The 144,179-nt window shown below is 43.7% G+C and overlaps 2 protein-coding genes and 1 pseudogene across 2 annotated transcripts; 2 read left to right on the top strand and 1 right to left on the bottom strand.

Moving 5' to 3' along the window:
* Positions 1-31,948: 31,948 nt before the first annotated feature.
* LOC131481292 (protein SOX-15-like) lies at positions 31,949-32,698 on the bottom strand (annotated as a pseudogene).
* Positions 32,699-69,262: 36,564 nt separating this feature from the next.
* LOC131481293 (zinc finger protein 569-like) lies at positions 69,263-125,171 on the top strand. Its single transcript, XM_058669679.1, has 5 exons — positions 69,263-69,379; positions 76,420-76,477; positions 124,101-124,227; positions 124,360-124,452; positions 125,057-125,171. The coding sequence occupies exons 2-5, from the start codon at positions 76,442-76,444 to the stop codon at positions 125,143-125,145; spliced, it is 345 nt and encodes a 114-aa protein (XP_058525662.1). The 5' UTR covers positions 69,263-69,379; positions 76,420-76,441; the 3' UTR covers positions 125,146-125,171.
* A 7,594-nt stretch (positions 125,172-132,765) lies between these two features.
* LOC131481338 (zinc finger protein OZF-like) lies at positions 132,766-134,624 on the top strand. The gene is made up of 2 exons (XM_058669756.1): positions 132,766-132,798; positions 133,005-134,624. Exons 1-2 carry the CDS (start codon positions 132,766-132,768, stop codon positions 134,622-134,624), a joined length of 1,653 nt encoding a protein of 550 aa, XP_058525739.1.
* Positions 134,625-144,179: the final 9,555 nt, after the last annotated feature.

The raw sequence follows: 144,179 nt of genomic DNA, 5'->3' as shown, positions 1-144,179 counted from the left end.
GCTTAATTTTTTTTTTTTAAGATTTTATTCATTTTATTACAGCCAGATATACACAGAGGAGGAGAGACAGAGAGGAAGATCTTCCGTCCGATGATTCACTCCCCAAGTGAGCCGCAACGGGCCGGTGCGCGCCAATCCGAAGCCGGGAACCTGGAACCTCTTCCGGGTCTCCCACGCGGGTGCAGTGTCCCAATGCATTGGGCCGTCCTCAACTGCTTTCCCAGGCCACAAGCAGGGAGCTGGATGGGAAGTGGAGCTGCCGGGATTAGAACCGGCGCCCATATGGGATCCCGGGGCTTTCAAGGCGAGGACTTTAGCCGCTAGGCCACGCCGCCGGGCCCCCAATGGCTTAATTTAAAATAAGATAATGCACATGGAGTGTTCAGCATAAAGCTGTGAAATAACGATACTCAAGATTATTTTTAACTTCAAAACTTCTGTGGCCTTCCTCTTTGCCCAGGTGGAGCACTCCAGAGGTGACTTAGAGTTGTTTGTTGAGTGACCCAGCACACTGCTGATGCGTTCCTCTTCCCACCTTCCTCTGACCTCTCTTGCCTGCTGTTGTGTTGTCTGTGCAGAGGACAAGAGCTGGACAACAGTGCAGCACAACAATGCAGAGCTGACACCTGTACAGGGCTGCACGCCTGAAAAGTTCTACTTTTCAGCATGGCAGCAGCACGAAGCAGCTGGAAACCCTGATTGATAGCTCAGAGCACTGCAAGCAGGAGGTGGCTTACCACTGCAGGAGGTGTCACCTGGTCAACACAGCAGATGAGGTGTGGCCCGCCCCTGATGTTCAGTAGTGGCCCTCCACTCTGGAATAGCAAATCCAGGGATTGACAGTAAGGGAATATCGTTTCAATTGCTCACCATGCAGTGCAGACACATGTACCAGGTGGCATGCATGTGCTTAATCCTGGCTCTGATGTCCAGCAGGTAGCCTGGATGCTTCTGAAGGCTCTGAAGATTTTTTTCTGAATCCTCAGAAGACAACCATAACAGTAGCCATCTTATCCCTGAGTGAGGATGAGGAGTTTCTTGAGAGCACTGGCATGGAAGGGTGCTTTCAGGAGCCAAGAAGAGTGCAAGGGAAGGTGCTTTTTCTGGGATGAGAAAAAACCAAGGGCCTCAGTATATTGACGCAAGAATAATGAACTGTATGTGAGACAAAGTGTTCATCAGGGTATGGTAATGGGCAGGTAGGTACCATCCTGTTGGTTTATGTTACCTGAAATATGAAAGCCTCAGAGAAATACCCATTGGAAAGAATAAGCAGAGGTGGCCATGATGCTACATCATATTAAGATGCTTGCAGTGTCCACACCCTGTATCAGAGTGCTCGTTGAAGGTCCAGATCCTTGGCTTCTAATCTGATCTAGATTCCTGCTGGTGCATCCTAAGGAGCAGAAGTTGATGGCCCTCTGGCAACTGCCATCCACATGGCAACCCAGATGGAGTGCCAGTCCTTTCTCTCTCTTCCACTTTCTCTCACTCTCTGACTTGCAAGAAAATGGCAATAATTAAGAGATTAAAGATAAACATTTGCTTTTAGAAACAAAGAGACTGATTCTATTTTTGTTTTCCTTATGGTACTTTACTGAGTGAATGGTTGATTCAATTATTAACGTACTTGAAAACAAATTAAACAGAAACTCTAGGGCTGTTTGTCAAAACTCAAACAAGTTATGACAAAGATCAGTAAGGAAATGTATCAAAACTTATGTGAATTCATTTATATTTATGAACATTCGTCATCAGTTATTTCATGAAAAAAAAAAAAAAGACCTGTAGGCTATGGAGTATATCTGATCTTGAAAATGGTACAATTCAGAGCTTCTAACCTGGACATTTGGAAAACATGCAGAAAAAAAGGAAAATGAACTGTCAACCAAGGGAAAGTGATAAAACCAGTGCAAATGCATAACAATGCCTGACTGAGCTGGAGTCTTCAGGGTAGAGCTGTTCCATAGAAGTTACCATTCCAGATAACCATCACCTGCCCCTTTAACCAACAAATATCTTTGCAAAGACTTCTTGACTAGTTGAAACAAAAGTCATTCTCAAATGATTTGTAAGCTTCCTTGCCTTTTTGTAACTGACGGCTCTGGACCCCAAATGTCACATTTTTCGATGACTCAGAATCATCCTAGTAAGGAAAGAAGTTATTGTCCTTTCCTTGGATAAACCATACTTGAAAACTGCTTAGATCAGAGGCAGTTGTTGTTGCCTCAATTTCCCAGAAAGCTGTGCACTAATCATGTCTGTGTTACTTAGGCCTCCAAGCCCACAGCAGTCACTCTCCGTGCTTTGTTAATGTGTCTGTCTCCAGAAGCTGCCCTCATACTTTTCATTATATGGCTTTCAATTTTCTTTTATTTTTCTTTTTAAAGATTTATTTGTTAGAAAGTAAGAATGAGGGTGATGGCATTGCAAGCAGAAGCTTTATTCACTATGCCAATATTATTTGAATTGTGAGAGCATGGATTTGGGACCAGGCCATGTGGTGAGTGAAGGCTTGATTGTGTCACTGACTCTCATGGAGATAGGGTCATCCATTACTATAGTTTCAATATCATTGTTGGAAAAAATTGCAAGAAAATCATGAACTCCTAAATTCACTAGAAAAATGTAGTCTCAGTTTCTCACACCATGCCTGGGGAAGGTTAGATGTCCAGCAAGTAGGAGTATCCATGCTCATAGTCCTCATTTTAATACTAAGGTGCACTGTGATAGAATAAGAAATTAGTTCACAGGGGGCAATTTTATTTCTGCTTATTGATTTGAAAGGTAAAGAGACAAAGAGACAGAGAGAGAAAACTCATGTTCACTGATTCATCAAGAAACTGCTGTTTGGAGTCAAATCATGACATGATCATTAAAGGAAAACTACACATGAGCACTTACTTATACATACACCTGTGTGTGTGTGTGTGTGTGTGTGTGTGTGTGTGTGTGTGTGTGTGTGTGTGTATTTAACCTCAAAATGGGAGGAGTTGGGCAGGGAACATGAATCTTTTGCTCACAATGCTTCCAGGTGAACTGACTGGAAGTTGATCTTAGCTACAACGATCAAAACTGATGGATGACTGATTGGTTGATTCATGGATGGGTCCTGTATTTCCCCAGATACATTGATGTGTCAATCATAGCTGACTTTGGGTTTGGGAATGCCTCACCCCTTTGGATGATTTGAGAATGATTGTTCGGATGCACATTTTAAATTCCAGCATAGATGATTGTATTCTCCTTGCACACGGCTTCCTTAGGTACATTCCATGGCATTCTCTAGCTTGCTCAAGGAAGCCAATTAGTGTGTATTTAGCAACATTGCAAGATTGTTTTTGAAATAGCATCACAATTAAAAGTCAGCATTCTATATGGGCCCCAGATTAAGTCCTCACTGCTTCATTTGCAATCCAGCTCCCTGCTGATGGCCTAGAAAATAGTGGAAAATACACCAAGTGTTTTGGCTCCTGACAGCCCTGACAATGTGGAGAGTAAACCACTAGATAAAACATCTCTCTCTCTCTCTCTCTCTCTCTCTCTCTCTCTCTCTCTATATATATATATATATATATATATATATATATATATATATATATATGTATGTGTGTATATATATATATATATATATATCCTTACTCTAAGGAATATAAATATGTTCCCATCATCCTCATTCTTACTTTCTAATACTTTCTAATACTTTCTGAGAATGCTGAAGCTGACAAGTTCTCAGTTGCAACTATTTTCCCCTAGTTTTGTTTGGAGTTTTTCAGACTTCCACAAGAAAATGGCAGGTGGAATTGGTATATCCAAGGTACCTTTCTTCCAGTGTCTGGCATATGGGAAGGGACTGCTCAATTGGAGCATAGAAAAAGTTGGCTGTCTCTTTCTTTCTTTGTCATGCTGTTCCCAGGTCTTCTCTCCCTGAAGTTAGGCAATCTCTCGGATGTTTACATTGTGTGCCCCTGTTCTGTACATGAACGGTTCTTTGAATTTACACTTCAATAATTTGCTTCAAGCCATCCAATACTTATATAACAGTTGAAAAATGTTTTGGTAGGTGGACTCCAGGATGGGGCGTCCTGCTTGGATCCCGACTACAGCCACTATGTGCACGTGGTGAGCTGTCCCCAGGCGGCCACTGCACCATTTGGCACTAAGCTCTGTCTGATGGCCACCTGGCCGGGGAGCTCTGGGGTATTGGTTGTCTGAATCGCTGCTTAGGTAGCTCCAGGTTGATCCCACTGTGCTTCTGGGATCTGAGTCAATGCTAAAGATTCCCAATGGCCGTAACTCTTCGTTTGAAGAACTTGTAATCACTTAAAAATACTGAGTGGTGAACACCAGTTCATGCAAAAGCTAAGGCTCGGGGCTTGTCCAGCAGGATATCTTTTTACCTGACATGATGATGGATCAGGAGACTGGTCACATCAGGCAGGGCCATAACAATAACTAGCACTTGAGAACCATATCCGGGGGTAGATTCTGTGGGGGATGTGTGGGCCACACCCTGTGGAAAGTCTAGCCCCACTAGTAAGCCCAACAGTTTGGGTCGTTTTGGATTAAGCTAGGTGTGACCAAGCAGCCTGCCATCAATCACAGGTAAAGGAACCCGCAGCAGACTGGACTTGTCAAGGCAGCAGCACCCAAATGTGCATCCTGAATAGGGTGTGGGGTGGGCTGGGCTGTGACATTCACCAGCTCATATACGGCCAAATGGAAGGCCAGACTGCACTGGGCACTGGCCTAAAACCCATTGGTGTGCATGAGAACTGGGTCTGGGAGTGGATCAAGTAGAAGAACTTTGGAAACTCTCCTGGGGAGTCATAGCTCCCTCTGGTGAACATGTGGTCCAGACCTGGGGGTTGGACAAGCTGGGCAATATAGCTCCAACAGTTGGCTAATGTGTAAATTGGTAATCGAATGGGATGTCCTAGGCTGTACTGAGCAAACCTTAGCCTATAAGCAAAACTAGAAGCCAGGATGAAGCACAGGTCATGCTGAGCTAGGCTCTTACACCTACTAATCTACGTGAGTCAAGGACGCTAAGCCACAGTGTCTAAGGCAGAGGCCAGGACAAGTGAGGGACTGAGCCAAGCTGAATCAGAGCAGCCACTGGCATGCGCATCATCTACGGCTGGGAACAGGTCTGGTTGGGGAGCTAAGGAGACAACCTAACTGAGTTGAGATTCCCACCAAGGGGAGCCTGTGCTGGAATGGGGGCTGCATTCTAACCAGGAAACAGTTGTAGTCTCCCGTGGCACTAGTGTGGACTGGGATTGGATGCACCAGGCCAGTTCAGACCCCAACACCGTCTGGGGTCCTGGAGAACGAGGATAGATGTAGGACTGACTAGGCTAGGTCTCAACCCCCTACTGAGCCATGTGTGAGCTGTATGTGGGTATGGACGAGCCTTGGCTGGGCTGAAACCTCCAACAACAAGAACCAGAATGGGTAGAAAACCAGCCAAGATAAGCCACTGTTCCTGCTAGGACAGGAGGTGAACTAAGTAGGCCTGGCTCATGGACCCCCTGGTATGTGCAAAATCCGGCATTGGGAGGGGTTCTGATGCAGGAGCCTGGGCAACTCCTCTGGTAGGACACAATCCCTGCAAGGTAAGCACAGGAAGCATGATAGGAAACAGCCAAGAACAGGCCATGGCAAGTTTCCCACTGCCATACATTTGGCATGGGTCGGGGGCACACCAGGCTGAATCAGTTCATGTCATCCACTGGCAAATCCGAACATCAGAACAGAGTGTGGGTCGGGGCAGGTTCGGTCGTGACAAAAACAAGTGCACAATATGGAATGCCAGGGTGAGTTTGCCTGTATTGGATGTGATTGCAGCACCCAACCAGCATGCGTGAGATCCAGGAAGGGAGGGGGCAGAGCCGGCATGAGGATTAAGGCGATGGTCCCCTCGCCAGACAGCTACTCCCACTGGAGAGTGTGGGCTGGGATGGGGACAGACCAAACTAAGCAGGGCTACAACACCTGTGGGCCAATGTGGACTAGATCAGACAAAAGCCAGGCTGGGCTGATTCTTCCTACTGGTGCAAGCATAAATTAGAGTGGGTGAGGGATGTTTGGGCTTGGCCGCAGCATCAGCTGGCAGAAGCTGGCACTGGGGGCTGATTCTGTCAAGTCAAACCACAGAACCAACCGAAGAGTGCATAAACCGGGATTGAGAGAGACCTGGGAGGGAAATAATGTGTTCCCCCTTCTTGGGTTACTACTTCTGTGGGAGGGCATGAAAACTAGGATGGGGGCTGGAGTGGCTAGACAGAGAGGCACTCAACAACATCCGTGAGGTCTGGATGGTTGAGCTGGTTAAATGGAACTAAGCTTTAACACCCATTGACAAACACGAGAGCCAAATGGGATGTGGGACAGACTGGACTAGTCTGCTATACATACTGGCAAACCAGGGTAGGGGGCGGGTCTGGTGGGGGTTATTGTGGGTCACAATATTATTTAAAAAGATATTTTGGTAGCTGACATCAGAATACATCAATTTAAGCTGTTATTTGTGGCACCAGCATGCCATATGAGTGAGTTTGATTCCTGGTCTTTCATTTCCAACCCATTCACCCACTGACACGCCTGGGGCAACAGTAGAAGATGACTAGGTTCTTGAGTTCGAGCCACCCACATGGGAGATGCAGATGGAATTCCAGCTCTGACCATCAGTCTGGTCTTACCATTAACTGTTGCAACCATCTGGGCAGTGAACCAGCAGATAGGAGACACTTCTGACTCTCTCTCTCTCTCTCTCTGACTCTATTATTTCAAATAAATAAATGTTTTTAAAAGAAGCAGAAATCATTGAAATCAGGTTTTTTTCTAGATGTAATTTTTCAGTAAATATTTGTTTGACAGACACATATGTATATATAGAGAGACACGACCTATTACTCATCCCCCCAGTGTCTGCTTCTTACATTGAATTGCCTGGATTTGAGTCCCAGCTCTGCTTCTCATTCCAGCTTCCCACTAATGCAGAACCTAGGGTGCAGCAGGTTGTGGCAGAAGAAAACTTGCCTCCCTGCCACCTACCTGGGGGACCTGAATGGAATCCTCTGGCTCCTGGCTTCAGCCTACCTCAAATACAAACATTGGAGAGAATTTGAGGATATGATCTTTTAGACTGGAGCTTTCTCTGGCTGTTTGTGTTTGTCTTTCTTATAAACAAATGAAAAACATTTACTTCTTTTTTTTTTACAAAAGCATTAAGAACTTAAAAAAAAACTTAGCATATCTCTGCATACTTTTCACATCAGGAGAGTTTACATAAGCATTAAGAACTCTCAGGCAGCAGGTACATGAGGCTCCAAAAGCTGTCATTGCCCAGGAGGTCAATGTTCACACCTCTGTGTCCCTCCTTCTCTCTCTCTCTCTCTCTCTCTCTCTCTCTCTCTCTTTCTCTCTCACACACACACACACACACACACACACACACACACACACACACACATCATGCACTATTCAGGGACTGGAGTCTAAGTTTCTCTAGACTTTTTAGGGGCGTTAAGCACATAGACCATCTTGCCAGTGATGACTGGCTATGTAACCACTTCCCTCAGTTTAAAACCTTGGTTGTAAGCAGCACGATTCATTCTGTGAGAAATTCAGATTTTAGTGAGTCAGGATTGAATGCTATCAAGCTGCTTTTGTTGACGGTAAAAAATATTCACACCACCTCGATCATCACAAATACCAAGTGTAACTACTTTTATTTCAGTGGAAAGATGCTGGGTTATTCAGGCTCATAACCTACAAGGAAAAAAAATGTATCATCTGTCTTAGCTGTTGATGCAAATATTTCTACAGGGGGGCAGGAAAGGGCTATTTTAAAGCATTTATTCTGCATAGTCTGGGAAATACAGGAGACGGCATTCTGTGAGATAAAAGAATGTAAATTCTCTGTCTTTTTAAATCTGTGTGAAATGCAAAAGCAGAATGAACCCTCTTGCACATTGGCAGCTGGAATTACAAAAAAAAGTATCCTAGGGAACTTTTCACCAGGGAGCACCTTGGCTCTCAAGTCATTTACACATGAAACATCAGAGGCTTTATTAACTAATTAACCTTGGAGGTTGCTAGAAAATTACTCAGATGGAGCTGTAATCCCTAGACCAGATATGAAGGGTGGAAGTGGGGGTAAGGCTAGGAGATGACCCATCATCTCAGGCGTCATTGTCAGCAAAAGTAGTACTTCTTGATCAGGGAATCGGTCAAAGTCTTGGGACCGGTGACTTGGTATGAAACCCACCTCCATCGTGCCAGAGATGAGTCTTCCTGACATGATGTTTACATTTTTATTTTTTGTCTTTTTTTTTTTTGATCTACAAAATTGTGATTTGGAGTATATCTTTTTTCTTCTTTTTTTATTTTTTAATACATTTTATTATTATTGTTATTATTATTTTATAATACAGTTTCATATTTCCTTATCCCCTCCCCAGTTCCCTCCCCCTAGTTCCTCTATATCATTACTAACATACAGTTCTTCATACTCAGTCATATGTCCATCATTGTGGACATAGACAATGGCAGAGAGTCCAGAATCCTATTGTCAAGATATAGTAAACAGTTTCATTGTAAGTCCATCTTTGTCTGGAAGTAGAAATGCATACCACACTACATCCTCACATCTGAATGTTAGTCTCAATTTCGCAGCTACTGTACATCTCCTTAAATGATAAGTCATGATTCAAAATCAACAATAGAAAGAAGAAATTTACAATGCCATGAAGTTAAATGACATGCTACTAGATATGACAGTTTCCATTACACAACTACTATACATCCCCTTAAATGAAAACTCATGATACAAAATCAACAATAAAAAGAAAAATAGAAATTTACAATGCCTGAAGTTCAATGACATGTTACTAGGTATGACAGTCTCCATTACACGGCTACTATACATCCCCTTAAATGAAGAGCCACAAAACAAAATCAACATCAGGGAGAAAAAAGAAGTTAACAACATCAAGAAGTTAAATAACATGCTATTAAATGACTAATGTGTAGCTGAAGAAATGAAAATCAAGAACCTTCTTGAAGAAAATGATGCCACTGCATGATCTACGAGTCATTGAATGATTTAATCAGATGAAAGTGTTTTGAAGAGATGAAACCAACAGAAAACAACAAAACCCATGCGATATAGTTTCTGCTGATTTTTGTTGAAGTGTGTCTCCTCCAGACATTAAACAGATGGGTTTTGTTTTTTAATCCAGTCTACTAATCTATGACATTGATTGAGCTTAAGCCATTTACATTCAGAGTTTAATATGTATGGATGGTACATTGGTCCTGTCATTTTAGGAATGGCTTGTTCATTGGTTTAGTCTTCTGTTGTCATTTTACTGGGATGTTCTTCCCGTTTGCCTTTGGTTTTGGTAGGTGCTATTCCTCTTTTCTGTCAAGAGAACTTCTTGAAGTATCATTTGTAGGGCAGGTTTGGAAGAGGCAAATTCTTTTAATTTTCTTGACTGTGGAAGAATTTTATTTCATTTTCAAAGACAAAAGAAAGCTTTGCTGGATGTGTTATCCTAGGCCGACAATTTTTTTCTTTTAGAATCTGGAATATGTCACTCCATTCTCTTCTTGGCTGTAGAGTTTCCTGTGAGAGATCTCCTGTGAGCTTAATTGGCATTCCTTTGTATGTCAATTGATTTTTTTCACGTGCACATTTAAGGATCTTTTTGTTATGTTCAATTGAAGAGAGCTTGATGACCATATGTCGTGGTGAAGATCACTTTTGATCAAGCCTGTTGGGAGTTCTGTGCCCCTCCTGGATCTTGTTTCCCAATTCGTTCTCCAGATTAGGAAAATTTTCCTTTATTATTTCATTAAATACATTTGCAAACTCAGCTTCTCTTTCTGCACCTTCTGGGACTCCCATAACGCTTATATTTGGCCTCTTAATAGTGTCTTTCAATTCTTGAATACTTTTTTTGGCCTGATCCAGCTCTGCTTCCAGCTTTTTTTTTTTTTTTTTTGCTTCCCCCTGATGACAGGAAATACCTTCCAATTCTGAGATTCTTTCTTCTGTTTGCTTCATTCTATTTTGGAGACTCTCCATTGTAATTTTAATTTGCTCTATTGTGTTCTTAACTTCTGGTATACCAGCCTTGATTTGCTTTATTGCTTCCTTAAATTCTTTGAACTCTTGCATGAGCTTCTCATTTTTGATCAGAATCTTTAAAATGAGTCTTATGGATTTTGTGTCCCCCATTTTCTCGATGTCTTCCTCAGTTAACTCTGAGGTTGGCATTGGGTTTTACTCCTTTGCAGGGCAGTTTTCGGAAATATTCATTGTGCTTTTGTCTTTTCTGTTGTTCTTGGTCATTGCACTTCTGGTTAGCAGAATCTTCTTCTTGGGGTAGGTTTCTAAGCTGTGTCACCCACAGGTCTACAGTTAGATTTTTCTTATTGCAGTTGGTACACAACTTTTTCCTTGAGCCACTTGTGCCACAACCTCCAGCGAGTTCCAGGTCTGGGTTCTTATGTCAGATTTCCACCGTGGTCTCTACAGCTCCAGCTCCTTGCTCACCACTCTCCACCTCCTGTGATACCATACTGAGGCTGCACTGTTGTCACTGCAACCTTTCTCCCACTTCTGGCTGGCGCAGGTCCCAGGATTAGAGAGACACCAGGTGTCCTATATAATTTGGTTGTTGGTGGTGCTGATCTTGCCGGAACCTGTTGGACATTAGGTCTGGTGCCACACAGACCTATTTTGACCGGTGGCCCCCTCTCCTCACCCCTTTCCAGCATGAAGCAATTAGAGCAGTCATCAGCCCTTATTTCTGACAGCAGCCAGGGTTTATTCTCCTGGGAGAAGGATGTTGAGGAGTTAGATGGGATAATAGGCAGCTAGGTTCTGTGGTACCCGGTGAGGTTATTTCTGTATACTAGATAATAGTGCTTCTACCCATTTTTTGCTCTTTCAAGAGCATGTTCCCCCTAGCTACATTTTTCAGATTTGATTTACAAAACACAGAAGGTGGATTTGTAGAAGGACATTGTGAATCTTTTGCCATGCAAAACCAGAGCTAACAGCAATTCCTTCTGAAGGCACTAGGAGCAATTGAAGGAGCTGAGTGTATCAGTGAACAATGAAATGATTCACAAGTAGGAATGCCTGGGCTTGGATCTAACCTTGGAAGACCAAGTGGCAGACCAAAATCCCCAGTGCTTTATCTCTTTTGTGCAACCCTCTGGTTAAAAATAACAGAAAAGAGCGTTTCTGGCCTCAGTACTATTTCTTCTTATGCTTTCCTTGAGTTGTAAATAACAGACCAAAGCATACCAAGATTCTGTGTTAATGTCTTCTGTTATTTTTTTTAGTTTTCTTAACATAACAATAATTATTCTAAGAATTGCTAGCTTCATATAAGATGAGAATTAATGAAAGCCTTTGTATAACATCTTCATTCTTTTGGTGTATAAAAGTCTCTGTATTCTCAAATAAAGCGTGTCACCCTGAAAGTGTGGATGATAGCTGTGGTGTACAATAATAAAATCATATCTCCATCAGGCTTTTTCTTGTTGTCTGTTCAATTATTCCTGACAAGCAGTTAATATGAAGATGAATGAACAGGAAATCTGCTTCTCAGTTTTAGATAAAGGACCTGCAAGGTAAACAAGCTGTGTATTTAGAGTCTGTCCCTTATTGTTAAAATGTGAATGACTCAAGCCCTTCCTCCTTGGATGCCTATGTGACAACCGTCTACTAAAAACCTGATGCTGTTAATACATTTTGGCTATTGATCATCAGTCATTATCATCTCTGTGCACCAAGTCATTCACTGCAGGATAGCGAACACCCTCAAATATTTTGAAAATAAAGAGAAATCAGTAACATTTAAAGGAATATGATTATTTTAAAATAGGAAAATTGGAGGGTCTGGCACAATGGTTCAGTTACTACATACTCAACTTGTGGGCACCAGTTCATGTCCAGGCTGCTCCACTTCCCATCCAGCTCCCTGCTTGTGGCCTGGGAGAGCAGTTAAGGATGGCCCAAAGCCTTAAGACTCTGCACCGGGTGGGAGACCAATAGGAGGCTCCTGGCTTTGGAATGGCTCAGTTATGGACATTGTGGCTACCTGGGGAGTGAAGTAGCAGATGGCAGATCTTTGCATCTTTCTGTAAATCTGCCTTTCCAACAAAAATTTTAAAAAATCTTAAAAAAATAAAAAACACTGGAATGTTCAAAACCCACACCACAGTGCTTAGGCCTTCATCCAGGCTGTCCTTTCAATTCCAATGTTTTCCTAATAGAAATCTTGGGAGGAAGCAGATGTGGTTCAGCCACTCACGTGGTAGATCTTCATGGCATTCCAGCTTCCAGCTTTCAACATGACCAGCCCTGGAAATCACAGGCATTGGTAAATCAATCACTCTTTGGAGTCTACCTGTCAGTGTCTGTCTCTCAGACTAATAAATAAAATAAATTGATAATATTAAACATAAAATTAATTGAAAAATCTAGTAGGCAAGATGTTTTTAACATTCTTGTAAATTTCAAACTTCAACTCCATTTTGTATTGATGTAAAGCAGCAATACAAAATGGAGCTATATTTCTGTGAAAAAAACTACCACAAGGATGATAAACCATGTTGTAATTGATATGTAATTTAGTCAGATTGTTCTATACATTCTACAGTAGATTCTTCATAGCATTATATTCTGTGCTGAAGCTACCTAAATTTTTTCTGTTAAGGGCCTGGGGTAATAGCTTTGGGGCCAAAACCTTGCCTTGCATCTGTCAGGATCCCATATGAGTACTGATTTGTGTCCTGGCTGTTCCACTTACCATATCCAGGTCTCTGCTTGTGACCTGGGAAAGCAGTGCAGAATGGCCCAAAGCCTTGTTATTCTGCACCTGTGTGGCAAACCTGGAAGAAGCCCCATGATCCTGGCTTTGCGTCAGCTCACTTCCAGCAATTATGGCCAGTTGGGGAGTGAACCAGCAGATGGAAGAGCTTTCCTTCTGTCATTCACTAAAAATAAATACAACTTTTAAATTTTTCTGTTAAAACAATCATATGTCTTAAATACAGGGAAAGTACTAAATTCATGATTCTAGTACAGTTTGTATTTTTTTCTATTCATTTATTCATTAATTACATTGTATTACATGACACAATTTCATAGGTACTGGGATTCTCCTCCCTTCACCCCAAACCCCTCCCCCATGGTGAGTTTCTTCACCTTGATGCATAACCACAGCTCAAGTTCCGTTGAGATTCCCTAATTAAAAGCTCACACCATACAGAGTCCAGCATCCCACTTGTCCAGTCAAGCTCAACGGCCTCTTAGCAGTTTGTATTTTTAAGCTAAGATAGTCAAACCTTGATACGTAATTCTTACATTGGATTTCACAAGAAATATCTTCATGGGCTTCCACAAGGTATAATGTGAAATTTATGGACTTTTTTTTTCAGTTGGAACAATTCATATCCAGAATATAGGAGCTTCATCTAGGTTTCTCACATGGATTTCAGGAACCCAAACACTTGGGACATCTTCTGCTGCTTTTCTCGTGTCATTAGTATGAGCTGAGAAACAGTTGGAACTTCAGCTGCTGCCCACTTGAATACTGGCATCTCAGCTGACAGCTTTAAAACACTGTGCAACAACACCCAGGAATTATCTGTTTTAAACATGTTCTTAGGAATAAATTGTTAACATGGAACACCTCTGGGAATGAAACTTGAAGGCATTTAATTTTCAGAAGTTATCGATTATTTTGACAAATAGATTTGTGCCTAAATAATACTTTCTATTTCTTTAACTGGGGTTTGGGCTGCTGTTCATACTACACAAAACATTCTGATTATCACTGAGAATATATTAAATTATAGTATTTCAGCATGTCCTCATAAGAGAAGAGTCAGAACCCATTTTTCCCCACCTGTTCCAGAATAGGAGTTTCATAAAACTCTGGATTCCTGAGCCTCATCTCAGAATAGAAATTAATGGTGCTCTGGAACAGCACTGTGCCATAGTAGAGTAAGCCACACCCTGTTTCTTTGGCATTCTTTATGGGTACCAGCTTGTGTTCTGGTTCACTGCTTCCAATCCAGTTCTCTGATAAGGTACCTGGGAAAGCAATAAAGGATGTACCATTTTCTTGGGTCCTTATATTCATGTGGAAGACCCAGAAGGAAATTTTGCCTTCATTCCAGCTTGGCCCCAGCTGTTTTGGCCATTTGAGAAGTGAATGAGTGGATGGGAATCATAAATCATTTTTCTGATACCTTAATTTTAAATAGATAAGCTTAAATCTTTAACCAAAAAAGATAAAAAAGCTCTTGTGGTAAAACTCCATCTGTGTTGCCTGCATTTCAATGGTATGCCTACATTCTGATCCTGGCTTCACTTCCAACTCCAACTTGCTGCTACCACACACCAGTGACAGCAACAAATAATGGTTCAAGTATGGATCCCTGACACCCAATGTAGAAGACCCAAGCTCCTATTCCCATTGGCTCAAAATGATTGTGGACATTTGGGGAATAAATTAATAAATGGACAATCTCTCTGCTTTGTCAATCTGTTGATCTCTCTGACTTTGTACTAAGTATTTTTTTAAATAGAACATTTGTTAACAAAGTGCTTGCTTGGAGTTACTTGTACTTATTTTGAACTATGAATTACCTTTCATTTAAACAACCCTGTAATGGCTTAATTTACATAAGTGTCTATGTTTTCTATGTGTCTCTTTGGTATGATTGCCATGTTATAAGCCATCCTTATTATACAGTAATCTAGAACATATCTTTCATTTTAAGTTTCTCACCCCCAAAATAAACTGGAAAATATGATAGATAAATAGATAGATAGATAGATAGATAGTTAGATAGATATTCAAATTTCTTTTTCTCTTATGTTGCATAACTCATGCTGGTCTCCATAGGGATATGTTTGGTTTTACTTAATATTAGAGATACCTATAATTCATTTAGAAAATATAAACCACAGTAAGTATAACCCTCAATACCTTGAACTTATGTTACAAATAGGAGACACTACTAGACATTAAAGCAATGAAGTTCTACCATCTGTAACTAAATGGTCCCAACTAGAGACAATTATGTTCAGTGAAATAAGCCAATCCCAAAAAGATAAATATCACATATTTTCTTCGATATAATGCAATCTTCATGCAAAATATAAGATCAATAGATATTTAGTAATCATGTGTGTGTATATATATGTACATATTTATTTATTTACCTATTTATTTATTTATTTGTCTAGAAGATCTGTATACTGGAGGCAAGTATACCATGAAGTGGAGGCACATTAGAGTATGCATCTCTACTCCTCATTAAAAGATGGACTCCCAACAAAACTGTTAAATATATCATGACCGAGAATGCTCGACTTCCTACCATTGTTTATACTTACAGTGACAGGATATACTTAAATAGAGAAATGATGGACTTGCAACTGTTACTGAGGGACTAAAGTATTGTTACAATATATGGGGAAAACTGTAGGAGAGGGAGAGTATGGAGGAATGTGGAAAGGGAAATTACTGAGCCTAAGGAAATGTGTCAGGAAATACATAATATGATATATGATATGATATGATATGATATGATATGATATGATATGATATGATATAGTATATATAATATAAATAAATTAAGAGTCACTGAGCCCAGTGTGGTAGCCTAGTGACTACGGTCCTCATCTTGCATGCCCAGGATCCCATGTAGGTGCTGGTTTATATCCTAGACACTCCACTTCCCTTCCGGCTCCCTGCTTGTGCCTTGGGAAAGCAGTTGAGGATGACCCAAGGTCTTGGGACCCTGCATTCACATAGGAGACCCAGAGGAGGCTCCTGGATCTTAACTTCAGATTGGCTCAGCTCCAGGCATTGTGGCCACTTGGGGAGTGAATCAGCAGATGGGGGATCTTTCTCTCTGTCTCTGCTTCTCTCTGTAACTCTGGCTTTCCAATAAAAATGAGCCTGTTTTTCTTTTAAAAGGGAGTTACTGGATTCAACAGAGCAATTTATTTGTAATTGAGAATATAAGCACAAATTATTAGCACAAGACCAGCAGAGCTGCTCCAGGTAACTGATCAGAAAATGGGCTCTTTGAGTAGTGAAACAAATAGTATCTTGTGTTTTTTTCCAAGAGGGCAAAAGTCCTATTGTTAATAAAATGTACTTATGACTATATCATTTATGAAACAATGAAAATGATGTCTTTTGGTACTTAATATCTGAGGGAACTGTCCTGGAGAACATTTGGAGTCCGATGTGGAGGGGCAGGAATACACTTACTGGGAATGACAAAATAGCATCTTGCATTGCACCACATTTATCAAACCGTACTGATGAAGGCTTTACTGGGTTAAAGATAAAGTTATCAAACTTAAACATTAGATGTGGACAGATATAACAAGATATTTTATTTTGTGTATTTGATTTCATTTTTTTTTTTACTTTAAAGAATATGGTAACAAAGAGAGCAGGATAAAGAATGCAAGCTATTCTATCCATTGCCCTCATGGAACTACTTGGTTGAACCACTATAGAGAACGGGCTTGTGGTATCTACCAAGGGTAAGCATTCATATAACCTCTGAGTCGTACTTGACTTTGGATAGTCAGTTCAACAGTAACAATTTTCTGCCTAATTAAATTTCTGAGTGATATTTCACCTATTGAGCCTCACTCAGTAACTCTTTTTTTTTTTTTTTTAAGATTTCATTGATATTGGAAAGCCGGATATAGAAAGAGGAGGAGAGACAGAGAGGAAGATCTTCCATCCGATGACTCACTCCCCAAGTGAGCCACAACAGGCCGATATGCGCCAATCAATGCCGGGAACCAGGAACCTCTTCCGGGTGTCCCACGTGGGTGCAGGGTCCCAAAGCTTTGGGCCGTCCTCGACTGCTTTCCCAGGCCACAAGCAGGGAGCTGGATGGGAAGTGGAGCTTCCGGGATTAGAACCGGTGCCCATATGGGATCCCGGGGCGTTCAAGGCGAGGACTTTATCCGCTAGGCCACGCTGCCAGGCCCCACTCACTCAGTAACTCTTGCAAATGATGATAATCACCCCCAAATTATAAGAGTTTCGATACCTGAACCCCAGAGTTTCTCCAAGATTGTTTATAGGATGAGCAGTCTGCGTTAGGCAGAGGCTCTGCAAATAGCTAACATTGCTTCATAAAAAAAAAAAAAACAGTGATAAATTACTCATTTTTATTTAGCTTTTTTGTAGTGGTTTTTTCATGCTGTTGTGCATAGATTATTTTTTTATTATTTTTTAAAGATTTATTTATTTATTTATTTATTTATTTATTATTAAATTTATTCATTAATTACATTGTGTTGTAATTACATAGAATCTGCGATTCTCCCCCCCACCATCCCCCCATGATGGGTTCCTCCACCCCGCTGCATAACCATAGTTCAAGTTTAGTTGAAATTCCCTCCCTGCAAGAATTTGCCAAGCATAGAGTCCAACATCCCATAGTCCAGACAAGTCCATCTGCTTATTGGGAAGACCCTCTCTGGTCTGAGGGCAGAGTCAGCAGAGCATCTTCCTGGTCAAATAAAAGCACTAATATACCATCTGCAATAATTAACATCATTATGGAATGAATTGACATGATATTGAGCGGTCAACATGCTAAAAATAAATGCGATTTCTTAACCACTTTCTGTGACCCCCCCATTCACAGTTCAATTTTAGTTTATATACTACAAATGACATAATATCCATAACATAACATGATATGCTTAACATCATATGATATTAAATTAAGGCAAACATGTGGTATCTAACCTTTTGGGATTGGCTCATTTCCCTTAGCATTATGGTTTCCAGTTTGGCCCATTTGGCCACAAAGAACTGCATTTTGTTTTTTTTAATAGCTGAGTAGTATTCCATGGAGTAGATGAACCATAGCTTTCTTATCCAAACCTCTGTTGATGGGCATTTTGGCTGCTTCCATGTTTTTGCAATTACTGATTATGCTGCTATGAGCATAGGAGTGCATGTTGGTTTCTCATAAAACAAGTGTTCTGGATATATTCCTAGGAGTGCTATTGCTGGATCATACGGTATGTTGTATTTGAGTTGTTTGAATATTCTCCATACTGATTTCCATAGAAGCTGTACCAGCCTGCAGCCCCACCAGCAGTGGAGTAGGGTTCCTTTTTCCCCGCAACCTCGCCAACAAGTGTTGTTGGTGTTTTTCATGTGGGCCACCCTTACTGGCGATAGGTGGTATCTCATTGATGTTTTAATTTGAATTTCCCTTATTGCCAGGGAGCTTGAGCATTTTTTCATATGTTTATTTGCCATTTGGGTTTGTTCCATTGTGAAGTGTTTGCCCATTTCCCATGCCCATTTCTTGAGTGGCTTGTTTATTTTGGTGTTTTGGCTGTTTTGTAATTCTTTGTATACTCTGGAGATTACTCTTCTATCACCTATGTCGTGCGCGAAGATCTTCTCCCATTCTGTGGGTTGCTTTTTTACTTGGTTGATTGTTTCCTTTGCTGTGCAGAAGCTTCTTAGTTTGATGAGGTCCCAATTGTTTATTTTGGTCTCAATTTCTACTGCTTTTGGAGTCTTTTTTAGGAAGTGAGGGCCTACCCCTAAGTGTTGCAGTGTGTTTCCAACATTTTCTTCCAAAAGTTTGAAGGTTTCTGGATACAGGTTTAGATCTTTTATCCATTTAGATTTGATCTTAGTATATGGTGAGAGATGTGGGTCTATCTTTTTGTTTCTACAGGCTATCAACCATTGTCCCAACAGCATTTATTGAAGAGACCTTCCCATTTGCCTGGATTATCGTTTGTCCTTTTATCAAAGATTATTTGACTGTATCTGTGTGGGTTTCCTTCTGGTGTTTCTATTCTGCTCCATTGATCTTCCTCTCTATCTTTGTGCCAGTACCAGGCTGTTTTGATACCCACTGCCCTGTAGTATGTCCAGACGTCTGGAACTGCTAACTTCCTGTTCTTCAGGATGGTTCTAGCTATTCGTGGGTTTTTGTGTTTCCAGATGAACCTTTGGATCATTGTTTCCAGTTCCATGAAGAATGTTTTGGGCAATTTGATTGGGATTGCATTGAATGTATATATTGCTTTTGGTAGTATAGACATTTTAATGATATTGATTTTACCTATCCAGGAGCATGGGATGTTACTCCATCTTTCTAGATCTTGTTCAATTTCTTTTTTCAGTAGTTTGTAGTTTTCCTCAAATAGGTCTCCTACATTTTTGGTTAGGTTTATTCCCAGATACTTCATGCTTTTCCCTGTTATTTTGAATGGTATCTTGTTGGTTAGATCTTTTTCCAACTTGGGGCTATTAGCATACACTATGGCTGTTGATTTTTGTTCATTAATTTTGTACCCTGCCACTCTACCGAACTCTCGTATAAGTTCTAGGAGTCTCTGTGTTGAGCCTCTTGGCTCTTCCATATAAAGAATCATATCATCTGCATATAGTGAGAGCTTGACTTCTTCATTTCCCATTTGGATTCCTCTGATTTCTTTTTCTTGTCTTATGGCCTCAGCGAGTACCTCTAGGACTATGTTGAATAGCAGTGGAGAAAGTGGACATCCCTGTCTTGTTCCAGATTTCAGTGGGAAGGGTTCTAGCTTTTTTCCATTCAGTATGATGCTGGCATTGGGTTTTTCATATATGGCTTTGATTATATTGTGAATTTTTCCATCTATGCCTGCCTTGGTTAGGGTCTTTAGCAGGAAGTTGTGCTGGATTTTGTCAAAAGCTTTTTCTGCATCTATTGATACTATCATGTGATTCTTGTTTTTCAGTTTTTGGATGTAGTGTATCACATTTATGGATTTCCGAATGTTGAACCATCCCTGCATTCCAGGGATGAATTCTACTTGATCTGGATGAATGATCTGTCGGATGATTTTTTGAATTCTGTTGGCTAGGATTTTGTTGAGAATCTTAGCATCAATGTTCATCAGAGAGATAGGTCTGTAGTTTTCTTTCTCTGTAGGATCTCTGTCCGGTTTTGGGATTAAGGTAATGTTGGCTTCATAGAATGAGTTTGGAAGGGTTTCTTCCTTTTCTATTGCTTTGAAGAGTCTGTAGAGGATTGGGGTTAGTCGGGTTGGAATGTTTTGTAGAATTCTGTAGTGAAGCCGTCTGGGCCTGGGCTTTTCTTTGTTGGGAGGTCTTTAATCACTGATTCAATCTCTGCTTCAGGTATGGGTTTGTTCAGGTCGTTTGTTGCCTCTGGGCTAAGTTTTGGCAGGTTGTGTGAGTCTAAGAACTTTTCCATTTCTTGGTGATCTTCTGATTTGTTGGAGTACAGTGCTTTGTAGTAATTTCTAATTATGGCCTTAATGGATGCGGTGTCTGTTGTTATGTTGCCTTTTTCATCTTTGATGCTGTTAATTCTTGCTTTCTCTTGTTTTTTGTCAGTCGGGCCAGCGGGGTGTCTATTTTGTTTATCTTTTCAAAATACCAGCTTTTTGATTCATTGATTTTGTGTATGTTTTTTTTTTATTTCTACCTGGTTGATTTCCTCCCTTGTTTTGATGATTTCTTGTTTTCTGTTGAGTGGGGGGCTCTTCTGCTGCTGCTTTTCCAAATCCTGGAGGTGTGTGTTTAGTTCCTGTATTTGGCGCCTCGCTTGGGCCTTGACATGAGCTCCAATTGCGATGAGTTTACCCCGTAGCACTGCTTTGGCAGTGTCCCACAAATTTTGGAATGTTGTGTCAGGGTTTTCTTTGGTTTCCATAAATTTTTTGATCTCATCTTTAATTTCTTCCCTGACCCATTGTTCATTCAATAGCATATTGTTCAGCCTCCAAGAGTTTCTGTATTTCCTGGGCTTTTTGAATTGCTGATTTCCAGTTTCATTCTGTGGTGGTCTGAGAGGGTACATGGTATGATTCCTATCTTTTTGAAGTTATTTAGATTTGCTTTGTGTCCTATCATGTGGTCGATCCTGGAGAAGGTGCCATGCACTGCTGAAAAAAATGTATAATCTGTGGTCTTAGGATAAAAAGTTCTATAGATGTCTACTAAGTCCAATTGTTTTAATGTTTGTATGAGGTCTGTTGTTTCTTTGTTGAGTTTTTGTTTTGTTGATCTGTCTATAGTTGTTAGTGGGGTGTTAAGATCGCCTACTATTATTGTGTGTGTATCTATGTCTCCCCTTCAGTCTGTAAGTAATTGCTTCACGTAGCTAGGTGCATTGGAATTAGGTGCATATATGTTCACGATTGTAATTACTTCCTGATTGATCAGACCCTTCACCAATATATAATGTCCTTCTCTGTCCTTTTTGATGTCTGTCAGCTTGAATTCTAGGTCATCTGAGATTAGAACATCTATTCCAGCCTTCTTTTCTCATCCATTGGCATGAAATGTCTTTTTCCATCCCTTCACTTTAAATTTCTTAGAGCCTTTTCTGGTTAGATGTGTCTCTTGTAGGCAACAGATTGTTGGGTGCTCTTTGATGATCCATTCCGTTAATCTATGCCTTTTGATTGGTGAGTTTAGGCCATTTGTGTTTAGAGATAATATTGAGAGAAATTGATTTTGGGCTGCCATGAGTGTGTGTAAGTGTGCAAGTGTGTATTTGCGACTATTAGAGTTTCTGATTGGTTGACTTTCCTTGTATGGATTTTAGTGGGGAGGTCTTTCCATTTGCCATCTTTGATTTTGGTTTTCATTTTTTCTTTCTGGGTTTAGCACCTTCCTGAGGAGGTTTTCCAGAGCTGGTTTCATGTTGATGTATTCTTCGAGTTTCTCTTTACTGTTGAAGTATTTGATTTCATTCTCAAATATAAATGAGAGCTTTGCTGGGTACATTATTCTTGGTTGGCAGTTGTTTTGTTTCAGGATTTGATAGGTTTTACCCCATTCTCTCCTTGCTTGGAGCGTTTCTTCTGATAGGTCGGCTGTGATTCTGATTTTCATTCCCCTGAAAGTAATCTTATCCTTTTTTCTTACTTGTCTTAGAATAGTTTCCTTATGTTCACTTGAGGGTAGCTTGAGGACCAAATGTCTGGGTGACGATCTGTTTGGATCATATCTACTGGGGGTTCTTTGTCCTTCCTGGATTTGTGCTGGATTTATATTTCCAGTGTTCTGGAAGTTCTTCTGTATTATCTCATTGAGCACCCGTTGCAAGCCTGTCTCCTTTTCCACTCCTTCAGGAAGGCCTATTATTCTAATATTTGATTTTTTGAGGTTGTCTTTCATTTCCTGTATGGACCTATTGGCTTTCTCTAGATTTGTCTCCAACTGTTTGATGAGCTGCTGCCTTTCATTCTGATTGTCTTCCAATTCTGATATTCTGTCCTCTGCTGTGTTCATTCTGTTGGTTAGGCTTTCAATTTTGTGCTCTATATCGAGGATTCCCTTTTTGACTTGATTTATTTCTGCAGTGACATGGTTTTCAAATACCTTGGACTCTTCCCAACGCTTCTCACTGTCTCTGATGAATTTCATCACTAGTTTCTTAAAGTCCTTTTCTGGTATTTCCTCTATATCTTCATCTTGCATCTCAGATATTGGGATTAGTTTCTGGTTGTATTGGGAGGGAGTGCTTGATCTTTCTTCTGGGTCATTGCTTTTTCTGATACTTCTCCTCATTGTGTTTTGCCTCCTGTTGTTTTGGGATTTTATCGTCTGACTTTTTTGTCCACAGCCGTTGCCCTCAGTCCCCTGAAGCGCCTCCCCACTCCTCAGTAGCTCCAAGAGAGTGCAGAGGGAACCGCAGCGGGGCCGTGGACTGGGGCTCAGAAGTCCCCACACCAGCTCTGAACAGTGGAAAGGCTGTTAGAGCATCCACTGGCTCTTACCGCTGGGCGTAGCCTGAGCTCTAGAGGCCTGGCAACACTCAGCACAACCCCATGACCTGGGCAGAAGAGCAAGCCAGAAGGGGCGTGGCCGCTTGCTCTCCACAGCCCTGCGCCCCCCAGGACTCTGCTTCCACAGTTGAGAGAGTGCAATTGAGAAAGTAGCCTCTCTCAGGCAGAATCCCCTGCTGGGCCCAGCAGGAGAAGCCAAACCAGAGCCGACTCAGCAGAATCGGCAAGACTGGTTCTTCCAACTGGAGCCCCGCCCAGAAGAGTCGGCTTGTGGTAGCTGGAGGTGGTGCCGCCCCTCTCAGCAGAGCAGCACCTGAGAGGGAATTCCGGAGCAGCACTCCCGAGCGGGAATTCCGGAGAGCAGACTGGTGCTGAGGCCCGCGGAACTCTCCAACACAGTCAGGGGCCCGGGATTCCAAGGCTGGAGCAGCAGAGGCCCACACGGAGGAGGAAGTCCTCAGTGGGGCAACACCCACGAGATGGTAGAGAAAGCCAAGCTGCGCAAGTCTTCTACGCTGCACCACTCGGGGAGCCCCGTAGGAGCCCTGTGCCCTGGCTCCCACACAAGTTGGAGTGTTCAGTTCTCACACAGCTTCAAACCGTGAGAATTCCAGGGCAGAGGGGGCACTGAGCAGGGTCAGTCTCAGAATGGTTCTCTCAGGGAGTGAAAAGCCCGAAAAGTTTTTCTTTTTCGCCCCTGGCGCACTCCACCTCTCTGGGTTCCTGTGCGTCCCAGTGTCACTGGTGCCACTCCACAACAAAGCTAAGCCAGGTGTCTCTAGGGGCCCATGTTGCTCAGAGCGCCAAGCAGTCTCACAGCTTTGGTTGTTGGAAGTTCCGCTAGGAGGGGAGTGGTCGCTGCTGCTGGTAGGGGCCTTCACAAAAGGCAACCCATCCTGCTGTCTCCAGCCACCCTGGGTCCTCTGGGCTTCCAGCTGATGCGCCCCTTTCCCGGGATGACTCACCACGTTTTAACCGGGTCTTTGTGTGTCATGGCTAGCTGAGCCAGAATAGCAGGCACGGCGAATGTCCAAGCGAAAAGCACTGACACACGGAGATCATGATGGTGTTAGAAGTGCTGGGAGCTGTCTCCCCGAGCTGTCTCTCCACCAGCCTCTTTATTACCATATTATCTCCTCTTTCCCCCAAGCCCATCAACAGGACAATAGGACGCCAATGAGTCTGCAAAGGCTAGGTGCTACTGCCTTAGGCCCGATTCCTGAGTGCTCAGCTTAAGGAATGTAAATCAACTCCTCAGCCCACAACATATTCCCCCTTCTGTATTAAAGCAGACTTGAATGCGCCTGTCTTAGGTTGTGGACTCTCAGGTTATCAGCCTTACCCGTCATCGGGAACCTCCGTAGCATGACTGAGACCCTGTCCTAGGTTGGTCAGTTCCCGGTCCATCTTACCTGTCACTGGCTGCCATTCAACGCCTTGTCTGCTGCAGCTGCTCAAACCATACTTGGGGAGGCTGGTAACCCTGTTCCAAGGCTGGGAGTGAATATAAGCTCAGTAGCAATGAGCAAACAACAGTTCCCGGGCTTGGGAAAACAAAGCACTTCACAGGTGAAACATACATAAAAGGCACAATGGGAGGCAAGAGGCCATGACCTTAGGAGTAACTTAGCTCAGTAGCAATGAGCAGACAGCAGTTCCCAGGCTTGGGAAAACAATTTGCACTTGCACAGATGATAAAACAGAAATGCATACAATACAACAGAAAGGCATACGATGGGATACAGGAGGCCTAGACCAAATCAAACAGCATTTGCTATTTCTTTTCCAACCAATCAACCCGCAGTCCAGCATAAGCATGCCCACCCGCTCATGTTCATCAGTAAAGTCCTGTTGTTCCATAACTCTGGCAGTATGTTCTGCAACCTTGTTCACTGTCACCATGGTAGCTGGTGGTAGTGGCTGTTGACGTACTGGCTATGATGGACGCCGTTATGCCAAAGTCTCTTTTATACTTATCAGGACAACATAGGCCTCTCTGTCAGTCCCAACAGGCACAGGCGGGATTCAGGGCAGCTGCAGGAGAACAGCAGAATCGCGATTGCCATTCCAGCATGCTGTCAGGGTGCACTGGAACTTGGTGTCATTCCTTTCAGAGGCATCTCCTGTACTTAAGAGAGAAGCATAGGGATAACACAAGCAAACACAAGCTTCAAATTCAATGAGCTAAGGTTCACTCACAAGAGCGAGTCCTCAGGTTCAGAGGAAAGAAGGAACTAATCCTCTGCCATAGTGGCGGGAGGAAAAACAAGAGAGAAAAGCCTGTATTCATGGTGGGAAGAGCATTTTTTAAAGTTTCTTCTCAGAGCTGTTTCTCCAAAAACAAAGAAAATTCCTGGTATCCATGGTACCTGGCCTAGGGACAAAAGGCCAGAAAGGTGTCACTGGCCCACTTCCTTGGTCCCTTTCAAATGATAAAGAGGCCAGTCTGAAGCCCTCCTCCTTGGCAATGCCTGGAGAAATGGGCTGAGGCTTCAGGTGGGGAATAGAAATGCAAATGTCACCCTTGTCTGTTGGGGAAGTAAGCACCTGTTAAGATATGCATTTGTCCTGGGAGAGACATTCTCAGGTGAATCCAAGACAAGGTGGGGAAAATATAAACAAAACAAAAGGAGTTCCAAATCAAAGCATGGATGGGTAATAGCAAGGCTCAATACTTCCTCCCCCATCCCACATGGCTCTCAGAGAACAAAGTCCAAAGCCACCGATAAATTTCGGCTTTGCCATCAGTCAGGGAACACGCTGCAGAACAGCGACAAAATACTGATATACTTCTGTTAAATATAAAGGCCTAATATACTTGCTTGTCCCGTTGATCTTCCAACTCAAATGCCATCATCTTGTCCAGTATCCGAGCTTTCACCAGACTCCGCAGCAGAATCTTGCCGGACAAGCCTCTCAGGAATCCACCTCGGACCATTTTCATTTTCTGGGAAAACACAAACTGATCCTCGCCCCCAAATGAGGACGGGATCTGGGCCTAGCCACTTACAAGTCAAGGAGTCCTTCCACATAACATAACCTTTCTGCTTCTGAGACGGATTCCAATGACGATCTGCAGCAGACCGTCCTTCAGCATCCAGTGTTAGAAAATTTAAAATAAATAATACAAGATTCAAATGATCTCGGGGAGTGCTATATTCCCCCTTTTTGGTTTTAATAAGGTAATCCTTAATAGTACGGTTGGCACGTTCCACAATACCTTGTCCTTGAGGATTATAAGGAATACCTGTAATTAGTTGCATATGGTGGGAGGCAGCAAAATCACGAAACTTGCTGCTAGTATAGCAAAGACCATTATCAGTTTTGATAACTTTAGGAGTTCCCAAGATGGAAAAACACGCATAGCAATGGGCTAAAGTATGTCTGACTTGTTCTCCTGTCTGAGGAGTAGTTAAAATAAATCCAGAACAAGTATCGATAGTGACATACACATACTTTAGTGTCCCAAACTCTGGGATGTGTGTCACGTCCATTTGCCAGACATGATTGGGCAACAGTCCTCTGGGATTTACACCATAATGAGGAACAGGTAAAAACTGAGGGCACACTGAGCATTGCTTCACGATGGTTCTGGCTTGTTCCTTAGTCAGACTAAAGCACATACGAAGCGTGTTAGAATTCAAGTGAAATCTGGCATGTGCCTTTTGAGCTTCTTCAAGAGCTGAGGCCACCAATTTGGTGGCTGAATCTGCAGCCGCATTGCCTGATGTCAAGGGCCCAGGTAAACCTGTATGGGTTCGAATATGAGTCACAAAGAATTTATCTTTGCGGGCCCAAATACAGGCCTGAATTTTAGCAAATAGAGATGCTGCTGTAGAGTGGGAAGAAATTTGGCCCGCAGTCTCCAGCACAGGAAGGGAATGGGCAACATATCCACTATCAGAATACAAATTAAAGGGCTGCATGGAAAATGTTTGAAAGACGGCAAGAATGGCCACCAATTCTACAACCTGTGCAGAGACAAAAGACGTGGGGATGGTGGTAACCTGGCCATCTGCTACAAAAGCTGCCTGACCGTTTGACGACCTATCAATGAAAACAGTTAAAGCTTCTGGCAATGGTTGAAGAGAGGTTACAAGTGGAAAAACAACAGGATGCAAAATAAAAAACTGTACAATGGGGTCCTTGGGATAGTGGTTGTCAAAATTAACATTTAAAGTACTCAAAAGTATTGACCAGGTCTCTTCCATATTCTGCAACCACAAAAGCTGCTTCTGAGTGTATGGAACGATAATGGTATCTGGGACCTTCCCAAAATGTCTTAGGCTGCTTTTAGTGGCCTTTTGTATCAACTCTGCTATGGCCAAATAGTAAGGCACAATTGTCTTAGCAGGAGAGACATGCAAATGTTCCCACAAAATAGGTTCCTGCTGGTAAAATACCCCTGTAGGTGTATATGAGGATGCTATAACAATAAATAAAAGTGGGGTACTGTAATCAATCCTGGTCAAATGGGATTGTTCAATAGCTATCTCAACCTTGCGTAGGGCGTGACGTCCCTCCATAGTCATTACCCTAGGGGATGTTGGAGAGAAGTCACCTTTTAAGATATAAAACAAAGGTTTCAAATCTGCATTAGTAAGTTTCAAACTGGGTCTCATCCAATTTATATCCCCTAACAATTTCTGAAAATCATTAAGAGTTCGCAACTTTTCTGTGGCTATGGAAATTTTGGGGGGTTTAACACAATTCTGAAAAAGTTGAAATCCCAAATAATTAAATGGAGAAACAAGTTGTATTTTATCTGGGGCTATAGCTAATCCTGCTTTTTCTAACTCTTGCTGTAACTTACACAAACAGGATTGCAACACCTGAGTAGATAGAGCTGCCAGCAAAATATCATCCATATAATGAACAATCATAACAGAGGGAAAGCTGGCACGCACTGGTTTTAAGGCGGCAGCCACATAAATCTGACACATAGTAGGACTATTAGCCATTCCTTGGGGTAAAAATTTCCATTGGTACCGTTCAAATGGTTCCTGCAAATTAACAGAAGGCACACTGAAAGCAAAACGAGGTGAATCTTCTGGATGAAGAGGAATGGAAAAAAAACAATCCTTTAAATCGATCACAACAATATTAAAATCTTTTGGAATGGCAGAAGGCAGCGGTAATCCTGGCTGCTGTGATCCTATTATCTCCGTGGTAGCATTCACTGCTCTGAGATCCTGTAAAAGTCTCCACTTTCCTGATTTCTTTTTAATCACAAAAATAGGTGTATTCCAAGATGAAGTGGAAGGGACAATATGTCCAGCAGCCAGCTGTTCTTGAACTATTTCCTTAACGGCGGCTATTTTTTCTGTAGAAAGGGGCCATTGGTCAATCCAAATGGGTTGAGAACTTTTCCATGTAATCTTCAGTGGAGTAACCTCAGCCGCCATCACAATGTCCCCTAGGGAAAATGCCCTAGCCCTTTCTTTTCCTTCTTATGTTCCACGGAGATTGGTTGAGTAATTCCTTGCAGCTTTCTTCCTATACCTTTTCCAGGAATGTAGCCGTACCTCTCCATCTGCTGCATAGCTAATTCCTGACCAGATACTAATACTGCCCCCATTTGTTGCAAAACATCTCTTCCCCACAAATTAACTGGCAGACCTGGTACTACATAGGGGTAACATGGCCACCATTTCCTTCCTTATCCCTCCAGGCTAGAGGCCTGGAGCTAGCAAGGGGGCTTTGGGTAATCCCCAATCCTTGCAGAGTGGTCATGGTGGGTATAACAGGCCAACCTGGGGGCCAATATTTCTGTGAAATAAGAATGGTGTCAGCACCAGGGTCTAGAAGCCCAGTAAATTTCTTTCCTTCTATACTCAACTCCAAAGTAGGGTGGCCTGCCATATCAGTGACCCAGTAAACAGAGGCTTCACCACTGGAACCAAACCCTGCTTTCTTCTGTCCAGGCCTGCAAGCATTATCTGACTTCACTGTGGGGAGCAGCACTAACTGTGCTATTTGTGCCCCCTGGGGCAAAACTGCAACTCCAGCATGAACACTGGCTAAAACTTTAATTTCCCCTGTATAGTCTGCATCAATCACTCCTGGGGTAATGTGAACTCCTTTCAAGGCCGTGCTGCTACATCCCAGCAGAAACCCTACAGTGTCAGGGGGTAGTGGCCCATAAATTCCTGTAGGGATAGCCTGTACCCCCATTTGGGGTGTCAATACGATGTAGGAGGTGGTATGGAGGTCCCATCCTCCACTGCCTGGGCTCCCTTGGACAAGGTCATGAATGGCCTTTGTCCCTGAGGAATAAACTGAATCACTGCCCCGTACATTGGTGCTTGCGGGGCCCGGGGCTGGCCCCTGCTCCCGTTTCCCGGCACAGATGGCTGCCTGGAGATGTCTGTCTTGGACCTGCATTCATTTGCCCAATGTTTCCCATGTTGGCATCGAGGGCAAACTCCTGGGGACTGCCTGTCCATATTAGCAGCCTGTGCACAACCTTGGAGTGGGCAGTTCCGGCGGATATGCCCTAGCTGGCCACATTTAAAACATCCTTGTTTTGGGCGATCTCCCGAGCCCACGGTTGTGCCACCACGCAATGCCTCTGCAATGGCTGCACCCATTATCTGTCCTTTCCCGATGTCCTTACAAAGTTTAAGATACGTGTTAAGGGGCTCATGCTTCCAAGGTCTAATTGCTTCCTGGCACCATTTGTTGGCATTTTCATATGCTAGTTGCTTTACAAAAGGCATGGCTTGATCTGCATCACCAAATACCCTATTTGCAGTTACCAGTAGGCGATCTACAAATGCCTGGTAAGGCTCGTCCGGGCCTTGGACAATTTTAGAGAGATGTAAATGGAGCGAGCCCTTTGGTGATAAAGACTTCCAGGCCCTCACTGCAGCAGCAGCGGTCTGTGCATAAACTCCTGGGTCATAATTAATCTGATCCTGTACATTAGCAAAATTCCCCTCTCCTGTCAACATATCATGATTTCTCTCAGGAAAGCCTGCCTGGGTATTTTGCCGTGCTGTGTCAAGGCAAAGCTCAAAGAACTCAGATTTCCACATTAGAAAATCGCCCCCATCCAGAGTAGCTTTACAGAGCTGTTTCCAATCGGCCGGAGTCAAATTGTTAGGTGCTAAGGCTTCAATCATGGAAACAGTAAAGGGGGCCGATGGACCATACGTGGCAACAGCGTCCCTCAGACTCTTTATGTCCTTAAAGGACAGTGCCAGGTGCTGTCTAATTCTCTGCCCCTGCTGATCCTCTATCTCAACTACTGGGAAGGTAAAGCGCCTAGCAAGGGTAGCTGCCTCAGAGTCTCCCTGCTCCTGTGCTTGCTTTACCGCATGTTCCACAGCTGAAAGAGAAGTTGAAAGTGGGGGTCCAGCACAAGCCCCAACAGTGCATCCACTCTGTTCCTGCCTCAACTGGAGGGAGAGGCGCTGAAGTTATTCCGTAAACCTTTTACAACTGTGCTCAGACATGATGGCGCCAATGGCTCAGGAGGCGCAGAGGGCTCTGTGCCTGTCCAAGAGGGACTTTTGTTTGGCACACGCTCTACAGGTGGAGGATCCTTGGCAAACTCACTTCCACCCTTTTCCTCCTCAGCCTCCTCAGAAGAGGACCACAAATCTCCTTCGCGCACTTTCTCCAGACGTTGTCTTGTCTGGGGCTCTTTCTCCTTATTTACCTTGGTTTGTAGCTCTCTCCTACTTTTAACAGACAATTTCTTACGGCGGGCTTCCATCACTGCTTGACAGGATGACCAAGCAATATTTAGCAAGCACCACAGAAAAAGGATGACTACAGTGAAAGCAAACCATGGGACTACATCGCAGACAGTTTCAAAAAAACTCTGCGAGGCCTTAAGCTTAGTGTTGGTGCCTAGTGACTGGAGCAGATCTCGGATTCCCTTAATTACCTGCATTTTAGAGAGTTCTTGCCCCATGATAAATTTTACTTATGCTCCTGCAAAAATTTTAAAACCTGCCTCTAGATTTCCGGGGTTCCTCAGATTGTCCCTAGTGCCCCAAGATGGGGAGAAGGTCTGGGAATGAAATTAATTATGCCCCTCTAGGGTTAAATCCTAAACTTGCCTCCGGATTTCTGGGGTCCCTCAGATTGTCCCTCGTGCCCCTGAATGGGGAGAAGGTCTGGAGATGAGATTAATTTGACCCTCCAGAGTTCCAGGGGTCCCTCAGATTGTCCCCCGTGCCCTAGCACAGGGAGAGGGTCTGGGGATTAAATCAGTTATGCCTCTGCAAAATTTCCAAATTCCAAATTCCAAATTCTCAATTCAAAATTCCTTAATTCCTAATTCCTTAATTCCTTACCTTCGTAGGTCTAGGGGTCCCTCGGACGTCCTTTGCGCTGTGCCCCACGTTATGGCGCCATTTGTCGCAGCTAGCTGAGCCGGCATAGTAGGCACGGCGAATGTCGGAGAGAAAAGCACCGACACACGGAGACCATGATGGTGTTAGAAGTGCTCAGAGCCGTCTGCTGTAAGCCTCTTTATTACCATATTATATCCTCTTTCCCCCAAGCCCATTTACAGGACAATAGGACACCAATGAGTCTGCAAAGGCTAGGTGCTACTGCCATAGGCCTGATTCCTGAGTGCTCAGCTAAAGCAATGTAAATCAGCTCCTCAGCCCACAACAGGGGAAAGTACATAAAGAGAGGGCAAGGAGCAGTGAAGGGAGACTTCACAGAGACGTCTACCATCACTGATCTCCTCTGGGTGCTTCATCCCCGGACCCTCTCCCTGTCCACGGTATTGGCTCTGCTGGCTGGAGCGATTGAGCACCAAAATATGCAATTCTCTATGGAAATAAATACACAAAATGTTTTTTGACAAATTATCAGGGAGCTTTGCCAGCCAACTATTCTCATGACAGTCTAAACTCTAGCAGTCATCTCGAAATGAATGGCTTTGTTCCACACATATAATTTCCTACTGTCAGATACACTATTCCTAATGGAGCAGGAAAACTGACAACAGTTCAGTTGTTTTTATGACCATAGAGTCCTAGTATTAGCCTGTTAAAAGATTTGTACCATGGAAGAAACCCCAAATGTTTGGACTCTATTTTTTTTTTTTTTTGGCTAATTCAAGACTGCTTTATAGAAACAGGTGTGGGGGGCGGGGGCGGTCCTACTGTTAGATCCACATCCATGTGGGTCAGAGGTGGGTGAGGGGCAGGGGAGCGCCGGGCAGCGGGGAGCTGTAGTGAGCGGGGGAGGCAGGGGATGGGTAGGGGTTGTAGGAAGGCAGCAGCTAGGCTCTGAGCTGCTCTGGGTTGCTCTGAGGGACGGAGCAGGGCAGGAGCGCCTCGGCTTTGTAGTGGGAGGAACTGTAGTGGCCCGGCTGAGTAGTTGGGGGATTGGTACCAAAAGCCCCTGCTCACTGGGGTGGTCACGAAACCTGGTTCCCAGGGCTGGCCGCCATTTCCTTGGCTGGAGTTCCTTAGCCCAGCGCCGGTGTTCTTGGTCTTGCACCGAGGTCGGTACTTGTAGTCGGGGTAGTCACGCAGGTGCAGGGCACGGAGCTGCTTGGCCTCCTCCACAAAGGGCCACTTCTCATCCTCACCCAGCAGCTTCCACTGCGTGCCCAGGCGCTTGGAGATCTCCGTTGTGCATCTTGGGGTTCTGCTGCGCCATCTGGCGGCGTTGAGCGGAGCTCCACACCATGAAGGTGTTCATGGGCCGCTTCACCTTTTCCTGGGGCAGCCCAGCACAGACTGGGGCTCCTGGGCTGCCAGCGCCCTCCGGCTCCTGGAATACCAAAATTGGGGAATTTGTGTCTTTTGGGGGAGCAGGAGGCTCCAGGCTCCAGGCCTGGGTGTGAGAGGATCCAGGTAGTGCCATGGGGAGGCAGAAAGGCCACCTAAAGGCGGTCCCCTCCTGGTGAGCTGTGGACCCTTGCATGTGTCCTCCCCAAACTGAGTCACAGACAAGGAAAGCTGGGTCCTTGGAACGTGCAGGCCACCTGCAAGTGCGGAGTTCTTGAAATGGAGTCCTTGCTCCCAGCCAATCTGGCACACCTTGTAGAGTCAGAAGCAGGACCTGCTGACCGGTGTCCCTGGAGAGGTGTTCTTAACTGTTTTTTCAAAGTCCCCCCACCGGCCCCCGTTCCTGCTGCTGTGACCCGACTGACAAACCTTCTGGGAAGGTGAGAAGCGCTGCTCCGTCGCGGCCGCTGCCAAGGCGCCCTGGTGCCGCAGGCCTCTCGCACCTGGGCTGGATCTGAGGCTGGCTGCCGTATGGGTGAACAGCTTTAAACACTGACTCCTTCCGAGCCCCTCCCAGAGCATGGCCTCCAACACCCCTTTCTCCCCGAGGCCAAGCTGGTGTCCTGTTCTTCCCAGCCCCTAACACTTCCCACAGGCCACCACACCCCCTCCCCACACAAGTTCGAGCTATCTGAGCAGTCAGGCCTAGCAGATGGACTCTATTTTCAATAAAAGTGACTTCCACATGAATGCTACTAAATTCAGGAAATACACCATGTCTGAAATTCTATTTCAGATTCAACACTGTACATCGATTAGTTTCCTGTTGCTTGCCAAACATAAATTTGAAATTCATGGAAGAACTAGTGCTAGTCCTATAATGTTGAACTGTCAGTGTAACCATTTAAAAATGCAAACGATAAAACTCACAAGCCTACTAACAAATTGTGTGCAGTTACTACAGTCAAAATCCTAACCAGTTAAATAAATGAATTTCCTTAAGATAATGTAACAATAGTTCTCATTTTAATGATTTTGTTATCCCTCTAACAGAATATTTAGCTCATGTAGGAAAAACATGGTTTTATTGGATATTACAAAACTATTTATATGAAGAATAATGCTGGCCCCGGTGGGGTGGCCTAGCTGCTAAAGTACTTGCCTTGAATGTGCCGGGATTGCATATGGGCACCGGTTCTAACCCCGGCAGTTTTACTACCCTTTCTGCTCACTGCTTCTGACCTGGGAAAGCAGTTGAGGATGGTCCCAAGCCTTGGGACCCTGCACCTGTGCGGGAGACCTGGAGGAATCCTGACTTCAGATCCACACAGCACTGGATGTTGCAGTCACTGTTGGAGTGAATCCATGGACGGAAGATCTTCCTCTCTGTCTCTCCTCTCTCTGTATATCTGACTTTGCAATAAAAATGAAATAAATCTTAAAAATATTAATGCTAAAGATTTCAGTTGAGTGTACCCATGCATCAACTATGTTAGATTCGCCGCTCACCAAATGTTAGATTCACTGACCACTAGGGAAAGAATAACTCAGCCAAATATATGAAAATAATTTAGTTGGCCTTTATTTCACGGGCTTCCCTTCCCCATGCAGCAGAAAGGACAGACAGGAAGGTGTGGGCTACAGAGAAAGAAGAGCATGGAAGAGATGGGGAAGGGGCCCTTTTAAACTCTCCTTTTATTGGAAACTGAAACGGGGGTCACCTCGGCCCTTATTGGTGGAGGAATATGGGTCTGTACCCGTCATTGGTGCAACGGTGGTCTCAGTGCCTGAGGGGCCTGCCAGAATTCCACTATTCATTCCACGCTTTTTGGAGGCAAATTCCACACATCTCCGGCCACCTTGGTAGCCATCATTCCAGCCTCTTGGTGTTAGGAAAGAGGGCAAAGAAATTGATCTGGCTGCTTCCTGCTGAAGGGGGTTGTTGTCTCTGTGTGAGGTCTGGAAGAAGCTCCACAGGAATCAGAGTGTAGGGGTGGAGCAGCATCTAGTTGAAGGTAGTCCATGGGGCATTATGAATTTTCTTCTGAAAGAACCTTGGAAAACAAGGGGCAATAGTTCATAAGAGACATATAATTACTAGTAGAACGAGTACTGGAATAAATCATGATATGAGTGTGGATCCCTCAATATCGAGACTGAAGTTGCTGCTTGAATTGTGAGAATTATATCATCTGTTTGGTTAACGTGAGGTAGAGAATTATTAGGAGTAGGGTCAGAGGCAGGGGAGGCACTTTGGCATTGAAAGGTTAGTGTGGTAGACCCTGTCTGTTGCACCTTCCATTGAGATGAGGTAGAGGTTTGGAAAGGATTTAGATGGGAACAATGGCACCAGGAGGTGTGACCAAGAAGTTTGGCAACAGTGTGCATGGTAAGAATCACCATGTGAGGCCCGGTCCACCGTGGCTGAAGTGAGTTTGGATGAAGAGTCTTGAGTAGAACCGAGTCTCTGGGTTGGAGAGGAAGGCCATCCGGGTCCACTGATGCATTTGGGTCAGGACACGGGAGACACAGGCCTGCATGTTCTCGGAGAAGCTTGAGAATCAGAGTCAGAGAAGGGGAACAGTTAGCCAAGGGAGGAGACTTTGTGGGGAGCTGGTGGGTAACCAGGAAGGGTCGGCCATACATCAGCTCAAATGGGCTCCATCCAAGGGGCTTGCGAGGGCTGACCCTGATGTATATTAGAGCCCAGGGGAATCAATCCACCCATGAGGATCTGAGCTCCAGGTGATGGGTAAGGCCTCTGACACCTGTTGGGTGACCTGTGAGATGAAAGCAGGCACATTGGCAGACTGGATGGACAGAGGCAAACCTAACCTGGGAATGATGTTGTTAAGTAGGGTTTCTGCCACCATTGCTGATGTCTCCTTGGCCATTGAAAATGCTGCTATCCAACCGGAAAAGGAGTCATGTTTTTAAGTAGGGTAATGAATTTCTTCTGTGTCAGTGTATGGGTGAAATCTATTTGCCAGTCCTCCCCAGGTTGATCACCTGTAAGTTTTTGAGTGGGTACCCTTGGTTTAAGTGCTCCCTGTGAGGAGAATATGGAGCAAGTTGAGCATGAAGCATAGATCTGTTTGAGAACTCCACACATATTAGGGCACGAGAATAATGGGGTAAGAAACCAGAATAAGGAATCAGGCCCCACATGCAGAGAATTGTGGATATCAGCGAGGAGGGGCAGGGCAGCATGAGAAGATAGTGCTATCTTGTTGCCCGTGAAGATCCAGCCCTCTGATATTCCTGGGCACCAGAAGTGAGCAGGTCCTGTTGTTCCTGTTGAGAGTAGGTAGGCTTAAGGGAAGTAGAAAGGAAGATTATGGGGGCACTTGCTCTTGGGTTTGCCAGATGCCTTGCATTTTGGTCAGCCTTCTTGTTGCCTTGTGTCACTGGGTACATTGAAGACTGGTGTCCCCGGCAGTGAAGAATTATCTCTTGTGTTTAGAGACAGAGAACTTGGAGAAATCTGTTCATCAAAGAGGCATTAGCAATAGGATTACCCTTGGTGGGGAGGAATCCTCTCTCCTGCCCGATGACTGAGTGTGAGTGAGCAATGAGAAAAGCATGCTTGGAGTTAGTGTAGATATTGACTCGTTTTCCCTGAGCTAATGTTCATGCCTGAATCAGTGTATACAGTTCAGCTATTTGGGGAGGAGCTCCTCGGGGGAGGCACTGTGCCTCAAGCATGGAGTCCAAGGTCACTGTCACATAGATCACACAGTGATGTTCATCAGGCCTGCACACTGAACTGCCATCCACGAAGAGTGTGAGATCAGGTGATGGGAGAAGTTTATCCTGTAGGCTGTCCCTAGGAGACAAATAAAAATCAGTAATTTGAGGACAGGGGTGTGTAGTGAGTGGCTCCTTAGGGATTGAGAGAAAGGAGGCCGAATTGAGTGGTGGTGATTGGGTCAGAGTGATGTCCAGGTATTCAATGAAAAGTAGCAGCAACTGTCAGGGCCCCACATTGAGCTGCCATCCAAAGTCCACAAAGAGTGAGGTCAGGTGACTGTGGAGGCCAGTAGGAGTCAAGGACATTTCTACCGTTTGATTCTTCAAGCTGAGTTTGGGTACGGTGTTCTCTTGGTGGTGGTTTCAGTTTGGTGAGGGAAAGAATGGGAGGCTGCTAGCCCTGCAAAAGAAACTGGTTAATGGTTTGGCTAGACATTGAGTAGTGACACAAGAATAAAGGGAGGGGTTACTCATCAAAAGTCCCTTTGAAAGGATGGCTATTGATTTTTGTTCATTAATTTTGTATCCTGTCACTCTACCAAACTTTCGTATAAGTTCTAGCAGTCTCTGTATTGAGTCTCTTGGCTCTTCTATGTAAAGAATCATGTCATCTGCATATAGTGACTCCTCTGATTTCTTTCTCTTGTCTTATGGCCTCAGTGAGTACTTCTATGAATATGTTGAACAGCAGTGGAGAAAGCGGACATCCTTGTTTTGTTCCAGATCTCAGTGGGAAGGGTTCCAGTTTTTCTCCATTCAGTATGATGCTGGCTTTGGGTTTTTCATATATGGCTTTGATTATGTTGTGGATTTTTTCATCTATGCCTACCTTGGTTAGGGTTTTTAGCATTCCAGGGATGAATCCTACTTAATCCGGATGAATGATCTGCCAGATGATTTTTTTAATTATATTGTTTAGGATTTAGGTGAGAATCTTAGCATCAATGTTCATCAGAGAAATAGGTCTGCAGTTTTCTTTCTCTGTTGCTTCTCTGTCCGGTTTTGGGATTAAGGTAATGTTGGCTTCATAGAATGAGTTTGGAAGGGTTGCTTCTTTTTCTATTGTTTTGAAGAGTTTGTATAGGATTGGGGTTAGTTCTGTTTGGAATGTTTTGTAGAATTCTGCAGTGAAGCCATCTGGGCCTGGGCTTTTCTTTGTTGGGAGGCCTTTAATCACTGATTCAATCTCTGCTTCAGTTATGGATTTGTTCAGGTCATTTGTTGCCTCTGGGCTAAGTTTTGGCAGGTGGTAGAAGTCTAAGAGCTTTTCCATTTCTTGGTGGTCTTCTGATTTGTTGGAGTACAGTGCTTTGTAGTAATTTCTGATTATGTTCTTAATGATTGCAGTGTCTGTTGTTATGTTGCCTTTTTCATCTTTGATGCTGTTAATTCTTGCTTTCTCCTGTTTTTTTCTTTGTCAGTCGGGCCAGCGGGGTGTCTATTTTGTTTATCTTCTCAAAAATCCAGGTTTTTGAATCATTGATTTTGTGTATAGTTTTTTCAATTTCTCTCTGATTAATTTCCTCCCTTGTTTTGATGATTTCTTGTTTCCTGTTGCATGTGGGGCTCTTCTGCTGTTGTTTTTCCAAATCCTGGAGGTGTGTGTTTAGTTCCTGTATTTCACGCCTCTCTTGGGCCTTGACATGAGTTCCTATTGCAATCAATTTACCCCGTAGTACTGCTTTGACTGTGTCCCACAAATTTTGGAATGTTGTGTCAGAGTTTTCATTGGTTTTCATAAAATGTCTATACTGCCAAAAGCAATATATGCATTCAACGCAATCCCAATCAAATTGCCAAAAACATTCTTCATGGAACTGGAAACAATGATCCAAAGGTTCATCTGGAAACAAAAAAAAAGCACGAATAGCTAGAACCATCCTGAAGAACAGGAAGTTATCAGGGGGAATCACAGTTCCAGACCTCTGGACATACTATAGGGCAGTGGGTATCAAAACAGCCTGGTACTGGCACAAAGATAGAGAGGAAGATCAGTGAAACAGAATCGAAACAACAGAAGGAAACCCACACGGATACAGCCAAATAATCTTTGAAAAATGGACAAACGATAATCCTGGCAAATGGGAAGGTCTGTTCAATAAATGCTGTTGGGACAACTGGTTGATTGTCTACAGAAACAAAAAGACCCACATCTCTCACCATACACTAAGATCAAATCTAAATGGATAACAGATCTAAACCTACATGCAGACACCTTCAAACTTTTGGAAGAAAATTTTGGAAATACTCTGCAAGTTCTAGGGCTAGGTTCCGACTTCCTAAAAAGGACACCAAAAGCAATAGAAATCAAGACCAGAATAAACAAATGGGACCTCATCAAACTAAGACGCTTCTGTACAGCAAGGAAAACAATCAACAAAGTAAAAAAGCAGCCCACAGAATGGGAGAAGATCTTCGCGCACTACGTTGGTGATAGATGGCTAATCTCCAGAATATACAAAGAACTACAAAACAGCCAAAATGCCAAAACAAACAAGCCACTCAAGAAATGGGCACAGGAAATGGGCAGACATTTCACAAAGGAACAAACCCCAATGGCAAATAAACATATGAAAAAATGCTCAAGTTCCCTGGCAATTAGGGAAATCCAGATGAAGCCATCAGTGAGGTACTACCTGACGCCAGTAAGACTGGCCCACATGATTAAAAGCACCAACAACACTTGTTCGCGAGGTTGCGGGGAAAAGGGAACCCTACTCCACTGCTGGTGGGGCGGCAGGTTGGTACAGCCTCTATGGAAATCAGTATGGAGAACATTCAAACAACTCAAATACAACATGCCGTATGACCCAGCAATAGCACTCCTAGGAATATATCCAAAGCACCTGTTTTATGAGAAACCAACATGCACTCCTATGTTCATAGCAGCACAATCAGTAATTGCAAAAACATGGAAGCAACCAAAATGCCCATCAGCAGAGGATTGGATAAGAAAGCTATGGTTCATCTACTCCATGGAATACTACTCAGCTATTAAAAAAAACAAAATGCAGTTCTTTGTGGCCAAATGGGCAAAACTGGAAACCATCCTGCTAAGGGAAATGAACCAATCCCAAAAGGTTAGATACCACATGTTTGCCTTAATTTAAGATGATATGATGTTATGTAAAACATGTTATGTTAAAAATGTTGTGTTATATGCTGTGTATAAACTAAGATTGAAATGTCAATGAGGTGGTCACACAATGTGGTTAAGAACTCACATTTATTTTTAAAATACTGATTACTCATTACTGTGTCAATTAATTCCATCATGATGTAAATTCTTGCTGATGGCTTGTTGGAAGGGTCTTCCCAAGAAACAGTTGAACTAGATTGGAAAATAAGATGCTGGACTCTATGCTTACAATGAGGGAATCTCAACTGAACTTGAACTGTGTTTATGTAACAAAGTGGAGTAATCCACCATGGGGGGGAAGGTGTGGGGAGGGGTTGGGAGAATCCCAGTACCTATGAAACTGTGTCACATATCATATGTAATTAAAAATAAATAAATAGGGCCCGGCGGCGTGGCCTAACAGCTAAAGTCCTCGCCTTGAATGCCCCGGGATCCCATATGGGCGCTGGTTCTAATCCCGGCAGCTCCACTTCCTATTCAGCTCCCTGCTTGTGGCCTGGGAAAGCAGTGGAGGATGGCCCAATGCTTTGGGACCCTGCACCCGCGTGGGAGACCCAGAAGAGGTTCTTGGTTCCCGGCTTCAGATCGGTGCGTATCGGCCCATTGCGCTCACTTGGGGAGTGAATCATCGGATGGAAGATCTTCCTCTCTGTCTCTCCTCCTCTGTATATCTGACTTTGTAATAAAATCAATAAACCTTAAATAAATAAATAAATAAAAGAACGGATGGCTGGAGTTCCTCCTGCAGCTCACTGGAATATGCAGTCTCTGAGTGTGGTCTTGAGGAGATTCTCGTGGTGCCTCTGTGCTGGCAGATGGATCATTGTGGCAAGTGTTGACCTTCTGAGCAGACTCTGCAATCCCATCATTTTCGGATGGAGTGTCCATTTGGCTTTGTCAGGGAGCTACGGTCACTTGTATTCAGTCCCAACATTCCAGCCTTTTGTTGTATGATCTTTGTGGGGAGACTTGGGCTGCAACATGTGTGAACGACTGGTAAAGACTGTCCAGTAAGGCTTTAAGAAAGAAACAAGATAGAACAAGAAGCAACAAAATAACATTATGGTTGTGGGAAAGAGAAACATTTCTGACTGTATTCTAGTGGAGATAAACTAGCCTGCTGTTGGTCCTATGCTCTTTTTCTTCCCCTGCTCATGGGGACTCTGGCTGCCAGCAAGAGCTAGGGTGGTTGCTTTGGTCTTTGAGAGCTTAGCAGGAGCAAAGTAAGGGCCTATGATAAGGCCAGGGCTCCAGTTAACAGTGAAATTCAAGGCTACAGTGAGAGCTAGCAAACAGTGATTCTGATTTCTCACATACATGTGCACTCAAGTTTTAAGTCTAGATGCACCCAGGAATATTCTTAAGTTGGTTAAGCATGTGAGAGGCTCAGGACCATCTCTCTCTTCATGTGGGGTGCTGGAAGAGATGACATAAAGGAAGTATGAAACTCCATGGGGAGACCTCCGTTGACTCCCATTACCTGGCTGGACAGAGAGGAAATCTGGCCTTGAAAGGGAGGCTGATACAGAACAGATGATGACTCTGGATGGAATATACAGCTTTACCTGTGATGCTGTTGACTGTAGGCTGTTTCTCCATGGCAATGAACACTTCAGGGGCTGGGCAGAGTGAAGGGCTTTCTAGCTGGTGGCCAACCATGGTTGATCCAGGGATTTTTTGACCCCCAGGAAAGTCCCATTCCTAGTGGCCTGGCTCTTGGCAGAGATGACAAGATGCTTTGAAAGCCACTTCTATGATTGGTAGCTGGTTGTCCAGTCTTCTGGCCTCCCAAGTTGCAAGCAGGTGTGACTTGAGGGTGGACTGGCCTTGCTGGGTCTCCCTGAGACAGGTTACTGGATAAAGCCACATTAACAGGCTTCCTGTTGTCTAGCTCACTACTCTTCCCCTGGGCCCTGGTTGAAGTGGGCCACAGAGGCAGTCATAGGGTTTCAGCACAGGGGATGTTCAATTCTATCCCTCAATTCTTTAATGCACTGAGCTAGAAATTTGTAGTCATGGACACATGCTGACAGTTTTAAGGTGATGTCCATGAGGAGATGATTAGGGTAATAATTTAGCCACACTGTTAAGGCCTGGAGATCAAACTGCACTCTGAGTCCTCAGTGTCAGAGAGAGAGACAAGATGAGGGGTGAAGAAAGGGGTTGGAAACACCAGATTAATCACATATCATTGTCAAGTGAAAACTGTCAAATAAAAGCTCTAAAAACATTTACCAAAGATGTGAAGTCAGCTGTACATTTGAAACAAGGAAAGAACGCTCTAACAAGAACTCTAAAAGTTAATTAACAAGATCAAAAACATGTTTTGATCAATAAACATAAATAATAACACATGAAGACAAATTCAAACTTTTTCAAGAGACAAATGTTGAGACACACTCCATGTGGCACCACACACACACACACACATTTTGGAACCAAGCTCAGCAATGTAATCCTTGCTTGAAATTAGTAACTGAAAAGTTATGTTAAACCAGGTCAATTTAAAATTTTGAGAGAAAAAGCTTATTTCTGGGCCAGGCAATGTGACCTAGCAGCTAAGGTCCTTGCCCTGAATGTGCCAGGATCCCATATGGGGGCCAGTTTTAATTCCAGCAGCTTCATTTCCCATAAAGCTCCCTGCTTGTGGCCTGAGAAGGTAATGGAGAATGGCCCAAAGATTTGGGACGCTGTACCCACATGGGAGAGCTGGAGGAGGTTCCTGGCTCCTGGCATCAGATCTGTACAGCACTGGCTGTTGCCACTGCAGTCACTTGGGGAGTGAATCATCAGATGGAATATCTTCTCCTGTCTCTCCTCCTCTCTGTATATCTGACTTTCTAATAAAAGTAAAAAATCATTTAAGAAAAGGCTTATTGCTGTGAACTTGTTACAAGTTAGTTTTTTTTTTTTTAGGCTTTTGCTCTTCTTTTTTTCCCCTCCTTTAGAGATGTTCATTTGTTTACCCCCCTTACACCCCTCCCCTGGGAGAAGAGTTTGACAAAAGAGAAAAAGAACGTTAAAACAGCAGAGCAGGGGCCGTGCGGCGTGGCCTAGCGGCTAAAGTCCTCGCCTTGAATGCCCCGGGATCCCATATGGGTGCCGGTTCTGGTCCCGGCTGCTCCACTTCCCATCCAGCTCTCTGCTTGTGGCCTGGGAAGGCAGTGGAGGATGGCCCAATGCATTGGGACCCTGTACCCACGTGGGAGACCCAGAGGAAGTTCCGGGTTCCCGGCATCGGATCGGCGTGCACCGGCCCGTTGTGGCTCACTTGGGGAGTGAATCATTGGATGGAGGAGCTTCCTCTCTGTCTCTCCTCCTCTGTGTATATCTGGCTGTAATGAAATGAATAAATATAAAAAAAAAACAGCAGAGCAGGACAGGGAAAAGGCAGGAGCAGGAGTGCGGGAGGGGCAGGCCAGTGCCCTGGTTCCAGACTCTGGTGCTGGTGGGGAAGTGGGAGGAGGAGCTGGGCCCATGGGTGATAATATGAATGTTATTACACTCAACAGCTTGGTAAGGTGTAATGAATATTATTAAAGTGTTAGTTTTCTAAAATTGAAAACTAACTTGACCAAGAGCTGCTATTTCTTTTATGTTTACTGAAGCAAACATAGTGCTTCCCCAAATATCTAATTCAGTATTTTTTTTAATTGTATTTCAGTCCAGAGCTGCCTCTTTCTAAAATAAAAGTCTTTGATGACTATTTCAGATTGTTGAGGTCATGTTTAGCAAGCTCTGATGAGATGTAAATATGAGGGAACACACGCACAGATCTCTGGAGTTTGGAAGAGGCTGCTTTGTGGTATGTTAACGTGTTTAAATGAAGGGATCATTTTCATAACTTTTAATCAATGTCTCAATAACACGTTTCCAAACTGAGATTTTCATCGTTTTTCAGAAAGTTTAAAAAAAGGTGATACCTTCTGAAAACAACTATTTGAACACTATTATAAAGCACTCGCTTAGCAAATACTGAGCTGCAGAAGAACTATGACCTTACCCTGACAGTCGACGAGCCTGCACGTGAAAGGATCTGAACTGAAAGACACCCAACCTATCTACCAAAAACACCATAGGAGGAGCCTAAGCAGCACAGCCACAACCAACCGGAAATCATGGGTTGAAATTTACTTTGCATTATACCCCCACATCTGGATATGGTAGAGCCCAGTACTCCATCACTATACATTTCCATAATTGAGAAGCCATGAAACAAGTCAACAATTGGTATGAGCTAGAACACCAGCCACAACAACAGCAACAAATAACAGCACAATGAAAAAATGTGCCACTGAGTAACCATGTATCCCTGCTTCCAGATGAAAGATGGATTCCCAGCAAAACTGTTGGACATGTGTAGACAATGAGATGCCGGACTGTCTGACATTGCCTGTACCAACAATGTCAGGGTGCACTTAAATAAGAGACTGACAGAATTATGATTCCTTCTGAAGGACTACACCATTGTAGTAAAATGGGGGAAATCTGTTGGAAGGTGGGAGTTTGGCAGAGGAAATTCACAGTCTATATGAAACTGTACCATATAATCTAAAAATCAAAGAAAAACATATTTTAAGAAAAGAAATATGCTTTGTTTCATGATTGATGTGAAACTTGAGTTCAAAAAGTTCTTTTGCATATGGCATGGATGAGTTGGTTTTACCTAGAGCATTTTTGAGACAAGGTATGAAGGCATGTTTGCCTAGAACATCACACCACATCAGGGACCCTTGGTTGACATAGGGTGGCTGCTACCCATCCCTGGGTTCTGGAGCATTTGGGAGGCTGGGTGTGTCTTCTCCCGTGACCTGCTCCCTACTGCCAGATGCAGCAAGAAGTAAAATAAAATCTGGAAACAATGGTATTACCCACTTTCCCCTAAAAGTTGATCCTTCCCACCCTGATCAACCCTGTCAATTGCTGGGGTCCGTGCAGTAGGTATGGATGGCACGAAGGTGTGAAGAGAACAGCTCCCCTGCTTGGCAGGGCCCAGGGGAGCTTCCAGCTGTTTGGCAGGGCCCGGCGGATTTCTCTCTGACCACCTTGAAGCAGGCTCACCACCTTTTTGCATGGAAACTCAAGCACCCCACTAAGAAATCTGTAATCTATTGAGGCATTGTTTGCCCCTGTGAGATGGTTTTTGCCACTAACGTGAGCTTGAGAGACACTGAGGGACACAGGACAGGGAGACCTTGAAGGCCCTGACTCACAAGCAGTCCCCTGAAACTGTTGGTCTGACTCAGGTGGAAATCCGTGGATTGTTGGGGAGTAGCTAGTTGAAATAGGAAGGGGATTAAGGTGTGGGAGTGCTGGGACAGTGGTGATGGTGGTAGAAGCCTTTGAAAGGCCTGAGAAAATGGCAGGACCCTGAGACAGGAGAGCAAACGTCTGCTCAACCATACAGTCACTTGGAGAGGAGCAGTGTAAGATGGGAGATAGAAGCAGGGATGGCAGTGATGGACCAGGAGCAATAGGAGAAGAACACCGGGGTTCCAATGAAGATGGGGAACTGGAACATGAGGGGGCATAGTGAGAGGATACCGAGGTAAACAATAGGGAGTGAAGATCTGATATAGCCTCAGAAGAACATTCAGATGGAACCCCAGTCTCCTCCATGGTAGACATGAAGGCCAAGTCTACCTCTCCCACTGAGCCTGGCCTCTCCTCGAGGCAGAACTGCCTCTGGTTGGTGTCATCATGGAGAAATCTTGGGATGGTAGGTGAGTAGCTGGGAGACAGAGGAGACAGTGGTGGGAGAGGGTTCATGGGGGAGGAACAGGGTGAATTTCCTGCCACACCAGGAGCTCCCTCATTCAGGGGAGCTGACTCCCCCACAATGATACAACTGCTACTCAAGGAGCGGGACGAGATAGAAGAGAGAGTGAGGCACATGGGGCTGGGAGATCTTAAGTTCCCTGAGTTGGCAGGAATCCTATGGTGTGGGTTGTCTGATTCAGGCTGAAGGGGTGTGGTCATATTTGGGGAGTAGCTGGGTGCCACGTTATGGCTATGGGCTGACATTGTAGATTGGGTGTCCTAGCGGAGGAGGTGCCAGAAGCGGAAGAATAATGTATGGATGTGCATGGTTGTGTTGGTGACAATGACCTGCGGCATGAACCCATTGGGAAATTGGTGATACATGTGGAGCTCTCTGTGGGAGATGCTCGCACAGTGAAGGGGTCGCTGAGAACCAAGGGAGAATTCTGAGGGGATTCAGGTGGGGTGAAGACTGTAGAGTCAGGCTCTGCTGTGCCCTCAGAAGAACATTCAGATGGAACCCCAGTCTCCTCCATGGAAGACATGAGGGCCAAGTCTACTGCTCCCACTGAGCCTGGCCTCTCCTCGAGGCAGGATTGCCTCTGGTTGGTGTCCTCACGGAGAAATCTCAGGACGGTAGGGGAGTAGCTGGGAGACAGAGGAGACAGTGGTGGGAGAGGGTTCATGGGGGAGGAACAGGGTGAATTTCCTGCCACACCAGGAGCTCCCTCATTCAGTGAGGCTGACTCCCCCACAATGATACAACTACTACTCAAGGAGCGGGACGAGATGGAAGAGAGATTGAGGCACATGGGGCTGGGAGATCTTAAGTTCCCTGAGTTGGCAGGAATCCTATGGTGTGGGTTGTCTGACTCAGGCTGAAGAGGTGTGGGCATAGTTGGGGAGTAGCTAGGTGCCACGTTATGGCTATGGGCTGACATTGAATAATTGTGTGTTCTAGCGGAGGAGGTGCCAGAAGGGGAAGAATGATGTATGGATGTGCATGGTCGTGTTGGTGACAATGACGGGTGGCATGAAGGCATTAGAGAAATGGCGACACCTGTGGAAATTCCCATGCGGGATGCTCAAATGGTGAAGGGGTTGCTGGGAACCAAGGGAGGATTGTGAGGGGATTCAGGCGGGGTGAAGACTGTAGAGTCAGGCTCTGCTGTGCCCTCAGAACATTCAGATGGAACCCCAGTCTCCTCCATGGTAGACATGAGGGCCAAGTCTACCTCTCCCACTGAGCCTGGCCTCTCCTAGAGGCAGAACTGCCTCTGGTTGGTGTCCTCATGGAGAAATCTCGGGATGGTAGGCGAGTAGCTGGGAGACAGAGGAGATAGTGGTGGGAGAGGGTTCATGGGGGAGGAACAGGGTGAATTTCCTGCCACACCAGGAGCTCCCTCATTCATGGGAGCTGACTCCCCCACAATGATACAAATGCTACTCAAGGAGCACGATGAGATGGAAGAGAGAGTGAGGCACATGGGGCTGGGAGACCTTAAGTTCCCTGAGTTGGCAGGAATCCTATGGTGTGGGTTGTCTGACTCAGGCTGAAGAGGTGTGGTCATAGTTGGGGAGTAGCTAGGATCAATGGGAGAGAATCTCTGGGGTTGAGTTGAGGGCACGGGAGATTGGATGTGGAGCCCTCAATAGGTCTGGGCATCCCCAAGTGAGTCATGTGTGATGCTTCTCAGATTATCCAAGTCATTGCAGAGCTGCTCTTGGGAGCCAGGAAAGTCCCCTCGGGTAGATGTTGGGCTGCATGTTGTGGGAAGGGTGAACATGTGGTAGATGGTGGAGACCTCTGAGGACTGAGAGTATGGCCCTGGGGATGACACTGTAGAATTGGGTGTCCTAGCGGAGGAGGTGCCAGAAGCGGAAGAATAATGTATGTATGTGCATGGTCGTGTTGGTGACAATGACAGGTTGCGTGAAACCATTGGGAAATTGGTGATATATGTGGAGCTCTCTGTGGGAGATGCTCGCACAGTGAAGGGGTCGCTGAGAACCAAGGGGGAATTCTGAGGGGATTCAGGTGGGGTGAAGACTGTAGAGTCAGGCTCTGCTGTGCCTCAGAAGAACATTCAGATGGAATCCCAGTCTCCTCCATGGAAGACATGAGGGCCAAGTCTACCTCTCTCACTGAGCCTGGCCTCTCCTCGAGGCAGGATTGCCTCTGGTTGGTGTCCTCACGGAGAAATCTCAGGACGGTAGGCGAGTAGCTGGGAGACAGAGGAGACAATGGTGGAAGAGGTCTCATGGGGGAGGAACAGGGTGAATTTCCTGCCACTCCAGGAGCTCCCTCATTCAGGGGAGCTGACTCCCCCACAATGATACAAATGCTACTCAAGGAGCAGGACGAGATGGAAGAGAGAGTGAGGCACATGGGGCTGGGAGATCTTAAGTTCCCTGAGTTGGCAGGAATCCTATGGTGTGGGTTGTCTGACTCAGGCTGAAGGGGTGTGGGCATAGTTGGGGATTAGCTAGGTGCCACGTTATGGCTACTGGATGACACTGCAGAATTGTGTGTCCTAGCGGAGGAGGTGCCAGTAGAGGGAAAATTTTGTATGGATGTGCTTGGTCATGTTCGTGACAATGATGGGTGGTGTGAAGCCATTAGGGAAATGACAGCAAATGTGGGAATTCCCATGAGGGATTCTGGAATGGTGGAGGGGTTGCTGGGACGCAAGGAAGGATTGTGAGGGGATTCAGGCGGGGTGAAGATAGTGGAGTCAGGCTCTTCTGTGCCCTCAGAAGAACATTCAGATGGAACCCCAGTCTCCTCCATGGTAGACATGAGGGCCAAGTCTACCTCTCTCACTGAGCCTGGCCTCTCCTCGAGGCAGAACTGCCTCTGGTTGGTGTCCTCACGGAGAAATCTTGGGACGGTAGGGGAGTAGCTGGGAGACAGAGGAGACAGTGGTGGGAGAGGGTTCATGGGGGAGGAACAGGGTGAATTTCCTGCCACTCCAGGAGCTCCCTCATTCAGGGATGCTGATTCCCCCACAATGATACAACTGCTACTCAAGGAGCGGGATGAGATGGAAGAGAGAGTGAGGCACATGGGGCTGGGAGATCTTAAGTTCCCTGAGTTGGCAGGAATCCTATGGTGTGGGTTGTCTGACTCAGGCTGAAGGGGTGTGGTCATATTTGGGGAGTAGCTAGGTGCCACGCGATGGCCTCGGAATGAAAATGTACAATTGTTTGTCCTAGGGGAGGAGATTCCAAAAGATAAAGTATGATGCATTGATGAGCATGGTCGTGTTGGTGACAATGACCTGTGGCGTGCAGCCATTAGGGAATTGGCGTCACATTTTGTGCTCCCTGTGGAAGGTGTTCGCACAGTGTTAGCATCACTGGGATATTCGAAAAATCCTGTTGGCGATTCTGTTCTAATATCTGGGGAGTCAGGCCTGGAGGACCCTTCAGAAAAGCTAGAGTGATTCCTAGTTTTCATTGAGAAAGACATTACAGGAAGTAAGCTGCAATTCCCTGGCCTGTGTTCAAATCTACAAGTAAGGGTTGTGAAAAGATTTTTGAGCCTGTGGTTACCAGATTTGGGCTGTGGTGGGATAAAGACAGGCTGTGTATGTGTGTGTGTATGAGTGTGTGTGTGTTTGTTGGCTGTGTGTGTGTGTTGGTTGTGTGTTTGGGTGTGGTTTTATGTGTGTTGTTATGTGGTTGAGGCTTAGTGGAGAGCCTCTCTCAAAAACGCGGGAATATCCAGAATACAAAAGACAGGCCCACTCACCCAAGTGCTCTGTCACTCTGTGTCATGATTCAAAGTTGCAGGATGCTCACAGGATTCTCCGGGAAGCTGTGCAGTGCAGTAACCTGCTGTGCAGTTCACTTTCCTCAGAGAGAATCCCAGCTTATTGCCTTGGCAAGGGCCTTAAGTATCTGAGTTGGGCAGGGCTTAGCGGAAGAGGCGGTGCTTCCTGTCAACTGACAGCCTAACTGCCGCCTAGACTCAGCCCACACGCAGTTGCTCTTCTGATTGGCCACTCTTAGGCACCATCCAAAGCAGACCCGGGGGTGTCCCACTCCCTGCATCTGTTTATGCCTTTCATCTCTGTGGTGGGAATTGCTTCACCCCATCCCTGGTATTTTTCACCTTGACGTAGTTTGTGTAGAAAGAGATATTGCCCTGTGAGTTCATTTGAGAAACCTCCAGGGCCTGTCAACAGTGAACTCATTGGATTGGAATGTGTTCCCTGGAGCCTATTAACATAATCAGATCACCTGGGAAGGGCTTGCATGGAGTCATTTTGATAATCCCATGATTTAGACTGAAGTTCAAGTTTCCACCCTTCTCCACTTATCATCTAGGTTCAGTTCCCTCTTCAGCCCTGGGGTGAAGTTTGGATCCCACCCAGTACATTCCAATCTTTGAGGTGACACCAGGAAACACTCCCAGAGTCTATCACCCCATTACAGGACCATCAACACACTGAAGGAGAGCAGGCTCACCTGAAGACCTCCCAGAACAACAGGCTCACACGTTGGTCACCTGGAGGACAGTCTGCACAGCGGACCTGGGGAGATGCGCTACCCCCGAGGCAGCAGGGACAAGGCCGTTCTACTGAACACAGAAAGAAAATGTGAACTAAACAGAAAACAAGTGCCAAGGGCTCTGTGGTGATCTTTTGTGCCCGCCACATTGAATTTATATCTCTTTTTTTTAATATACTGGGGAATGTTGCTATTATTATTATTATTACTATATTTTTGACAATCTTTACGTAGCTAATTAGGGTAAAAAGGTTCAAGGTCTATAGGAAAGTGAGAGTTTTTATCTTTTTGAAGATTTACTTATTTTTCTTGAGCGGCAGATGTACAGAGAGGAGAAGAGACTGGAAGATCTTCTGTCTGATCATTCACTCCCAAAGCAGCCGCAACCACCCCAGCTGATCCCATCTGAAGCCAGGAGGCACGAGCACCTCTCATGTCTCCCACACAGGTGCAGGGTCCCAAGGCTTTGGACTGGCCTTGACTGCTTTCCCAGGTCAGGACCAGGGAGCTGGATGGCTAATGGGGCTGTGGAGACACGAAACTACGCCCATATGGGATCCTGGTGCTTGCAAGGCAAGGACTTTTAGCCCCTGGGCTTCTGCAATGGGCCCTTGGTGTGATGTTTTCACAGGCCAAGACAAACAGCTGAATCATTGCTGCTCTGGCTCGCCGCTTGCTTGCTCCCGGTGCAGAAACCAGTGCTTGTACCCAATCAAAGCTTGTGACAGGGGTCACTCAGGGCTCAGCCCAGTGTTGCATTATCCAGTATTCTCTGTTGTCCAGGGTCCCTTAGGAATCCCGGCTGGGTGAGCACTCAAGGCAGGGCACTCCAACCTCCACACCCCACCCTTGGAACGTCAGTCACACCTAGACACACACAGGCTGGGTCCTTGCGTCCAAAACGTCATGTTGGTTTCTATTAGCTTCTTTTTTTTTAATTTAACATATTTTATTATTATACCTCAAATACCAAAAATGATAGGAGCAACATGCAAAGTAAAATTATAAAGCAGCTTAACACATAAATAAAGAGAAAGATTCTTGAGAAAATGATGTTAAGTCTTGCCTGGCAAAACTTAAAATGATAATACATCAAGACAATATATTTTATATCCCTTAAATGGAAGGTTAATTCATTTTCTAATACCTAGCTAAACAACAAAAATGTTATCATAACAATTTGTCAAATAAATCCATGACCATCATCATCAAAGAAAGGGCCTTTCATACAATTTGAACACATCATTTTTTTAAAAAGAAAATACTCCTATTAACGGGACACAATATGATTAAACCATCAAAGAAAATTACTTTTATTTTTACTATTTTTCGGATTGACATCATTTCATACCAGCCACATCAATCACAGCAACAATAACAACAACATCAACAACAAATTGTAGCACCTTGATAAAATAATGTGCCTCTGAATAAGCAACACATGCTTAACTAAAAGGAAACACAGAATTCTCTTAGGAACTATGACGCCATCGTATACTTCATGGTCAGTTGATGAATTCTATTAGAGAAAAGGAATTATTTGGAAGCAAGCAAACCAATATAAAAACATCAAAACATGAGGTACAGCCAAAAGAGCAAACAGACACTCAAAAAACATTATAGATTGGACTATTGGAGTTACCCTTTCCATGTTGGCTTCCTTATATGAGAGAGAGTATATGGTATTTGTTCTTTTGTGATTGACTCATTTCACTGAGCATAATGGTTTCTAGTTGGGACCACCTGGTTTACAATAGAATAATATCATTCTTCTTGACAGCTGAATAATATTCCATTGAGTAGATGGAAACAACCTACTAAATATGCTTTCTTCAGAAAAAATTGTTTCATTCAAGTAAAAGCATAAAACGTAATCACTGGTGCTGACTATTAACAGTTAAAAGTATCCATACCAGCTATTGTCAATACAGTTTGAGGAAAATTCCATCAGGGCCTGGCTCCTGGCCTTGCCCTGTCCAGCCCTGAGAATTTCAATCGTTTGGGAGCAGGAACCACCAGATAGAAGCTTTCTCTCTGTTTCTGTCCTTTTCTGTCTCTGCCTAACTCTTTCCAAATAAGTAAATACATTTTAAAGGCACCTAAGGATAAATGATTTTGTGCTGACTCAAATGCTAGTTGAAATGAGACCTTGGAAAATTGCAAAGTATTGTCATAAAAAACAATGGATTTGGGCCCTGCGTGATGGCCTAGTGCCTAAGGTCCTCGCCTTGAACGCGCTGGGATCCCATGTGGGCGCTGGTTCTAGTCCCAGCAGCTCCACTTCCCATCCAGCTCCCTGCTTGTGGCCTGGGAAGGCAGTTGAGGATGGCCCAATGCATTGGGACACTGCACCCACGTGGGACACCCGGGGAGGTTCTGGGTTCCGGGTTCCGGGCATTGGATCGGTGCGCATTGGCCTGTTGCGGCTCACTTGGGGAGTGAGTCATCAGACGGAATATCTTTCTCTCTGTCTCTCCTCCTCTTTGTATATCTGGCTGTAGTAAAATGAATAAATATTTTTAAAAAAAGAATGTGCAATTTCTAACAAATTTGTCACTCAATACCATGTTAACTAAATTCATGATGTTGTGAAATTCCATGTTTCTTCATGTTGTTGAAGTTGCGTAGTGGCTTTTCGTTGGAGGGGATGATACTCTGTCAGCTCCGTTTTGGACCAAGGAGGGTCACTCAATGAAACTGTTAAGTTTATCTGGACAATGGGATGCTGGACTCTCTGCACGGACCTTGCCGGCAATGACAGAATCATGACAGAATATGAACTATACTGCTGTAACAATATGGAGGAATTCAATATGGGAGGGCTTGGGGAAGGATTGGGGGAATCCCAGAGATTATGAAACCATGTTATAAAATGAAATAACAATTAACAAAAGAAAATATTTATCTCACGTAAACAAAAAGAATTTTTTAAAGATTTATTTTATTTTTTAGAGCAAAGTCAGTTAGACAGAGAAGAGGAGAGACAGAGAGGAAGATCTTCCATCTGATGGTTCACTCTCCAACTGACCACAATGGCCGGTGCTGCGCCAAAACAAAGCCAGGATCCAGGATCTTTCTTCAGGTCTCCCATGCGCGTGCAGGGTCCCAAGGCTTTGAGCCATCCTCCACTGCTTTCCCAGGCCACAAGCAGGGAGCAGTATAGGAAGCAGGACTGCCAGGATTAGAACTGGTGCCTGTATAGGATCCCGGTGCTTTCAAGTTGAGGACTTTAGTTGCTAGGCCTCAAAGCTGGGCCTAAATCAAAATTTAAGGTGTAGAAATCTCGTTTTTTATTATTGTTATTATTATTATTACTTTTGGAGGGCTCTGTTCTAGCAAGTTAGTGAACAAGTTTGGCAAATAACATTTTGCTTTGTTTTATTTGTAAGTAAATGTTACTTAGCTTGTTCTTTCCCCCATCCCTCTGGATTAGGGTTGCGTGTGGGTGAAGCATGCAAAAGAGAAAAGAAAATGCTTAAAGCTTGGAAAAACTAGTTTCAAGCAGAGGAAGAGGAAGGAGGAGGGGGAGAAGTGGCTGTGGCCGCTCAGATTCTCAGTGAGGAAAGCTAGCTAGGGAACTTCAGACAGAGGAGGGTGAAGGAAGGAGTGAGATGTGAGAGTTTGGTAGAGCACAGTGTGACTTAGAGAGAGGGGAGAGGGTGGAGGGAAATATTGATTACTGGTCAGAGCATGTAGTATTGCTTTATAGGCAGCTGGCTTATGCTGTAGCACAAGGAATATCCAAGTGGCTTCAACGGCCAGAGCTGAGCTGATCCTAACTTAGGAGCCAGGAACTTCTTCTAGGTTTCCAACACCAGTAAAATTTTCAAAGCTACTCACAATAGGTGAGGATCCATTTATAGCCTCCAATGAGTGTTTGTATACACTGAAGCTAGCTTTTGTGGCAATCTATTTACAAAATTAGCAAAAATTAGGGGTCTGGCACAATGGCTCAGTGGCTAAAGTGTTAGCTTGCAAGTGCTGGGATCCCATATGTGCACCATTCATATGTAGCTGCTCCGCTTCCCATCCAGCTCCCTGCTTGCGGCACGGGAATGCAGTCGAGGATGGTACCAAGCCTTCAGACCATGCACACACATAAAATACCTGGATGCGACTCTTGACTTCAGATGAACTCAATTCTGGCTGTTGTGTCCACTTGTGAAGACAACCAGCAGAGGCAAGATTTATCTCTCTGTCTCTTCTTCTCTATGTATATCTGTCTTTCAATAAATAAATAAATAATCATGAAAATAAAAAAAAGTAAAAGTCAATAAGAAAGAAATATCTTGCAAATAATTCATTTCTGGGATATAAACATCATCCTTGATAAAACCTGTAATCCTTCACAAGATTATGAGATTTTTTGTAATACTTAGAAGTTATTTTATTTAATTAATTTATTTTTTAAAAAAATTTATTTATTTTATTACAAAGTCAGATATACAGAGAGGAGGAGAGACAGAGAGGAAGATCTTCCATCCGATGTTTCACTCCCCAAGTGAGCCGCTACGGCTGGTGCGCGCCGATCCAATGCCCGGAAACCTGGAACCTCTTCCGGGTGTCCCACACGGGTGCAGGGTCCCAAAGCTTTGGGCCATCCTCAACTGCTTTCCCAGGCAACAAGCAGGGAGCTGGATGGGAAGTGGAGCTGCCGGGATTAGAACTGGCGCCCATATGGGATCCCAGCGCGTTCAAGGCGAGGACTTTAGCAGCTAGGCCATGCCACCGGACCCACTTAGAAGTTATTTTAAAACAGGTTCCAGCGCGGTAGCCTAGTGGCCTAAGTGCTTGCCTTATACGTGACGGGATTGCATTTGGCCACCAAATCTCAACCTAGCAGCATTATTTTCCATCCATCTCCCTGGCCGTGGCCTGGGAGCACAGTTTAGCACAGCCCAAATCCTTGGAGCCCTACAGCTCTGTGGGAGAACTGGAAGAGGCTCTGGGCTCCTGGCTTTACACAGGTGCAGTACCGGCTATTGCAGCTGATTGGGGAGTGGATCAGCAGATGGAAAACCTTCTTCTCTGTCTCTTCTCCTCTCTCTATGTCTGACATTTCCACACAAAAATTTTAAATATCCCATAAAAAGATGTTTTAAAACAGAAGCTAAAAGTCACAAACTGTGGAAAATGAGTAACAGAAACACATATATAGGTATAAAAGAGGAAATAAAGATATAATATGAATTACATATATCACTGCAAGTTTTCTTTTACTAGATGGAATCTGGACAAGCCCTCTTCTCTCTTTGTGTCTTATACATTATTGTGAATGTGTAATCTGTATTTTAAAAAGTGAAAGGAACTAATGGGAAAAGCCAAGCAATATAAAGAAGAAAAGTTCCAGAAAGCATTGAACATTCGGTGAGGTGTATCTGCAGACTCTTGTCCTACATTTCTGTGTGTTTTCAGACTTGAACAGGATCCTGAAGCAGAAAGGGAAGGAGAGCCCAGGAGGTGGACTGATGTGAGAGGCGACAGCGGCCCCTACTGTTGGAAGGCTCAAGCTGCAAGAGAGGAGGCCCCTTCCAGCCTGAGGTGAAGCCCCGCCCTTCACTCCCCCTCCCTCCAGAATCCTACCGGCCTGCCCCTTGTGATTCTGATTGGCTACGTGTTGTGACGTCATGCGTAGTCGTGGGAGGGGTCCATTCACGGGCGCCCAGGAAGCCCTGTGGCAGTAGGCTGGAGGTTGTTGTGGTCGCCGCCATAGCCGCCATAGCTGGTTGTGCTGGTGGAGAGGCACAGGTGGCTGAGCCAGTGCTGCCCTGTGAGCTCCCTCCCCGCAGGAGCCTCTGCAGGACCCCCGACTTGTCAGAAGCTGGGAAGGGTGAGTGTGTGAGAGCATCTCCTGAGGCCCCGGGGTGGGCGGGCGGGGGCCAGGAGGGGACCCTTGGGTTCCTCACTCTGCAACACTGACCTTGAACACTAGGCCTCCCAGTTGAACCCATTGTGCAGTGAGGAGGAGGGAGTGCCCAGGGACAGTTCGACCTTCATGTTGGGCATGATTTCCATTTTTTATTTTCTATTTTATTTTATTTTATTTTATTTTATTTTATTTTATTTTAATTTTCTACCTCATTGAGACTTCTTTTTTAATTGGCCCGATTTTCTTGATTTGGGCAACAGTGTCTCCAGCTCGCAGCTCAGTCCTCAGTGAAGCTCCTCCTAAGGGTCTGGGGCAGTTTTCTTGTTGCTGACTCCAGAGCAGCACAGACTCCAGCAGTTAGAACAAACAGCCTTGTTTTCCTGCGAGTTTTACTGCAAGGTTGAGGGGCAGCATGTGGTGCTGGCATTGTGCTTGGCAGAGGCCTGGGGTGGCACAGCGACCTTGTACACAAGCCAAGGGAGTGCATGGGGACTCACGCAAAGGGGTTTCTCTAGAAGAACCTGACAAAGGAGCTGTTAAGGCAGCACTACTGATTTATCCTGATGGCTTCTGGTATGTTGTCACCCATTCCCTTAAGTTCTCACAATTGGGATTAAATGTCCCCATGAGTTTTAGAGGGAATAAGTCAGGTTCAGCAGAGAGCATTAAGGCAGGGAATAAATCTGTGAACATCCAGAACTCTTGTCTCAATGCCAAGTGCTGCTCTGTGTCCTGAAAAATCACAACAGGAGTCACTATTTCCTCCAAGATACGATTCCATAAGTTGTCTTTTTATTTCCCTATCTCACAAAATAAGCATTAGGTCTTTAGAGGAACTGTTTGTTGTGAACAGTAGGCGTGCGAGAAAAGCAGTGAATGGCCACCTGACACAGCACAGGAAGCCATCCGTGCCCTGTGTGGGTGTGTGTGACAGTGGTTAAGATGACATTGGGACTCCTGTGTCTCCATCAGAATGCCTGGGTTTCAGTTCTGTGCCAATGCAGTGTGCAGCTACTGCCCAGGCTGGGAGGCAGCAGACAGTGGCTTGGGTAGCAGTGTGCAAAACCTGACTTATTTTTGGTGTTGTGGCTGTTGTAGGAATGTGGGAAATGAAAGATTAGATGAAAAAGCCTGCCGATAAGTAAGAGAAATCTACATTAGCTGTTAGAAACTCCTCAACTTTGACCCTCCATTCAAACATTAACAGGTTCCTCAATATATTCTTTCTGTTTTCCTCAGTTTCAAAACAATTTGTAACAAACACACAAGAGTATCTTATCCTCTTTCTCACTCATTCCCCCTGAAAGAGAGCAGGAGATTGGGGGCTACCATTCAGAGTGGCGGCTGATGCCCTAAAACTGGAGGGTAGCTATGGTGTTCCATCTATTGCATATAACTAACCCCTTGGAGCATTAATGTTCTCTTTACCCATCCAGAGCTCCATTCCTTGGTGACATATTAATGTCATCTAGAGAAATGATTGATGCACTCTGCGTTCTCTGAGGCTTGGCTACCTTGGGAGTAAAAACCTTGGCAAAGGCCCAGGTAAATCCCAGGATGTGAGCTTGGGATACACAGCAGTTTCATTTTGCAGCCACAAGTTGGTTTAGTCAGAGGATAATTTGTACCAAGAAAGAATCTTTGTGAAGGTAAAATTTTGGTGGCCTAGAGCACTTATCCGTTTGTGAGTGTATTTGTGACTGTTGTCGTGCAATTCCTACAAATATTTGTAATTTTCCAATTCTGGTGGTAGAAGGGGTAAAAAATTGTGAGTGTATTTGGCTGGTTTAAAAAAAGCTAGTATCATTTGTGCTCAATGTCTGGGATAAGAGTCTTTTCAAAAATTTCATTTTATTTTTGCTTGGAAAGCAGATACACAGAGAGGAGGCGAGACAGAGAGGAAGATCTTCTGTTCATTGATTCAGTCCCCAAGTGACTGCAAAGGCCTGAGCTGTGCCAATCCAATACCAGGAACCCAGAGCCTCTTCTGGGCCTCCCGCATGGGTGCAGAGTCCCAAGGGTTTTAGCTGTCCACTGCTTCCCCAGGCCACAAGCAGGGAGTTGAATGGGAAACAGCGTCGTCGGGGTTAAAACCGGCACCTACTTGGGATCCCGGCCAATGCAAGAGGAGGATTTTAACTGCAGAGATACTGACATAGACCCCCTAGATAGCTTCTTAAAGGGGACAAAAGACCTGAAAGAGCTAACACTGCTGTCCACTAACATTAACCTGCACCTGTGTGTCGAGTTCAAGCTTAACCCTGAAGCCTCTACTAACTGCAGATGATGAAATAATGGAATTGTGTTGTGATTAGTTGTTGGCAGTAAATTGGAATTAGGCAAATATAACACATCTGATGTTAAAAGAAAATCACAGAGGCCACAGCGTTTACTTGATCTTGAATGTGTGTTTGCAGCAGAGAGCTAAGATGCTGGAGGAGACACTGCAGGCTGTGAAGTGTTCCCAGATCCTCAGTATTACATTTCTGGCTGCTTAGGATTCCCTCCGTCATTGCAGTGAACCCCCCTTGGGCACTGTGTTCCCAGTGAGAGTGATCCCCCAAGCCTGGGAATGTTGAAGATCAGGTAAGTGGGGTCTCCCTGTGAAGTGTAAGCAGGCTGCTTCCCAGAGCTCATTCTCTGTCCTGTCCTGGTGCTTTGATTTCTAGTTTGCTCACTTCATGGCTGAGCCACTGCAAGGTGCATCTGTAGCCAGCCAGCCCCGCCTCCCATTCCAGGCTCATGAGGTCCTGCCAACATCACCAACATCCCTAAACCACATGCTGCCAATCCAGGTTCAGCTGGGCTATGCTGGCCCACAGTGAGTCTCTGCTATGCCCCCTCCCATAAGCCCACTGCCCCAGGGCCAGATGATCTCAGCCAGCGCCTTACTTGCACACAGCCTCCCTTGCCTGCTCCAAGAGAGCTTTATCGGTGTCCCCTGTGCTGCTTCTCAGCCCACCCTGTCACTCTGCAGGCTCTCTAGGGCTAGGTCGTCTTTGACACAGCAACCTGCCACTCGGCAAGCACACCCTGCCAACCTACTGGAGCTGGATCCAGGCCCAGGTTTTTAGACTGCGCCCATCCCTTGCCTACATCCCCAGTGAGGCTGTAGCACACCCACCCAGTCCACAGCTTTATGGCCAGGCCAATTCGGCCACCCATTTCTTCAGACAGCCTCTTGCCCACCAGCCACTGCCATGCTTGGTAGCCTGGGCTGATCTCTGCCTCCCCTGCACCCCACCCAACACAATGACCTCTTGTCCAGGGTGAAGCCAGGCTTCCTGGGCCAGAGTATATAGACCCCAGCCTTCATGTACCACACTCTGCATGCATTCCAATGCCAGCCCCCCCCCCCACCCAGCACCTACACTTCCCCTAGCACTTCTGCCTTATTCCCTGGTGCAGGGACAAGCTTTCTTGATGAGAGACACCTTACCTCTAGCCCACATGACCCTCCTTTCCGCAGGTATCTCAAGAGCAGATAGAATCAGCCAGTGCTTGCCTCCTATCTTGCACCTCTAACATGCCCCAGGATGGCCACTCCAGGGCCTGGCCAGCTTGGACGGTGGCCCCGCTCCCTTTGCCCACTTGCTACCTGCTCCAGAGCCAAAAGGGCCAGTCTGATGACCCCTATACCTTTAGGCCTCGAAGTGCTCCAGGGCCAGGCCCACTCTTCCCAAGACCTCAGCACACCTGCCCAGCTGTTCCACTTGCTGCTGTAGAACCAGGTGGGTTCTGCCAGTCACTTGGCACCCCCAAGAGGCTGCTTGTCCACCTACCACTACAGGGCAAGGTTCTCTTGCCCTGCCAGGTAGCTCATAGACCACTGTTGCACGTTTAGCTGGCATCCACTGTGCCTCCAGCCTGACATATGTCCACTCTGCTTACAACCCTGATCCCCTTAACACCGCTCCCCATTCCCAGCTTGCCTGCAAGCCACTGCAGGGTCAGGTGGGCTCAACTGGTGCGACACACACCTCTAACCCAACCTTACCATTGCCCTCTTCTGCTGATCTAGGGCCAGTCCTGTTCAGACAGCACTTCACAATCCTGAGCATACACTCCTTCTGCTCCAGGAACATGTCGCCCAAGCCGCCTAGGCCAGTGCACCCCTCAGCCCTAGCTCACAGGCTGCACAGCCGCACGTGCTGCTTGGTCAGTATCCCCTTCTGCCCTAGTACACACACTGCATTCCAGAGTCAATGGGTCATGACAGTAAGCTTAGAGCCCAAGGAGCCCACTGGCTGCTGTTCCAGGGACAAGCTGGAGAAGTGGGTGCACTGTGAGCCGCCTCTCTTCCTGCCATCTGCTTCATAGCCAAGTCATCCTGGCTGGTGTCCCTGCTCCTATGGCACTGTAGTCCTGGCACCCCTACAAATCTAATCATTCCTTCCTTCCTTCCTTCTTGCTGCCCCAGGGACAGGCGAGTTTGGGCTCTAGCCAACCTGCCACTTTTCTCTGTGACAGCTGCACATCTAACATGCCAACTCCACCATTGCTACGAGGACAGGCTAGCTGCACTGTTGACTGCTGGACTCTAGCCTTCCTGGCCCACCACCGCAGCTGCTGTTCCAGAACCAGGCTGATTTGGGTGGTGCCTCCTGTGCTCTCGACTGCCAGCCATCCACTTCAGGGCCAGGCCAGCTCACTAACACCAATAAATCCCCCATCCCACCCCACCCCAAGTTCCCAGCCTGCCTGTAAGCCACTCCAGGACCAGGCGGGCTTAGCTGGTGCCCAGGCCTCTGCTCTAGGGCCAGACCTGTTCCTTGGGTGCTCCACCAGCCCCCAGTACCCACTATATCTGCCCCAGGATTGAGGGCACAGCCAAGGTCCTTGCACCTATAGTACTCTAGCCACCTTGCCTGCTGCTCCAGGACCAGGAAGCCTTGGCCAGTGACATGGTGTCTGCATCAGGCTGCTTGCCTGCCTGCAGCTCCAGAGCCAGGTCTATTTGCCATGCACCCACCATGCATCTCCCACATCCCTACCGCACCTGGTTTCCAGGGCCAAGTTGGGGACTGGGTTCTTCCAGTGGTAGATCCTATTTCCATCTACCCCCTACACTCCACTGGGTCAGGGACTGGAGTAATCCAGGGGTCCTGCTGTTTCCCCTCCCACTTCTCCCCTTCCCTTTTACCCCAGTCCCTGAACATCAGTGCTATAATCTTAAAAAGTGGGTTGAGCTTCCCTGTGTGTAATGTCCTTTGTTCTTGATCTGTGGCCCCTGCCTTTGCAGTCTCTCTGCGTGGCTGGATGTGGTGACTCATCACCCTTACTCTGGTGGTGCTTGCAAGATGGACTCCTGGTGCCATTTCCTGCTTGACTTCATCCCACAGCCTGCTGTGACCCAGCGCAGGGTTTGACCCAGGGCCAGCTGCACACTCCTTTTTGCCTGTCCCAGGCCATGTTGTCAGGCACCCGTGCCCTCCTGGGGGCCACAGTAGAAGGAACAAGGGATCCTCCACTGAAGGCAAGGCAGATTGATTGATTTGAAAGGCATGGTAGTTGACCATTTCCATGTGTGTTTCCTCAAATCATTTTTATTTTTCTTCAAGGTTACTGTTTAGTACCCAGCATGGTAGCCTAGTGGCTAAAGTGCTTGAATGTACCAGGATTCCATATGGGTGCCAGTTTATGTTTTGGCTGCTGGATTTCACATCCAGTTCCCTGCTTATGGCCTTGGGAAGCAGTCAAGGATGGCACAAAGCCTTGCCATGTTGAACCCATGTGGAGACCAGGAAAGAGTTTCTGGCTGCTGTCTTTGCATTAGCTCAGCTTCGGCCATTGCAGCTGCCAGAGGAGTGAACCAGTGGATGGAAGATTCTTTCTTTTCTCTCTCTCTCTCTGTCTCTCCTCCTCTCTGTGTATCTCATTTGCCACTAAAAATTGGCTCTTCAGATTAGTTCTGCTGTAGGCATTGTGGTCAATTGTGGAGTGAACCAGCGGACAGAAGACCTTATTCTCTGTCTCTCCTCCTTTCTCTATATCTGAGAAAAAGATTTTTGTCCGCTGGTTCCCTTTCCAAGTGACCTCAATGAAAAAGAAAAGCCAGGAACCTTTTTTTTTTCTACTCCCTTTTTGGTGCAGTGTCCCAAGGCTTTGGTTCCTCATCTTCTGCTTTCCCAGGCCTCGAGCAGGAATCTGGCAGGCAGGTGGAGCAACCAGGAATCAAACTTGCACTCCTATGGGATCCCAGCTCATGCAAGGTGAAGATTTGGTCACTGACCCACTGTGCTGGGCCCAAATTATTTGCATTGAGTTTGTTTATTACAGGCTAGCGTGGAATGTGTGGAAGGCAGAGCTCTCTGAAAACATTTGATTTTCAAAAAATCATTTCCTTTAATTTGAAATCAAGAGTTACACAGAGAGACTAAGAGAGGGAGAGAGTCTTCCATCTTATGGTTCACTTCCCATTTAAATCAACACAATGGCTAGAGCTGGGCTGGTCCTAAGCCAGGAGCACATAGCTTCTTCCAGGTCCCCTGCATGGGTGCAGGGACCCAAGTCCTTGGGCCATGATGTGCTGCTTTCCCAAGTACCTTAGCAGGGAGCTGGATCATGAGTGGAGCATCCCATAGAACGCTGGCGCTGCAGATGGTGCCCTACACATTATGTCATGGTGCCACCCACTGTATGTTCTTACTGAAATGAAATATTAGAGGATGAATAATGTATAAAGTTATTTGCTGAGAGTTTAGGGGTAGGAAATGTTAACAGCATGGTGAGAGCTTTTCCCAGGGTTCCTTTGGCTGCATCACTTCAGTGCAATGAGAACATAGTAGGAGAGTGTGTGTGTACTGTTTTAATGAAGAAACTGTGACGCAAAGCAACTGACATTTTGGGTCACACACCCTGATGGTAAATGATAACATTTCTTGTTTCTTGATTTTGTAAATTTATTTCAAGGTGTATTTAAGGATTTGTATTTCTCATAAAAGTGTACGTTCTTTGTATTGAGAATTATTTTTAAGATTTAAAAAAATTTTTTAGCAAAGTCAGATTTACAGAAAAGAGGAGAGACAGAGATACATGTGTTCCATCTGCTAGTTGATTCTCCAAGTAGCTGCAAAGGCCAGAGTTGAAGTGATCCAGACCCAGAAGCCTTTTTTATATCCCCCACACAAGTTCAAGGTCCCAAGGCTCTGGGCCATTTCAACTGCTTTCCCAGGCCACAGGTATGGAGCTAGGTGGGAAGTGGGGCAGCTGGGACATGTTGCATGCAGGACAAGTACTTCCAACACTTGCATGTTGCATGCTGGGACATGAACCATGAACCATATGGGAAATTGTTGCATTCAGGACAAGTACTTGAACCCCGATGCTGTTGTGCTGGGCTCGGCAGTGAGATTTTGCTAAATTAGTCTTCCAACACTTGCATGTTTATGAAATACTAGTGAGTGCCCAACATTCAGAAATTCAGATACAGGGTGGCTTGATAAAAGCTGGTTATACCTGAGGTTTTCATTTTTTGTGCATTTGGTAACACTTAGTGCGTGGTATGTAGAGGAGATGCCATTTCTGTATGTGGAATGGAGGAATGAACTCTTTTCATTCTAGAGTCTTTTACTCTGTTTGTTTCTGTGGAGAAATATGGGCACGATACAGTTAACTAGAAACAAGCAAACAAAAACAAAGCAGGAAATGCAGAAAGAATACTGGGATTTCAAAAGCCTGTTTTTCTATGTGGCAGCAGGCCACATGCTAGAGCCCAGTCAGGTTAAGTTCTTAAATAAAGGAAGTAATCTCTAAGACTTTGGCCCTAGCAATATATCTGCTTTCCTTAGCTCGTGGTCAACAAAATAATATACATCGATACTTCAACAATGATTTTGAAGAAGATAATGATGAGTTCATTTTGCATTTTAAGTGCATGCATGTAAGGCAGTGTTTGGAAATTGATGCAAATGGATATTATGAAAAACTGCATGAATTTCCATATTTTAAAAAGATGCCTTTGTTTAAAATTTGAGTTTTTAAAAAAGATTTATTTATTTTTATTGCAAAGTCAGATACACAGAGAGGAGGTTAGACAGAGGGGAAGATCTTTCATCTGATGATTCATTCCCCAAGCAACTGCAATGGCTCGAGCTGAGCCGATCTGAAGCCAGGAGCTAGAGCTTCTTCTGGGTCTCCCACATGGGTGCAGGGTCACAGGCTTTGGTCTGTCCTCCACAGCCGCCAAGGTTAGAACCATCACCCATATAGGATCCTGGCATATTCAAGGTGATGACTTCAGCTGCTAGGCCTCCATGCTGGACCCTGAATTTTTTTGTTTTTGTATTTGGAAAAATAAAGGGAGGGATAAAGAAAGGGGTCACCATGTGCTAGTTCACTCCCCAAACCAAATAGCTGCAATGACTGAAACAGGGCTGGTTCAGCATCAAGATTCAGGAGCTTCTTCAGGGCCTTCCACATGGGTGCAGGGCCCAAGATCTTGCCATTCTCCACTGCTTTCTCAGGCACATCAGAGAGCTGCATCAGATGTGGACCATCCAGGACTTGAAGCAGTGCTCATATGGGAAGTGGGTGCCACAAGCAGCCAGCAGCTCTATGTGGTGTGCCACAGTGCCTGTCCCTGGAAACATAAACAATAATTTAGATGAAAAGGGCCTTAGTGCAAATCAGGCAGCAAGCCAAACACTCTGTGTTATCTCATTCACCCTGCCCATAACCATATTATTTGATGATATTCCTAACTTACAGTTAAAGAAACGGGATTGCCTAGTAAATTAGAAATTTTACTTAGCTTGTAATTCTTAGAGGTGGGAATTTGAACCTCAGGGTACCTTACTGAAACCTTTGTCACTCTCCTTGTCTAGTTTATCTGTGCAGCGGAAGGAAGCGAAGCCTCCTTTATTCTGCACATGCACAGGTTTAAAAAAAAACTGGGTTTGTGAAAGCAGAGATGTGAACTCTCTGACTACTTAGAGAAACCCTATGGCAGCAGTGGTCCTGTTAAGTAGTTGTCTCTTGTCTCTTCCTGAATCAGTTTAAGGCATTTGGTTTGCTTGTGTTTTGTTAAGTCCAGGCCTTAGAGTGTGCAGCTGAGAAGTCCTTTGGTTGCAGCTTTCTTCACTGAGGGAGTGGAGCCTGATGCCTGCCTAGAGTACAGTGTATTATAACATCAGATACTTTGCTGATTCAGCTATTTACCATAATCAGATTCTCTCCCATACAATCACTTCTTTCTTGCTGTGCCTTAGAATGGCCATAAAATGATGCTGCAGCTTTGCAGTCAGTCTTAGGAATTGTCTTAGAGGAGCACACCAACTGTGGTGGTGAGGCTGGTGGAGCGTTAATAAAGGCTCAGAGGTATTGTACAGAAGCTGTTATTTGGTGGTGGTGATGGGGACATGGCTGGCTGAGCACACCTGGACCTGGAGAGGCTGGCTGGTGGGCCTGGGCGTAGGGTTGCCATCCAATTTGGTCTGGTTCTGCAACATCCAGAGGACCAGCAGGGCAGTTGTGCTGGGTGTGTGGGGATGCTGGAAGGGCCTGTATGGCCCTGAAGCAGGTGGTGGGGGGAGGGAGACTGGGGGCATAGGGGAGTTGGCCTGACCCTGGAGTAGACTCATGGGGCGTTGGCGCTAGAGGCATTTTCCTGCACACCCCCACCCCCCCAAAAAATGTTCTGCACCTTAATTGTCGACAAATGTCTTGTTAGAGTTACAAGTCAGTCTAGATTATCCTAAAATCTGCCAAGATCAGCAAAATTATACTTCAACACAACAAATGGCTAAATACTGAAATGAAATAGACACAAGACAGCTGAATGGTACCTTATAGCCATTCTAAGGTATATAGCAGCCGGTTCTGTATATAAACTAAAATTGAAATGTCAATGAGCTAATCATAGGTTGTGGTTAAGAACTTTGCTTGTTTTTAAAGATTTATTTATTTTTATTACAAAGTCAGATACACAGAGAGGAGGAGAGACAGAGGAAGGTCTTCCCTTCGATGATTCACTCCCCAAGTGACTACAATGGCCGGTGCTGCACCGATCTGAAGCCAGGAACCAGGAACCTCCTGCGGGTCTCCCACGTGGGTGCAGGGTCCCAAAGCTTTGGGCCATTCTTGACCGCTTTCCGAGGCCACAAGCAGGGAGCTGGAAGGGGGAAGTGAAGCTGCCGGGACTAGAACCAGTGCCCATATGGGATCCTGGCACGTTCAAGGTGAGGACTTTAGCCTCTAGGCCACGCCACCAGGCCCGACTGCTGCTTATAATTACATTTAGGATGTAACTTACTACAAGCCTCCCAATAAACAGTGAGATTGTTGTCTGATATGTTCTCTTCAAATGAATCTTGCTTATTTTGTAGGATAGATTCTAAGTGAAGTGGTGTCCCTTTCTAGAATCACAATGTATTTTGTCAAGGGCCCTATTTGGTAGCAACAGAAACCTTTTCAACAATGATCCCTGTGCTCACATTGTACCATTTCTCATGGAGTCCACATCCAGAACAGGATAGCTAAGCTTCTAATTCCACCAGTGTCAGGAATCTCCTGGATTCCCCTCCTCCCCACCACTGGCCTTTCACTTGACTGGCCATCATTGGGCCACTGCCTTGCTTGTTCAGCATCAATGGTAAGATGTGGGCTGGGCAGCGTCTGGTTCGGTGACCCAGCTGGGTGCTGACTGATTCCACAGCAGTGCTGTGAGCTAATACTGAGTTCTGTCAGAGCCACAGGCATACTTCTCAGGTGGAGTTGAGAATTAGCCCAGTCATTCAGTCAGCACTGAGAACAACACAATTGTGTTTCTGGTTGGTTTATTGGACTTTATATAGAGACTCATCATACTTGACTAAAAGTGTACCTGCCAATAAACCTTTCAAAATTTACATTGAATAAGTGTATATATGATTTCAGCCATTTGAAGTTATTTAAATGCATATTTTATGCATGTTTACAATTTTGTTTCACAGTATTCCAACATCACAGAAATTTATACATGCTTCAAAGTGCATCATAGAAAGATTATTTTTAAAAAAGATTTGTTTAGTTACTATTAGAAAGTCAAATATCAGAGATAATGAGAAACATGGAGGAAGGTCTTCCATCTGCTGGTTCACTCCCCAAGTGGCAGCCTCCACTGGAGCTGAGATGATCCAATGCCAGGAGCCAGGAGCCTTCAGCAGGTTTCCCACATGAGTGCATGGTCCCAAGGCTTTGGACCATCCTCTACTGCTTTGCCAGGCCACAAGCAAGAAGTTGGAAGGGAAGTGAAGCAGCTGGGACCCATACGAACTGACACCCATATGGGATCCCAGCATGTGCAAGGAAAGGACATTTGCACTTGACTTTCACAAATTGCCTAAAAACTAATTTTTTAAAAATTATTTATTTTTATTATATTGTTGACAATCTTTACATAGTTAATTAAGGTAAAATGTTCAGGGGCTATAGGGAAGTGGGTAAGACTATTATTTCCATATTGTGCACCAGTTCATGGCCTAACTGCTCCACTTCCCATCCAACTCCCTGCTTGTGGCCTGAGAAGGCAGTAGATTATGTCACAGTGTCTTGGGACCCTGCACACACAAGGAATACCTGGATGAGGCTCCTGGCTTCAGATCAACTCGGGTCTGGCTATTGTGTCCACTTGTGAAGGGAATGAGCAGATTCAAGCCTTTTCTCTCTGACTCTTCTTCTCTTTTTAAATCTGTTTTTCCAATAAATAAATAAATACCAAAATAAATTAGTGAAAGCCATTAAGAATGAAATGGTATGTAAATAATAAATTTCAGGAATATAAACAATTCTTCATAAAACTTGTAATCTTTCATGAGATTATGAGAGGATTTTCTGAAACACTTAGGCATAAGATGTTTTAAAACAGGGCCTGGGGTAGTAGACTAGTGGTCTAGCTCCTTGCCTTGTACATGCTGGGATTGCATTTGGGCACCAGTTCTAATCCCAGCAGCCCAGCTTCCCATCGAGCTCCCCGCCTGTGGCTAGGAAAGCTGTTGAGGATGGTCCAAAGCCACGAGACCCTGTATCCACGTGGAGACTGGGAAGAGGCTCTAGGCTTCTGACTTCAGACTGGCACAGTTCTGGCCATTGTGCCCACTTAGAGAGTGAATCAACAGGAGGAAGATCTTCTTCTCTGTCTCTCCTCCTCTTGTATATCTGACTTTCCAATAAAAATTTTTAAAAATCATTACAAGAGATATGTTATAAAACAAAAACCAAAAGCCACATATTATGGAAACCAAGTAAAAGATATAAATATATACTGCATAACACAGGAAATATACATATAATATTAATTACATATATCACTCACTGCTGGTTTTATTTTGCTAGATTGAATCTGGACAAGGCTCCTTCTCTCTGTGTCTGTCACATATTATTGTGAATGTGTAACCAGGAAATTAAACCGAGAATGTAAATTGTAGCAGAATTATGAAGGGTTTTTTTGGTAAGATCTATTTATTTTATTGGAAAAGCAGATGTACAGAGAGAGGAGAGACAGAGAGGAAGATCTTGCATCTGATGATTCATTTCCCAAGTGGCCCTAAGGGCCAGTATTGTGCCAATCCGAAGCCAATAGCCAGGAACTTGTTTCCGGGTCTCCCTCACATGTGCAGATTCCCAAGGCTTTGGGCCATCCTTGACTGCTCTCCCAGGCCACAAGCAGGGAGCTGGATGGGAAGTGGAACTGCCTGGATTAGAACCAGCCCCCATATGGGATCCTGGGGTGTTCAAGGAGAGGACTCTAACCATTGCACTATCGTGCTGGGCCCAATGGTCAAGTTTTAAGCTGCAAAACTATCAATGTACAATAATGGCCTTTTTGTTGAAAACCATATTTAAACAGAGCAGATAATCAAGCAGGATTTCTGGGTAGGAGATCAACATAAAGAATCAAATTAATATGTGCTAATAAGAAAAAGATATGGAACACTATGAAAATAAAAACACAAACCAGGAGATGAACATGAGTAGCAGAAATGAGATTGAAAAGATTAATTTATGTTTTTTTTTTTTAATTTTATTTTTTTAATTATTTATTATTTAACTTCAGTAATTACATTGTATTATGAGACACAGTTACATAGATACTTGGCTTCTCCCCACCCCTCCCCAAACCCTCCCACCATGGTGGATTCCTCCACCTTGTTGCATAACCACAGCTCAAGTTCAGTTGAGATTTCCCCATTGCAAGCGTATACCAAACATAGAGTCCAGCATCTTATTGTCCCGTCAAGTTCAACGGCTTCTTAGGTATTTTCAAGTATAGTCCAGTTGGGCATTTTAGAAGGTCGAATGAACTAATGAGAAAAAAAGCAAGTGTAAAGAGAAGTCCCAGAGTCTGTTGAACATTCAGTGAGGTGCATCTGAGACTCCTGCCATCTGTTTCTGGGTTTCCAGACTTGAACATGAAGCAGAGAGGGAAGGAGAGGCCAGGAGGTGGACTGATGTGAGAGGCGACAGTGGCCCCTGCTGTTGGAAGGCTCAAGCTGCAAGAAAGGAGGCCTCTTCCAGCCTGAGGTGAAGCCCTGCCCCTCTCCTTTACTCCCCCTCCCTCCAGAATCCTAAGTGACTGCCTTTCTGTGCTTTGTTATTGTGATTGGCTGCACAGTATGACGTCATGCGTAATTGTGGGAGCGGTCCAATCAGGCACCCAGGAAGCCCTGTGGCAGTAGGCTGGAGGTTGTTGTGGGGCACCGCCATAGCCACGTTGCTGGTTGTGCTGGTGGAGAGGCGCAGGTGGCTGAGCCAGTGCTGCCCTGTGAGCTCCCTCCCCGCAGGAGCCTCTGCAGGACCCCCGACTCGTCAGAAGCTGGGAAGGGTGAGTGTGTGAGAGCATCTCCTGAGGCCCCGGGGTGGGCGGGCGGGGGCCAGGAGGGGGACCTTGGGGTCCTCACTCTGCAGCACTGACCTTGAACACTAGGCCTCCCAGTTGAACCCATTGTGCAGTGAGGAGGGGGCAGTGCCCGGGACAGTTTGACCTTCATGTTGTGCAGGATTTCCTTTTTATTGTTTAGAGGTCTTGATTTAAGCCACAGCGTCTCGAACCCCCAGCTCAGTGGTCAGTGAAACTCCTTCTAAGGGTCTGGGGCAGTTTTCTTGTTGCTGACACCAGAGCAGCACAGACTCCAGCAGTTAGAACAAACAGCCTTGTTTTCCTGCGAGTTTTGCTGCAAGGTTGAGGGGCAGCATGTGGTGCTGGCGTTGTGCTTGGCAGAGGCCTGGGGTGGCACAGCGACCTTGTAGACAAGCTCTTTGAAAAAAATCCTTTGTCATTTTAATTCTCAGTCTCTTTGATCCTCCATCCCCAAAAGTGACTAAATCCTAGTAGTGTCTGATAATTGATGTTTGTGATTTCCTAAACTGATATTTTTAAGTGATATGGTAAATAGATCTTAGAAAATGTCTTTCTTTCTTTTCTTTCCTTCCTTCCTTCTTTCCTTCCTTCCTTCCTTCCTTCCTTTCTTTCTTTCTTTCTTTCTTTCTTTCTTTCTTTCTTTCTTTCTTTCTTTCTTTCTTTCACCTTTTATTTCATTATGTTCAAGTCAGAATTCAAGTAAGAGAAAGGCCCAGGCCCCTTGACCCACTGGCTAAAGGTCTTGTCTTGAGCTCCCTGGGATCCCATTCGGGCACCGCTTCTAATCCTTTCAGCCCTGCTTCCCATCCAGCTCCGTGCCTGTGTCCTGGGAAAGTAGTTATGGTCAGTCCAAGGCCATGGGACCCTACACTCCCGTGGGAAACCCAGAAGAGCCCCTGGTTCCTAACTTCGGATTGGCACAGTGCCATCAGTTGCAGCCACTTGCAGCCACTTGCAGTGAATAGGCGGACAGAAGATATTTCTGTTTGTCCTACTCTCTCTATATATATACCTGTCTTTGCAATAAAAATAAATGAATCTTAAAAAAAAAGACACAATGATCTTCTGCCCACTAGCTCACTACACAGGTGGCTAAAATAACCAGTGTTGCACCAAGCTGAGACCAGTAGCCTGCAGCTTCCTCCAGGGCTTGCATGTGGGTGATCAGGGCCCAGGCACTTGGATGATCTTCCACTGCTTTTCCCAGGAGATGAACAGAGAGCTGGGCTGGAAGTGAAACAGCTGATTCCATATGGGATGCTGGTGTTGCAGTTGGCAGCTTTATGTATTGTAGTGCAATGCTGGCCTTTGCTTTAGTTTTTGATATGATGACAGTACCTGTGTTGCTTTTCATTTCTCATGTTCAAATTCATTGCAATTGTTTTGAATGTAGGACAATATTATGTCAACAGAGTGCGGATAAATTCTGATGGTGTATGAAGCATGGATAGGGTAGAATGTTTGCAGTCTAACATTTCCTCCATGTGCACTTATTTTGTGTTTCTGTAGGATTTGGTTTGACTTGATCCTCTTCTCGGAGTGTCAACTGAGATCTCTAATCACAATGCTAAGTAGCAGTTCCCACTGACTGAGTAGTTGCACTGTTGTATTAACTCGTACTCATTACTGTCAGTCGATGTGTATTTTCCTCTGTTCTTCTATGAGATTTTCCTTCATATAATGTGATGCTGTATTTAGAATTATTGCGAAGAAGAATGTGGTCCTCAAAATTGTGTGTGAAAAGCTGCACCAAACATCCATGCCAATTTAAAAAAAAATGTATTCATTTTTATTACAAAGTCAGATATACAGAGAGGAGAGACAGAGAGGAAGATATTCAGTCCAATGATTCACTCCCCAAGTGAGCTGCAACTGCCGGTGCTGCGTCGATCCAAAGCTGGTAACCTGGAACCTCTTCCGTGTCTCCCACATGGGTGCAGGGTCCCAAAGTCTTGGGCCGTCCTCAACTGCTTTGCCAGGCCACAAGCAGGGAGCTGGATGGGAAGTGGAGCTGCTGGGATTAGAACTGGTGCCCATATGGGATCCCGGCATGTTAAAGGCGAAGACTTGAGCCGCTAGGCCACGCCGCTGGACCCCCGTGGTGGATTTGTACACACAGGTATAATGGAATCAGGCATGGTGCTTGCATTCAAACCAGGCACTCTGGGGTTTGTTGGTTCCAAGCAGAAACTTTACCACTGTGATCAACTCCAATAGGTTTTAGAAGGTAAAAATAGCTAAAAATTGACGGTGGTGATGGTCATAATTGAAAAATAATGAGTTCATTTTGTAAATTTTCTGGTGAGTACTTACGTGTTTGTATTTTTTTTAATTTACTTTTATTATATTGTTGACAATCTTGACAAAGTTGATTAAGGTAAAAAGGTTCAGGGGCTATAGGGAAGTGGGTAAGATTATTATGTCCATATTGTGTCATTGTATCTGAGGTAAAGGGGGATATTGAGGGAGAAGCCACACCCAGTTTCCCACCCACCCCAAGTCCCGGATGTTGGGCATACTCTGAGATACTTGCTCAAGGGTTTTTTTTTCCTCCTTTTCTTTTCTTTCTTTTTATTTATTTATTTTTTATTGTATTGTTGACAATCTTTACATAGTTAATTACAGTTAAAAAAAAGGTTCAGGGGCAATAGGGAAGTGGGTAACACTATTATGTCCATATTGTTTCCTTCATGTATCTTAACTATAGGGGGATATTGAGGGAGAAGCCCCACCCAGTTTCCCACCCACCCCAAGTCCCGGATGTGGGGCATACTCTGAGATACTTGCTCAAGTGTTTTTAATAGTTCACCAGTTATGAATTGCTGCCAGTTTTGCCACTCCAGCTCGATGAGGTTGTTGAAGAGTCCACTGATTGGCATAGTCCATCATGGAGTCTTCATTTGCCCAGTATTTAGCTGCCAACATAGAGCTGAAGTGGTTGATTGACCTGTTCTGTCCTCTTTTCTTGGTTAGGGTTCTGAGTCCAACAGTTCGCTTGGGGAGATCTTCAAAGAAACTTTGAGATTCTTGTAGGTTCTAGCAAGCACAGGGCTCAGCACAGTCCATCACCACGATCAGCTGGTGGTTGCAATTGCTGGGTTGGTTCTGTTTTCAGTCCCGATTTCCACTGGAACCAATGGGTGTTGCAGTCCAGCCTGCTTCTGCCCAGCACACACTCAGCCCTCACATCAACCAATGGGAGCTGCAGCCTAGTTGGAGCGACCCACAATAACCCCCACCAGGCCCACCTCCTACCCTGGTTTGCTAGTATGTATAGCAGACTAGTCCAGTCTGTCCCACATCCCATTTGGCTCTTGTACTTGTCAATGGGCATTAAAACTTAGTTCCATCTAACTAACTCAACTATCCAGCCCTCACAGATGTTGTTGCGTGCCTCTCTGTCTAGCCACCCCAGCCCCCGTCCTAGTTTTCATGCTCTGCAGTGGGAGTAGTGACCCGAGAGGGGGGAACCCACTATTTCCCTCCCAGATCTCTCTCACTTCTGGATTATGCACTCTACAGGTGGTTCTGTTGTTTAACTTGACAGAATTAGCCCACCAGTGCCAGCTTCTGTCAGCTGATGCTGTGACTAAGCCCAAACAACCCTCACTCACTCTGATTTATGCTTGCACCAGTAGGAACAATCAGTCCAGCCTGATTTTTCTCTGATCTAGTCCACATGGGGTGCACAGGTGTTGTAGCCCTGCCTAGTCTAGTCTGTCCCCATCCCAACCCATACTCTCCAGTAGGGGTAGCTGTCTGGCAAGGGGACCAGCCCCTTAATCCTCCCACTGGTTCTGCCCCTTCTCTTCCTGGTTCTCACACATGCTCATTGGGTGCTGCAGTCAAATCCAGTACAGGCAACCTCACCCTGGCATTCCTCGCTGTGCACTGGTTTTTGTCGAGACCAAACCTGGCTCGACCCACACTCTGTTCTGGTGTTCGGTTTGCCAGTGGATGACATGAACTGATTCAGCCTGGTCTGCCCCCGACCCATGCCAAATGTATGCCAGTGGGAAACTTTCCATAGCTTGTTCTGGGCTGTTTCCTATCATGCATCTTGCGTTTACCTGCAGGGACTGTGTCCTGCCAGAGGAGTTGCCCAGGCTCCTCCATCAGAACTCCTCCCAGTGCCAGATTTTGCTCATACCAGGGGGTCCATGAGCCAGCCCTACTCAGTTCACCTCCTGTCCTAGCAGGAACAGTGGCTTTTCTTGGCTGGCCTTCAACCCATTCTGGTTCTTGTTGTTGGATTGTTCATACCCACATACAGCTCACACATGGCTCAGAAGGGAGTTGAGACCCAGTCTAGTCAGTCCCACATCTATCCTGGTTCTCCAGGACACCAGACAGTGTTGGGGTCTGACCTGGCCTGGTGCATCCTGTCCCTGTCCACACTAGTGCCACGGGAGACTACAACTGTTTCCTAGTTAGAACACAGCCCCCATTCCAGCACATGCGCCCCTTGGTGGGAACCTCAGCCCAGTTAGGGTCTCCCCTTAGCTCCCCAGCTGAGCCTGTTCCCTGCCATAGATCACGCGCCTGCCAGTGTTTGCTCTGACTCAACTTGACAGAGCCCCCTCACTTGTCCTGGCCTCTGCCTTAGACACTGTGGCTTAGCGTCCTTAACTCACGTAGGCCAGTAGGTGCAAGAGCCTATCTCGGCATGACCTGTGTTCCATCCTGGTCTTTAGTTTTGCTTGTAGGCTAAGGTTTGCTCAGTCCTGCCCAGTACATCCTGTTCCATTACCAATTGACACATTAGCCAACTGTTGCAGCTACTTTGCCCAGCTTGTCCAACCCCCAGGTCTGGACCACATGTTCATCAGTGGGAGCTATTATTCGCCAAGGGAGTTTCCCAAGTTCCTCCACTTGATCCACTCCCAGATCCAGTTCTCATACATGACAATGGGTTTTATTCTAGTGTCTGGCGCAGTCTGGCCTTCCATTTGGCTGTGTATGAGCTGGTGAATGTTGCAGCCCGGTCCACCCCACACCCTATTCAGGATGCACATTAGGGTGCTGCTGCCTTGACCAGTGTAGACTGTTGCGGGTTTCTTTACCTGTGATTGATGGCAGGCTCCTTCGTCACACCCAGCTTAGTCCAAAACCACCCAAACTCTTGGGCTTACCAGTGGTGCTAGAATTTCCACAGGGTGTGACCCACACATCCTGCACAGAATCTACTCCCAGCTATGGTTCTCGAGTGCTCGTTAATGTTACGGCCCTGCCTAATGTGACAATCTCCTGATCCTTCATTATGTCAGGTAATAAGATATCCTGCTGGACAAGCTTTTGCATGAACTGGTGTTCACCAACCAGTACTGTTAAGTGATTACAAGTTCTTCAGAGGAAAAGTTATTGCCATTGGGAATCTTTAGGATTGACTCAGATCCCAGAAGCACAGTGGGATCAACCTGGAGCTACCTAAGCAGTGGTTCTGACATCAGCGCCAAATGGTGCCCTAGCCACCCGGGGACAGCTCACCAGGAGCACATGGTAGCTGGAGTCGGGATCTGAGCAGGACATCCCATCCTGGAGCCCAGCAACAGCCTCCTGGCTGCTGGAATTTAAACCTCCAGGCCCAGAGTTTTTAGGTGTTTTTTAACACCTAAAAGGATGCAATAAATCATTTTAAAATCTCCAAGTTTATTTTACTATGTCAAACTCCAAACCACATTATATGTGATTTTCCTGTCTAGGGTACTTTGCATTTGAATATAATTGTAACCATAAGGGATGGTCACACATCAGTGACATGAATTACAGTGATTGTTTCAGCTCCAGAGTTTTTGGGGAAAGGGAATATTAGTGTGCTTGTCTTTGGAAGAATAGGTTATAAAATGAATTAATAAAAAATTTAAAAAAATTGCAATCAGGGCCCGGCATGCTGACCTAGAGGCATTTGGGTATCAGATATGATCTACCCAAAACAGCAGCCCAGCTTTCTGTATCATGACATTCACTCATTCAAATCTAAAGGTTTTCTCTCGTTGTTGCCATAATGTAACTGTTTCATGAGGTAAAATAAAAAGATTTCTCAAACTGTGTTGCTGTCATATTTATGGATGTCCTATGGGCTGAGGCAAATGAAATGTCAAAGTCAAGTGTTGTTGAGGTTTTAGGAACTGGAAAGTGTCATTGAATACTGAGGAATTTACTTTTGGAACAATTGCTAAGAAACTCTAGATTAAATATTCTATTCAATTTTCATATATAGTTATTCACAAAATTACTTTGAATGTAGAAACATTGAAATACTTAATACCATGCAGTTATTTTTCAGAAGCATACATTTTAGTGACAAAATGGTTTTTCTATGGTATTTTGTAATGTGAACAGTACTTGTTGAAAAAATAAGTTAGTGCTTAGCAGTAACATTATGGTTTTTCTTAATTTGTTAAAATTTTTCATTGGAAAGTCAGATTTACAGTAGCAGAGACAGAAAGATCTTCCATCTGCTGCCTCACTCCCCAGGTCACTACAGTGGCTGCAGCTGAGCCAAAGCAGAAGCTAGGAATACAGCGTCTTGTGAGTCTCCCATACAATGCAGGCTCACAAGGTATTGTTCTGTCCTTGACTGCTTTCACAGGCCACAAGCAGGGTGCTTGATGGGAAATAGAGCAGCCAGGATATAAGCCAGCATCCATATGGGATCCCTGTATGTGCAAGGTGAGGAGTTTAGTCACTAAGCTACAGTGCCAGTCCCAGTAATATTAGTTTTAAAGAAGTAGCAATTGTTTGCATTGACCTGATGGTTACTTGACTTTAATCACTGCCAATTATTGAAATTTTTGATACTATTTCAAGGATGCCTTTTTGGCACTTGTAAGGCACTATTCTTGCCCAGGATAGCTGATGGATTTTATTTCTCCTGCCACTGTGTCTGCCTCCAAATTGACGTTGCTGAGCACAGTGGGAACCACTGAAGAGGCTAGGGACAATCAAGACCAATGCATAACTCCCTGTCTCCACCTTCTCTTGCAGGTGTAGCCCTGCAGCCTGCTACATGCTTCCCAGGCCGGAGAACACCAACACACCTTCAGTAAGTTGTTTGTTTACTTCTCAGCTTGCTTTAACTTGTATTTGAGGAGTATTATGATAGTTTTTAAGCAAAAATGAAAAAACATGTGAGAGAAAGAAGGTAAAATTTTGATAACTAAACATTGGAACTGTCAAAGCTGATTGAAACTTCCTCTCCAGGTTTTCTGCTTTAAATATATATATTTAAAGATTTATATATTCTTTGAAAAGATTTATTTATTTTTATTACAAAGTCAGATATACAGAGAGGAGGAGAGACAGAGAGGAAGATCCTCCATTTCCAGGTGTACTGAAATGGCCCGTGCTGCACTAAAATGAAGCCAGGAGCCCAAATACTCCTCTGGGTCCTCTACATGGGTGCAGTGTCCCAAGGGTTTGGGCCATGCTCGACTGCTTTCCCAGGCCACGAGCAGTGAGCTGGATGGGAAGTGTAGCTGCTGGGATCAGAACTGGCATCCATATGGAATCCTGACATGTTCAAGGTGAGAACATTTGACGCTAGATGACTGCAATTTGCCCTGAGATATATTGACAATAAATTGACAGCACTATTACAATGAGTAAAACAGTGTAAGGGAGTGTCAGTATGGTGGGCTGAATGTATTGCCATATCCTCCATGTGCACCCGAATATGTTGTTCACTGCTCCATTGAAGCCACTGAGGAGGCCTGGCTCTGACAAATACCCTCCATTGTCAGTCCATGGAACCTGCAGTTCTCTCCATGGTTGGAGTTCTGAATCCAGTGATTCAGTTGGGGGGATCCCCAAAGAAACTTGATCTGATGTGATCCCAGACCTGATTCTTGTGTGTGCATGCCAACAGAGGGTCCAGCACATTCCATCACCCCAATCAGCTTAAGCACATGTTGGTGGTTGATATTGCTGGATCAGATCTGTCTCCAGCCCTCTCTTCTATACATACCAATGAGTGTTGCAGTCTATCAGAGAGGTGCTCACTGTTTCCCTCATGGGCTCTCTCCTATTCCTGGATCTTGCACTCTGCAGGTGTTTCTGTAGTTTTACTTGAAAGAGTTTCCCTCCTCCAGAACCGTTGTCTGCTAGGTGATGCTGTGGCAAAGCCCATCCAACCCAACCCTCACCCACTCTGGCTTATGCACATACTAGTAGGTACAGTCTGCCCACCTTGGATTTTCCCTGTTCCACTAAACATGCAGGCCAGCAGATGTTATAGCGCTGCCCGAAGTGGTCTACCCAAATACCAGCTCTCACATTCACCATTGGGAATAGTGGCTCAGTGGGGAAGCTCCCTGCAGCCCCCTACTGGGTTTGCCTGCTTTCCCATGGGTCTCATTTGTGATGGTTATGTGCTGTGGCTGAGTCTGGCATAGCATAGTTCACCTTGGCATTTGCCATTGAGTGCTACAGTGTGGCCCAGCCCAGCTTGCCCCCAGTTCAAGCTCACATAGGTGGGAGCTACAGCCTAGGCAGTCCAACCAGCTGCCAGTCAGATCCCTAATGTGAATTGTGTGGTGTTGCGGCCCAACTCAGCATGATCCACATACCATTCTGGCTCTCAGATTTGCCTGTGGGTGATATGAACTGGCCCAGCCTGGTTTGCCCCAGATCTGAGCCAAAGGTATGCCCTTGGGTACCATAACCTGGCCTGGTCTAGGCTGTTCCCTGTCATGGTTCTTACTCTCACCTGCAGGTACTGTGTCCCAACAGAGGAATTCCACAAGCTCCTCCTTCAGAACTTATCCCAATGCCAGATCAGTGGGATCATGATCCAGCCCTACTTTGTCCAACTCCTGTCTTAGCTGGAACAGTGGCCTTTCCTGATTGGCCTTCAACCCATCCTGTTTTTTTTTTTTTTTTCTGTTGGGTATTTCAGCCCAGCCAAGGATTGTCCACACCCAGACATAGTTCATACATAGCTCAGCAGTGAGAGATATAGCCTAGTCCATCCTACATTAAGCCTTGTTCTCATGAGCACCAGTGGGTGCTACAGTCTAGCTCAGTCTGGCACACATTAGACCTAGCCCAAACTTGTGCCAAATAAACTGCAGCCATGTAAGAACCCCTACTCTGGCCCTCACACTTACCAGTAGGAACCACAACCTAGTCAGGGTATACCCTTAGCTCCCCAGCCAAGCCTGTTCCTCGCCACAGATCTTGCTTTTCCCAGTGGTTTCTCTGATGCAGCTTGCATAGTCCCTCACCTATCTTGGCCTTTGCTTTCAAGTGCTGGAGCCTGGGCAGTCCCTGCACTTGCTGGTGGGTACTGTAACCTGGACCTGCTCAGTCTGTTCCCATCCCTAGCCCATGAACACTTTTAGATGTGACATCCTAGCTGGAATGACCTGTGCTCCAGCCTGGTTTCTGCGCTTGCTGGTGAGTTAAGATTTGCTTGGCCCTGCCTGATCTGCCCCTTTGCACAGCCAGCCCACACGTTTGCCAACAGGTGGAGCTAACGTGCCCACCTGCCCACCTTGCTTGACCCCCAGACGTGGATCATGTGCTCACCAGCAGGAGCTATGACCCAGCAGGAGAGTTTTCCAAGTTCTCTCATTCTGCCTACTCCCAGACCCAGATCTCACTCATGCCATTGCCCGGCATAGCCTGCCTCTCCATCTTGGCCTTGTAAGAGTTTATGAATGTTGTTGCCCAGGCTACTGCACACCCTCTTTTAGGATGCATATTCTGGTGCTGTAGCTTGGACATTCTCAGTGTCAGTACCCGTGAATGTTGACAGGTTCTATGGTCACACCTAGCTCAACCCATCATCCTCCCAGCTCTTGAGCTAACCAGTTGGACTTGCATTTCCACAGGTTTAGGCCCACATATCCCCCACAGAATCTACCCCTGGATCTGGTTCTCTCTCATGCTGATGTCATGGCCCTGCCTAACCAGACAAACACAGTGTAATTGCTCAGTCAAAATGCAATCTCCATTGTAGCGTGATTAGTCTGCGGTGTATTTATTTCTTAATGCTCCTTATAAAATAACTTCATACCCTGGAAGTCTAGTTTTAAAAAATCATAAACCGAGATAATCAAGATGGCAGAATTCTTTGAGGACATGTTTAAACAGACGGAGGATCATTTAATCAGGGTGAAGCAGAGAGGACATATTTCAGGAAATAGGAAAGGACAGAACAACAGCAGAGGGGTACCTGGAGACTGACAGACACAGGACAGCAGCGGACACAACGTTGTGGTGTTGCAGTGACTGATACTCCAGCAGCATGGCGATCTGAACTCCACCAGCAGCTGGAACTCCACCAGCAACCAGGTGGGGAGGGACTTTCATTGGGAGCTCAGGAGGTGAACCCAGACAAAGACCTGTCCATCCTGCTGGTCCGATTGATTTGAGCAGGAGCAGAGACAGGGCAGCAGATTTCAGACAAAGCTGGACTTACAACAAAACTGTTTACTATATTTTGGCAATAGGATTCTGGACTCTCTGCAATTGTCCATGCCTGCAATGATGGACATATGACTGAGTATGAAGAACTAAATGTTAGTAAGAGGAACTAGGTGGGGGGAGGGGTTTGGGGAGGGAATAAGGGAATATGCTGCAGTATCATAAAATGAGAGCAATATTAATAAAATGTGAAAAAAATTTAAAAAATCATAAACCAGTAAAATTTCCTCACATATTACACATAAAGTGAATTCAGCAGCACCATTCAATGCACACATGATAATCAAAGCACATCTAGCCTGAGGACGTAGAAAATAGGGCAACAAATGCAAATCAACACGCCAAATGCTTCACACAAGCAGGATGAAGGATAACATTATTAAAAATATCTTTCTGAAAACATTCAGTAAAATGCTACATTTATTTTACAATAATGTACATAGATAAGTTGAGCAAACCTACAAATATTCAAATATACATCAGCTGAGGTATATTGATATATTTCTTCCAAGATCCGCAATCAAATAAGAATGCCAACTTTTCACTGTTGTTTAATATTTTCCCAAAGAAAGTAAATAAGAGAAGGAAATAAAATGCACCGAAACTGGAATCAAGAGACTCAGCTTTATTTGCTTTTGAATTCTTTTTTCCTGATTTTGTTGATAATGAAACCTAATGCACACCAAGACTGTATTCAGCCACTAAAAATAAAATAGTTATTCGCTGTAAAAGAAATGAAACTGGATAGGATAAAATCAGGAAAATGTACAAATAGATCTAGCATGTTATATATATAAAAGTCAAAAACTCCCAGCTGCACTTTGAGTGGTGATTATTACAGACTGAGAAGAGTGAGGCCTGGGGAAAGGAATGAGGTAGAACAGGGAGCAAAGAAAGTGAGACAGAAGGAACAGGATCCAGTGTCCCATCCCAGTGTGTGGTGACTACAGTTCACAATATGGTAAGCTTAGGCAGGGAACTGGAGTGGAGTACCCTAGTTACTGTAAAAGCAAAGATACATGGAAAGCCTGGGCACCTGGTTTACTCAGCTTAGGCTGTATATGTACACAAACACTGCACTGTACCTTGCAATAGTATTGAAGTACTTCGTGATCAAAATTATGTAGAAGTTTTAGAAATCAGATTTATCCGGGCCCAGCGGCATGGCCTAGCGGCTAAAGTCCTCGCCTTGCACGCCCCAGGACCCCATATGGGCACCAGTTCTAATCCCGGCAGTTCCACTTCCCATCCAGCTCCCTGCTTGTGGCCTGGGAAAGCAGTGGAGGATGGTCCAGTGCATTGGGACCCTGCACCCGCATGGGAGACCCGAAGTTTCCTGTTTCCCGGCTTCGGATGAGCACACACCAGCCGTAGTGGCTCAGTTGGGGAGTGAATGATCGGACGGAGGATCTTCCTTCCTCTGTCTTTCCTCCTCTCTGTATATCTGACTTTGTAATAAAATAAATAAATCTTTTAAAATAAAAAGAAATCAGAATCATCCCTTCACAGTAACAAGATCCAAACAATTTAAACTGTCCGGATCTACGCAGTATAAAACGCATTTAGTGCTTTTTAAATTCTTTATTCTCTTTTTCTTTTGTACAGTATTTATTCATTTTCACTGGAAATTCAGATTTACAGAGAGCAGACAAGAGAGAAAGACTTCCCATCCACTGGTTCACTGCCCACATGGCCACAACAGCCAGAGTTGAGCTGATCTGAAGCCAGGAGCCAAGAGCTTCTTCTGGGTCTCTCATGCACATGCAGGGTCTCAAGACTTTGGGCTGTCCTCTACTCTTTCCCAGGTCACAAGCAGAGAGCTGGATAGTAATTGGAGCAGCCGGGACAAGAACTTGTGCCCTTATGGGATCCTGACACATACAAGATTAGGACTGTAGCATGCTAGGTTCTTTTCTTTTCACAGGATTTTATGTAATCTTAATTAAATTTTTTTATCTTTCATTATCATTTTATGATAAATTTTCATAGTCCCTGGGATTTTCCTTACTCCCATATTTTGATTATTTTAAAAACAATTCATTTATTTGTGTAAATATGAAAACTACACAGCAAGAGCCAAAGACAGACAGACAATTCTTCCCTCCACTTGTTTATTCCCCATGTGGCCACAAGAGGCAGCAAGGTCGAGGACAAAACCAGGAGTCTCAACTCCATTCTGATCTTCCACACAGGTGGACTGATGTGAGAGGCGACAGCGGCCCCTGCTGTTGGAAGGCTCAAGCTGCAAGAGAGGAGGCCCCTTTCCACCTGAGGTGAAGCACCGCCCTTCACTCCCCCTCCTTCTGGAATCCTACCTCACTGCCCCTTTACTCCTTGTGCTTCTGATTGGCTGGGCATTTTCTGACGTGCTCATGGTCTGTGGGGACGGTCCAATCACGCGCGCCCAGGAAGCCCTGTGGCAGCAGGCAGGAGCTTGCTGTGGGCGCCGCCATAGCCACGTTGCTGGTTGTGCTGGTGGAGAGGCGCAGGTGGCTGAGCCAGTGCTGCCCTGTGAGCTCCCTCCCCACAGGAGCCTCTGCAGGACCCCCGACTCGTGAGAAGCTGGGAAGGGTGAGTGTGTGAGAGCATCTCCTGAGGCCCCGGTGCGGGCGGGGGCCAGGAGGGGGCCCTTGGGGTCCTCACTCTGCAGCACTGACTTTGAACACTAGGACTCCCAGTTGAACCCATTTTGCAGTGAGGAGGTGGGAGTGTCCGGGGACAGTTCGACCTTCATGTTGGGCAGGATTTGCTTTTTATTGTTTAAAGGGCTTGACTTGGGGCCCAGCGGCGTGGCCTGGCGGCTAAGGTCCTTGCCTTGAACGCGTTGGAATCCCATATGAGCGCCGGTTCTAATCGCGGCAGCTCCACTTCCCATCCAGCTCCCTGCTTATGGCCTGGGAAAGCAGTGGAGGACAGCCCAAAACTTTGGGACCCTGCATCTGCGTGGGAGACCCGGAAGAGGTTCCTGGTCCTGGCATCGGATCGGCGCGCACCGGCCCATTGCGGCTCACTTGGGGAGTGAAACATCGGATGGAAGATCTTCCTCTCTGTCTTTCCTCTGTGTATATCTAGCTTTCCAATAATAATAATAATAATTTAAAAAAATCTTAAAAAAAAAAAAAGGTCTTGGCTTGAACCACAGCATCTGAAACCCCCAGCTCAATCCTCAGTGAAGCTCCTCCTAAGGGTCTGGGGCAGTTTTCTTGTTGCTGACACCAGAGCAGCACAGACTCCAGCAGTTAGAACAAACAGCCTTGTTTTCCTGCGAGTTGTGCTGTAAGGTTGAGGGGCAGCATGTGGTGTTGGCGCTGTGCTTGGCAGAGGCCTGGGGTGGCACAGCGACCTTGTAGACAAGCCAAGGGAGTGCACGGGGACTCACGCAAAGGGGTTTCTCTAGAAGAACCTGAGGAAGGAGCTGTGAAGGCAGCACTACTGATTTATCCTGATGGCTTCTGGTATGTTGTCACCCATTCCCTTAAGTCTCATGATTGGGATTAAATGTGCCCATGAGTTGTAGAGGGAATAAGTCAGGCTCAGCAAAGAGCATTAGGCAGGGAGCAAATCTCTGAATGCCGAGAACTCTTGCCTCAATGCCAAGTGCTGTTCTCTGCCCTGAAAAATCACAACAGGAGTCACTATTTGCTGCAAGATACAATTCAGTAAATTGTCTTTTTTTTCTATCTCATGAAATAATCATTAGCTCTTTAGAAGCATTGTTTGTTGTGAACAGTAGGCATGGGAGAAAAGCAGTGAATGGCCACCTGACACAGCACAGGAAGCCATCCGTGCCCTGTGTGGGTGTGTGTGACAGTGGTTAAGATGACATTGGGACTCCTGTGTCTCCATCAGAATGCCTGGGTTTCAGTTCTGTGCCAATGCAGTGTGCAGCTACTGCCCAGGCTGGGAGGCAGCAGACAGTGGCTTGGGTAGCAGTGTGCAAAACCTGACGTATTTATCTTCAACTTGTGATCCTCTATTGAAACTCTTACATGGTCCTCACTATACTCTTTTTGTTTTTCTGAGTTTCAAAATATTCTGTAACAAAAAACATGAGTAACTTATCTTCTGGATCACTCATTCCCCCTGAAAGAGAGCAGTAGATTGGGAGTTTCCATTCAGAGTCGCAGCTGATGCCCTTAAACTTGAGGGCATCTGTTGTTTTCCATTTCTATTTAAAATAGCTAAGCCCCTTGGAGCTTTGCCCATCCAGAACTCCATTCCTTGGTGACATATTAATGTCATCTAGAGAAATGATTGATGTACTTTGGGTTCTCTCAGCCTTGGCTACCTAGGGAGTAAAATCTTGGCAAAGGTCCAGGTAAATCCTAGGGTAGTGAGCTTGGGATACACAGCAGTTTCATTTTGCATGCACAAGTTGCTTTAGTCAGAGGATAATTTGTACCTAGAAAGAATCTTTGTGAAGGTGAAGTGTTGGTGGCCTAGAACACTTAACAGTTTGTGAGTGTATTTGTGACTGGTTTCATAAGTTATTTCAGTGAATATTTGCAATGGTCCTATTCTGGTGGCAGAAAGGGTAAAAAGAATGTGAATATATTTGACTGGTTTAATAAAAAGTTAATATTATTTGTGTTCAATATCTGGGACAAGGGTCTTTTAAGTTTAATTTTATTTTTACTGGAAAGCAGATATACAGAGATGAGGAAAGACAGAGGAAGACCTTCTGTTCATTGATTCAATCCCCAAGTGACTGCAAAGGCCTGAGCTGCGCTGATCCAAGCCAAAAACCCAGAATCTGGTTCTTAGTCTCCCATGTGGGTGCAGGGTCCCAGCGCTTTGGGCTGTTGTGAGCTGCTTTCTCAGGCCACAGGCAGGGAGTTGAATGGGAAGCCGGGTCACCAGTGTTAGTACTGGCATCTACATGTGATCCTGGCCCCTGCAAGGAGTGGATTTTAGCAGCTAGGATACTGCTCTGGGCCCTCTATATAACTTCTTAAAGAGGACAGAAGACCAGAAAGAGCTGACACCTGCTATCCACTAACATTAACCTGCACCTGTATATAGAGATTGAGCCTTGACCCTGAGGCCTCTCCTAGTTGCAGATGATGAAATAATTGAAGTGTGTTGTGATTAGTTCTTGGAGGAAAATTTGTATTAAGCAAAAATAGCACATCTGATGTTATAAAACCAGTCTCAGTGAACACAACCTTTTTTTTTTAATTTTTTTTATTAATTATTATGCATTATGTGACAGTTTCATATGCTCTGGGAATCCCCCCACCCCTCCCCACACCCCTCCCCCCTGGTGGATTCCTCCACCTTGATGCAGTATTACAGTTCAAATTCCATCAAGATTCTTTCCTTGCAAACATATACCCAGCATAGAGTCCAGCTACTCATTGTCCAGATGGGTTGAACAGTTTGTTGGGGAGACCATTTCTGGTCCAAAGTCAGAGCTGGTAGCATATCATCCCAGTCAATTAAGACTCTCAATATAACATTAACAGCAATTTGTAACATTATGGAATTGACAAGGTTTTGCGTAACCAGTATGTTAAAAAAAACAAAATAAAACAAAACAAAACAAAACAAAAAAAAAAGAAGCAAGTTCTTAACCACAACCTATGATTAGCTCATTGACATTTCAATTTTAGTTCATACACAGGACCAGCTGCTATATACCTTAAAATGGCTATAAGGTACCATTCAGCTGTCTCGTGTCTATTTCATTTTAGTATTTAGCCATTTGTTGTGTTGAAGTATAATTTTGCTGATCTTGGCAGATTTTAGGATAATCTGGACTGGCTTGTAACTCTAACAAGACATTTGTCAGCAGTTAAGGTGCAGAACATTTTTTTTTGGGGGGGGGGGTGTGTGCAGGAAAGTCCCCAACACCATGGTAAGGAGTGACTAATCTTTGTGTCCTACCCAGCGAGGCATTAGCCAATCCATGCCAGCTCTTTCCTGTCAGATTTCAAGTTCTACTTTTTGTTGTTTGTCTATTTATTTTAGGTTTTTTTAGTTTGTATGATTGTTTGCTATGAGGGGTTTTCAGAGCGATCCCAATGGTCATTGCGAGGGAGGGTGGGGGTCCAGAGGTGGAGCCAGGCTCGAACCAGAGAAAGCTCTCCTCCCTGGTCCAGAAGGACGTTTATTGTTCTTCTGTTTCTGCGGACCGCTCAGGGCTTCTGGTTGTCTTTCCGATGACGTTGGTTTCTGCGCGGTAGTGTTTGGACTTCTTCCATCCCCTGCGGGAGCTCCGGTTAGGGGTGGGTGACCTCAGAGTACTCGGCCTCCGAGGGCATCCAATTCCCTGTGGCCTCCTTGGCAGTTGGGATATAGTCCTTGTTGCTCGTATTAACAGTTTGTGGTGAAGGTCTGGGAGTCTTCATGGTTGGGATCCAGGCTTTCTCCTTGCCATCTGCTCTACCCTGGAGTGCCCCCCTGCTCCACGCACATGACCTCCTGTTAAGAGGTTGTCAGGATCGCACCCGATTCCCCCCTCATGCATTGGTATAGTAGTTTTACTATTGTTTAGTGCTGCTTTGAGTCTGTTGTCTATGAATTACCAGATTTGATCATGATAGGCTATATTATACTTTTTCCTCACTCTTTTTATGGTCCTGAAAGGCTTCCCTGCACTCCCCCCCATTACGGATTAACATAACGTATTGAGGGTATAGTAGGTTTTACAGTTTTTCGATGTATATCTTAAGTATTCTGACATTAATTGTTGGTTTATAGATTATATCGCATTATCTTATTGTATTGGATACAGGTTGTTAGAGATTGCAATAATATTACAATATACAGGTACTATCAGGTTGTCATCTTTTCATCTCAGATTAAGGCAAACATGTGGTATTTAACCTTTTGGGATTGGTTCATTTCTCTTAGCATGATGGATTCCAGTCGGGCCCATTTGTCCACAAAGAACTGCATTTCGTTTTTTTTAATAGCTGAGTAGTATTCCATAGAGTAGATGAACCATAGCTTCCTTATCCAGTCCTCTATTGATGGGCATTTTGGCTGCTTCCAGGTTTTTGCGATTGTAGATTGTGCTGCTATGAACATTGACGTGCATGTTGGTTTCTTGAGTAGGAGATGTTTTGGATATATCCCTAGGAGTGCTATTGCTGGATCATATGGCATGTTGATTTTCAGTTGTTTGAGTATTCGCCAAACTGATTCCCATAGAGGCTGTACCAATCTGCAGTCCCACCAGCAGTGGAGAAGGGTTCCCTTTTCCCTACATCCTCGCCAACAAGTGTTGGTGGTATTACGTATGTGTGCCATCCTTACTGGAGTTAGGTGGTACCTCAAGGTTGTCTTCATTTGGCTTTCCCTTATTGCCAGGGAGCTTGAGCATTTTTTCATATGCTTGTTTGCCATTTGGGTTTGTTCCTTTGTGAAATGTCTGCCCATTTCCTGTGCCCATTTCTTGAGTGGCTTGTTTGTTTTGACATTTTGGTTGTTTTGTAGTTCTTTGTATATTCTGGAGATCAGCCCTCTATCACCTATGTCGTGCGCAAAGATCTTCTCCCATTCTGTGGGTTGCTTTTTTACTTTGTTGATTGTTTCTCTAGCTGTACAGAAGCTTCTTAGTTTGATGAGGTCCCAATTGTTTATTTTGGTCTCGATTTCTACTGCATTTGGAGTCTTTTTTAGGAAGTGAGGGCCTACTCCTAAGTGTTGCAGTGTGTTTCCAACATTTTCTTCCAACAGTTTCAAGGTTTCTGGATGTAGGTTTAGGTCTTTTATCCATTTAGATTTGATCTTAGTATATGGTGAGAGATGTGGGTCTATCTTTTTGTTTCTGCAGGCTATCAACCAGTTGTCCCAACAGCATTTATTGAACAGACCTTCCCATTTGCTTGGATTGTTGTCTGTCTTTTTGTCAAAGATTAATTGACTGTATCTATGTGGATTACTGTCTGGTGATTCTATTCTGCTCCACTGATCTTCCTCTCTATCTTTGTGCCAGTACCACGCTGTTTTGATAACCACTGCCCTATAGTATGTCCAGAGGTCTGGAACTGTGATTCCCCCTGCTAACTTCCTGTTCTTCAGGATGGTTCTGGCTATTCGTGGTTTTTTGTGCTTCCAGATGAACTTTTGGATCATTGTTTCCAGTTCCATGAAGAATGTTTTGGGCAGTTTGATTGGAATTGCGTTGAATGTATATATCGCCTTTGGCAATATAGACATTTTAATGATATTGATTTTACCTATCCAGGAGCATGGGATGTTACTCCATCTTTTGAGGTCTTCTTCAATTTCTTTTTTAAGTGGTTTGTAGTTTTCCTCAAATAGGTCTCCTACATTTTTGGTTAGGTTAATTCCCAGATACTTCATACTTTTCTCTGTTATTTTGAATGGTATTTTGCTGCTTAGATCTTTTTCCAACTTGGGGTTGTTTGCATACACTATGGCTGTTGATTTCTGTTCATTAATTTTGTACCCTGCCACACTACCAAACTCTCGTATAAGTTCTAGGAGTCTCTGTGTTGAGCCTCTTGGCTCTTCTATGTAAAGAATCATGTCATCTGCGTATAGTGAAAGTTTGACTTCTTCATTTCCAATTTGGATTCCTTTGATTTCTTTTTCTTGTCTTATGGCCTCAGCAAGTACCTCTAGGACTATGTTGAATAGCAGTGGAGAAAGTGGACATCCCTGTCTTGTTCCAGTTCTTAGTGGGAAGGGTTCCAGTTTTTCTCCATTCAGTATGATGCTGGCATTGGGTTTTTCATATATTGCTTTGATTATGTTGTGGATTTTTCCATCTATGCCTACTTTGCTTAGGGTTTTTAGCAGGAAGTGGTGTTGGATTTTGTCAAAAGCTTTTTCAGCGTCTATTGATACTATCATGTGATTCTTGTTTTTCAGTTTTTGGATGTGGTGTATCACATTTATGGATTTCCTTATGTTGAACCATCCCTGCATTCCAGGGATGAATCCTACTTGATCTGGATAAATGATCTGTCGGATGATTTTTTGAATTCTATTGGCTAGGATTTTGTTGAGTATCTTAGCATCAATGTTCATCAGAGAGATAGGTCTGTAGTTTTCTTTCTCTGTAGGATCTCTGTCTGGTTTTGGGATTAAGGTAATGTTGGCTTCATAGAATGAGTTTGGAAGGGTCGCTTCCTTTTCTATTATATTGAAGAGTTTGTAGAGGATTGGGGTTAGTTCTGTTCGGAATGTTTTGTAGAATTCTGTAGTGAAGCCGTCTGGACCTGGGCTTTTCTTTGTTGGGAGTTCTTTAATCACTGATTCAATCTCTGCTTCAGTTATGGGCTTGTTCAGGTCATTTGTTGCCTCTGGGCTAAGTTTTGGCAGGTTGTATAAATCTAAGAACTTTTCCATTTCTTGATGGTCATCTGATTTGTTGGAGTACAGTGCTTTGTAGTAATTTCTAATTATGTTCTTAATGGTTGCGTGTCACCCTGAAAGTGTGGATGATAGCTGTGGTGTACAATAATAAAATCATATCTCCATCAGGCTTTTTCTTGTTGTCTGTTCAATTATTCCTGACAAGCAGTTAATATGAAGATGAATGAACAGGAAATCTGCTTCTCAGTTTTAGATAAAGGACCTGCAAGGTAAACAAGCTGTGTATTTAGAGTCTGTCCCTTATTGTTAAAATGTGAATGACTCAAGCCCTTCCTCCTTGGATGCCTATGTGACAACCGTCTACTAAAAACCTGATGCTGTTAATACATTTTGGCTATTGATCATCAGTTATTATCATCTCTGTGCACCAAGTCATTCACTGCAGGTTAGCGAACACCCTCAAATATTTTGAAAATAAAGAGAAATCAGTAACATTTAAAGGAATATGATTATTTTAAAATAGGAAAATTGGAGGGTCTGTCACAATGGTTCAGTTACTACATACTCAACTTGTGGGCACCAGTTCATGTCCAGGCTGCTCCACTTCCCATCCAGCTCCCTGCTTGTGGCCTGGGAGAGCAGTTAAGGATGGCCCAAAGCCTTAAGACTCTGCACCGGGTGGGAGACCAATAGGAGGCTCCTGGCTTTGGAATGGCTCAGTTATGGACATTGTGGCTACCTGGGGAGTGAAGTAGCAGATGGCAGATCTTTGCATCTTTCTGTAAATCTGCCTTTCCAACAAAAATTTTAAAAAAATCTTAAAAAAATAAAAAACACTGGAATGTTCAAAACCCACACCACAGTGCTTAGGCCTTCATCCAGGCTGTCCTTTCAATTCCAATGTTTTCCTAATAGAAATCTTGGGAGGAAGCAGATGTGGTTCAGCCACTCACGTGGTAGATCTTCATGGCATTCCAGCTTCCAGCTTTCAACATGACCAGCCCTGGAAATCACAGGCATTGGTAAATCAATCACTCTTTGGAGTCTACCTGTCAGTGTCTGTCTCTCAGACTAATAAATAAAATAAATTGATAATATTAAACATAAAATTAATTGAAAAATCTAGTAGGCAAGATGTTTTTAACATTCTTGTAAATTTCAAACTTCAACTCCATTTTGTATTGATGTAAAGCAGCAATACAAAATGGAGCTATATTTCTGTGAAAAAAACTACCACAAGGATGATAAACCATGTTGTAATTGATATGTAATTTAGTCAGATTGTTCTATACATTCTACAGTAGATTCTTCATAGCATTATATTCTGTGCTGAAGCTACCTAAATTTTTTCTGTTAAGGGCCTGGGGTAATAGCTTTGGGGCCAAAACCTTGCCTTGCATCTGTCAGGATCCCATATGAGTACTGATTTGTGTCCTGGCTGTTCCACTTACCATATCCAGGTCTCTGCTTGTGACCTGGGAAAGCAGTGCAGAACGGCCCAAAGCCTTGTTATTCTGCACCTGTGTGGCAAACCTGGAAGAAGCCCCATGATCCTGGCTTTGCGTCAGCTCACTTCCAGCAATTATGGCCAGTTGGGGAGTGAACCAGCAGATGGAAGAGCTTTCCTTCTGTCATTCACTAAAAATAAATACAACTTTTAAATATTTCTGTTAAAACAATCATATATCTTAAATAGAGGGAAAGTACTAAATTCATGATTCTAGTACAGTTTGTATTTTTTTTCTATTCATTTATTCATTAATTACATTGTATTACATGACACAATTTCATAGGTACTGGGATTCTCCTCCCTTCACCCCAAACCCCTCCCCCATGGTGAGTTCCTTCACCTTGATGCATAACCACAGCTCAAGTTCCGTTGAGATTCCCTAATTAAAAGCTCACACCATACAGAGTCCAGCATCCCACTTGTCCAGTCAAGTTCAACGGCCTCTTAGCAGTTTGTATTTTTAAGCTAAGATAGTCAAACCTTGATACGTAATTCTTACATTGGATTTCACAAGAAATATCTTCATGGGCTTCCACAAGGTATAATGTGAAATTTATGGACTTTTTTTTTTAGTTGGAACAATTCATATCCAGAATATAGGAGCTTCATCTAGGTTTCTCACATGGATTTCAGGAACCCAAACACTTGGGACATCTTCTGCTGCTTTTCTCGAGTCATTAGTATGAGCTGAGAAACAGTTGGAACTTCAGCTGCTGCCCACTTGAATACTGGCATCTCAGCTGACAGCTTTAAAACACTGTGCAACAACACCCAGGAATTATCTGTTTTAAACATGTTCTTAGGAATAAATTGTTAACATGGAACACCTCTGGGAATGAAACTTGAAGGCATTTAATTTTCAGAAGTTATCGATTATTTTGACAAATAGATTTGTGCCTAAATAATACTTTCTATTTCTTTAACTGGGGTTTGGGCTGCTGTTCATACTACACAAAACATTCTGATTATCACTGAGAATATATTAAATTATAGTATTTCAGCATGTCCTCATAAGAGAAGAGTCAGAACCCATTTTTCCCCACCTGTTCCAGAATAGGAGTTTCATAAAACTCTGGATTCCTGAGCCTCATCTCAGAATAGAAATTAATGGTGCTCTGGAACAGCACTGTGCCATAGTAGAGTAAGCCACACCCTGTTTCTTTGGCATTCTTTATGGGTACCAGCTTGTGTTCTGGTTCACTGCTTCCAATCCAGTTCTCTGATAAGGTACCTGGGAAAGCAATAAAGGATGTACCATTTTCTTGGGTCCTTATATTCATGTGGAAGACCCAGAAGGAAATTTTGCCTTCATTCCAGCTTGGCCCCAGCTGTTTTGGCCATTTGAGAAGTGAATGAGTGGATGGGAATCATAAATCATTTTTCTGATACCTTAATTTTAAATAGATAAGCTTAAATCTTTAACCAAAAAAGATAAAAAAGCTCTTGTGGTAAAACTCCATCTGTGTTGCCTGCATTTCAATGGTATGCCTACATTCTGATCCTGGCTTCACTTCCAACTCCAACTTGCTGCTACCACACACCAGTGACAGCAACAAATAATGGTTCAAGTATGGATCCCTGACACCCAATGTAGAAGACCCAAGCTCCTATTCCCATTGGCTCAAAATGATTGTGGACATTTGGGGAATAAATTAATAAATGGACAATCTCTCTGCTTTGTCAATCTGTTGATCTCTCTGACTTTGTACTAAGTATTTTTTTAAATAGAACATTTGTTAACAAAGTGCTTGCTTGGAGTTACTTGTACTTATTTTGAACTATGAATTACCTTTCATTTAAACAACCCTGTAATGGCTTAATTTACATAAGTGTCTATGTTTTCTATGTGTCTCTTTGGTATGATTGCCATGTTATAAGCCATCCTTATTATACAGTAATCTAGAACATATCTTTCATTTTAAGTTTCTCACCCCCAAAATAAACTGGAAAATATGATAGATAAATAGATAGATAGATAGATAGATAGATAGATAGATAGATAGATATTCAAATTTCTTTTTCTCTTATGTTGCATAACTCATGCTGGTCTCCATAGGGATATGTTTGGTTTTACTTAATATTAGAGATACCTATAATTCATTTAGAAAATATAAACCACAGTAAGTATAACCCTCAATACCTTGAACTTATGTTACAAATAGGAGACACTACTAGACATTAAAGCAATGAAGTTCTACCATCTGTAACTAAATGGTCCCAACTAGAGACAATTATGTTCAGTGAAATAAGCCAATCCCAAAAAGATAAATATCACATATTTTCTTCGATATAATGCAATCTTCATGCAAAATATAAGATCAATAGATATTTAGTAATCATGTGTGTGTATATATATGTACATATTTATTTATTTACCTATTTATTTATTTATTTGTCTAGAAGATCTGTATACTGGAGGCAAGTATACCATGAAGTGGAGGCACATTAGAGTATGCATCTCTACTCCTCATTAAAAGATGGACTCCCAACAAAACTGTTAAATATATCATGACCGAGAATGCTGGACTTCCTACCATTGTTTATACTTACGGTGACAGGATATACTTAAATAGAGAAATGATGGACTTGCAACTGTTACTGAGGGACTAAAGTATTGTTACAATATATGGGGAAAACTGTAGGAGAGGGAGAGTATGGAGGAATGTGGAAAGGGAAATTACTGAGCCTAAGGAAATGTGTCAGGAAATACATAATATGATATATGATATGATATGATATGATATGATATGGTATATATAATATAAATAAATTAAGAGTCACTGAGCCCAGTGTGGTAGCCTAGTGACTACGGTCCTCATCTTGCATGCCCAGGATCCCATGTAGGTGCTGGTTTATATCCTAGACACTCCACTTCCCTTCCGGCTCCCTGCTTGTGCCTTGGGAAAGCAGTTGAGGATGACCCAAGGTCTTGGGACCCTGCATTCACATAGGAGACCCAGAGGAGGCTCCTGGATCTTAACTTCAGATTGGCTCAGCTCCAGGCATTGTGGCCACTTGGGGAGTGAATCAGCAGATGGGGGATCTTTCTCTCTGTCTCTGCTTCTCTCTGTAACTCTGGCTTTCCAATAAAAATGAGCCTGTTTTTCTTTTAAAAGGGAGTTACTGGATTCAACAGAGCAATTTATTTGTAATTGAGAATATAAGCACAAATTATTAGCACAAGACCAGCAGAGCTGCTCCAGGTAACTGATCAGAAAATGGGCTCTTTGAGTAGTGAAACAAATAGTATCTTGTGTTTTTTTCCAAGAGGGCAAAAGTCCTATTGTTAATAAAATGTACTTATGACTATATCATTTATGAAACAATGAAAATGATGTCTTTTGGTACTTAATATCTGAGGGAACTGTCCTGGAGAACATTTGGAGTCCGATGTGGAGGGGCAGGAATACACTTACTGGGAATGACAAAATAGCATCTTGCATTGCACCACATTTATCAAACCGTACTGATGAAGGCTTTACTGGGTTAAAGATAAAGTTATCAAACTTAAACATTAGATGTGGACAGATATAACAAGATATTTTATTTTGTGTATTTGATTTCATTTTTTTTTTTACTTTAAAGAATATGGTAACAAAGAGAGCAGGATAAAGAATGCAAGCTATTCTATCCATTGCCCTCATGGAACTACTTGGTTGAACCACTATAGAGAACGGGCTTGTGGTATCTACCAAGGGTAAGCATTCATATAACCTCTGAGTCGTACTTGACTTTGGATAGTCAGTTCAACAGTAACAATTTTCTGCCTAATTAAATTTCTGAGTGATATTTCACCTATTGAGCCTCACTCAGTAACTCTTTTTTTTTTTTTTTTAAGATTTCATTGATATTGGAAAACCGGATATAGAAAGAGGAGGAGAGACAGAGAGGAAGATCTTCCGTCCGATGATTCACTCCCCAAGTGAGCCACAACAGGCCGATATGCGCCAATCAATGCCGGGAACCAGGAACCTCTTCCGGGTGTCCCACGCGGGTGCAGGGTCCCAAAGCTTTGGGCCGTCCTCGACTGCTTTCCCAGGCCACAAGCAGGGAGCTGGATGGGAAGTGGAGCTTCCGGGATTAGAACCGGTGCCCATATGGGATCCCGGGGCGTTCAAGGCGAGGACTTTATCCGCTAGGCCACGCTGCCAGGCCCCACTCACTCAGTAACTCTTGCAAATGATGATAATCACCCCCAAATTATAAGAGTTTCGATACCTGAACCCCAGAGTTTCTCCAAGATTGTTTATAGGATGAGCAGTCTGCGTTAGGCAGAGGCTCTGCAAATAGCTAACATTGCTTCATAAAAAAAAAAAAAACAGTGATAAATTACTCATTTTTATTTAGCTTTTTTGTAGTGGTTTTTTCATGCTGTTGTGCATAGATTATTTTTTTATTATTTTTTAAAGATTTATTTATTTATTTATTATTAAATTTATTCATTAATTACATTGTGTTGTAATTACATAGAATCTGCGATTCTCCCCCCCACCATCCCCCCATGATGGGTTCCTCCACCCCGCTGCATAACCATAGTTCAAGTTTAGTTGAAATTCCCTCCCTGCAAGAATTTGCCAAGCATAGAGTCCAACATCCCATAGTCCAGACAAGTCCATCTGCTTATTGGGAAGACCCTCTCTGGTCTGAGGGCAGAGTCAGCAGAGCATCTTCCTGGTCAAATAAAAGCACTAATATACCATCTGCAATAATTAACATCATTATGGAATGAATTGACATGATATTGAGCGGTCAACATGCTAAAAATAAATGCGATTTCTTAACCACTTTCTGTGACCCCCCCATTCACAGTTCAATTTTAGTTTATATACTACAAATGACATAATATCCATAACATAACATGATATGCTTAACATCATATGATATTAAATTAAGGCAAACATGTGGTATCTAACCTTTTGGGATTGGCTCATTTCCCTTAGCATTATGGTTTCCAGTTTGGCCCATTTGGCCACAAAGAACTGCATTTTGTTTTTTTTAATAGCTGAGTAGTATTCCATGGAGTAGATGAACCATAGCTTTCTTATCCAAACCTCTGTTGATGGGCATTTTGGCTGCTTCCATGTTTTTGCAATTACTGATTATGCTGCTATGAGCATAGGAGTGCATGTTGGTTTCTCATAAAACAAGTGTTCTGGATATATTCCTAGGAGTGCTATTGCTGGGTAATACGGTATGTCGATTTTGAGTTGTTTGAATATTCTCCATACTGATTTCCATAGAGGCTGTACCAGCCTGCCGCCCCACCAGCAGTGGAGTAGGGTTCCCTTTTCCCCGCAACCTCGCCAACAAGTGTTGTTGGTGTTTTTCATGTGGGCCAACCTTACTGGCGTTAGGTGGTATCTCATTGATGTTTTAATTTGAATTTCCCTTATTGCCAGGGAGCTTGAGCATTTTTTCATATGTTTATTTGCCATTTGGGTTTGTTCCTTTGTGAAGTGTTTGCCCATTTCCCATGCCCATTTCTTGAGTGGCTTGTTTATTTTGGTGTTTTGGCTGTTTTGTAATTCTTTGTATACTCTGGAGATTACTCTTCTATCACCTATGTCGTGCGCGAAGATCTTCTCCCTTTCTGTGGGTTGCTTTTTTACTTGGTTGATTGTTTCCTTTGCTGTGCAGAAGCTTCTTAGTTTGATGAGGTCCCATTTGTTTATTTTGGTCTCAATTTCTACTGCTTTTGGAGTCTTTTTTAGGAAGTGAGGGCCTACCCCTAAGTGTTGCAGTGTGTTTCCAACATTTTCTTCCAAAAGTTTGAAGGTTTCTGGATGTAGGTTTAGATCTTTTATCCATTTAGATTTGATCTTAGTATATGGTGAGAGATGTGGGTCTATCTTTTTGTTTCTACAGGCTATCAACCATTGTCCCAACAGCATTTATTGAAGAGACCTTCCCATTTGCCTGGATTATCATTTGTCCTTTTATCAAAGATTATTTGACTGTATCTGTGTGGGTTCCCTTCTGGTGTTTCTATTCTGCTCCATTGATCTTCCTCTCTATCTTTGTGCCAGTACCAGGCTGTTTTGATACCCACTGCCCTGTAGTATGTCCAGAGGTCTGGAACTGCTAACTTCCTGTTCTTCAGGATGGTTCTAGCTATTCGTGGGTTTTTGTGTTTCCAGATGAACCTTTGGATCATTGTTTCCAGTTCCATGAAGAATGTTTTTGGCAATTTGATTGGGATTGCATTGAATGTATATATTGCTTTTGGTAGTATAGACATTTTAATGATATTGATTTTACCTATCCAGGAGCATGGGATGTTACTCCATCTTTCTAGATCTTGTTCAATTTCTTTTTTCAGTAGTTTGTAGTTTTCCTCAAATAGGTCTCCTACATTTTTGGTTAGGTTAATTCCCAGATACTTCATACTTTTCCCTGTTATTTTGAATGGTATCTTGTTGGTTAGATCTTTTTCCAACTTGGGGCTATTAGCATACACTATGGCTGCTGATTTTTGTTCATTAATTTTGTACCCTGCCACTCTACCGAACTCTCGTATAAGTTCTAGGAGTCTCTGTGTTGAGCCTCTTGGCTCTTCCATATAAAGAATCATGTCATCTGCATATAGTGAGAGCTTGACTTCTTCATTTCCCATTTGGATTCCTCTGATTTCTTTTTCTTGTCTTATGGCCTCAGCGAGTACCTCTAGGACTATGTTGAATAGCAGTGGAGAAAGTGGACATCCCTGTCTTGTTCCAGATTTCAGTGGGAAGGGTTCTAGCTTTTTTCCGTTCAGTATGATGCTGGCATTGGGTTTTTCATATATTGCTTTGATTATATTGTGAATTTTTCCATCTATGCCTGCCTTGGTTAGGGTCTTTAGCAGGAAGTTGTGCTGGATTTTGTCGAAAGCTTTTTCTGCATCTATTGATACTATCATGTGATTCTTGTTTTTCAGTTTTTGGATGTAGTGTATCACATTTATGGATTTCCGAATGTTGAACCATCCCTGCATTCCAGGGATGAATGCTACTTGATCTGGATGAATGATCTGTCGGATGATTTTTTGAATTCTGTTGGCTAGGATTTTGTTGAGAATCTTAGCATCAATGTTCATCAGAGAGATAGGTCTGTAGTTTTCTTTCTCTGTAGGATCTCTGTCCGGTTTTGGGATTAAGGTAATGTTGGCTTCATAGAATGAGTTTGGAAGGGTTGCTTCCTTTTCTGTTGCTTTGAAGAGTCTGTAGAGGATTGGGGTTAGTCGGGTTGGAATGTTTTGTAGAATTCTGTAGTGAAGCCGTCTGGGCCTGGGCTTTTCTTTGTTGGGAGGTCTTTAATCACTGATTCAATCTCTGCTTCAGGTATGGGTTTGTTCAGGTCGTTTGTTGCCTCTGGGCTAAGTTTTGGCAGGTTGTGTGAGTCTAAGAACTTTTCCATTTCTTGGTGATCTTCTGATTTGTTGGAGTACAGTGCTTTGTAGTAATTTCTAATTATGGCCTTAATGGATGCGGTGTCTGTTGTTATGTTGCCTTTTTCATCTTTGATGCTGTTAATTCTTGCTTTCTCTTGTTTTTTGTCAGTCGGGCCAGCGGGGTGTCTATTTTGTTTATCTTTTCAAAATACCAGCTTTTTGATTCATTGATTTTGTGTATGGTTTTTTTGATTTCTATATGGTTGATTTCCTTTCTTGTTTTGATGATTTCTTGTTTCTTGTTGTGTGTGGGGCTCATCTGCTGTTGCTTCTCCAATTCCTGGAGGTGTGTGTTTAGTTCCTGTATTTGGCGCCTCGCTTGGGCCTTGACATGAGCTCCAATTGCGATGAATTTACCCCGTAGCACTGCTTTGGCTGTGTCCCACAAGCTTTGGAATGTTGTGTCAGAGTTTTCATTGGTTTCCATAAATTTTTTGATCTCATCTTTAATTTCTTCTCTGACCCATTGTTCGTTCAATAGCATATTGTTCAACCTCCAAGAATTTCTGTATTTCCTTGGGCATTTTGAATTGCTGATTTCCAGTTTCATTCCGTGGTGGTCTGAGAGGGTACATTGTATGATTCCTATCTTTTTGAAGTTACTTAGATTTGCTTTGTGTCCTATCATGTGGTCGATCCTGGAGAAGGTGCCATGTACTGCTGAAAAAAATGTATAATCTGTGGCCTTAGGATAAAAAGTTCTATAAATGTCAACCAAGTCCAGTTGTTCTAATGTTTGTACGAGCTCTGTTGTTTCTTTGTTGAGTTTTTGTTTTGTTGATCTGTCTATTATTGTTAGTGGGGTGTTAAGGTCACCCACTACTATTGTGTGCATATCTATGTCTCCCCTTAAGTCTGTAAGTAATTGCTTCACGTAGCTAGGCGCATTGGGATTTGGTGCATATATGTTCACGATGGTAATTGCTTCCTGATGGATCAATCCTTTCACCAATATATAATGTCCTTCTCTGTCCTTTTTGATGTCTGTAAGCTTGAAGTCTATATCATCTGAAATTAGGACAGCTACCCCAGCCCTTTTTTCTCGTCCATTGGCGTGAAATATCTGTTTCCATCCCTTCACTTTAAATTTCTTAGAGGCTTTTCTGGTTAGATGTGTCTCTTGTAGGCAACAGATAGTTGGATCTTGTTTGATGATCCATTCCGTTAATCTGTGCCTTTTGATTGGTGAGTTCAGGCCATTTGTGTTAAGAGTCAATATTGAGATGCTGCGATTTTGCCCTGCCATACATATGTGTCTTTGTGGGTGTTGGTAACTGTGTAATTACCCCTCCTTGTGTGGGCTTTAGTGGGGAGATCTTCCTGTTTGCCATCTTTGCTTGTGGTTTGCCCCTGTTTTTTCTGTGTTTAGCACATTTCTAAGGAGATTTTGAAGAGTTGGTTTTGTGCTGGCATATTCTTCAAGTTTCTCTTTGCTATGGAAGTATCTGATTTCATTCTCGAATATAAATGAGATCTTTGCTGGGTACATTAATCTTGGTTGACAGTTGTTCTGTTTCAGGATTTGGAAGATCTTTGTCCATTCTCTCCTTGCTTGTAGGGTCTCTTCAGAGAAGTCAGCAGTGATCCTGATTGGTTTTCCCCGGAATGTGATCTTTTCTCTGCTTCGTACTTGTCTTAGGATTCTTTCTTTGTCTTCGTTGGAGTGGAACTTGAGCACCATATGTCTGGGTGAAGATCGCTTTGGGTCATATCTGCTGGGAGTCCTCTGACCATCCTGGATTTGGGCTGGGTTCATGTTCCAAGTGTTTTGGAAGTTTTCCTGTATAATTTCGTTGAGCACCGTTTGCATTCCTGATTCTCTTTCTGCTCCTTCGGGCAGTCCCATAATTCTGATATTAGATTTTCTTAGGTTGTCTTTCATCTCCTGAATGGTCTTATTGGCTTTGTTCAGGCTTGTTTCTAGCTGTTTAATGAGCTGGGTGTGTTCATTTTGTGTGTCTTCGGTTTCAGAGATCCTCTCTTCTGCTGTATTTATTCTGTTAGTTAGGCTCTCAAGTTTGTGCTCTAAGTCAAGGATTTTGTTTTTGACTTGCTGAATTTCTGTGACTATGTGGTTCTTGAATTCCTTGAAGTCTTCCCAGTTCTTCTCATTGTCTCTGACAGCTTTTAACATTATTTTTTTAAATTCCTTGTCTGGTAGAGCTTCCATGTCTTCTTCTCGTGTCTCCGAAATAGATATTGGCTTTTGGTCTTTTTTTGGTGAGGTACTGGCTCTCTCGTCTGGATCATTGCCTTTTCTGAAGTTTCTTCTCATTGCGTTATTGTTTCTTGTTGATTTCAGGGATGTATTCTCTGATTTGTTTATCTACAGTTTCTGGTCTTTGTGCAGTAGTTTGGAGTAGGTGTGAGTTTGCTGCTTCCTTTAGATTTACTTTTGAAGGAGAATTTCTTTGAGTTCTATTGGAGATGTTTGGTGCGGGGGGATAGCTATATCAACCCCTGAATGTCTATAACCCTCTGCAGCTTGGTTTCTGTAAGGTCTGTTGGTTAGACCTTTCGTCCTGTGTGCGTTTTCAGGGGTAGGGCTTAGTAGCAGTATTTTGTAGCTTCAGGGCTCCTTGTCTGTAGTTTTGGGGTGGATTTGGAAGACCCCTAGCTTCCCTCAGGCCTGTGGGGGAGTATGTGTCAGGCCGTCAGTAGCTCTAGCTATGTGTATCTGGGCCACTGTTTCAGGGCCTGCAGTTGTGGAGCTGCCCAACCCTGGCCTGATGTGAAACTCAGATGCTGGTGTGCTGAGGGGTTTGCCCAGAGGGATTCCTCAGAGGACTGCTGTTGTTGTGCTGGGGCAGTTTTCCTAGGGGGATCCCTCAGAGGAACCGAAGCAGCACTCCCGCCGCAGGCGCACACTGCTGGCGACCTCCTCTGTGGGGCCTCAGGTGTTCAGCAGTGAGAAGCTGCAGGCGCGCACACCAGAAGTTGCTGTTGCACCGAGTGGTTTTACTGAGGCAGCTCCCTCAGAGGAACTGAAGCAGCACTCCCCGTTGCAGGCGCTCGCTGCTGGCGCCCGCCGCTGGTGCCCGCCTTTGTGAGGCCACAGGCATTCAGCAGTGAGAAGCTGTGCTGGCGCACCCCAGAAGTTGTTGCTGCACCGAGGGGTTTTACCGAGGCAGATCCCTCAGAGGAACTGAAGCAGCACTCCCTGCCGCAAGTGCTCGCTGCTGGCGCCCGCCGCCGGTGTCCGCCTCTGTGGGGCCACAGGCATTCAGCAGTGAGAAGCTGTGCTGGCTTGCACCCCAGTTGCTGTTGTTGTGCTGGGGTAGTTTTCCTAGGGGGATCCCTCAGAGGAACCGAAGCAGCACTCCCTGCTGCAGGCGCACACTGCTGGCGGCCTCCTCTGTGGGGCCTCAGGCATTCAGCAGTGAGAAGCTGCAGGCGCGCACACCAGAAGTTGCTGCTGCCCTGAGGGGTTTTACCTAGGCAGATCCCTCAGAGGAACTGAAGCAGCACTCCCCGTTGCAGGCGCTCGCTGCTGGCGCCCGCCGCTGGTACCCGCCTTTGTGAGGCCACGGGCTTTCAGCAGTGAGAGGCTGTGCTGGCGTACCCCAGAAGTTGTTGTACTATGTGGTCTGCCCAACTATGTCCAGTAGAGAGAGTTAAGCTGCGCAAGTCTCCTGCACCTTACCACTGGGGGACCTGTAGGAGCTCTCCGCCCTGGCTCCCACACAAGTTGGAACGTTCAATTCTCGCACAGCCTCAGACTGGGAGAATTCTGGGGGACAGGGGGCACTGAGCAGGGACAGTCTCAGTATAGTTCTCTCAGGGAGCGAAAAGCCCGAAAATCTTTTTTTTTTTTTTTTCACCTCTGGCGCACTCCACCTCTCTGGGTTCCTGTGCGTCCCAGCGCCACAAAGTCGCCAAGCTAGGTGCCTCCAGGGGCCCGTGTTGCTGTCTCCAGCTGCCCTGGGTCCTCTGGGCTTCCCGCTGTTGCGCCCCCTTCCCAGGATGACTCACCACGTTTTAACCGGGTCTTTGTGTTTCCTGCGTTCCTTCTCTGGATTTCTTCCGAACCATGTGTTTCTTCTTGGATGCTCGATGTCCAGGGAGCTTCTGGCACTCCTTCCTGTGGTTCCTCAGTCCGCAGATCTCTCTCCAGCCGCGCCCTGTCTCTCCTTCAGCGCCTCCCTTTCTATGCCCGTCCTCCCAGGTCGGCCATCTTCTCTCCTCAGTGAACACAACCTTAACTGCAGTTAAATGTCTGGTTGCATCAGAGAGTTAAGATGCTGGAGGAGACACTGCAGGCTGTGAGGAGCTCCTGGGCCCACACTGCCACATTTCTGGCTGTTTAGGTTTCCCTCCATCAGTGCAGTGAGTCCCCTGGGCACTGTGTCCTCAGTGAGAGTGATCCCCAAGGCCTGGGAACGTGGGGAAGCTGCTGAGTGTGGGTTTCCCTGTGAAGTGTAAGCAGGCTGCTTCCCAGAGCTCATTCTCTGTCATGTCCTGGTGCTTGGATTTCCAGTTTGCTCACTTAGGCAGGAAAGCTGTGCACTGATTGGGTTGTTGCATCTTTGTTCTCTTGCATAGATCCTGAGTTTATGCAATGGTCTCACAGAAAGAAAAGTAAATTCTTGATGACTTTATTTCTGCAATTTTTCAGTAGGACTGTAAACAATATTAACTACATACCTACTGAGAAAATGCCTTTGTCAATTCATGTCTCGGTCTCTCTGATCTTCCATCCCCAGAGGTGACTAAATCCTAGTACTGTCTGATAATTGATGTTTGTGACTTAAACTGAAGGTTTTTTTAAGTGTTATGGTATGGTAAATAAATCTTCAAAACATGTCTTTGTTTATTTTTTATTTTTTTTAATATGTTTTATTTGTTATGTTTAAAGGAGAGTTAAAGTAAGAGACAGGGCCCGGCAAGTGGCCTAACAGCTGAAGTCCTCACCTTTAGCGCTGCTGGAACCCATATTGGTGCCAGTTCTAATCCATGTGGCCCCGCTTCCCATCCAGCTCCCTGCCTGTGCCCGGGAAATCAGTCAAGGATGACCCAAAGCCTTGGGACCCTGCATCCTCATGGGAGACCCGGAAGAGCTCCTGGCTTCAGTTCAGCATAGCCGAACAGTGACCGCACAACAGCTGTTGCAGTCACTTGCGGAGTGATTCAGCAGATAGACTATATTTCTGCCTCTCTCTCTCTCTCTCTCTCTCTCTCTCTCTCTCTCTCTATATATATATATATATATATATATATATATAGGACTTTGTGATAAAAATTAATAAATCTTTAAAGAAAAATAAGAGATTGTGATATTCCATCTACTGGCTCACTACACGGGTGGCTAAAATAGCTAGTGCTGCACCAAGCTGAGTCCAGGAGCTTGCAGCTTCCTCCAGGCCTTGCATGTGGGTGATCAGGGCCCGGGCACTTGGATGATCTTCCACTGCTTTTCCCAGGAGATGAACAGAGAACTGGGCAGGAAGTGGAACAGCTGATTCCATATGGGATGCTGGTGTTGCAGTTGGCAGGTTTACATATTATACCACAAGGCTGGCCTTTGCTTTAGTTTTTGATATGATGACAGTACTTGTCTTGCTTTTTATTTCTCGTATGATAATTCGTTGCAAATGTTTTGCATGTAGCACAATGTTATGTTACAGACTGTGGATAAATTCTGATGGTGTATGAAGTACGGGTAGGGTAGAAGGATTTCAGTCTAATATTTCCTCCATGTGCACTTATTTTGTGTTTCTTTATGGCTTGGTTTGACTTTATTTTCTTCATGTAGTGTTAGCTGAGATCTCTGACCACATTGCTCAGTAGCTGTTCCCACTGGCTGGGCACTGATACTGAAGCATTAGCTTGTCCTGATTACTGCCAGTCAGTGTGTACCTTCCCTTGCTGTTCTATGAGAATTTCCTTTAAGGAATGTGCTGCTCTATTTAGAATCACTGGGAAGAAGCATGTGGTCCTCCTAGTTGTGTGTGAAACACTGCACCAAACGTCCATGCCAATTCTAGTTTTTAAATTATTTCTTATTCATTTTTTAAAGATTTATTTTTAATTTTTATTGCAAAGTCAGATATACACAGATGAGGAGAGACAGAGAGGATCTTCCGTCTGATAATTCACTCCCCAAGTGAGCACAACAACCAGTTCTGTGCCGATCCGACGCTGGGAACCTGGAACCTTTTCTGGGTCTCCCTCGCGGGTGCAGGGTCCCAAAGCTTTGGGCCGTCCTCGACTGCTTTCCCAGGCCACAAGCAGGGAGCTGGATGGGAAGTGGAGCTGCCGGGATTAAAACTGACACTGACATGGGATCCAGGTGCATTCAAGGCGAGGACTTTAGCCGCTAGGCCATGCCACCAGTCCTGTCTTATCATTTTTAAAAATATTGTTAGTATATTTTATTTATAAATGTCATGGAGAGAGAGATCCACCTTCTGCTGCTTAACTCCTTAAATTTCTGCAAGATTGTGACAAACTGAAGCCAAAAACAGGAGCCAGAAACTAAATCTGTATCCATTTTAGCAGGTGCAAGGACTCGCATACTTGAGAAATTTCTTGCTTGCATCCAGAGATTGTGTTAGCAGCAAGATGGAATTTGTTGTGGAGCCATAACACAAACACAGGAAGCCCAGTGTAGGGTGAGCATCTCCTAAGCAGTTTCTCATCCACTCTACTAGGCGCCCACATCTCCTCATTTTAACTGAACATGTTAGATGGTTGCATATTCTGTCCTCTATGAAGATATCAAGGATGTATCTACTGAATTTTTTAGTGTTTCCCTAGAGTCTAAAGTATAGTTGCAAATAATCTAAACCCAATTGTAAATAACACTGTCTGATTTCTTTAGAAATTCAGGTATACTCCCAATTTCTTGAGAAGTTCAGGTATAGTCTCAACTGTTTTATCCTATGCTGTGTGTAATTTTTGTCATTCTTTTTACTTAGTATCAAGAGCAATGATTTTGTTCATTTTGGTAGTATCCTTATGAATAAAGATTTACATGTTAAAAGGCGTCAGAATGGAGACAATGAATGTTTATACCTTCATTTGGTGTCAAACACTTTTCTTTCAGTGACCTGACATCCAAAATCACATTGTACTTTTTGATTAATTTTTCAATATTTGTTTAATAGCATGTGAGAGACATCAGTTGTAATATGATGTTCACTTTCTGATGTAGTTCCCTGCTCATGTGCTTGGAAGATAGAATAAAATGTCCCAGTTCCTTGGAAACCTGCACCCTTGTGGAGGATCAGAATGGAGTTGAGGCTCCTGGTTTTGTCCTGGACTTTGCTGCCTCTTGTGGCCACTTTGGGAGTAAACAAGTGGAGGGAAGATATCAGTCTGTCTGTGGTTCTTGCTGTGTAATTTTCACATTTAAGCAAATAAGTGAATTGTTTTTAAATAATCAAAAATGTGGGAGTAATAAAATCCCAGGGACTATGGAAATTTATCATAAAATGATAATAATAAAAGGTAAAAAAAATGAAAGTAAGATTATAATCCTGGGGGAAAAAACCTGCTCTGATAGCCTAGTTGCTACAGTCCTAATCTTGCATGTGTCAGGATCCCATAAGGGCACAAGTTCTTGTCCCAGCTGCTCCAATTATTATCTAGCTCTATGCTTGTGACCTGGATAACAGTAGAGGACAGCCCAAAGTCTTGAGACCCTGCATCTGCATGTGCATGAGAGACCCAGCAGAAACTCTTGGCTCCTGGCTTCAGATCAGCACAATTCTGGCTGTTGTGGCCACCTGGGCAGTGAGCCAGTGGATGGGAGATGTTTCTCTCTGGTCTTCTCTCTATAAATCTGAATTTCCAGTGAAAATGAATAAATACTTTACAAAACAAAAATTCAATAAAGAATTTAAGAAGTACTGAATGTCTTTTATACTGTGTAGATTGGAACAGTTTGAATTTTTTAGATATTGTTACTGTGAAGGGATGATTCTCTGATTTTAAAAGTTCCACAGAATTTTGATCAAGATGTACTTGAATACTGCTGCAAGGCACAGTGCAGTGTTTGTGTACATATACAGCCTAAGCTGAGTAAACCAGGTGCCTAGGCTTTCCTTGTATCTTTCTTTTATAGTAAACACGGTGCTCCACTCCAGTTTCCTGCATAGGCTTATTGTATTGTGAACTGTAGTCACCACACACTGGGATGGGACACTGGATCTTGTTCCTTCTGTCTCACTTTCTTTGCTCCCTGTTCTACCTCATTCCTTTCCCCAGGCCTCACTCTTCTCAGTCTGTAATAATCACCACTCAAAGTGCAGCTGTGAGTTTTTGACATATATATATATACACACACACAAACACACACCATGTTAGATCTATTTATACTTTTTCCTGATTCATATCCAGTTTCATCTCTTTTGCAACAAATAGCAATATTTTATTTTTAATGTCTAAATACAGTCTTGGTTTTCATTAGATTTCATTATCAACAAAATCAGGGAAAAAGTCCTCAAAAGCAAACAAAGTTGAGTCTCTTTATTCCAATTTCTGTGCATTTCATTTCCTTCCCTTTACTTTCTTTGGGAAAATATTAAATAAAAGTGAAACATTGGTGTTCGTATTTGATTGCGTATCTTGAAAGAACTATATCAACATACCTCAGTTGAGATATATTTGAATATTTGTATGTTTGCTCAACTTATGTATGTACATTATTATAAACTAAATGTAGCATTTTACTGAATGTTTTCAGTAAGATGGTTTGAAAAATGCTTATCCTTCATCCTGTTTGTGTGAAGTATTTGGTGTGTTGATTTGCATTTGTTGCCCCATTTTCCACATCCTCGGGCTAGATGTGCTTTGATTATCATGTGTGCATTGATTGATGCTGCTGAATTTACTTTATGTGTAATATGTGAGGATTTTTACCTTTACTTTTATCCAGCGTACTGGTTTATGATTTTTTAAACTAGACTTCCAGGGTATGATTATTTTAGAAGAAGCATGCAGAAATAAACACACCGAAGTCTAATGCTACAATGGAGATTGCATTTTGACTGAGCGATTACATTGTGTTTCTCAATTTAAAACAGTCAGATGTAAGTTAAGTCATCCACTGTGGATTCAGTCTAGTTTTGGAATCTAAATATTGTTAGGCCCAGGATTAATTTGGAACTGTTTTTCCAATGGTTTACAATAATGGTTTACAATAATTCTAGAAAATTCGGTGTTAATTTGGTAGAATTTAGTAATGGAAACACCTGTTGGTGACCTTTGGTTCGAAGAGATTTTATTTCTTTTCATTTTTTTGAAATTTCATTTCTGATACATTGTTACTTACTGTTGGTTTTGTCAGCTTTTAGTGTCTTTCTGATGCACTTTTGTAGGCTAATACTAAGTATCCAGAAATGATGAACTTATTAGTTTATCATTACTGTTGATAATCCCTAGTGATCCATTGTATTCCTTTTTTTTTCCAATAATGATCAATTTTGTCAGTATGAAAGGCAGAGTTATAGAGCCAGAGGGAGAGTTAGAATGCAAGATCTCCATCTGCTTTATCCTTCTCCAAGTGAGCACAATGGCTAAAGCAGGACCAGGTTGAAACCAGGAGTCAGTGGATTCTTCCAGTTCCCCCACATCAGCACAGGACTCAAGCCCTTGGGACATCCTGTGTACTCCAACATGCATTAGCAGGGTCTTGGATCAGAAATGAAGCATCCAGGACTTGGAGTGGCATCCACATGGGATGGTCGCATCACAAGCAGTGGCAGAACCCACTTGGTCCAGATAGCCCTGATCCACTATACTTCTATGAAAGCAGTTTTAATGTGTTGCTTTCCTACTTTATGTGCTTAAATCTACCTTTTTTCTATCTTTTTTTAGATTTATTTTATTTTAAAGATCTATTTATTTTTATTATAAAGTCATATAGATTGAGTGATTGATTGATTGATTGATTAGAGGAGACAGAAATAACTTCCTTCTGCTCATTCATTCCTCAGGTGACCACCAACAGCCCTAGCTGTGTTGATCCAAAGCCATGAGCCTGGAGCACTTCTGGGTCTCCCACAGAGGTCTAAGTTCCTAAGGTTTTGGGCCATCCTTGTCTGCTTTCTCAGGCCACATCTAGCAGAGAGCTGGATGGGATGTGGGGCTGCCAGGATTAGAACCGGTGCCTCTATGGGATCCTGGTGCCTTTAAGACGAGGACTTTTGCCCCTATGACACTGCGCAGGGCCCTCAATTTTATTTTTATTGCAAATCAGATATTCAAAGAGGAGCAGAGATAGAGAAGAATGTCTCCCATCTGTTGATTCTCTCCCCATGTGGCCACAGCAGAATGAGTGCCACTGATCTAGGAGAAGCCAGGAGCTTCTTTGGAGTCTCCCACACAGGTCCAAGGTTATAAGGCTATGGGTCGTCCTGGACTGGTTTCCCAGGCCACTAGAAGGGAACAGGATGAGAAGCAGGGCTGCCGGGATTAGAACCAGAGCCCATGTGATATCTTGACACTTGCGAGGTGAGGACTTTAGCCTCGAGTCTACCATGCAGGGCCCTAATTTTTCTCTTTTTTTCCATTTAAAAAAAAATTTTTGACAATCTTACATGGTTAATTAGGGTAAACAAGTTCAAGGGCTGTAAGAAAGTGGGTAAGACTATTATTTCCATATTGTTTCCTTCATGTATCTGAGGTAAAAGGGGATATTGCAAGAGAAGCCCCACCCAGTTTCCCACCGACCCAAGGTCCTGGATGTGGGGCATGCTCTGAAATACTTGCTCAAGTGGTTTTGATAGTTCACCAGTTATGAATTGCTGCCAGTCTCGCCACTCCAAGCACGATGAGGTCATTGAAGAATCCACTGCTTGACATGGTCCATCATAGAGTCTCTGTTTGCCCAGTATTTCGCCTCCAGCATATAGCTGAGGTGGTTGGTTGACTTGTTCTGTCTTCTGTCTTTTCTTGGTAAGGATTCTGAGTCTGGCATTTCGATTGGGGGGGGGATCCCCAGAGAAACTTTGTCTGAGGTGTTCCCAGGCCAGATTATTGTATGTACTAACAAGTACAGGGCCTGGCACAGTCCATAACCCCAATCAGCTGGTGGTTGCAATTGCTGGGTTGGTTCTGTTTTCAGCCCCAACATCCACTGGAACCAATGGGTGTTGCAGTCTAGCCTGATCCTGCCCATTTCATATTCAGCCCTCACATAAAGCAGTGGGAGCTACAGCCCAGTCAGAGCGACCCACAATAACCACCACCAGGCCCACCCCATACCCTGGTTTTCCAGTATGCGTAGCAGACTAGTCCAGTCTGTACCATATCCCATTTAGCTCTCATACATGTTGATGGGTATTTAAGTTTAGTTCCATCTAGCCAGCTCAACTATCCAGCCCTCACGGATGTTGTTGAGTGCCTCTCTGTTTAGCCACCCAAGCCCCTGTCCTAGATTTAGTGTGCTCCTGCGGGAGTGATATCCCAAGAGGGAGGAGCCCAATATTTCCCTACCAGTTCTTTCTCACTCCTGGATTGTGCACTCTTCAGATAGTTCTGTGGTTTGACCTGACAGAATTAGCCCCCAGTGCCAGCTTCTGCCAGTTTCTGTTGCGACTAAGGCCAAACAACGCTCATCCACTCTAATTTTGTTTGCACAGGAGGAATAATCTGCCCAGCCTGGCTATTGCCTGACCTGGTCCACATTAGGCGCACAGGTGTTGTAGCCATGCCCAGTCTGGTCTGCACAAATCCCAGCTTACACTCTCCAGTGGGAGAAGTTGTCCAGCAAGGAAATCCCCACTGATTCCCCTAAAGGCTCTGCCCACTCCCTTCCTGGTTCTCATGTGTGCTGATTGGGCACTGTGTTCACATGCAGTACAGGCAACCTCACCTTGGCATTCCATACTGTGCATTGGTTTTTGTCACAATCGAACTTGGCTTGAATCACACTCTGTTCTGGTGTTCAGATTTGCCAGTGGATGACATGAATTGATTCAGCCTGGTCTGCCCCTGACCCATGCCAAATGTACGCCAGTGGGGAACTTTCCATAGCCTATTCTGGGCTGTTTCCTATCATGCCTCTTGCACTTACCTGCCAGGTCTGTGTCCTGCCAGGAGGAGTTTCCCAGGCTGCTGCATCAGAAACCCTCCCAATGCCAAATTTTGAACATACCAGGGGGCACATGAGCCAGCCCTTCTCATTTCACCTCCTGTCCTAGCAGGAACTGTGTCTTTTCTTGGCTGGCCTTCAACCCAAGCTGGTTCTTGCTGTTGGATGTTTCAGCCCAGCAACAGTTCGTCCATACCCACATACGGCTCACACATGACTCAGTAGGGGGTTGAAACTTAGCCAAGTCCATCCTACATCTACCCTCGTCCTCCAGGACACCAGAAGCTGTTGGATTCTAGGACCCTAATTTTTCTTAATCTAGCTAAAGGTTTATTAATTTTGTCTTTAGAAAATTCAGCATTTCCATTGTCTTCAATTTTTTTGTTCTTCCATTGTCTTTTTGCTTAATATAGTCTAATCATTTCTTCACCAATCATTATTTTGAATTTCCTTTAATTACTCCTAGGCATTTTGTTTTTTTAATTTTTCTGACTTTGAGATCAGTACTTAAGCTGCTTATTTGACTTCCAGTTGTTGCTGTTATTTTAAGTGTTAGGCATCTAAAATCATAACCTTTGGTTTCTATATTGCTCTGATGGTGGGTTCTTTCTCATTGGTGATAAGAAGTATAGTGGAAAATAAGAGTGTACTGTGGTTGCCATAGAAATACACTATAGAATGTCTGTCTTGAATCATTTCTTGTGTTTGTAATGATTGAAAGTTTAAGGGCAAGGTGGTAATAGACTTGGTTTCTGCTGAGGTCTCTCCCTGGCCGACTCACAGCCTCCACCTTCCTGTACCCTCATGTGGTGTTTCCTGTGTCCATGCGCATCCTTTTCTAAAGGAACCTAAGGCATTTTGAAACATTCTCAGTTACTGTAGTTTCTATTAATTACCTTCTTTTAAAAAACTTATTTGAAGAAAATTCAAGATTTGATCAAGGCAAGGAGACTCAGTATTATTTGACCCTAGAACTGATTCACCCCTCCTGCATCATGACCAGGTCAAATGCGAACTGCACTCCAGGCAATTGCAACTGAGATCACAGACCTCCACCTCCTGCTGACTGCCAGCAGATGACATCTCTGCTTTTTCTGTGCTCAGTTGCCTGTTGCCAGAACCATGCTAAGGCTGAGTGGTGCTGAGAGGTATGGGCCCAGGGCCTGTTAGGGTGGTGAAGCTCTTTATTGAGTGTGTGGACACCTAGATATCATCTTCACCATATGCAGTGTCCACTGCAGGTGAATCTGTATTAAAGTAGCACATTTGCAATGACTTTGGACTGGAAGTATCAAAGGTATTAGGGAGAAGTCCAGAGAAGACTGGTCTTGTCTTGTCTTTTCTTTTCTTTCCTTTCTCTTCTTCTTTTTTTTTTTTTTTTTTTGAAATAAACATTCTTTTAAAATGTATTTTTTTTTTTGAAATGCAGCATTACAGAGAATTAAACTGAAAGAAGCAGAGACAGAGAGGCCTCTTCCATCTGGTGGTTCCTTCCCTAACTGTCCTCATTAGCTGAAGGTGGCTGGTGCTCGTTAAGAGCCTGGAGTATATTGTAGCCCTGCAACATAAGCACAGGTGCCCAAGGACTTGGACCATCCTTACTTCTTTCCTAGCCATTAGCAGGGAGCTGGATTGTAAGCAGAGCAGCCCAAGTTGAAGCAGCACCCATATGGGATGACAGCACCAATGGTGGATGCTTAGCCACAGGATGCTGGTGCCATCTTGTGTGTTTTTGTTTTAGAGGCCAGAATGGAGAGCATGAAGAGAGAGAGAGTACTGTCAGAAGCTGGTTCCCTTCCCAGATTCTTTTACCATATTATATTATTTTAAAACTGGGAGCTAATGAGGCATGTATGGCACTACAGCAGGTTTATCAAGTGATATGGATACCCATGTTATCTTTGAAGATTTCTAGGTCAGGATCTGTCTACTTCTAATTAGCAGCTTTCTGGATAGACAGCAAAAATATCCCACCAAACTGGGTTTCAAACTATCCCTATGGGAGCATGGATAGAATTCCTCATTTGTAGCTTTGACTTGACTTATCTGTATACCTGACTTTCCAAATAATAATAATGATAATAACAATAATAATAAATATGTAACTAAAAAGAGTTCCTCCTCTCTAATTTTGGTTTGCCTCAGCTTGGCTCTTGTAAGTGTGACTAGCATGAACCGCCAGATGTAAACTCTGTTTGCATTTCAAATAAATAAATAAATATTTGTTACTAGCTGGTAGCTAGGTGTTAAATCTAAGTATTCAACATAACTGAAATGTCTGCTTGAACCTCATATTTCAGTGCTGCCCCAGGGTAGATTTGTTCAGGCAGGTAGAATGGAATCAGGCATGGTACTTGTGTTCAAACCAGGCAATCTGGGTTGTGTCTGTTGGTACCAAGCAGAAACTTACCACTATGATCAACTCCAACAGTTGTGAGAAGGTAAAAATAGCTAAAAATTGATGATGGTGCCTCAGCTATATTTTGGCAGTGAAAAACTGGGCAAACGGAGACTCTAAGATGGAGTATGTCAACCAGTGGATTCTGCAGCGATTTATTCATGCTTGGAGTGGTGAGACTGGCAGCAATTCATACCTGTTGAACTATCAAAAACACTTGAGCAAGACCCTCAGAGCATGCCCCACATGAGGGACCTGGGGTGGGTGGGAAACTGGGTGGGGCTTCTCCCTCAATATTCCCTTTTACCTCAGATATATGAAGGAAACAATATAGAAATAATAGTCTTACCCACTTTCCTATAGCCCTTGAACCTATTTACCCTAATTAACTATGTAAAGATTGTCAAAAATATAATTTAAAAAATGGAAAAAAAGAAGCTTTGCAGAAAAAAAATTGATGTTGGTGATGGTCATAATTGAAAAACAATGATTTTTTTTACATTTTATTGTTATTGCTATCATTTTATGACACAGTTCCATATTCCCTTATCCCCACCCAAATTCCCTCCCCGCATCTAATTCCTCTATATCATTTTCTTCAAGAAGGTTCTTGATATTCAAAACACTGAATTTAATTTTTAAATTTTGTGGTGAGTTCTTAGGTGATTTTTAGCATTGTAAAAGCATGCAATGAATCATTTCAAAATTTTCAGGTGCATTTTACTAGGTCAAACTCTAATCTGCATTAAACGTGATTTTCCTCTATTGGGTATTTTGCATTTGAATATAAATGTAACCATAAGGGGTTGTCACACGTCAGTTACACGAACTGCAGTCATTGTTTCAGGTCCAGAGTTTTTGGGGAAAGGAAATATTAATGTGCTTGTCATTGAACAATGGGCTATAAAATGAATTAATTCTTTAAAAAAAAATGATCAGGTCCTGGCTTGCTTGCCTAGAGACTAAAGTCCTCACATTAAACAGGCCAGGATCCCATATGCACCAGTACAAATCCCAACAGCCTCACTTCCCATCCAGTTCTGTGCTTGTGGCCTGGGAAAGCAGTCGAGGATGGCCCAAAGCCTTGGGACTCTGCACTCGTGTGGCAGATAGAAGAATTTCCTGGCTCCTGGATTTGTATCAGTGCATACCAGCCATTGCAGTCACTTGGGGAGTGAATCATTGGGTGGAAGATATTTAAAAAATATGATCAGACACCTAGGCTACATGAGAACATTTTTACTAGCAATGAGTCAAAAAGGCTAACCTTTGGTGCTTGTGTAGTGGTGTAGTGTGTTAGATCACTGTTGGTCATACGGCATAGAATATTGCAGTGCCAGGGAATAAAGGAAATCCCAGAGCCCATGGAATTGTATCATAACTAAAAATAAAATAGAGGTGGAAAAAAAGGAAGTAGAATGCCCAAATATGTATAAAAATGTCAGTTGTAGAAGTGTCCTTGTGAAGTTCTCAACTGAATTTGAAATGTAATTCTTTATTACTCACCAAGATATACCCACAAATGAACTAAAAATATGTTGTTCTAGATACATTATTTTCATAAGTACTATGTATATTTGAAAGGTAATTTGCAGAGAGAAGAGTGATGTTCCATCAATGGGTGATTCACTCCCAAGATGTCAGTACTCGGCCATGCTTAATCCAGCACCAGCATTCCATCTAGGTTTCCAAGGGCGTCCTTGGAACCCACCCACTGTGTTTCAGGCACAGTAGCAGGATACTGCATTGGAAGTGTTACATAGCCAGTAGGCATAAATAAGGCCTTTTGGTATCAGATCTGACCTATCCCAAACAGCAGCCCAGCATCCTGTAACATGACATTCACTCATTTGAGTCTGATGATTTTCTCTTGCTGTTGCCATAATGTAACTTTTTAGTGAAGTAAAGTAAAAAAAAACTTTTCAAATTATATTGCTGTCATATTTATGGATATCCTATGGGCTAATCAAATGAAATGGCAAAGTCAAGTGTTGTTGACGGTTTAGGAACTGGGAAGTGTCATTGAAGACTTGGGAACTTTCATTTGGAACAATTACTAGAAAACTTTATAGATTAAATATTATATTCAATTTTCATATATAGTTATAGACAAAATTACTTTGAATGTAGAAGTATTGAAGTACATAGTACCATCCAGTTATTTTTGTGAAGCATACATTTCAGTGACAATATGGTTTTCCTGTGGTATCTTGTAATTTGAACAATAGTTGTTGAAAAAATAAGGTAGTGCTTTGCAGTAACTTTATGATTTTTTTAAGTTGTCAAAATTTTCATTGGAAAGTCAGATTTACAGCAGCAAAGACAGAAAGATCTCCCATCTGCTGCCTCACTCCCCCAGGTCACCACAGTGGCCGGAGCTGAGCCAAAATGGAAGCCAGGAGCCAGGAGCCAGGAGCTTCTTGTGAGTCTCCCATACAGTGCAGTCTCACAAGGTATTGTTCTGTCCTTGACTGTTTCACAGGCCACAAGCAGGGTGCTTGATGGGAAATATAGCACTTAGGATATACACCAGCATCCATATGGGATTCCTGTATGTGCAAATGAGGAATTTAGTCACTAGGCTGCAGTGCCAGTCCCAGTAACATTAGCTGTAAGTAAATGGCAATTGTTTGCATTGACCTAATGATTACTTGCTTTAATCACTGCCAATTATTGAAATTATTGATACTGTTTCAAGGATGCCTTCTTGCTGCTTGTAAGGCAGTATTCTTGCCCAGGGAAACTGATGGACTTTATTTTCCAGCCACTGTGTCTGCCTCTGAGTTGATGTTGCTTAGCACAGTAGGAACCACTGAAGAGGCTAGAAACAATCAAGACCAATGCATAACTCCCTGTCTCCACCTTCTCTTGCAGGTGTAGCCCTGCAGCCTGCTCCATGCTTCCCAGGCTGGAGAACACCAACACACCTTCAGTAAGTTGTTTGTTTACTTCTTAGCTTGCTTTACATTGTATTTGAGGAGCATGATGATAGTTTTTAAGCTGAAATGAAAGAAAAATGAAAGAAAGAAGGTAAAATTTGCTAACTAAAGAATGGAACTGTCAAAGCTGATTGAAACTTCCTCTCCAGGTTTTTTATTATACATATATATATTATATATATATATATATATATATATATATATATATATATATATATAGAGAGAGAGAGAGAGAGAGAGAGAGAGAGAGAGAGAGAGAGAGAGATGTATTTATTTTTTAAAAAGATTTATTTATTTTTATTGCAAAGTCAGATATTCAGAGAGTAAGAGAGACAGAGAGGAAGATCTTCCGTCCAATGATTCACTCCCTAAGCGACTGAAATGTCCTGTACTTGCCAAAATGAAGTCAGGAGCCCAAATACTCTTCTGGGTCTCCCACATGGGTGCACGGTCCCAAGGCTTTGACTCATCCTCAACTGCTTTCCCAGGCCACAAGCAGGGAGCTGGATGGGAAGTGGATCTGCAGGGATCAGAACTGGTGCCCATATGGAATCCTGACATGTTCAAGGTGAGGACATAAGCCGCTAGATAACTGCAATTTGCCCTGTCTGAGATATATTCACAATAAATTGACAGCGGTATTAAAATGAATAAAACAGTGTAAGGGTGTGTCAGTATGGTGGGATGAATGCATGTAATTACAATGCACCTGTTTCTAGTCTTGACTACTCCACCCTTTCAATCCATCCTCCTACTAATGCCTTTGAGAAGCATCTGGTGGTCCTTGCATATGTCCCACCCACATGTGGGATACAAGAGGGAGACCTGGAGTCAGTCTGACACAAACACAGCTAGTAAAAAAAAAAAAGAAAAAGAACTGCCCAAAACATCTGTTTTTCTGTCATTCATCCTTTCAAGTGAATAGTAACATTGTAAAAGTAGTGTAAGTACCTTTCCATCTAGCTTCAAGGTTAGTTTTCCAGCAGTGGAATTTACATTATACAAAATGCCAAATAACATCATTATATGTCAGGTATGGGATGAGTAGAAGGTTCATTGGAAAAAGCAACCTGACTTTTGATTACCAGATTTATTTAAACAATCCTTGATGCATGTTTTGAGATAACATGTTACACTGCTGTGTGCAACGCCAGCATTCCATATAAGGTCCAGTTAAGTCCTGATGTTCACCTTCTGATCTACTTCCCTGCTGATGTGCTTGGGAGATAGCAGAAAATGTCCAGTTCCTTTAATGCCTGCACCCCTTTGGAGGATCAGAATGGAGTTCAGCCTGCTCTGTTTTGGCCTGGACCTTGCTGCCTTTTGTGGCCACATGGGGAGGAATCAAGTGGAAGGAAGATCTTTCTGCCTGAGTGGCTTAGACTATTGCTTTGTAATTCTCACTTTCAAATAAATAAATTGCTTTTTTTTTAAGGAATTAAAAAAAATACTATACTTTATACTCTGTCAATCGGGGACTGTTTAATTTCTTCTTATTTAATTATTTTTATTTTTGGTGATTGTTACATAGTTGTTTAGGGTGGTTGGTCAAGGCTACAGAAAGTTAGGTGAGATAACCATTTCCACAATCTCTTTTCTTCTTTCCTGTATCTGGGTGAAGGGAGGAGATAAAGGGAAAAACCGCACCCAGCCTCCCAAACCATTCCATGATCACTGATGTAGGGCATGCTCTGAGGGTTGTGCTCATGAGGTTTTGAGAGTTCAACAGTTCTAAATTACTGCCGATCTCACCATTCCAAGCACAATGAAATCTGCACAAAATCCACTGGTTGATATAGTCCATCTTAGAGTCTCCGTTTGCCCATGTATTCACCTTGAGCATTGTCTGAGGTAGTTGATCAGATTGTTCTGTTCTTTGTGCTCTGCTTTGGTACTTAGTGTGCTCTGCATGCTCCAATGTATTGCCATATCCTCCATGTTCACCTGAACATGCTGTTCACTGTTGCATCGAAGCCACTGAGGAGGCCTGGCTCTGACAAATACCCTCCATTGTCAGTCCCTGGAACCTGCAGTTCTCTCCATGGTTGGAGTTCTGAATTCAGTGATTCAGTTGGGGGGATCCCCAAAGAAACTTGATCTAATGTGATCCCAGACCTGATTCTTGTGTGTGCATGCCAATAGAGGGTCCAGCACATTCCATCAACCAAATCAGATTAAGCACATGTTGGTGGTTGATATTGCTGGATCAGATCTGTCTCCAGCCCTCTCTTCTATACATACCAATGAGTGTTGCAGTCTACTAAAGAGGTGCTCACTGTTTCCCTCATGGGCTCTCTCCCACCCTTGATCTTGCACTCTCCAGGAGTTTCTGCAGTTTAGCTTGGAAGAATTTGCCTCACCCCCTCTGCTGGAGCCATCATTGGCTAGGTGATGCTGTGGCAAAGCCCATCCAACCCAACCCTCACCCACTCTGACTTATGCACATACCAGTAGGTACAGTCTGCCCACCTTGGATGTTCCCTCTTCCATTAAACATGCAGGCCAACAGATGTTATAGCCCTGCCCGGACTGGTCTGCCCAAATACCAGCTCTCACATTCACCATTGGGAGTAGTGGCTCAGTGGAGGAGCTCCCTGCAGCCCCCTACTGGGTTCTCCTGCTTTCCCATGGGTGTCACTTGTAATGATTATGTGCTGTGGCCCAATCTGGCATAGCATAGCTCAGCTTGGCATTTGCCATTGAGTGCTACAGCGTGGCCTGGCCCAGCTTGCCCGCAGTTCAAGCTCTCATAGGTGGGAGCTACAGCCTAGGCAGTCCAACCAACTGCCAGTCCTATCCCTAATGTGAATTGTGTGGTGTTGCAGCCCAATTTGGCATGATCCACATACCATTCTGGCTCTCAGATTTGCCAGTGGGTGATATGAACTGGCCTAGCCTGGTTTGTCCCAGTCATGAGCCAAAAGTATGCCCTTGGGTACCATAACCTGGCCTGGTCTAGGCTGTTCCCTGTCATGGTTCTTGCTCTCACCTCAGGGACTATGTCCCAACAGAGGAATTGTACAAGCTCTTCCATGAGAACTTATCCCAATGCCAGATCAGTGGGTCCATGGTGCAGCCCTACATCGTCCATCTCCTGTCTTAGCAGGAACAGTGGCCTTTCCTGATTGGACATCAACTGGCCATTCTGGTTTTTTCTGTTGGATATTACAGCCCAGCCCAGGATTGTCTACATCCACAGCTCATACATAGCTCAGCAGGAGAGATGTAGCCTAGTCCATCCTACATTAAGCCTTGTTATCACGAGCACCAATGGGTGCTAGAGTCTAGCTCAGTCTGGCACACACCAGACCTAGTCCACACATGTGCCAAAAGAGACTGCAGCCATGTCCAGATCAGATAACAGCCCCTACTCTGCCCCTCACATTTACCAGTAGGGACCACAACCCAGTTAGGGTAAACCCTGAGCTCCCCAGCCAGGCCTGTTTTCAGGCATAGATCTTGCTGTGCCAGTGGTTTCTCTGACCCAGCTGGGCATAGTCCCTCACCTGTCTTGGCCTTTGCTTTGAAATGTTGGAGTGTGGCCGGACCCAGCCTGCCCCCATTCCCAACTATTGCTGGTGGGTACTGTAGCCTGGACCTGCTCCGTCTATACCTATCCCTGGCCCATGAAAACTGGTAGATGTGACACCCTACCCTGGAATGACCTGTGCTCTGGCCCAGTTTCTTCATTTGCTGGTAAGGTAAAATTTTTTGGCCCTGCCTGGTCTGCCCCCTTGCCCAACCAGCCCTCACATTTGCCAGTAGGTGGAGCTAAGTTGCCCACCTTGCCCACCTTGCCCACCTTGCCCAACCCCCAGACCTGGATAGTGTGCTCACCAGCAGGAGCTATGACCCAGCAGGAGAGTTTCCCAAGTTCTCCTACTCTGTCTACTCCCAGATCTGGATCTCACTCATGTCAGTGGGTGCTCGGTCCTTGCCCGGCATAGCCTGCCCCTCCATCTTGGCCTGTGTGAGCTTATGAATGTTGTGGCCTGGCCTGCACACCCTCTTTTAGGATGCATATGCTGGTGCTGCAGCCTGGACCTGCCCGGATTATTCTTGGTGTCTGTGGCCATGAATGTTGACAGGTTCTATGATCACACCTAGCTCAACACATCACCCTCCCAGCTCTTGACCTAACCAGAGGGACTTGCATTTCCACAGGTTTAGGCCCACATATCCCCACAGAATCTACTCCTGAACCTGGTTCTCACACATGCTAATGTCATTGCCCTGCCTAATATGACCCATCCCTGTTCCAACATTCAGTCAGGCAGTGGGATCTAGCCTTGTCAGACAGATCCCCAGCCCTAACTTTGGCATGGATTAGCAAGTGATGGTCAGCAATATTCCTTACTAAGAATCCCTACTCAGGACTCCCATATGGGCTGGTGTATCAGTCTGACCCATACAGTGCTTCTGTTCTCTCCCCTCCAAACCACCATGTCTCAGTCCCCCCATTTCCCTGCAAGTGCATTGGCCCTGTCATTGGGTATCCTTCAGGATTCAGTTCTTACCTACACGTACAGTGGCCTTATCCATGAATGTCCCTAGGTAACCATTCCACACCGCAAGACTCTAAAGCTCACCTCTGGGTGAAGCCAGCAGGTGAAGCCCGGTTTCCAGTTGGTGCTCTGGCTGCCCACATTTGCAGGATTCACTCAGCACTTCGCATCACTGGCAGCTGCTAGTGCCCCAAGTATTGAATCTGAGCTGACTCAGGTACCCCCAGCAGCAGCCCCCATGCTGTTGGCAGCTCCATTAACACAGCCCCCTACATATCTTCAAAAAAAAAAAAAAGAATGTGCAACTATGCTGACACACTGGTACTGTTAACACATATTTGGCATTAACCAGGCCCAGGATGCCCACCAGTGCTTAGCTGCTTTTCTCCCACCTATGTAACACTTATCTAGGTACAATGCAAACTAGGCAGCTGCCTAGAGCTGGAGTGCTTAATATCTTCTAAATAGATCATTTTAGTGTAAAGGGATGATTCTGATTTCTAAAAAAATCTAGTGAATTTTGATCAACATGTACTTGAATATTATCACTGGGTGCAGTGTTGTATTTAAGTATATGTACAGCATCTACTCCTGAGTAAACCAGGTGCCCAGGCTTTCCATGTTTTTTTTTTTTTTAATTAATTAATTAATTAATTTTTTTACAGCACACAGGGTCCTCCATTCCAGTTTCCTTATCATTGTGAACTGCAGTCACCACACACTGGGATGGAACACTGGATCTTGTTCCTTCTGTCTCTCTTTGCTACCTTTCTACCTCCTTCCTATCTCTGGTCTTCACTCTTACCAACCCGTAGCAATCACAATTATAAGCTTGTAGCTATATTTTAACATTTATATATGATAACATGTTAGTTTTTTCTACATTTGCCTTATTTTATTTCACTACATCCATGTTCATCTATTTTGTAACAAATAGGAATTTGTTGTTTTTAATGACTGAATGGAATCTCTTGGCATTCATTAGGTTTCACTATTAATAACATCAGGGGAAATAAATGAAATCAAGAATCAAAACTAATTTACTATCTTTTTTAGTATACTAATTTAGCATGTTTTTATTTCTGGTTACGTATCTTAGAGGAAATGCTTTTGGTTTTTTGGCGTTCAGTTGTGTGATGGTTATAGGTTTGTTATCTGTAGATATTATTTTATTGAGGCCTATTTCTGTGTACCACAACTGAGGTATATTTGGATATATTTATGTATTTGTAGATTTCCTCAACTTACATATATGTTATTACAAAATAAATGTAGAAATTCATTGAGTGTTTTCTATAAGGTGCTTTCAACGATGCTTGTCTTTCATCTTGTTTATGTGAAATCTTTGGTTTGTTGGTCCATTTTCTACATTCTCTAGTTAGGTGCACTTTGGTTAGTACATGTGAGCTTATTGTTGTGATGTTTCTTTTATTTTACATGTGTTTATACGAATGTTTTTATTAAAGATTTTATTTATTTCAATATCAGATAAATAGAGAGGAGGAGAGACTTAGAGGAAAATCTTAGGTCTCATGGTTTTCTCCCCAAATGAGGAAGCGCTGACTGCTGGGGACCACAGGGGATCCCAGTGCATGCAAGATGAGGACGTTAGCCACAAGGCCACTGCCCTGGGCCCTATGATAAGAATTTTACATCTGTTTTATCAGGTGTATGGGTCTATGACATTTTAATGATTTTAAGCTAGATTTCTGGACTATGAGCAATTATTTCAGAAGAAGCATTAAGTAAATATATACAGAACTAATTGTACAGCAATGGAGATTGCATTTTTAATGAGCAATTCCATCTTTTTTTAAATCCTATTTTAAACCGTCAGTCATAGTTGAAGATCTTCCTACTGCTGATTCAGTCTAGTTTAGGAATCCAAGTATTGTTAAGCTCAGCATAATTTTGGAATTTTTTTTCATTTTAGTTTTTTACCGTAATTCTAGAAAATTTGGTGTTAATTTGGTAGAATGTAGCAGTGAAGACACCTAGCTTTGACCTTTGGTTTGAAGAGATTTATTCCTGATTCACTGTTAACTGCCTGTTAGTAGTGTCAAGTTTTTTTATGTCCTTCTCATTCAGTTTGTAGCCTGATGTTAAGTATCCAGAAATTAAGCACTTTTTTTTTACTATTTGTTTATAACTACTGTTGACAGTCCCTAGTGATCCATTGCACGTCCTTTTTTTTTTTTTTTTTTTTTTTTCTGGTAAAGTCTTATTTTATCAAACCTGCTGTATTGGCCTAGCAGCTAAAATCCTCACGTTGAACATGCTGGGATCCCGTATGGGCATCCATTCTAATCTTGTTGGCCCCGCGTTCCATCCAGCTCCCTGCTTGTGGCCTGAGAAAGCAGTTGAGTATGGCCCAAAGCTTGGACAACCTGCACCCATGTGGGAGATCTGGAGGAAATTCCTGGTTACTGGCCCTGGATCAATGCAGCTCTGGCCATTGCTGTCACTTTGGGAATGCATCATTGGATGGAACATCTTCCTCACTGTCTCTTCTCCTCTCTGTATATCTGACTTTGCAATAAAAAAATTACTACAAGGAACTGTACTCCAACAAATCAGAAAACCACCAGGAAATGGAAAGGTACCTAGACGTCCACCACTTACCAAGGCTTACCTCAGAGGCAACAAAAGACCTGAACAAACCCATAACCAAAGCAGAGATAGAGTCAGTGATTAAAGATTTCCCAACAAAGAAAAGCCCAGGCCCAGATGTCTTCACCACAGAATTCTACAAAACATTCCAAACAGAGTTAACTTCAATCCTCTATAAGCTCTTCAAAATAATAGAAAAGGAAGTAACCCTTCCAAACTCATTCTATGAAGCCAACATCACTTTAATCCCAAAACCGGATAGAGAATTAACAGAGAAGGAAAACTACAGACAGATCTCCCCAATGAACATTGATGCTAAGCTTCTCTACAAAATCCTAGCCGAGCTGGGCTCCAGCCCCTCTTTGCAGCGCCCGGGGTGCCTCTAATGTCACATCCTCTTTGCTTGCAGCTCTAGATATCCTTGAGACCAGGTTCCCGTGCCCCCTGTCCACCCCTGCAGCTCAGCCATGACTGCCAAGGTGAAGGTGACGGGGCAGAACCAGAAACAGTTTTTGCTGCTCGCCAAGTCAGCTAAGGGTGCTGTGCTGGCCACACTCATCCACCAGGTGTTGGATGCCCCCAGTGTCTACGTGTTTGGGGAACTGCTGGATATGCCTAATGTCAGAGAGCTCGCAGACACAGACTTCGCCTCCACCTTTCGGCTGCTCACGGTGTTCAACTACGGGATGTATGCTGACTATTAGCTGACTATTAGCTGAAGCCCGCAACCTGCCCCCACTCACAGAGGCACAGAAGAGAAAAAAATAAGAAAATGGAAGTTTATTATTGCTTTATAATATTTTTAAGTAACTCAGTATGTTTGAGGATATCATTAGTAAGCTACTCAAAAATCTTATCATTATTTTGTGCAATATTAAGCATATATCTTAATTATCTAATCTAGCATATTATTTAGCTTGTGTGTATCTAAAGATTGCACAGTGAACTCATTTTATGCTCATTATAGAAAACAATCTGATGCAGGATAATAATGGAATTGTAGCTTTAGAATTGCAAACGTAATACGGAACAAAAGGCTTTATTTTGTTTTTACCTTATTTGCCATATACATCGTAAATTAAACTGTTTTCATAGAAGATACAAATTGAACACACACGGAAGAATTAAACTCAGCTTAGTAATACAGCTTCTGAGTTAATATTTTGGCTCAGTGTCAATATAGTTACTTTTGTTATTTTAGTTGAAAAGTAGAGTGGCAATAAAGGAAACACAGTCATATCTTCTACTTGGAGAGCTATTCTAGCAATGCCTTCAACAGTTCATTAGAATGAGAATCTTTACAGAAAACAACCTTTATGAGAATAAGGAATATTCTGTTGTAATATTGAAAACGCAAAAGTAACACAGCACAAGATATTTTCATTTAACTGTTACTCTGCTATGCTGTATGATTTGTAAATTAAACTGCATTCATAGAAGTTGCAAATTAAATATACAGAGAATGTACTGTCAGTGTTTCTATTTAATGATCCAGAAGTGAGGAGACATGTGCTGTTACAGGTGTTGGTGTCATTTGAAGATGTGGCTGTGGACTTTACCCAGGAAGAATGGCAGACAATGGACAATGCTCAGAGGACCCTGTATAGGGAGGTGATGCTTGAGACCTATCACAATCTGCTCTCCTTGGGTGAGTGAAACTCTGTCATACCCAAACAGAACACTTCTGTACAGATGATAACTGAAAGAAGAGTTTACAAAGTGTAGTAGTTGATAGAACTAATGGTGACTTTGGAAAATCTGCATCATTCTCCATTAACAGGGTACTCCATGACAAAGCCTGATGTGATCTTCAAGTTGGAGCAAGAATCAGCACCATGGACAGTGGAGAAACCTGTGAAGCAGAGACTTCCAGGTAGTTCAGCACAAATTTGGCAGGGGAATTGACACATAGCTCAGTAAATGTTGACTGGAATTATATTTGATTTTTACTCTGAGTTTCTTTCAGAAGGACAGCTGGTGAGACAGGCATTCTATAGTCTCCATGTATAGTTTTATTCTAGCAATTTGCCAACATATCACCAAAAATCTAGAAGTATATATGGGTCTTTTCATGATCCAAACACTTGAATCACATCTGCCACCTCCCTAGATACATTTTCAGGAAGTTGTTTTTGAAGCAGAGTAGCCAGGAAAGGAAACTAGTGATGAGATAGGGTTAAGATACCCCAAGCATTATTTTGAATTTTTATATGATATTTTCTGTCATATCCCACTTTAAGTTAAATACGCAATCTCACATAATTGAAATTTTTATTTTAAAAAATAGGTATTATGTTAAGGCGTTAATAGATGAGATGCAATGCCTATTTAAAAATGCTCATAAATGTCCACATTTCACTAATATTTAAATGTGCTGTATCTAGATTGGCAACAAATCTCATTGGCTTCACTGGAACATTTGAAAAGAAACATTTAGATGTGATTCATAGATATGGTTACTCTTTTCCTCATTTCAGATCCCCATGGAAAGAATGAGCTGTTTGGAGCTAATCAGAAAGGTCAAGAAATAATCTTCAGGCAAGTTTTAATCACAAAATTTATATAATAACTGAAAAGAGAGCTGCATTGCCACAAAGATGCTTAGCATTAGCTCTGGCCATAATTGCAGCACAATAAGAAAGGGAAATAGTACAAAAATGAGACTTGACAAATAGGATTTCCTTCTTTCTATTTCTTTTTTCATTTGCAGACAGTAGTTTTATTTGCAAAGTGACCAGGTGAATGTAGAAAGCAGAGGGAATCAAATAGCATTTCTTGGGAGAGAGCCAGGAGATGGTGTTCCACTTGAATGGAGACAGCAAAATTTTTCAGAAGGGTCTTAGATTTCTAAGTGTGCCCTGAGCATTCCTTGTCTGGACAGGAACCTGTGAATAAGACACTTCCCATTGTATTGGTTGTCTCTCAACCAGCAAGGAAATAGCTGCTACTACACAGCTTCAAATCTGCACCGGCCATTCTATGGCTGTTCAGCTCTGAGATTTAGGCAGCCACATGAGTGACAAAGTTGAAGAAACTGGCTTTTTCTCAACTCATGTATGAAATGTAGAGGGGGTCATCCACAGGCCCACATAAGTCATTTGTAAAGATCAAACCCGAGGGCATGGCATGGTAGCCTAGTGGCTGGCCCTCACCTTGCATGCACTGGGATCATATATGGACACTTGTTTGTGCTCCTGGCAGCCTCACTTAACAGCCAGCTCTCTGGCCATTTCTGGAGTCCAGCTCAAGTGAAGTTCAGAACTTGAGAAGGGTGCTTGGAGTAGGCATAGAAAATAAATGGACCATTACAGTATCTGGATCATAATGGACAACTTAAAAAACTGTCCTCTTTTTTAATACAGAAACCTTCACAAACTCTGGCACCCACTTTTCACACCTGGTCAAGGGGGCATTTCTAAGGATAGATCTGCCAATTGTTTCTCCTTGAGGCAGGATATCAGCCGCTCTAATCCTGTGGTCAAGAAGTTCTCAATAGATGGTACATGTCAATCAGTAACACATTTCTGTTACAATCCTGATTCTACAACTTACTCTTGAATCAGTTAATGGAGGAAGTGTATCACGGAATGAGGGACCTAAAGATTAGTGAAAGAGGGAAAGAATACATTTCCACTACATCTAGAGACTTAACATCCTTGATTAGCATATGGTCAATGTGGGAGGACAACACTAAGCATAGGTTCCTGCTACAAGTAGGGACTTGACACCCTTGATTATCATATGATGAGTGGGGCAGCTGAGAGAACAGGAATAGTTAAAGGCCCATTTGCTAAGATGTTATCACCAGCATCATCCTCCAAGCTCACATTGATCATAAAAAGCACCTCCACAGTGGCTGACAATGCCTAAATAGATTACAGAAATCTCTGTGGGGTTGTCGATTATGTATACAAAGGGAGGTGGAACTGCTATTCAGTTGGTTGTAGACACAGGAAATTCCTTGCAGCCTTGCCTTAAAAGGAAAAGTTCTCTTCACAACTTTGTGTCTTTCACGCGAACTGCATGGACCTCAGCAGCCTTTGGCCTGGGAAAACTGTTGAGGACACCCCACAGGCTTGTGATTATACAGCTGCGTAGGAGACCCGGAAAAAGCTCCTGGTTCTTGGCTTTAAAGCTGCTCAGCTCTGAAAGTTACAAATTTTTGGGAAGTCTATCAGCACATGGAAGATCTTCCTGTGTGTCTCACATCCTCTCTAAATTTCCAGTAAATATAAATACAATTTTTTTTCCTTTTCCCATTTTTTAATTGCATTTTTGACAATTGTTACATAGTTAATTAGGGTAAAAAAAGTTCCAGGGTTACTGGAAAATGGGTAAGACTATTATTTCCATATTGTTTCCTTCATATATCTGAGGTAAAAGATTTTATGGGAGAAGCCCACCCAGTCTCCCACCCATCCCAGGTCCCTGATGTGGGGCATGCTCCAAGGGTCTTGCTCACGTGCTTTTGGTAGCTCAACAGGTATGAATTGTTGCCAGTCTCGCCACTCCAAGCACGATGAGGTCGTTGAAGAAACCACTGATTGACACAGTCATTCATAGAGGCTCCATTTGCCCAGTTTTTCACTGGCAACGTATAGCTGAGGTGGTTGATTGACTTGTTCTGTCCTCTTGTCTTTTCATGGTTAGGGTTCTGAGTCTGCATTTCGACTGAGGAATCCCCAAAGAAACTTTGTCTGACGTGTTCCCAGACCAGATTCTTGTGTGAACTAGCAAGCACAGGGCCCGGCACAGTCCATAACCCCAATCAGCTGGTGGTTGCAATTGCTGGGTTGGTTCTGTTTCCAACCCTGTCTTCTACTGGAACCAATGGGTGCTGCAGTCTAGCCTGAATCCTTCCCACTTCATACTCAGCCCTCACACAAACCAGTGGGAGCTGCAGCCTAGTCAGAGCAACCCACAGTAACCCCCACTAAGCCTGCCCCCTACCCTGGTTTGTCAGTATGTGTAGCAGACTAGTCCAGTCTGTACCACATCCCATTCAGCTCTCATACATGTCAGTGGGTATTAAAGCTTAGTTCCATCTTAGCAGCTCAACTATCCAGCCCTCATGTATGTTGTTGGGTGCCTTTCCGTCTAACCACCCCTGCTCCTATTCTTGTTTCTGTGCCTTCCTGTGTTAGTGGTAACCCAAGAGGGAGGATCCCACTATTTCCCTCCCAGCCCACTCCCTCTAACGGATTATGCACTCTCCAGGTGGTTCTGTGGTTCAACTTCACAGAATTAGCACCCAGTGCCAGCTTCTTTCAGCTGATGTTGTGGCTAAGCCCAAACAACCCTCAACCATTGTGATGTAGTGTACACCAGCAGGAATAATCCGCCCAGCCTAGCCTTTTTCTGATCTAGTCTACATGAGGCCCACAGGTGTTGTAGCCCTGCCTTGTCTGATCTATCCTCATTGCAGCTCATGATCTCCAGTAGGAGTAGCTGTCCAGCTAGGGAAACCCCCACTCACACATTCCCCCTGCCGGCTCCACCCTCTCCCTTCCTGGTTCTCATGTGTGCTGGTTGGATGCTGTGTTCACATCTGGCATACGTCACCTCACCTTGGCATTCCGTAATGTGTACTGGTTTTTGTTGCAACCAATTCTGGCTCGACCCACACTCTGTTCTGGTGTTTGGATTTGCCAGTGGATGACGTGAACTGATTCAGCCTGTTCTGCCCCCCAACCCATGCCAGGACAATTCCATATAATTATACAGTCATGATTGGTCAGTTTTAGCTGTTAACTTTCAAAATGAGCAAGTTGACAGGTTTGTAATGGTAGGTTGGAAGCAAGCAACTTTCGAAAGGTACAAATGGATGGGCTATAGGGCAATGACTCTTATCAAACACCAGGGACCTCCTTCCTGAGGAGTGGTCTACATACATGACCTGCCAGGTGTCCTGCTGGGTGCCTGTCACATACACTGTCAGGCCAGGAGTTCACACAGCTCCCAAACAAGCAATTAAGGCAGAATCACAAAAGCAGAAAACATCTAGATTCTTCAGAAACATGTGACCAAGAGAGCGAGTCTCTCCCTATCATGGGCCTTTATGGGGGCTTGCGAGGAGAGTGGTTACAAAAAAAAATGCAGTACTACCTCCTGTCAGTTCCAGGTGATGATAGGTGAGTGTCACAGGTGGGCAGAAGGGAAATCCTAGATGGTGTGGGGTTGTGGCAACCAAGCTGGTGACCCTGAACTGGCTGCCTAGTCCATAACATTGGGAGAAGGAAGCCACAAGTCTCACCCTTTTTTCTGGGTGAGATGGCAGACATTATTGCCTATTGTGAATAAGTTTATTTCTCTTTGCCCTTGGGGTGATTCATGTGAACACCTCCTCGAGATGGTGCATAAAAACTCAAACCAAACTGAATTTTTTTCTGTGCCTGGACTCTCATCCCTCCCCCAATGAGAATAAGGCAACTTGAAGCATGAGAAAGGAGGCCAGAACTTTGGTCCCATGTCAGGTAGTTGGGATTCAGGATCCACTTAGAGAGTATTAAGTCATGAAGAAAATTGGCCTTTTCTGGGGACTGTCAATCCAACAGTTTTCAAAATATAAAGACCCAGAGACTTGTTTCTAAAATGAAAATTGACATGATAGCAAAAGTGAAAAAGGCAGTTGGTGATTAGAGACTTTAAAGTCCTAAACTTTTATATTTCCTATGTCTACCCACTACTTCTTAAAGCACAATCAATCTGGAGGTTTAGCTGGAGGTAGGCAGTGACTGGGGATTAATTACATGTATGGGTGGGTGTGCTCATATTTGTGCAGAGGCACGGGATGCCATGGATCATTTTCACAAGTTTAATACAAAATTTGTGTAGTCTGTTGTCTATGAATTACCAGATTTGATCTTGATAGGCTATATTGTACATTTTTGTCACTCTTTTTATGGTCCTGAAAGATTTTCCTGCACTCCCTCCCCATTACAGGTTAACATAGCGTATTTAGGGTATATCCCAACTGCCAAGGAGGTCACAGGGAAATTGGATGCCCTCGGAGGCCGAGTACTCTGAGGTCATCCACCCCCAACCGGAGCTTCTGCAGGGGATGGAAGAAGTCCAAACACTACCGTGCAGAAACCAACGTCATCAGAAAGACAGCCAGAAGTCCTGAGCGGTCCGCAGAAACAGAAGAACAATAAATGTCCTTCGGGACCAGGGAGGAGAGCTTTCTCTGGTCCAAGCCTGGCTCCAACTCTGGACCCCCACCCTCCTTCGCAATGACCATCGGGATCGCTTTGAAAACCCCTCACAGTAAACAAACAATCATACAAACTAAAAAAAAACCAAAAATAAATAGACAAACAACAGAAAGTAGAGCTTGAAATCTGACAGGAAAGAGCTGGCATGGATTGGCTCATGCCTTGCTGGGTGGGACACAAAGATTAGTTACTCCTCACCGTGGTGTTGAGGATTTTCCTGCACACCCCCCCCCAAAAAAAATGTTCTGCACCTTAATTGTCGACCCATGTCTTGTTAGAGTTACAAGCCAGTCTAGATTATCCCAAAATCTGCCAAGATCAGCAAAATTATACTTCAACACAACAAATGGCTAAATACTAAAATGAAATAGACACGAGACGGCTGAATGGTACCCTATAGCCAATTTAAGGTATATAGCAGCCGGTCCGGTCCTGTATATAAACTAAAATTGAAATGTCAATGAGCTAATCATAGGTTGTGGTTAGGACTTGCTTTTTTTTTTTTTTTTTAACATACTGGTTACTCAAAACCATGTCAATTCCATAATATTGCAAACTGCTGTTGATGTTACATTGGGACTCTTAATTGACTGGGATGATATTCTACCAGCTCTAACTTCGGACCAGAAATGGTCTCCCCAAGAAACTATTCAACCCATCTGGACAATACGTAGCTGGACTCTATGCTTGGTATATGTTCGCAAGGAAAGAATCTTGATTGAATTTGAACTGTAATACTGCATCAAGGTGGAGGAATCCACTAGGGGCAGGGGAGGTAGAGGGGTGGGGGGATTCCCAGAGCCTATGAAACTGTCACATAATGCGAAATAATTAATAAAAAAAAACTTGTGGAGTCTTCTCTTTGCTAAGTCCAGAAACACAGCTCTTGTATAAGAGCCAGAAATCTTTTTGAAGTTTCATATTGTGCACTGAACCAAATGTTAACAGGAAAGCTCAGTGATTCTTTTCTTTAACTTACTATAGAAACGTAGGATTGTGGAATGGGGTGGAAGGATGGGATTTACAGGATTTGGGAGAAAACAGATGAGTGGTTCATTTTTTTCCACTTATACATACTGCTTCAGTAAACAATGGTTGGGACAACATTCAAGTTACTAACTGGGTGTCTCCAATTGCAAGAAGCACATCACCACCTAGTTTTCTCTCTAGAAGCGCTTTCCCCTTGCCTCCTCTTCCCCTGCTCACATGATCACTTTGCAAATAAAACTTCTCTGTCTCTAAAAAGACACATTACAAAAAATGACTTTGAGATCCAGTTTCTGTATCCGCCTCCTGAATGTGAGCAACTGCTATTTAGTAGAAATCTACATACTTTCTCTATCCTCACATACACTTGCTGTTCCTGGGAGGACCTGAGCCAGATTGGAGTCCATGCTTGGGACCCTAGGTTCAGCCACCATGACCATTGGATGAGCTGGGCTGTGGCCTGCTTCACCCTTCCTGGTGAGTACACTGGGAGCAGATACCTTGGGAACAAGGCAGGCCTAGGCTCCACCCACCTCCAACATCGAGAGATGGGTGGGACTGGGGGAGTATGACCTAACCTTTTTTTTTCATGAGTTGAGTTTCTGTGTGTGTGTGTGTGTATTAGATCATTAAGGAGAAATTGGTGTGATCATTTCCAAATTTTCTATTTTCCTTTCTGTTTTAGGTCAGTGTTAAATGATATTCGGAGAAGCTATACCAGGCCTCCCAACCATCCCAGTACTTAAGGATGGGTACTGGACCCCTGGTACCAAACCAGGTTGTCAATGTGGCACACACTGCATGAATTCTGTCTAGGTGGTTCCAATAGTTCTGAAATGATGTCCATCTCACTGATTCAAGCAAGAGGGAACCCTTTCAATGTTCATTGGCTGTCATGGTTTACCTTGGAGTCTCCTTTCTCCCAGATATTTGCTGTCAATCTATGGCTGGGGTAGTTATTCAATCTCTTCTCTCCTCCTTTCTCTTGGATGGTCCAGATGTGCTTTCCAGGCCTCAGTGGGCTTCCATCTGCAGGTGGAACAAGGCCAGTTGTCCAATGCTCCTTTCCAACTGAGCAGGACCAGTTCTTGCAAGTGCACCAAGACCTCGAGCCACTCAATCCTGCCCCAGTGGAGCCCCACTCTCAGCGCTCACTGAGCTAGCACCACCAAGCAGGCATGTAAAGTATCCAAGCCAGGTGACCTGGGACCTGCCACACCCTCTTCTCTCAGGATTCGCAGACCCAGGACCCATTGCACTGGAGAGCCAAGGACCCAGGCCAAGCAACATAAACCACCACACATACAGCCACTGGGGCTCATAAACTGGGCTCATCACACAACTGTGCCCAAGGGCCCAGACAAGGCTGCCAGGGCCCCAGGGATCATGTGTCTAGCACCAACCTCCCCCTGACTGCCATGGCTTGCCTCCACTCATTTTCCACCAGCATGTATTGCAGCCTGGCTCAGTCTAGTCTCCCGCAATTCCACTCCATATTGCTGTGCGCTGAAGCCTATCCAAGTACAATCCATCTGAATGTTTAGCTGGAGCTAGGCAGTGGCTGGGGAGTATGTGAGTGTGTGGTTGTGTTCCTCTTTGTGCAGAGGTATGAGGTGCCAAGGGTCATTTCCAGAGGTTTAGTATAAACCTCTTGAAATCTCTTTGCTTCCTTCAGCCTCAAAGCTCTTGTATGAGAGCCAAAATTCTTTTTCAATTCCCATCTTGTCCACTGAACCAAATGTTACCAGGAAAGCTCAGTGATTCTTTCCTTTAACATAGTATAGAAAAAAATTATGACAACCAGTTGTTGGCCAAATTTTTACTGTTAATTGACCAGTTGAAGTTGGAAGAGGTGAGAGGGACAACAACTCCCTGGAGGAGCTCAACGATCTGTTGCATTTTTCAATGGAGAGAAAATGATATCATATTCTTTTAAATTTGCTTTTCCCACAGGAGGCCTGATGAAATACCATTTGAGAAGAAGCATGCCTCTAATGCCCCTGAGAAGAACCTCGAGAGTGAGGAAATTCTCAGTCAGTTTGACAAGATTCAGATTTGTCAGCAGTCCTTTGAACACAGTGGAAATGAGAAAACTTTCAGAGGGAAGAAGATAGTCCTTATGTGTGAGCAAGTTTACCACAAAGAACCGTGTAATCAGCAACCTGTCAGTGTGGGAGAAGCAATTCATGTTGAATGCTATAAATCTTGCCTTACCACCAAACAGAGAACTAACACAGGAGAAAATTTGTATGTGTCCAATGAAGGTAAAGAAAACATGTACCAGAAGTCAGAACTCATTAGAGATCAGATCCTTCGAAATGCAGAGAATCCATATGAATGCAATGAGCACAGAAAAGCCTTTAACCAGCAAGTATTGCTAATTGGGCCACAGAGACTCAACACAAAAAAATCTTATGAATGTAGTGAGTGTGGAAAAAAGTTTCCTCGTAAGTCAAGATTAATCACACACCAGAGGGTCCACACAGGAGAGAAACCTTATGAATGTAGGGAGTGTGGAAAAGCTTTTTCTTGTAAGTCAAACATGACCGCACATCACAGAATGCACACTGGGGGAAAACCTTATGAATGTATTCAGTGTGGGAAATGCTTTTCTTATAAGCAACACCTCATTGCACATCAGAGAATCCACACTGTGGAAAAACGTTATGAATGTAATGAGTGTGGAAAAGCTTTCCTTCATAAGTCAAGCATGGTCATACATCAGAGAATCCACACTGGGGAAAAACCTTATGAATGCAGTGAGTGTGGGAAAGGCTTTCCTTGTAAGCGACACCTCATTAGACATCAGAGAATCCACACAGGGGAAAAACCTTATGAATGTAGTGAGTGTGGAAAAGCTTTTGCTGATAAATCAAACCTCATTACTCATCGGAGAATCCACACTGGGGAAAAGCCTTATGAATGTAGTGAGTGTGGAAAATCTTTTTCTAATAAGTCAAGCATTAGATCACATCAGAGAATCCACAGTGGTGAAAAACCTTATGAATGTAGAGAGTGTGGAAAAGCTTTTTCTGATAAATCAAGCATTAGATCACATCAAAGAATACATACAGGTGAAAAACCTTATGAATGTAGTGCGTGTGGAAAAGCTTTTATTCGCAAGTCACACCTCATTAGACATCAGAGAATCCACACAGGGGAAAAACCTTATGAATGTAGTGAGTGTGGAAAAGCTTTTATTGGTAAATCAAGCCTCATTACTCATCAGAGAATCCACACTGGGGAAAAGCCTTATGAATGTAGTGAGTGTGGAAAATCTTTTTCTAATAAGTCAAGCATTAGATCACATCAGAGAATCCACAGTGGTGAAAAACCTTATGAATGTAGAGAGTGTGGAAAAGCTTTTTCTGATAAATCAAGCATTAGATCACATCAAAGAATACATACAGGTGAAAAACCTCATGAATGTAGAGAGTGTGGAAAAGCTTTTATTAGCAAGTCACACCTCATTAGACATCAAAGAATCCACACAGGGGAAAAACCTTATGAATGTAGTGAGTATGGAAAAGCTTTTATTGGTAAATCAAACCTCATTACTCATCAGAGAATCCACACTGGGGAAAAGCCTTATGAATGTAGTGAGTGTGGAAAAGCTTTTCTTCAAAAGTCAAGCATTAGATCACATCAGAGAATCCACACAGGTGAAAATCCTTATGAATGTAGAGAGTGTGGGAAAGGCTTTCCTTGTATGTCACCCCTCTTTAGACATCAGAGGGTCCACACTGGGGAAAAACCTTATGAATGTAGAGAGTGTGGAATAGCTTTTTCTCAGAAGTCACACCTAATCACACATCAGAGGGTCCACACAGGGGAGAAACCTTAAGATTGTAGTGTGTATCTTCAAGCCTTTACTTACCAGACAGGTTTCATTCAACATCAGATTATCCATACATGATAAGAGACGCATGAGTATAATGAATGGAAAATCCTGTTGCAGGCAGTCAAGTTTTATTAAACATCTAAATTCACGTGGGAAAGCAGAAATGTGCTACGTGTGTGTTAAAAATCATACACAAACATTTTCAGCACAGTGGAAAGCGTACATGCTTCAATAAGTAGCATATTCACAGACATGAGCAAACACACAGCATTGACTGAAAAATCATTTTGTGAAGTCAATCATTAGCAGAGTCACAGACGTCAGAACTACAAAAGCATGTCAATCAAAAGACTGGCCACCATAAACCTGTTATGGTGTGTCGAAGCTTACAAAGTGAATGAAAAAGCAACCATTAGCAAGAGTGCAAATACAAAACATTGTAAAAGGGCAACGGATGTGGAAACATTTTGAAAGTCTCACCAAGTGTTAAATAATAAACATGAGCAGTATCATTTTGTTTCACAAGAGAGGGTATTTGTTGCTAAAATAATTAAGATGCAGTTTTTATGTGATCTCCCTTTGTTGTGAGGTGGTAAATGTGAATGCTGTTTTCAGATTCAATGTTAATAATAAATGCTCAGTATGTAACAATTGTTTCAAAAACCATATTTGTCAATTATGCATTTATCTTTTTTAGAATCACAAAATTCCTCATCCTATTACAGAACTGTATTGGAACCACAGTTATCAAATGATGCATGTGGCAGTTGTAATGATAAACACCCAGATTTGAAGGATGAATCTTTTCCAGTGGCAAGATTTTCTTGTTATATCTGGCCAAGCGTGGATCTTATTTGGCCACTATCTCTCCTTGAATAGTAAGTATGGGAGATCACTCCTGCATCTCTGCCAGCTTATCTGATACAACACGTCATAGGCACATGGCACATTGTGTCTCCGAGGTAAAGCCCTGGCAGTGGTCTCAGCTAACAGAGACTCCATCTTGTTCTTTTCACTGGGCATACATACAGAGCAGTAGGCTGTATCTCAATTTCTCTGTCTCTGCAAAGCTGTGCTAGAATTTCCCTGATAAGCAACTCTAAGTAGTTAAGTGCAACCCTCATCCCGTTTACCACTCACACATAATGATCATGCCCAAAGGTATAGCTTTCAGCCCAGGTGCTAGCTTATCTTGGTCTACCTGCAAATGACCTAAAATACTAAAGTATCAACCCTGCTTACAGAATGTAACTGGTGACTTGATTAGAGTGTCCTGAGAGATAGGCATGCCTACTGGCCAGTTATAACAACAGTGCACAGTGGAAGTACTATTGAGACCACCCTTCTGCCTTCCACCTCCACTGTATATATGCTTGTATGATCTTCCTAATAAATGGGCATCCCTCACCAGTTTCTCACTGGTGGTTCTGCAGCCAAGCTACACTATTGTCATGCCCCTCAAGAATCTTGGGCCTGCTGGTCAAAAAACACCCAAGACTTTAGGAGGCATATCTCAGAGACAAAAGAATTGTCTGACATCAGACTCTTAGAGTTCCTCTTTCACTTGGAGTTTATGTGTCAGCTGCCACCACTACTGCTCAGACTCACACTGATTTCATGTATCATGGCTTCTCACAGTAAGTTTCTTGCCATTGTATGAGCTCCTAGATGCCAACCTGTGCATGAAGTCTTTCAATTGTAAGAGTGAGCACCAGGACCAGCATTGTCACATAGTAGGTAAGCTGTCTGAGATCCTAGCCAATCCACCATGGTTTTGCTCTTGGCTTCTGGTTTCACAACAGCTCAGGTACTGCAATTGAGCCGTTGGGGATATGAACCAGTGGACAGAAGATATTTCCCTGCTTCTGTCTTTCTCACTCTAAATCTGCTTTTCAAAGAAAAAAAAAATATTGAAGAGTGGGTCCCATGACTAGTGTTGAGGGAAATGTGAAGCCCATTGACTTGCATCTCATATGCGGCAACCTAGAGCACTTCTACCACTTATTAATTAGACTCGAGGCCCCATCAAAACCAACAATTATGAGCACTGAGGGTAAGAGAGGCAATTTTTTTTTTTTTGCAAAATGTGTCATGTAGGGCCCAGCGATGTGGCCTAGTGGCTAAAGTCCTCACCTTGAACGTGCCAGAATCCCCTATGGGTGACGGTTCTAATCCCGGCAGCCCTGCTTCCCATCCAACTCCCTGCTTGTGACCTGGGAAAGCAGTCGAGGACAGGCCAATGCATGGGAATCCTCCATGCATGTGGGAGACCTGGAAGAGGTCCCAGACTCCTGGCTCCAGATCAGCATAGCACTGGCTGTTGTGCTCACTTGGGGAGTGAATCATCGGATGGGAGATCTTCCTCTCTGTCTCTCCTCTCCGTATATCTGACTTGGTAATAAAAATAAATAAATCTTTTTTAAAAATGCATCATGTAATCAGATTCTTACTTAAACTACAGAATAAAGTTCCACACATCTACCTGCTTCACACCATATTGCTCATGTGAGCCCCAGCTGTAAACTCTGCTAATGCTGCTTATCAGCTTGTGGCTCAGGTCCTCAGTAGGACACTCCTCAGAGAGCAACCTGCCACAGTGAGATTTATTGAATTTTTTGCAGTTCCTGTTTTAAAATATTCCCAGTCTCTCACAGCATCCTGACATCCTTTGATCTTTGTAATTACATTTTAGGAATGTGTGGAATGGGGTGAAAGGATGGGATTTACAGGAATTGGGAGAAAACAGATGAGTGGGTCATTTTTTCCACTTATACATACTGCTTCAGTAAACAATGGTTGGGACAACATTCAAGTTACTAACTGGGTGTCTCCAATTGCAAGAAGCACATCACCACCTAGTTTTCTCTCTAGAAGCGCTTTCCCCTTGCCTCCTCTTCCCCTGCTCACATGATCACTTTGCAAATAAAACTTCTCTGTCTCTAAAAAGACACATTACAAAAAATGACTTTGAGATCCAGTTTCTGTATCCGCCTCCTGAATGTGAGCAACTGCTATTTAGTAGAAATCTGCATACTTTCTCTATCCTCACATACACTTGCTGTTCCTGGGAGGACCTGAGCCAGATTGGAGTCCATGCTTGGGACCTTAGATTCAGCCACTATGACCATTGGATGAGCTGGGCCGTGGCCTGCCTGGACTCAAAAGGCTTCACCCTCCCTGGTGAGTACACTGGGAGCAGATACCTTGGGAACAAGGCAGGCCTAGGCTCCACCCACCTCCAACATCGAGAGATGGGTGGGACTGGGGGAGTATGACCTAATCATTTTTTTTCCATGAGTTGAGTTTCTGTGTATGTGTGTGTGTGTGTGTGTGTGTGTGTGTGTGTGTGTGTGTATGCAATTTAATGCTACTCAATGTGTGTGTGTGCACGTGTATTAGATCATTAGGGAGAAATTGATGTGATCATTTCCAAATTTTCTATTTTTCCTTCCTGTTTTAGGTGAGGGTTAAATGATATTCAGAGAAGCTATACCAGGCCTCCCAACCATCCTAGTAGTTAAGGATGGGTACTGGACCCCTGATACCAAACCAGGTTGTCAATGTGGCACACCCTCCAAGGTTTCTCGTCAGCAATGCCCACATCGCCGTATACCCCAAGTCGAGAGGAGGGACTAGGAAGTTTAGCCTGCCTTTTATACTCTCTGGTTCCTCCCAGTACTTTTCCAATGCTCTAGCAGCTCCTAAGACCCCCAGGGGCATCCTGATAAATGGGAAGCAGGGAAGCAGGAACTTGTGGTTAAGCCAAGAACTAAATGTATCAAGCCAAGATTGTGCATCCTGTTACCCCTTGAAGAACAAGCTAACGTGTGGAGTTAATTCTTGGGAGACTAGGCCCTGCAGTTTCTGTCTAGGTGGTTCCGATAGTTCTGAAATGATGTCCATCTCACTGATTCAAGCAAGAGGGAACACTTTTTTTTTTTTTTAATTTTATTTTAAGTTCATTAATTACATTGTATTATGTGACACAGTTTCATAGGTACTGGGATTCTCCCCACCCCTCCCCAAACCCTCCCACCATGGTGGATTCCTCCACCTTGTTGCATAACCACAGTTCAATTTCAGTTGAGATTCCCCCATTGCAAGCGTATACCAAACATAGAGTCCAGCATCTTATTGTCCAGTCAAGTTCAACGGCTTCTTAGGTATACTCTCTCTGGTCTGAAGACAGAGCCAGCAGAGTATCATCCCGATCAATTAAAAGCTCCAACATACCATCAGCAAAAATTTACATCATTATGGAATTAATTGACATAGTAATGAGTAACCAATATGGTAAAAGTAAATGCGATTTCTTATCCACCTTCTGTGACCACCTCATTGACATTTCAATTTTGGTTTATACACAACATATAACATTCATAACATAACTTGTTATACATAACATCATATCAAATTAAGGCAAACATGTGGTATTTAATCTTTTGGGATTGGCTCATTTCCCTTAGCATTATGGTTTCCAGTTTGGCCCATTTGGCCACAAAGAACTGCATTTTGTTTTTTTTAATAGCTGAGTAGTATTCCATGGAGTAGATGAACCATAGCTTTCTTATCCAATCCTCTGTTGATGGGCATTTTGGCTGCTTCCATGTTTTTGCAATTACTGATTGTGCTGCTATGAACATAGGAGTGCATGTTGGTTTCTCATAAAACAAGTGTTCTGGATATATTCCTAGGAGTGCTATTGCTGGGTCATACGGTATGTTGTATTTGAGTTGTTTGAATGTTCTCCATACTGATTTCCATAGAGGCTGTACCAGCCTGCAGCCCCACCAGCAGTGGAGTAGGGTTCCCTTTTCCCCGCAACCTCGCCAACAAGTGTTGTTGGTGCTTTTATTCATGTGGGCCAGTCTTACTGGCGTTAGGTGGTACCTCATTGATGTTTTAATTTGGATTTCCCTTATTGCCAGGGAACTTGAGCATTTTTTCATATGTTTATTTGCCATTTGGGTTTGTTCCTTTGTGAAGTGTTTGCCCATTTCCCGTGCCCATTTCTTGAGTGGCTTGTTTGTTTTGACATTTTGGTTGTTTTGTAGCTCTTTGTATATTCTGGAGATCAGCCCTCTATCACCTAAGTCGTGTGCGAAGATCTTCTCCCATTCTGTGGGTTGCCTTTTTACTTTGTTGATTGTTTCTCTAGCTGTACAGAAGCTTCTTAGTTTGATGAGGTCCCAATTGTTTATTTTGGTCTTGATTTCTACTGCATTTGGAGTCTTTTTTAGGAAGTGAGGGCCTACCCCTAAGTGTTCCAGTGTGTTTCCAACATTTTCTTCCAAAAGTTTGAAGGTTTCTGGATGTAGGTTTAAATCTTTTATCCATTTGGATTTGATCTTAGTATATGGTGAGAGATGTGGGTCTATCTTTTTGTTTCTGCAGGCTATCAACCAGTTGTCCCAACAGCATTTATTGAACAGACCTTCCCATTTGCCTGGGTTGTCGTTTGTCTTTTTGTCAAAGATTATTTGGCTGTATTTGTCTGGGTTCCCATCTGGTGTTTCTATTCTGCTCCATTGATCTTCTTCTCTATTTTTTTGCCAGTACCAGGCTGTTTTGATAACCACTGCCCTATAGTATGTCCAGAGGTCTGGGACTGTGATTCCCCCTGCTAACTTCCTGTTCTTGAGAATGGTTCTAGCTATTCGTGGTTTTTTGTGTTTCCAGATGAACCTTTGAATCATTGTTTCCAGATCTGTGAAGAATGTTTTGGGCAATTTGATTGGGATTGCGTTGAATGTATATATTGCCTTTGGCAGTATAGACATTTTAATGATATTGATTTTACCTATCCAGGAGCATGGGATGTTACTCCATCTTTCTAGATCTTGTTCAATTTCTTTTTTAAGTAGTTTGTAGTTTTCCTCAAATAGGTCTCCAACATTTTTGGTTAGGTTAATTCCCAGATACTTCATGCTTTCCTTTGTTACTTTGAATGGTATCTTGCTGGTTAGATCTTTTTCCAACTTGGGGCTGTTAGCATACACTATGGCTGTTGATTTTTGTTCATTAATTTTGTACCCTGCCACTCTACCGAACTCTCGTATAAGTTCTAGTAGTCTCTGTGTTGAGCCTTTTGGCTCTTCCATATAAAGAATCATGTCATCTGCATATAGTGAAAGCTTGACTTCTTCATTTCCCATTTGGATTCCTTTGATTTCTTTTTCTTGTCTTATGGCCTCAGCGAGTACCTCTAGAACTATGTTGAATAGCAGCGGAGAAAGTGGACATCCCTGTCTTGTTCCAGATCTCAGTGGGAAGGGTTCCAGTTTTTCTCCATTCAGTATGATGCTGGCATTGGGTTTTGCATATATTGCTTTGATTATGTTGTGGATTTTTCCATCTATGACTACCTTGGTTAGGGTCTTTAGCAGGAAGTTGTGCTGGATTTTGTCGAAAGCTTTTTCTGCATCTATTGATACTATCATGTGATTCTTGTTTTTCAGTTTTTGGATGTGGTGTATCACATTTATGGATTTCCGAATGTTGAACCATCCCTGCATTCCAGGGATGAATCCTACTTGATCTGGATAAATGATCTGTCGGATGATTTTTTGAATTCTATTGGCTAGGATTTTGTTGAGAATCTTAGCATCAATGTTCATCAAAGAGATAGGTCTGTAGTTTTCCTTCTCTGTAGGATCTCTGCCCGGTTTTGGGATTAAGGTAATGTTGGCTTCATAGAATGAGTTTGGAAGGGTTGCTTCCTTTTCTATAGTTTTGAAGAGTTTGTAGAGGATTGGGGTTAGTTCTGTTCGGAATGTTTTGTAGAATTCTGGAGTGAAGCCGTCTGGGCCTGGGCTTTTCTTTGTTGGGAGGTCTTTAATCACTGATTCAATCTCTGCTTCAGTTATGGGTTTGTTCAGGTTGATTGTTGCCTCTGGGCTAAGTTTTGGCAGGTTGTGTGAGTCTAAGAACTTTTCCATTTCTTGGTGGTCTTCTGATTTGTTGGAGTACAGTGCTTTGTAGTAATTTCTAATTATGTTCTTAATGGTTGTAATGTCTGTTGTTATGTTGCCTTTTTCATCTTTGATGCTGTTAATTCTTGCTTTCTCTTGTTTTTTCTTTGTCAGTCGGGCCAGCGGGGTGTCTATTTTGTTTATCTTTTCAAAAAACCAGCTTTTTGATTTGTTGATTTTGTGTATGGTTTTTTTTATTTCTATCTGGTTGATTTCCTCCCTTGTTTTGATGATTTCTTGTTTCCTGTTGTGTGTGGGGCTCATCTGCTGCTGCTTTTCCAATTCCTGGAGGTGTGTGTTTAGTTCCTGTATTTGGCGCCTCTCTTGGGCCTTGACATGAGCTCCAATTGCGATGAGTTTACCCCGTAGCACTGCTTTGGCAGTGTCCCACAAATTTTGGAATGTTGTATCAGAGTTTTCATTGGTTTCCATAAATTTTTTGATCTCATCTTTAATTTCTTCCCTGACCCATTGTTCGTTCAATAGCATATTGTTCAACCTCCAAGAGTTTCTATATTTCCTTGGGCATTTTGAATTGCTGATTTCCAGTTTCATTCCGTGGTGGTCTGAGAGGGTACATGGTATGATTTCTATCTTTTTGAAGTTATTTAGATTTGCTTTGTGTCCTATCATGTGGTCGATCCTGGAGAAGGTGCCATGTACTGCTGAAAAAAATGTATAATCTGTGGTCTTAGGATAAAAAATTCTATAAATGTCTACCAAGTCCAGTTGTTCTAATGTTTGTACGAGCTCTGTTGTTTCTTTGTTGAGTTTTTGTTTTGTTGATCTGTCTATAGTTGTTAGCGGGGTGTTAAGATCGCCCACTATTATTGTGTGTGTATCTATGTCTCCCCTTAAGTCTGTAAGTAGTTGCTTCACGAAGCTAGGCGCATTGGAATTAGGTGCATATATGTTCACGATTGTAATTACTTCTTGATGGATCAGTCCCTTCACCAATATATAATGTCCTTCTCTGTCCTTTTTGATGTCTGTCAGCTTGAAGTCTAGGTCATCTGAGATTAGAACAGCTACACCAGCCTTTTTTTCTCGTCCATTGGCATGAAATATCTTTTTCCATCCTTTCACTTTAAATTTCTTACAGGATTTTCTGGTTAGATGTGTCTCTTGTAGGCAACATATAGTTGGGTGCTGTTTGATGATCCATTCCGTTAATCTATGCCTTTTGATTGGTGAGTTTAAGCCATTTGTGTTTAGAGATAATATTGAGAGGAATTGGTTTTGGGCTGCCATGAGTGTAAGTGTGCAAGTGTGTATTTGCGACTATTAGAGTTTTTGATTGGTTGACTTTTCTTGTATGGATTTTAGTGGGGAGGTCTTCCCATTTGCCATCTTTGATTTTGGTTTGTATTTTTTCTTTCTGGATTTAGCACCTTCCTGAGGAGATTTTCCAGAGCTGGTTTCGTGTTGATGTATTCTTCGAGTTTCTCTTTACTGTTGAAGTATTTGATTTCATTCTCAAATATAAATGAGAGCTTTGCTGGGTACATTATTCTTGGTTGGCAGTTGTTTTGTTTCAGGATTTGATAGGTTTTACCCCATTCTCTCCTTGCTTGGAGCGTTTCTTCTGATAGGTCGGCTGTGATCCTGATTTCCCTTCCCCTGAAAGTAATCTTATCCTTTTTTCTTACTTGTCTTAGAATGGTTTCCTTGTATTCACTTGAAGGTAGCTTGAGGACCACATGTCTGGGAGACGATTTGTTTGGGTCGTATCTACTGGGGGTTCTTTGTCCTTCCTGGATTTGTGCTAGATTTATATTTCCAGTATTCTGGAAGTTCTCCTGTATTATCTCATTGAGCACTCGTTGCAAGCCTGTCTCCTTTTCCACTCCTTCGGGAAGGCCTATTATTCTAATATTTGATTTTTTGAGGTTGTCTTTCATTTCCTGTATGGACCTATTGGCTTTCTCTAGATTTGTCTCCAACTGTTTGATGAGCTGCTGCCTTTCATTCTGATTGTCTTCCAATTCTGATATTCTGTCTTCTGCTGTGTTCATTCTGTTGGTTAGGCTTTCAATTTTGTTCTCTATATCAAGGATTCCCTTTTTGACTTGATTTATTTCTGCAGTGATATGGTTTTCGAATGCCTTAGACTCTTCCCAGCGCTTTTCACTCTCTCTGACGAATTTCATCATTAGCTTCTTAAAGTCCTTATCTGATAGTTCCTCTATGTCTTCATCTTGCATCTCAGATATTGGGATTAGTTTTTGGTTGTATTGGGAGGGAGTGCTTGATCTTTCCTCTGGGTCATTGCTTTTTCTGATACTTCTCCTCATTGTGTTTTTACTTCTTGTTGTTTTGAGATTTTTAGCGGTGATTCAGCTGAGCCGGCTCTGGTTTGGGGTCTCTGGCTGAGCCCAGCAGGGCTTACTGCCTGAGTCACCAGCTGCTTTCAGGGTCTGTAGATCACAGCCCCGAGTTGGGTCAGGAGGCTTTGTGGGCCAGCCCTAGTGCCAGGCCCCTTCCCCTGTGGCTCCCTCTCAAAGGCAGTTCCCTACAGATTCACTCTGCCGAGCCGCGCCTGGGCTTTGGGTCACAAGGCTAATACAGCGGGGGTCTCTGCCTCAGT

Source organism: Ochotona princeps, chromosome 10 (genome assembly GCF_030435755.1).
Source record: "Ochotona princeps isolate mOchPri1 chromosome 10, mOchPri1.hap1, whole genome shotgun sequence".
Classification (NCBI taxonomy): domain Eukaryota; kingdom Metazoa; phylum Chordata; class Mammalia; order Lagomorpha; family Ochotonidae; genus Ochotona; species Ochotona princeps.
The sequence above is the reverse complement of the archived record's forward strand: the minus strand, read 5'-3'. Positions and strand labels throughout refer to the sequence as shown.

Coding starts and splice junctions, on each gene's coding strand:
- LOC131481338 (XM_058669756.1), top strand. CDS start 132,766: ATGCCTCTAATGCCCCTGAGAAGAACCTCGAGA. Junction 132,799..133,004: donor CCCTGAGAAGAACCTCGAGA/GTGAGGAAATTC, acceptor ACCACCAAACAG/AGAACTAACACAGGAGAAAA.
- LOC131481293 (XM_058669679.1), top strand. CDS start 76,442: ATGCTTCCCAGGCCGGAGAACACCAACACACCTTCA. Junction 76,478..124,100: donor AGAACACCAACACACCTTCA/GTAAGTTGTTTG, acceptor GTGCTGTTACAG/GTGTTGGTGTCATTTGAAGA. Junction 124,453..125,056: donor TGTGAAGCAGAGACTTCCAG/GTAGTTCAGCAC, acceptor TCCTCATTTCAG/ATCCCCATGGAAAGAATGAG.